General features: G+C 39.2%; 5 protein-coding genes across 8 annotated transcripts in view; 2 read left to right on the top strand and 3 right to left on the bottom strand.

The window, feature by feature from the left end:
* Positions 1–14,274: 14,274 nt before the first annotated feature.
* LOC117296068 (aristaless-related homeobox protein-like) lies at positions 14,275–22,838 on the bottom strand. Of its 2 annotated transcripts, none has more exons than XM_033778935.1 (3): positions 22,258–22,838; positions 17,611–17,960; positions 14,275–16,046 (listed from the first exon to the last, which is right to left on the bottom strand). In XM_033778935.1, exons 1-3 carry the CDS (start codon positions 22,619–22,621, stop codon positions 15,423–15,425), a joined length of 1,338 nt encoding a protein of 445 aa, XP_033634826.1. In that variant the 5' UTR covers positions 22,622–22,838; the 3' UTR covers positions 14,275–15,422. The 2 variants fall into 2 exon arrangements, with proteins under 2 accessions (XP_033634826.1, XP_033634827.1); XM_033778936.1 differs by having other exon boundaries at positions 17,611–17,957.
* Positions 22,839–57,188: 34,350 nt separating this feature from the next.
* Positions 57,189–69,277, bottom strand: LOC117295842 (low-density lipoprotein receptor-related protein 12-like). Its single transcript, XM_033778616.1, has 4 exons — positions 69,080–69,277; positions 64,453–64,821; positions 62,619–62,726; positions 57,189–58,322 (listed from the first exon to the last, which is right to left on the bottom strand). The coding sequence occupies exons 1-4, from the start codon at positions 69,183–69,185 to the stop codon at positions 57,949–57,951; spliced, it is 957 nt and encodes a 318-aa protein (XP_033634507.1). The 5' UTR covers positions 69,186–69,277; the 3' UTR covers positions 57,189–57,948.
* A 10,026-nt stretch (positions 69,278–79,303) lies between these two features.
* LOC117295596 (bone morphogenetic protein 10-like) lies at positions 79,304–82,132 on the top strand. Its single transcript, XM_033778294.1, has 2 exons — positions 79,304–79,697; positions 81,163–82,132. The coding sequence occupies exons 1-2, from the start codon at positions 79,304–79,306 to the stop codon at positions 82,080–82,082; spliced, it is 1,314 nt and encodes a 437-aa protein (XP_033634185.1). The 3' UTR covers positions 82,083–82,132.
* Positions 82,133–83,442: 1,310 nt separating this feature from the next.
* On the bottom strand, positions 83,443–127,154 carry LOC117295425 (DNA-directed primase/polymerase protein-like). Of its 3 annotated transcripts, none has more exons than XM_033778077.1 (11): positions 126,967–127,154; positions 124,168–124,260; positions 120,670–120,748; positions 117,716–117,970; positions 112,362–112,509; positions 109,681–109,989; positions 108,587–108,764; positions 107,219–107,313; positions 106,558–106,765; positions 104,812–105,053; positions 83,443–83,480 (listed from the first exon to the last, which is right to left on the bottom strand). In XM_033778077.1, the coding sequence occupies exons 1-11, from the start codon at positions 127,017–127,019 to the stop codon at positions 83,476–83,478; spliced, it is 1,665 nt and encodes a 554-aa protein (XP_033633968.1). In that variant the 5' UTR covers positions 127,020–127,154; the 3' UTR covers positions 83,443–83,475. The 3 variants fall into 3 exon arrangements, with proteins under 3 accessions (XP_033633968.1, XP_033633967.1, XP_033633966.1); XM_033778076.1 differs by lacking the exon at positions 83,443–83,480 and adding an exon at positions 98,911–100,364; XM_033778075.1 differs by lacking the exon at positions 83,443–83,480 and having other exon boundaries at positions 104,435–105,053.
* Positions 127,155–141,771: 14,617 nt separating this feature from the next.
* The window catches only part of LOC117295593, an 11,783-nt gene continuing 9,375 nt past the window's right edge, over positions 141,772–144,179 (top strand). The window contains exons 1-3 of the mRNA XM_033778291.1: positions 141,772–142,107; positions 143,682–143,825; positions 144,125–144,179. The exon at positions 144,125–144,179 is cut by the window's right edge and continues 44 nt beyond it. Of these exons, the coding sequence (XP_033634182.1) occupies positions 141,772–142,107; positions 143,682–143,825; positions 144,125–144,179 (535 nt within the window). The remainder of the gene's footprint in view (positions 142,108–143,681; positions 143,826–144,124) is intronic.

The following is a 144,179-nucleotide window of genomic DNA, read 5'->3' as shown; positions in this document are numbered from 1 at the left end:
GAATATATCGTCGGCTTTATTTGCACAGAGTTATCTCAGCTTGGATTGTACTGGCCATTGTCAGACGTGTCTGTACCATAGGGATGGTGTTCTGAATAGATCAAATGAGTGACAGCTTGCATTCAGACCGGGGAGAGATTGCGGAAGGGGCAATAGGGGAACACCCCGGTCGTTTGCCTGCAGTTTGACTGATGATGTCTGGCTGGCATGCTAGGAACCAGCTCGCAAAAACAAACCCAAAAACACAGGTTTATATAACAAGAGTTTGATTTAATTGTCGCTTTAAAGGAACACGTTGCCTTGGATCGCTCGAGTTGGTCCTTGGAAAGCGTTTGTAACCGTTTGTTTTAAAATGCATATGATTAGAAAGATATTTTAAAAGTAGAATATAATGATCCACACAAGTATCATTAGAAATTGCGTGGTTTTCCTTTTACCTCGTCGACTAACACGGTCGGCCATTTATGGGAGTCAAATTTTTGACCCCCATAAATGGCCGACCGTGTTAGTTCGCAAAAAAAAAAGGAAAACCACGCAATTTCGAGGAAAATTCGTGTGGATCATTATATTCTACTTTTAAAATATCTTTTAATCATATGCAATTTATAGCAAACGGTTACAAATGCTTTTCAAAGACCAACTCGACCGATCCAAAGCAACGTGTTCCTTTAATACAATCACTATTTTATACATAAATACTGTAAAGCGTAACTTGTTGTTTGTTGAAGCTGCTTATCCATAAAGATTTGCACATATTAAAGGCACTGGACAGTATTGGTAATTACTCAAAATATTGCCTTTGAATAATAATTGTTTTTACACTACGATTGGTTTTCCTGTTTTATATCTATAGGCCTGTTTTCTGGGCAAAGGTACTTTGTAAGCTGTGAGAATTGAATGTGCATGTGATTTCTAGACATTCAAGCCATCTTCCCATTGCCCTATTAGTCCAGACTTTGGTATCGGCTACAGAGTGTGTGCAGCAGGAGACATGAAGGAAACTCAACGTGGAAACAATGCTCAGAATAACTGTAACAAAAGATACTCTAACATGTTTTACTTTAACAGTCAGATCTGGTCATGTTTTAAAACAAAGACGTCCGTAGTCTTAGATAAGACGACGAAGATTTATCATAGTCTTAGATAAGACGACGAAGATGTATCATCTTATTGACGTAGCTTTGCTAGGTGATACGAGCATAGATTCAATTCATTGGAGAATGTTAAGATCTAGTAGTACGTGTACTTTGCCAGAACACTTCATTGTGCTGCGACAAGTAAAAGTGAAATCATCCCATTATATATTTGTTGATTTGTTGGAGCACGGTTGAACCATTCCGAACATCGAGATTGGTGCGACTGTGAGGGTACCGTAGATCTACTGCAGAAGACGGCGCTCGTATAGTGGAACGGCGAAATAACCTCGGACGTCCACAGCTAATAAATGACGTAGCTAATAAAATGACTAGAGGGGACCGGCATTACGGGAAACAATACACATTTTGGCATATTGCGAAAGAATAGTCATTATAATACATAATTTCCCGGTCATTTTCAGCAAATATCAATATAAAAATAATAATAATAATAATAATAATATCGAAGTCTTGTATAGCGCACGTATCTACCAAACAAGGTACTCAATGCACTGAGTATACACAAACTCTCAGAAAGATAGGTTATTGCAGTGAAGAATTCTTAGACCCAATTATTTAGCACCTTATAAGGGTTTACATTACGGCGCAAACAGCAGCCACAGTCAGGAGCACGGGCGAATTAATTCATTTAAACACATTCAAATTCACGCATTTCCCCCTAATCCACTCAAACTGGAATTTCTTCTTAGCTATTATTACATTAAATTTCGTTTTTGTGCACACGTGATTTTGTTTTTCCCATTCTGATTCGTTGCAGTTATTCTGTCGCATTTAAAGGCATTCAGTACTACATTTTGGCTATTCTTAATTCGTTTGCTCCGCTATATCCTATCTTAATGAAATTGAATGGTTGACCAGATCTTGATGCTGGATCTTAGGAATTTGTCTAAATCTTGAGAACTAGTAAATTGAACCACTTTATTTGACCAGTGACTGGTGAAATTGAATCAATCCTTTTGACTGTTGAATGCTGATTCAATGGTGCACACATTTTGAAATGAAATTGTGAGAGCCGGTGTTAAAATGAATGGTTTTTTGTTGAAATTGACCAGGAAAACTACAATAATATTCATTTATAAAACTATTGAAGACAAAAAATTAAGGCGATTTGTCGATGCGGTATAATGCATGTATTGATTGAGTAGACTGGATAATATTGAGATGTCATTATAGCACTAACAGATGACACGAATCACGATTACTATGCATTTGATGTTTAGCTCTATCTACCGCGGTTCGAGAGAAGGAGCTTACACAAGCCAAAAACTTGATGAAGATTTCACCAAAGTAAACGAAAGGCGTTCTGCTGTCTTTGACTTATATAGTCTTTATTTGTTTATTATTCTCCCGTTTTTGACCAAGATGGCAATAAGTATTTATTTGATTGAAGTTCGCTGCATGAGTGTTCCGGTGAGTTTCAACATCAACACAAAAACTCATTATACATCTTATACACATGTATGGGTTAGGCCTACACGTTTTGTTCCAAAGGCACCAAATGAACAACCGAGAAATATTAAGTAATTTGCAAATCTTGTGTTCGTCTAGCTCATACAGTCACTTGTTATTCATAATTGACACAGCGATTTACAAATAACATTGAGCGAACTGCTACATCAATGGTTTATGTTAAAAAAGGGTGTGCCTAAGATTGTGGCTTTGTAAATTGGCAAACATAAAAGTCGATCAAACTCAACAATCTCTCGTTAAAGAGAATTCAAAATTAATATTTTTTCTTTAAAAACGTTTCCAAGGCCTATGTTCTTTATTGTGAATCCAGTTTACTGCACAAAGAAACACATAACTCACATATGAAGATGGATTATTCCCAAATAAACACTAGCAGTCAAATAGATCGTGTTTTGCGACTATGTTGAGTAAATTACTTCAATCGTTTTTTAGAATGACAAATTTTAATTAATTGCGTACATTGTGTGCGTTTTATAAGAATTTTGTAAACTTGTATTGACCTAAGAAAAATTATTTCCAATACTTTCACAGCATGAACTCTCGCCACCTTTCTTATTTTCCCCAAATTACATTGTATTTGTCCACATTCTTTGGATTTTTTCCGCCTGAAGCGAAAAAGCGATTTCTATTATAAACCTGTTCAATACTGAAGGGTTTTATTTCTCTTGTTGAGGTGCCATCGGTTTGTGCTTATCATTATTCAGTTCTTCGTTTCGCCTTGGTCGAACTCCATCTTAATCAACTCTCTTTATTTGACATTACTATTTAGTATGAATCAGACGATGTTTTACATATTTCCTATGGCTATGAGATATTGGTTAAGTGGTTTGATCAAAGCCAGTTTCCGAAGGTCATCATTTGGCACCGTCATTAGACTAAATACCCCAGCCTTGGAACCTAAATTCGCTGTATAATCTCTTAAAGCTAGGCCATATGCCAAGCCGACAGGGTCGCTGAACTCCACCCACAAGGGGGGACAGTTCGATCGCCTTCCCCCTTAACCATCAACCCTCATCCCCCCAAAAGAAAATATTCGATATCCCAACGAAGTGTCTCAGTATCGATTCGGTCTGAAGGTTTTTTTTTCTTCTACCTTTCCACCCCATAGGTGGTTGAGTGACACATTAGCCCAGCACTGACTTGGCGTTCCATTATAAGGTAGGCAGTGATCGGTGCTTTGCGACCGGTGGCCCCCACAGTGTTCGTAGGCGTGAACACCATGGCAGGCGGTTGCTGATGCGTGTCGTGATTAGAAACCAGTACACTCTGATGTAATCGTCGGGGGCTTGATTAGCGAGGGTCGTGTCGAGGTAATTCTGGGCTGGATGGTCCAATTAAAAATACCAAATTGAGCTGGACGGGCGGTAATGACCACTGTGGTGTTGTATAGTTTGGTCATTGTAATGTGTCATAGATCAAGCCGTCAATACACACTAGTTATATCAGTAGTAACTATGATTAAAAGTAGTGCAAGCAGCGTATAGGCCTAATTTCATTTCAACGCGGCATGGTCGTAGACATTTCATGGAACATGATACAAATAGTAACAAAACATTCCTATCCACATCATCGAAAGATGTGTGGCATAAATAACCAAAAACAAATTAAGTTAGTTTTTCGAATCGGGTACACAGCCTGGTGAAATAAATCACGAAAAATGGCATCAGCACGTGTACAAAAAAAGAGAGAAAAAGTGGCGGGAAAGTCACATTTAAGTCAATTAGTATACTGCCCAAAAAAGTAAGAAGCTAAAATATTCCAATGATCTTGTTTAGCTCACACATAGAAATATTATTTTGGCTTGACCAGGATGGCTTAACGAGAGGGGTGGGGACACCTCAGATCGCCCCAGACTCCACCCATGATGTTTTTCCTTGCCCGACCGTTGCACCCTAGTAAATAGAATATCTAGTGACTTCACCACCTGACCACCTTTTGAGACGTGAACATAATCTTCTTGCACGTCCCAATGCCATTTCAAGACATCATTTTAATAAGAAGACTGATTTCACTGCAGTCATTTAAAATAATGTCAATCAAAATTAATTAGATCCTAATTAAGACCTTGGGTATACGATCTCCACACTAGTTAACACCGGGGTTGGCGTGTTGTGTGATGCCGATCTTCAATGACCGGTTTCTGCAAAGTCTAACTCTAATAAATTGTATTATTAATCCACTGCTGTCAATTTTGAAACAATGTGCCTCCAAACAAAGTACCGAGAAATAATGACTTCGGGCCTTCATTGGTTCATTCTCAGTGGGAGTCGTACGGCGCTTCCATGCATCTAATGGATCCCGTATGGATTGTGGAAACCCCAGAGGGTTATCGCAAATTGTCCATGTTATGTATTCACATTTCCCTCATGAGATGAGTAACTATAGAGCTTACCACCAATTAACATGTAATTTACCCTAACCCAAAACGGATTCTCTGGGCATAATTTCACAAATTCTGAAGCAGAAAAATAAACCTAAACATTTTTTCTGCTTTATGTTAGTAATATCTATTAAATTTTGTACCAAAAGCAGGATAGCCGTCACAGTTTGTCATAGATTGTACATGAATCATCATTTGGTTGTGGTATAAGCCACACAGTTCTGGCCCGTTTTCATAGAGCTGCTAAGCAAACAAATGTGCTTAGTGTGAAATTTACTCCTTGATAAAAACAAGATGCCAACCAAGTTTTCTTTCTATATGTCCAAGTGTTTTGTGTGAACGGTGGATACTAACAAGCTTGTAAAATGACATAGGCGTGGACAAATCAGGAACAAATCTTCGTCCTTATGAAGTTTATTTTCGTGAAATTTGTTTTTGTTCAACGAAAATCTTTGTTCGTTCGATTTGTTTTCGTTCATTTGAAGATTTGCTTTTGTCCGAACGAAGATTGTTTTCGTTCAAACGAAAACCTTGTTTCGTTCAAACGAAAACCCTTTTTCTGTTTGATTTGTTTTCGTTCGAACGAAGAACACTCTAGTGTTGTACAATTCGTACACGAAGTTCAGACTCGATTTCAAAAGCTCGCCGTGAAAAAATCCTCACTCCAGTTCATGGATAATTTCGTTATAACTGTTTAACACAAATCCCTATTTTATTAATAAGTGCACTGCAACAATCGATAACGTGTGGCTGAATATTCTTTGCAAGGCAATGGCCGCCTAAAGGTAAGATCTACGTCCAGAACCAGACGATTTTAAGCACTTTCGGCAGGCATCAAGGGGGCACGGATGTTCCATGGGTTGGGAGTGATAATGTTCCCCGTGTTTTCCAACCTTGTTGGTTAGGGTGTTGTTCGTTGGTTTGTTTTAAAGAATTTTCCCAACAAAGCTATTAAAAAGGCCAAGCGGTCTAGTTCACCGGATCCATGTCTCGGTCAGCATCAAAGAGTGGATTCGAACCCCCATGACACTTGTGCCCTTGAACAAGCTTCGTACCGCGCATGAAAGGTGTTGCATTATGCTCTACCCGACAAGGCTCATGGTGGATGATACCTGTTGATTGAGTCACAATGGACGGTGTAGGGGATAACCCTATTTCAGCCACAGAAGTATGTGGCTATGTGCACCTGATGAAAGTTGATTTGGATCCCTCACCTTGACCATACGGCCTCGTGGTTTCCTGATTTCTAATTTTTAAAACAAAATAAAATTAAATAAACGGCATATGGCAACAGCCAATATTTCACATGCAAACATCAGTCAATTGTGATTCAGTTACTAGACACCAATAATCATTTCTTGTCTTTGTGGAATAACCAATTAGCTTTTAGTAGGAATCACCTAGCCGCTGATTTCACAATGTCTATATCATTTTGACGCATAGTTACTCATTTGTTACTGAATCACAATTTCTTGATTTATGCAATTCGTAATCATAAAGATATTGACTGTTGCCAGCTTGATGTTTCCACCCCTTGTGGGAGTTTGCCGAGTTCTCTTGATGGGAAAATCTTCTAAACAAACAAACAAACAAACAAACAAACAAACAAACAAACAAACAAACAAACAAACAAACAAACAAACAAACAAACAAACAAACAAACAAACAAACAAACAAACAAACAAACAAACAAACAAACAAACAAACAAACAAACAAACAAACAAACAAACAAACAAACAAACAAACAAACAAACAAACAAACAAACAAACAAACCGACAACCCAATGACACTGCAAGTCTTTTAGAAACAATTGTTTTCTTGACCACACGGTGACAATTTATTTAGTTTTCACGCCACTCACTGCCTGCTGCAACCAATGCCTGTACTTATGCCCGTTGTCTAACTATGTGTTTTAGCGGTCAAATTCAGCAAATGAGCAGGCGGTAATTTTATTTTCATATGTTCGAATACAAGCTGTTTTGCCTCTCCAGTTGTTACTGCGTTTTCAACATCAGAATTCGGCCAATCAATTTCATTTTGAGACGGGTCAAATTTACAAAATGTTGATGTCCTGCTGATTGTCAATTATTTAGAATATTAATTGGCCATGAGAAATAGAATTAATATCTTGAAAACCGAAACAAGTTTATAAGTATTGATAAGTTAAAACACCGTACAAGTCTCCTAATTTAAAAACAGAGTGTACATACAAAAACTTATGTTTATGGGGGTTAATGATGGCGTTGGTGTGGACACTGCACTAAATAAGCAATCATTCATGCGCCTACTAATAAGCACTTTATTTTGTAGATCCTAAAATTCTGTTGAATAATAACATTTGTTGGTCAAACGACTACTTAACTTCGTAATATTGCAAGTTTGCCACAGTATTAGGGTTCTGGTGGCCTCAACATTAGAGAAGACGTAATAAATGTAGACTGACGTTTGGCTTGAGAAGGAGAGAAGTGCTTCTTAAAGACTGGCAGCAAGTCGGTTTGGGAAAAATAAACACATTTTCGGGTCGGTCAAATAATTAAAAAGTAAACTGAAGTTAAGTTGTCGGTAAAAATATACTTGATACGTTTTTCGAGATCGAGAGGCTGGAAAGACTATATTAATATTATTTGGGAAATTTTGAATGGTTAGCGTTTAGCATTGTGTGTTATAGACCTTATCGCAAATACCAATGCGCAAGCGCAGACTGTTGAATGAGGTGCATTGTGGGATAGATATGGATCAAATTTGGATACCAGCTAGACCACAATGCACCTAATTCCAAGCTTTACGCGCGCGCCCCAGTATTTGCGAAAAGGTCTATGGGCATCCCGTATACAAAGCATTCTGTTGGCCCTCTAGTGGTTAAGTTTGTCCAGTCTACATACCACGGTGGCGCCCTTTACTCGCGTGCGTTTCGAAACTTAAGTCTTCTGTGGACACTATGCAGCTTAAAGCTTTGCTTGTTTTCGAATTATTTTCTCAGCCAATAAATTATGTCAGCTATTTTGAACTCATTTAACGCTACTCTTCTTTTGAGTTTTGTAGCCGTGTGCCTCCCAGGTATGTCTGTGGCGCTTAGCGCTCATTAGGCCTTCACAAGCCAACCATTGTTACCTCGTTTGTATCTTATCATTCAGGCAAACTGTCACTAATGGCTTATGCCCTTCAGACGGGAGTGACTGACCGGCTTAGGCGCTCAATTCAGATGCCGTACAAACGTCACGCTGCTCCCGGGCCAGTCAGTCGTGATAATCCCCTCTACCACTAAAATCGGCCTGTGTTTTTTTGTATACATGTACGTGTATCAAAGCTTTCTATATCATCAGTCCCATTATCCTTTATCAAACACAGATAAATCGTCTGGGATGGGGCCGTTTGAGTGACGCTGACGTGATGTGACATGGGTTTGGTATTGGTTATGAGACTCTCGTCATAGACACAGGGAAATAAACTATGAGGATCAGGTTTTACAGAAAGCTACTTGGTCTGATGGTTTTAGGTTCAAGATTCATGGTATCATTAGAGAGAAGTTGGTTTGTTAAATGTAACATCAAATCTTACTTTGTAGGTCGATATTATTTTAGATACTTTACTTTACACCTCGTTTGTATTCAACTGTTACCTGGGCCCAGTTTCAAAGAGCTGCTAAGCACAACAATTTGCTAAGCATGAAATTTCTTCCGCAATGAAAACAGGATTACCAGCCAAATTTCCATTTAGTGTTGCATAGTGCTTGTTACTGGTATTCAGCTTTTGTTTGCTTATCCTGAAAATCACATGGAAATTTGGTTGGTAAACCTGTTTTTATCAAGGAAGAAATTTCATGCTAAGCACATTTTTGTGCTTAGCAGCTCTATGAAATTGGGCCCTGTTCTCTTCGCTGCACAAACTGTGTTTGTAAAATTGACACCATGTCGTCACACAATGGAGGAATCCAAAAAAATAAAATATATGTACAGCGGGTATTAAAATAATGCAAATTTTTGCCAATACGATAACATTGGGTGTTTGAACATCCTTGGTGCTAATTGTGATTCTCTCTTGAATTTGTATACGTAAAAACATACACCGTGCAGTGTTATTGTGGAGTTATAGACCACACCGTTTATTCAACAATAGCAGCACCAATACATCAACTCCAACTTTATACTATTTAAATATGCTGTTATATAGAAATGACAATGGGTAAATTACAGAAAAAGAAGTAATTGCGCGAATACAGATATAGTAAACAGAATCGTGACAAAATCATATGAATACGAAAGCCCAGGGGAACTACTCAAAAATACTAACAGTTTACATCCGTAGTATGTTACAAAAAGTAAAGCTTTGTTTGCTTGTTTTACAAGCTTAATATAACTGAAAGGGAAAAGCAGTGAACAATTATAATAAACGTTCCCGATAACTTATTGAACCAATACGTAGGTAATGTTGATTCACTGACAAAAAATAAATATTGAACATATTAACTATTGTCTGACACAACAATGGGTAACGCAATGCCCATGAACAACAAGTAACATTAAAAAAAAAAAACCTTTACAGTGGATACATTAGAATTAGTTGTAAAACCATCATAAATATGTTTTTTTTGTGAGTGTATTTTGTGTACCACTACAACAACAACACTGCGATCACCAACAACAAGAGCGAGCATCAACAAACAAGCATCCCCACTGCATAACCTTCATGAAGATGACGGCCACCCAACAACTAAAGAGGGCGCTGTTCTGATTCGCGTTCAGAAAAGCTTCACGTCTGAAACAAAATTGTGAGAGTAATTTCTGGTGCAACCCGACAGGGAAGAGACCTTGAGAGTTTCTAGGCACAAAAAGTCCTGTAAAAGTATGAATTTTGTTTCATTTAAAAAATTCAAACCTCAACAAATGAGTCTCGACTTCCCGTTACGTTAGAACATAGTTTGTTTTAGCTCCTGCTACACAAGCCAGGTTTTTGCTTTATCCCAATTGTATGTGACATTCGGAGAAAAATTGTGTTGATTACATTTAAAAGTAATCGTTTCCTTGAACCATGATGGCTCAAAAAGACCATGTATATGGTTAACGGAGTTTTGTCATACTATCTTGCGATGTGCCAGCCACATAATAGTTAATGAGCTGCCAAATCGAAAATCTCCCCTTGGTATTCTCATCAAAATGTAATAATGTCTGCATGCAAGAATTAATGAATAATGTCCGAAATATTTATGCATTTAACATCGCCTCTTTTATTTGAACCGCCATTTCTTCATAGAAATTATTACTACCACAATGTTATCACATTTAATCAAGTTGTTCTTAAGGGCAGTGGATACTTTTGGTAATTACTCAAAATAATTATTAGCATAACACCTTTCTTGGTGACAAGTAATGGGGTGGAGGTTGATGGTATAAAACCTTGTGAGAAACGGCTCCCTCTGAAGTGCCATAGTTTTTGAAAAAGAAGTAATTTTCCACGAATTTGATTTTGAGACCTCAGATTTAGAATTTGAGGTCTCGAAATCAACCATCTTACCGCACACAACTTCGTATGACAAGGTTTTTTTTTCTTTCATTATTATCTCGCAACTTCGACGACCAATTGATCACAAATTTTCACAGGTTTGTTATTTTGAACATGTTGAGATACACCAATTATGGAGGCTAGTCTGTGACAATTACCAATAGTGTCCACTGCCTTTAAAGAGGTACATCAATCCAGAAAAAAATGTTAGGTGGGTTTTTAGGTTTTTGTTGCAGTAATTTTTACGAGTGCTATACATTGCAGTATGTAGAGAGATAGTGAGGGTTACCGTACACAATGATTAGGTAATGTTTCCCAAGGAACGCTAAAACCGACGGGTAACTATGTCTAGAGAGGTAGACTCTAACGGGTAAATGTGTCTGGAGAGGTAGTCTCTAACGGGCAAACGTGTCTAGAGAGGTAGACTCTCAGTACGGGCAAATGTGTCTAGAGAGGTAGACTCTAACGGGCAAACGTGGCTGGAGAGGTAGACTCTAACGGGCAAACGTGTCTAGAGATGTAGACTCTAACGGGCAAACGTGGCTGGAGAGGTAGACTCTAACGGGCAAACGTGTCTAGAGAGGTAGACTATAACGGGCAAACGTGGCTGGAGAGGTAGACTCTAACGGGCAAACGTGTCTAGAGAGGTAGAATCTAACGGGCAAATGTGTCTAGAGAGGTAGACTCTGACGGGCAAACGTGGCTGGAGAGGTAGACTCTTACGGGCAAACGTGTCTATAGAGAGGTAGGCTCTAACGGGCAAATGTGTCTGGAGAGGTAGACTCTAACGGGCAAACGTGTCTGGAGAGGCAGTCTATAACGGGCAAACGTGGCTGGAGAGGTAGACTCTAACGGGCAAACGTGTCTAGAGAGGTAGACTCTAACGGACAAACGTGTCTGGAGAGGTACACTTTAACGGGCAAACGTGTCTAGAGAGGTATACTCTAAACGGGCAAACGTGTCTGGAGAGGTAGACTCTAACGGGCAAACGTGTCTGGAGAGGTAGACTCTAACGGGCAATCATGTTCGGAGAGGTAGACTCTAACGGGCAAACATGTTTTGAGGGACAGGCTTTGAAGAGTAACTGTATTAATTGGAGAGCTAGATCCTTACAGGGTGACCGTGTCTGGGGAGGTAGACTCTAAAGGGTAGGCCTAAATGTGTATGGAGAGGCAGACTCTATTAAGGTCTGGAGAGGTAGAGTCTAAAGGGTAACCCTGTCAAGAGCGGTAGGCTCCAAAGGGTTACCGTGTCTGGAGAGGTATGATCTAATGTGTAACCGTGTCTGGCGAGGTAGACTTAAAATTGTAACCATGTCCGGAGAATAGACTCTTAATGGTAACCGTGCCTGGAGAGGTAGACTCTAGAAGGGAACCGGTGTCAAGAGAGGTAGACTCTTGGAGGTAACCGTGCCAGAAGAGGTATACTTTTAAGGGTAACCGTGTCTCGAGAGGTAGACTTCAAAGTGTAAGAGTGCACGAGAGGTAGGTTCTAATTGTGACCGTGTCTGAAGAGGTAGACTCTAACAGGCAATCGTGTCTGGACTGGACATGTGGTTCTATGGCGTTACCGCGTCTGGAGAGGTAGACTCTTAAGGATAACCGTGTCTTGAGAGGTGGGCCCTAAATGGTAACCCTGTCAGGAGCGGTAGGTTCCAAAGGGTAACCATGTCTGGGTAGATAGACTCTAACGGGCAACCGTGTCTTGAGAGGTATACTCTAGATGGTAACCGTCTCTGTAGGGGTAGACTCTAACGGGTAATATTGTCTGGATAGATATACTCTAATGGGCAACCTTGTCTAGAGAGTAGAGGTAGTCTCTATAAGGAGCCGTGTCTGGAGAGAGAGAGACTTTAAAGGGTAACCGTGTCAGGAACGCTAGACTCTTCAGGGTAACCGTATCTGGAAAATGTAGACGTTAAAAGGTATCCGTGTCTGGAGAGAGAGATACTCCTCAGGGTAACCGTGTCTGGAGAGGTGAACTCTAAATGGTAATTTGTGTCTATGGAGAGGTAGACTCAAATGGGCAACCGTGTCTGGAGAGGTAGGTTCTAATTGGTAACCGTGTACGGAGAGGTACACATTAAATTGTAACCGTGTCTGGAGAGCCTTACTATTTTCCTTGTCCGAAAAAGTTTATTCCAACATGGGGGTATAATACCCTTAAGTAAGGGGGTGGCTGGAGAGTTGATGTATCCCTAAATTAACTCAAATTTGTCTTAAGAGTATTTAATACAACTTAAGCTCTATTTTCTTCTGCACGGTAAAAAAAAATGCTTTGCTTTCTCTGTAGTATTCTTGCTGTGCTATTGTTTCTTGATATTTTGCCCAAAATAATGTTAAACTAGGCTAGTTGCACCCCTCCCCCCCCCCGATGGGTCGTACGTCTATGCACTAAGAAGGATATTCAGACGATGTAATTCTAGGGTGTTGCTGGTATCAGCACACTCGCTGGACTTTAGTCATGAAAAGCAATACTATTGGAAATATTGATGATCCCTTTAAAAAATATGTTATCAGGCACCATGAGCTAACTTGTGGTTTGGCTTGCCTCTCTACTAGCGCTGGTGCACCATCCTGCAATTTCTAGCAAAATGGGTGCGTTCGTTTAGCTTCCCTGGGTCGACCCCGGTGTGTGACGGTTTTTTTTCCAGGACGAACGTGGGTAATTATCTGCACACGTTCGTCCTGGAAAAAAAAACTGCCACGCACCGGGGTCGACCCAGGAAAGCTAAACGAATGCACCCAATATACTCGCTCATTTCCAACTCAATATCAAGCTACATTCTTTGTGTGAACAAAGCGCAATAAGTTTGTTTTGGTCAACATTATCCCTTCTCAAGCAGTCTAAAAAGACTTTAAAAATATTATTATAAAATGAACTGAAACATACATACTAGAATGCTGAGCAATAAAGTTACACGTATTTATTATAATTATATTACAATGTTATTACAAATTTATTACTTACAATTTTTCAAAAGTTGTTGATTGGGCTTATGTTTGGAAATTGGAAATCACTTCATGTTTCAATGGTTTAAACCCAGGCTGAAAGTTTATATTCTAGGCTTTTATATTGCTGTGGTCCATTTTAGAGAACTTGCAAAAATGAAAACTATTGACTCAAACATGGAGGAGTAAAACAAAAATTTACCGAACAACGCTACGATTTGGGTTGTGATATTAGGACACATTATATCTTATAGACACTGGACAGTATTGGTAATTGTCAAAGACAAGTCTTCTCACTTTGTGTATCTCACCATATGCACAAAATAACAAACTTGTTAACATTTGAACTCAATTGGTCGGCGAAGTTCTCCAGAAAATAATGAAAGAAAAAAAACCTTCTTAAAGAAAGTGCACTATTGGTAATTGTCAAAGACCAGTCTTCTCACTTGGTGTATCTCAACATATGCATGAAATACAAACCTGTGAAAATTTGAGCTCAATCGAAGTTACGAGATAATAATGAACGAAAAAACACCCTTGTCACACGAAGTTGTGTGCGTTTAGATGGTCGATTTCGAGACCTCAAGTTCTAAACTTGGGGTCTCGAAATCAAATTCGTGGAAAATTACTTCTTTTTTGAAAACTATGGCACTTCAGAGGGAGCCGTTTCTCACAGTGTTTTATACTATCAACCTCTCCCCATTACTTGTTACCAAGTGAGGTTTCACGCTGATAATTAGTGTCCACTGCCTTTAAACGAAGTTGTGTGCGTTAAGATGGTTGATTTCGAGACCTCAAGATCTAATTCCGAGTTCTCGAAATCAAATTCGTGGCAAATTACGTCTTTCTTGAAAACTACGTCACTATAGAATGAGCCGTTTCTTACAATACTATATAAATAGCTCTCCATGGCTCGTTACAAAGAAAGTTTTTATGCTATAATGTTTTGAGTATTTAATCACCAATAGTGGCTTCATATTTTGGTTTAATATGTACTTTCAACTAAGTTCATTTGATATTCTCAAGGCACCAACCGGCAAGGAGCCGAGTTGCATACTGTATTTAACACGGATCAAAATCCATATTTGATTTCAATTGAATTAAAGATAAGATCATTTTGACAAAACAAAAACAAATAGTTGCCAACATTGTGTTTTGAGTACTTATTAGCAATTCTTATCAATTGAAAATGAATTATTTATACAAATTATCGTCCATAATAGGATAATATTTATATTCGTTCAGCTGCTTATATACATTGTGATTCATATATAAAAGTGATTTGTTTAACAGTGGTCTGTTCTTTAACAGTAATTTCAAGTTAAACTTAAAATTTGTTAAAGATCCTGAAATTGGAAGCTGCAAATGCACGAAAGCCCTTTTTAGTGCCAGGCGAAAAACAAAATTGGACACGGGATGTAAACATAGGTCTGCCTACGAATAGTTTGTGGCGCCCACCTTATAGTTATGTGGCGGCCACAAGATATGTGGCGATCTCCGGATAGTCACGTGGCTGTCACCAGATCATATACTTATGTGACGGTCGCCAGATATGTGGCAGTCGCCAGATAGTTATGTGGCGGCCACCATATAGTTATGTGCCGGTCGCTGGATAGTTATGTGGCGGCCACCAGATTGTTACGTGGCGGTCATGTATAGTTTATGTGCCGGTCTCAAGATAACATCCAGATAAAAATATAGTCACTATACCCACATTAAAATAATTGTTCATCTGTCTCTCTGAAATATACGTATTTAATATTCACAACTTAGCTAAACATGGTATCAATGTCTATTTAATCGTAATATTGCACTAACAAAAGTTTTTTTAATTCAAGGAAGAAAAAAGGACCGTTTAACGACCTTATCTTCATAATGTCCTGTGAAACTTTGCCTTTATATAGTTTGTTTTGCGTGGTTCATACGCAGTGAAGGCACTTAGTTGACATCTGGAAAAGTTTGATCAATGTTTAATTATTTGATTGTTTGGTGGTGTTGTGGACAGCTGGCTATGATTTTTGGCCTTGTTTCTCAACGTGTCGATACTCTGTTTCTTTAATGAATGATTGTCCAGCGGCAGCCAACCAGCACAGTTGGGTTTCTTCACGGGTGGGGAAAGCTCCTTCGTTTCGCTCCTTAGAGGTGGTGCTGGAATGCGAAGGTTGGGTAGCACTGTCAGATGCTGTTGCTGATGTTGTGTGGTGGAGTTGATGGGATACAAGGGACTACTGCCCGTGATGAGGGGCGGTCTGGGCAACCAATAACCAGTCCCTGCGGTCTGTCGAGGATGCAGATGGTTAGGGGGATGTCCGGGGAGAGACTGGCCGAAGAAATGACCACCGACTACGGGTCCGAGACCGTGATGAAGTGGTACATGGGATAGAAGTCCTGAGTTAACTCTACCGACGTGGCCGCTGTGAAGTGCCCAAGCGGACAGCCTCTCGGCAGACCGTGGAAGGGTTGGGTCCACACTGAAAGGACCCATGAAATCAACGGGATGGTGTGGGCCAAAGAAACCTATCGGACTGTCCCGGCCTAGAACTTTTTCCTTCTTGCGCCATTTTGCTCTCCGGTTCTGAAACCACACCTATTATAATAAACAAAGGATAAGAAGGTATTAATGAGTTGCCTCATGTTTATTTTGTACAACGAAATCAGTTTCAAACTGTCAAAAAAACACAAATCAAAGGAATATCAGACATCATAAAAATAAAAATTATTTGTAGTCTTCAACGATGATTTAACTTGTAAAACCACAGACCTGATGTTTAATTCATGAATTTTACGCTGTTAAAAAACTGAATACAGAAACTTCACGATGAATTAGTTTTCACAATGACTGGAATAATGTTGTCGTCTAATTACCGAATCATAAATTTTTGATTTGTGCAAATCGTTATTATATGCGTTAAACCAACGTTTATGAAAGAGAGTGGTTGTTGCCAGCTTGGCGTTTATATCCCTTTGTGGGAGTTTGCTGAGTTCCCTTGATTGGAAGATCATTCAAACAAACAAAGAAACAAACAAAGAAACAAACACAGAAACAAACACCCCAACAAACAAAGAAAAACAACTGAGAAAATCAATTAAACAAACAAACAATAACAACATAAAGGAATTTATGTTGGCAGCTTGATGTAAATGTTTAACTATACTCGGTTTCCCAAGATGCATTGCAGTATATTTCTAAGATGGCATTTGTGTTGGGCTAGTTGGTGTGAGTGTGGTGACTGAAACTATTGATGTATTTGTAGATACGGTAAAAGTACAAGGTTGGTGAGACATAGAGCGATCGGTGTTCACTAAATGTGACACACGTACACAGACTTATCCACAGACTATAGTCACTTATCCACGCATCGTAATTAGTTGGTAATTGGTTATATTGCTTAAACTTGCAGGTTGTTTTTTACACGACACAATTAGCGAGGCCTGTTGAACAAGTGTCTCGAGTAATTGAAAATATTGAAGTAGAAGCTTTTTAATTCCAGTTAATGGTGGTGTTTTTTCTAATTACAAACCCAATTTGTTTTCCAATTATTGTTTTTTTATTGCTCGATCCCAATAACCATATTACGCAGTAAAATTGCAGCCTAATAAAAGGGATTAAATATTCATTTCAGTAATGTTTAAGGATCGAGCGTAAAAGCGCAAACGGTGATTATAGGATAAGCATTTTCAATTATTGCATACGCTGCAGTAATTAGATAATAATAATTGTATTAGCAACCGGTGCACATCAGGCAATGCCTGACTGACATCACGTCATCTTTACGGTAGTTGTCTTATGAATATACTCTTTATTTGAGTTTGTGGTCCAAGATAACAAAAAATGCATTTAAATTCACGCTGTTAATTAGTTTTCATCAAATGCGTTACTGTATTGTAACTCTGTTTGTCTGCAAAGTGTTTCTGCACAAGGGTTTTTAAATTGTCAGTCAATGGCAAAGATGCATTTTTATTAATGTAAAAATTCTGGGAAAAGTCAGTTGGGGAAAGTTGAACATGTGTAGAAGTAAACCTTTTATTGCATCTGTTTTCTAATTGTTATTATTATAAAAAACCTTCGAGAGGAAAGACTCTGTCAGGATCGAAACGTGAGGCCACTGTTATATATGTACAAACAAATTCCCTATAATAGGAAAGCTTACCTGAACACGAGCTTCGCTTAGTTCAAGTCTCATTGCCAAGTCCTCTCGTGTGAACACGTCCGGGTATTGGGTCTTCTCAAACGCCCTCTCGAGTTGATGCAACTGAAATGTAGTGAAAGTGGTCCGGCTACGACGGATCTTACGTCCCGTCTTACTTGGGCCGTCCAGCAGGCAACCATCGTCGTCCTCTTCTTCGCCGGTTGTTGGGGACCTCTGATCGGTAGGGTAGTCTGCGTTGGTACACGATGATGTTGAAGGCTCGGTCTCAGACAGATCATCAGAATCTTGGGTTTCGTCTTCGAACGTTTCTCGGGTGTTTTGTCGTTTCAACTTCATATCGATTGAGCCTGCTAGGGACAAAAAGCACACAATAATGCTGCATATTATATAATCTGATATACTAAAACAGTTGTTGTTATAGATTCAATATGACGGGAGCACCGTTCTACTTTAGTTTGAAATCACCTTTTACTGATAGGGTTGCTATAAATAAATACGTTTTTTAATATAATCTTTTTTTAACATGGTAAATCGAACCAAAAACAATAAAATAGCTGCTTTTCTGTTTAAAACATAACACGCTCAAGTTGTTGCTTAAAACCCTTGAGGTTGGTAGCCCACTGTAGCTTACCCCTTCCTCCTAAAAGAACACCCGTAAACAAATCATTACAACTCAAAAAATCAGGAACAAATTAATGTCTGAGAAACTTTAACCTGTTCATGTAGTTATTTAACCATGTGTGTTGTTTACTAACGGACAATAGTTTTGTAAAATTCTTTTTCTAATTCTAATATCTGCAGACCCTAGATGAGAAAATATTGCAGAAAATTATTTTGATTCGTGCAGATAACGCATTATTTTTTGTCTGGTGACTGTCGACTGGGCAGTATATACCCTGCGGATTTGCAATTTGATATAATTTAACTTGCAGAATAATAAGGGCCTAGATAGGATTAACTTTTACAGCTTATAAAGGATTTCTACAATGTCTGTAAGAAAGATTTCATTTGATATATATGATATATATTTGTGGCCTCAAATCTGTAAAAAAAAGAAAAAAAAAAAAAAAAAAGGAAAAAAAAGAAGAAGTTATATCGCGAATAGATTTTTATTTTGAGATTTATTTTGGGCACCGAACGTGCAGTCTTGGCAAGGGTTTCGCAAAATAAGTTGTGGGCTGACATCTTTTTACCCTCTAAATCTTCGGCAAAGGAATGCGTGATTATAGAATTGTTAATAGAATCGTTGGCGTTGTCCCTCCCATTTAAAAGTGGTCCTCTTACCATTATTATTTTGTGGTCTAAATCCACACATTGTCATCTCTAATAGGTTAATGGATAGAAAGACTCCAAGACGGGCGGGACATTGCACTCAGCCTATTATGTTTAATTGGTGTCTGTTGTGTACTATTATCGACTTGATGATAAGACGCATTCATGTTTGTTCTTTGTCGTCTACTACCTAGACCACTGTCAATCACCAATACTGACAGGGACTCTGTGTATGGTCGAACACCTTCAAATTAACTATAGGGTAACAAGGAGACACCACAACAAGAGGTATGGAACGGGAAACCTGTCAAGATGTCTTATTGCTCCATTAGGGCCAATACCAAAGATAAAACAAAACTTGTCCAGTGTTCGGCTGATCACTATGGTTGACAACGTTTGAAAAGGTTATTCATGTTTTGTTGAGTGTACAACTATTTTTTTCTTAGTCTTTTGGTCTTTCTTATCTTATGGGCCATGGTGGAAAGAAGTGGTTCAGGGAAACCATTTCAATCGGTATATACCATCACCACCACGGTTGAATCTAGCAGAACACATTAAGATGCGGTTGTAAATATTGTACCCATTTTGTAGTTTTGTAGAAATTGTTGTTATTGTCAACGTGATGAATTAAAAACATATCTTGTTCCTCGTTCATTTCCTTCTTTACGCAAAGACAATTTGTATGATCATAAATTAGACTAGACACTTTGAGCAATTCTTAATTACAGCTGTTATAGTCGTTTCCCGCCAACGACAAGCTGACAAGTTGGCTGCAGTACCTGCTTAAAAATGTTTATTATCCATGGTTTAATTATTATCACATTTTGATATGTGTCTGGATATCTAAGCTGTCAATCGGCAACCTGTGCAAATTTGTCCGTTTAAAATAAACGTCCACTCACTCAGTCGGGTCCTGAACAACTTTGAGAAGGCTATTAGGTTCAATGAAAGTGGTTTAAAATATAAAAAAGGTATGTATACCCGCAAAAAGTTAACACTCTTTGTACAATGTAGACTTTGTATCAATTGCCCGCTTTTTGAAAGTAAACGTGCGTTCAAACCGAAAGAAAAACAACTTTTATTTGCTTTTGTTTATCTTTGGACGGAGGGAGACGTCGTTAATAAATCAAATCAATCACTTTAGCTTGTCGAAAAAGTCCAATAAAATACAGTATTGGTAACCGACCAAGGGTCACTATCTTTACTAACGAGACAAACACAATTATCCTGAAGATGTGCGGGCAGGAAAAGTCAACGCGAGATAATGATAAGGGGGGGAACGTGTGGGAGCAATTCATGGCAATTATTGAACTGTTTATTTTTAATGTACAATTTTGAGGTATAAATGATAAGATGTGGCACACAATGAGCAATTATAAGTAGACGGTATTAATTTTGATATGAAGTGATAATAAATATAAGATTTGAAACCAGTTAACTAACTGTCTAAGTTATTTTACATTATGTTTATGGTAATGTGATGTATAGCCTACAGAACATTCAATAAACTAGACGAGCAATTTTTTCACGGGGGGGGGGGCGTTGGGACCAAAGGCTTCTTCAGACAATACCAAACTGTGTATTATAGTGTTCACTGTTCTCTGCCACATTATCGCGCACTTCTCAATCTGCCATGCTTTGCCCAGGTTGCTCGAATCCAAACTTAAAGACACTGGACACTATTGGTAACTTTCAAAGACCAGTCTTCTCACTTGGTGTATCCCAATATATGCATAAAACAACAAACATGTGTCGTGTTTAACTCAATTGGTCGTCGTACTGCGAGATAATAATAGAACTTGTGTACTTTCAGATGCTTGATTTCGAGACCTCAAAATCTAATTGGGAGGTCCCGAAATCAAAATTCGTGGAAAATTACTTCTATCTCGAAAACTAAGTCACTTCAGAGGGAGCCGTTTCTCACAATGTTTTATACCATCAACCTCTCCCCATTACCCGTTACCAAGTAAGGTTTTATGCTAATAATTATTTTGAGAAATTACCAATAGTGTCCACCGCCAAAAAATGTTTTTGTTTTTTCCGAAACGTATAGCCACCTGAATTTTCAAAGACGGATTATTCTGATGCATTTATTGAAAACTATAGGATTTGATTAAAACTTTGGATATCATAATATTGGATACAGATGCTGCCTTGTGACTGAGTGACAAGTGTCTATAGATGATGTGCTGATTATATAAAGCGAGACACAACATAATTTCGTTTTATTTGAACAGGATATGTACATGATTCACAAGATTAAATTGAATTGTTTCAGGCTTTGTTGACAAATAAACATCAGGCTGTTAACATTCATCAACTGATTTGTATAATAACTTGGCTTAAATGTGAAATGATGAAGAACATTTGATAAAGTGCCGTCAGAAAACAATAAAAACTTGTGTGAATAATAAAACCAGCTCTTATATAGCGTCCAAAGAAATGATCAAAGCGCTTTACACACAAACACAAAAAGTATTCTAAGGTCAGGATTTACATGTTTGGATTCGTCAAAGTGCATTTTTTAACCCTAATAGCCAGCCATTGCAAATTTGAAATGTTAAGTAAGTGATTTTTACTGTTGTGAAGAACGCTTAAAATAATTTATCACTTTTTGTTAGGCATTTTGTGAGCACAAGTGCTTAGTGTATTTGGAAACACATAATACACAAACAGATAAAAAGAAGTGCAATGTTTTTAACCAGTATTGCAAAACCGAACTATAGTTATAAGTCAGATGATAATAAGGTATGTATAAAACTAATTTATAGAAAGGTTTGCAGTAACACCGTGTAATGACTATCTCTATTGAGTTGGGGTGGTTCAGTTGAAACCAATACGATAAGAAAGGTTTGCAGTATTACCATGTAATGACTATCTCTAATGAGTTGGGGTGGTTCTGAAAAGAAACCAACAGTTCTCAGAACCACCCCAACTCATAGAGATTGTCATTACATGGTGTCACCGCAAACAATTCCATATCGTATTTCCACCGTGCAAAGTTTCAAATCTATTAATTAATTTATTGAATCTCGTTAGTTTGACGTATAATAAATTATTTAATGTCATGAAGTTTTTTAGTAAAAAATCGTTGAGTAATTATTACCAGGAACAAATGCATTGAGCACTGCGTGTGACTTATCGTTCTCTGGAGATAATTTGAAAGCTTTTTTTTATTTGGTAACAAAAATGAAAACCTTATTTATTTTTCGTCTGATTTAATTTTGTATAATATATTGAATTATGTGTGTTTGTTTGATACACGGTAACCATCGATCTATGGCATGCAATGGTAAAGTTCCTGCTCTTATAATTTATCGTATCGGGAGTTTTATCTTCACAATTTTCCTGCCGTATACCCTGAAATAGCCTTACCTTTAGATCGTGAACGTTGTTCGTGTGAGGAGTAAATTGACGCCCGGTCCATACTCTCTTCCTCCCGGGGACATCGAGCGAACTCCATCCAGCTGCGCCCGCCCGTAAATACGGCTGCTGTCTCGGCATTGCCATCCCGTGGCGAACCGGAAGGACTGGGAGTTGTCGTAGTGTCTGTTCCCAGTATGAAATCTATGGAATAATTTGTAGGTGAGTGGCGTTGGCTTGTAACAGATTTGGCTGGCTCAACACCGGTTGAAATGCGCCTTTGGCGGTGAAGGTAAAGAGCTGGTGATGGTACAGTAGCATCCATTGTTGTTGTAAATACTAGGGCTGAGCTTTTTAAGATGTTTAGTGTGTCCATATGATTGTTGCAGTTAGATTGAATTTGAGTAGTGCCGAGTTATGCTGCCCTCTGCGCCACTAATCGGAAATAAAATGCAACAGTGAATCGTAGGATTGCAACGCTATCTCTGTGTTTCAGTTACCTTCCCACTGCTACGTACATCTATTGGGTGTCAACCCAAATTATTTAGGAAAATGCCAAAATGTGTAGAGCATCTCGTCTTAAATTCGTTGAGTACGACCACCAGCTTCACCACTGGGCATACAAGGACTTGTCAATCACACCACGTGAGAGCATAGGAGGGAGTGACACAGACGTTGTTCGCAACCTGTGATGATCACGCCTTGTAGCTAAACCATAACCGGAGCCTGTGTACATTGTGGTTTATACTCAATAGTTAGTTTACTGAGTGACTGAAACATGCTGGTAGTCTCCACCTTACCTGCAACTTGTGACAAACCATTCTTTCAAAGTCTGTGGTTTCCAATTGCCATTTGTTCTGCACTGACTCATTTTAATTAAAAAGCTGTAAAGTCAACTCAACAGCGAAATAATATTTCAGTTGGGGGCACCAGGAAAACCATAAGTAATACAAAACTTTACCGCAAAATGGTAAACTTCGTTGATTTTCGATTTGAAATTAGCTAAATCATTACCTCTGTCAGTCGATTCGATTTATATTGGCTACATATGGTTTTCTGTTGCTTTTAATTTAATTTTATTTCATAATCATGTGGAAAGTGCATATACAGAGTGTTTTAGTTTCCTTATCATGTTTAAACCATTTTAAACTTGAGTGAACCGATTGGAACCTTTAACCCTCAAATGAAAAGCTTCAAGTTCAATTGAGAGAGTAATATCCTGGTCATCATTTAGTATTTTGAGAAAAGAACACCACACTAATCCGTGAAGGTCTTCACCAACCACACTAATCCATGAAGGTCTTCACCAACCACACTAATCCATGAAGGTCTTCACCAAACGAAAACAACGGTATACGGATTTGGTTTTGGCATAATTTCGTGTACGTTTTTTAAAGACACTGGACACTACTGGTAATTGTCAAAGACCAGTCTACTCACTTGGTGTATCTCACATAGTGCATAAAAAAACAAACCTGTAAAAATTTAAACTAAATTGGTTGTCGAAGTTGCGAGATAACAATGAAAGGAAAAACACCCTTGTCACACGAAGTTGTATGCTTTCAGATGCTTGATTTCGGGACCTAAAAATTCTGAGGTATCGAACTCAAATTTGTGGAAAACTACATCTTTCTCGGTGATACTTCAGAGGGAGCCGGTTCTCACTATGTTTTTATGCTAAAAATTATATTGAGTGCCTTTTCAAATGCTTTTAATGTGCTGATTTTTGTCAATATTTTAAATACAAATATTTATACGATGGTCCATTGTTAGTGTAAGACTGAAAACAAAATTAATGCAAATGCCAAGTAAAATTCTAAACTTATTGTTTCATGCTCCTCTTCTCGTCATTACAAGTTAAGATTAATCAGGCGCGGATCCAGGATTGTTATAAAGCGGAGGTTGTGGGGGGGGGGGGGGGTGACCATTGTATCTAGTCTGTTTCAGGACCCCCCCCCAGTGTGTACATGGTGTTTTGTACCCCTCAAGGGGCATATAAGGGTGTCATTTGCCCACAGGATGAGCAAAACCCATATACTCCATCATAGAGCAAGCAACAACGGTTACCATGGTAACAAAATCCTCAGATTTTGATATTCTGTTGTCATATCCCAACATCATTATGACGAAAATGGCACAGTTTAAAGGAGCAGAAGAATAGTGACAAAGGAGCATAAAATAATATGCGCAGTTTTAAAGCAATAATTATTTGTAATCGCAGAATGTTACTTTACCCTTCTCTCTCTTCGTTTGTTTCTTGGATGTTTGTAAGTTTGTTCGTTTATTTGTATGTTTGTTGGGGTGTATCTTCGGTTGTTGTTGTTATTGTTGTTGTTGTTATTGTTGTTGTTGTTGTTGTTGTTGTTGTTGTTGTTGTTGTTGTTGTTGCTGTTGTTGTTGTTGTTGTTATCCTATCCCCTTTTACCCTTTTTGGGCGTTTGGTGTGTGTTGTCTTTGCATTTATGTAACTTATTTAATTAACAGTAACATGTATACAGTGTTAGTTTGTTTATTAACGTTTGCTTTTTTGCTTAAAATTCGCTTAATATTCATTACAATTTTTATATTGAGCTTTTGCTCATTGTTTTACTATAAAGCGCGTTGAGGCTTACACATGGCGTTCTATAAATACTTCATTAGTATTTATGATTATGATTATTATCTGCGCATGCCCTATTGTAATTCCATTGTCACACTGGGATCTAATTAAAGAAAGCTGTCTTTTTACGAGGGTCACTATTAAACACGGGTTTTAGCGGGTACTGCTGGTTTAGATGGAATACCACCTGCTCAGCCGTAAACCAGACTATACCCACCGGCCATTTCCCTATCACCATCAGCCAGTAGTGACAACCAACAGTCCGGTTAGACACAAAGACCGGCCTGTGCCAAGCACCATAGTTTTGTTCAGCTTTGGAAGATAGTTGTTGGTCTAATCCGCATTGTTTAAAATCACTTAACCTTAAATTAAACACTGGACGCTAATTTTAAATTTTCTGAAAGCAAAGCCACTAATAATACTGATACAAGCACAGCCTGATGGGTGGTAAATTTGTGGAACAGGTGCCCCCCCCCCCCCGCCCACACACACACACACCCCCACCCACCCACCTGCACATACATACAGAGGACCTCTCTTTGTTTTCCCATTGTTTCAGACGTCCCCATTGGTTTTGTACACAAAGCTACCGAGGACTGTCCTTGTGTGACTATTGTTAAAGTCCTCGGTGTTGAAACACCCGCAATAGGGCAACCGATTTTATGTCCCACCTTTGTTTGCTTTTAGGCAATTACTCCCATTAGTTTTGTATACTTTCCAACTGGGGACTTTGTTTCCCCTTTTGTTTCGATGAAAAAACGACTAATTTCTTCTTTTTAGGCGTGAGCATTTCACTGTGACTATTTGTGGTATATCGAGGGGAGATAGGCCTTTGAAGTTGTTTTAAGTCCCCGATTGGTTTGAAGATTGAGAAAAACACACAGCCTGATGTATCAACCAATTATAAAATAATAGCATTTCTGATTAGGGAATGAAATCAAAACGAGCAATGGCGTTGCTCTGTTACGACAAAGGACGTGGAGAAAGGAACCCACATATTAATCATAACACTATGGTGAAAGGCATCACGTAGAAACTGCCGTGGTCACTGTGGCCAAGTGGTTGTAATCACAATGTTGTGGGTTCAAATCCAGCCAAGCTAATCGCCGATTTCACTTTATAACTTTATAATATGTTTTGTCGGCTAGTTACTGATAGACATTTGTATTGACTAATTGTGTTTTTCATAATCATAGACGTTAAACCTTTGTATGAGAAAGATAACTTGTTGCCAGCTTGGCGTTTATAGTGTAGGAGTTTGCGGAGTTCTCTTCTTGGAAGATTTATCTAAACAAAAACAATCGAACACTTTGGCAAATGTTTTAAATACTTTCTGGGAGACTTCACCAATGGACTGTATGTGGAAGAGAAAATCATTCTAAAATAGACTACGAAACGTACCCTGAGTGACAAGCATACAATGTAGTGTTGAAAACCCTACCGATAATTATTCAGTTCATAGTTCAGTTCAGTTCCTAAAGATTTGTTTCAACACACTCACCATGCAAATTATACAATAACAGAAAATGTATATTGATATAATTACTACTCTCGATTCAAAGAATGTTTGGTCATACCAGTAGAATCAGTTTTCACTATATTGCTACCCTTTTTCCATTTTCATCCAAGTAATACAAATATAATAAATTGTACGACAGCTGACCACGCTGGAGTTGACTGTTTGAAGCAACCAGCATCTTTGCAAAACCAATAGACGATATTTAGTACAATTTACAAGCTGCGTGCTGTTGCTGTATATCAATGCCTCCTTCAATTGAGAAACATGAGGGTAGACGCATGTTGGGGGTTTTATGTTCAAATTGAATCTAAAGGTCCAATCAAATCTCTTTGTGGTGGAATCGTGTCTCTGGCGCGTGCCAGCTGGTTATATTATTATTGATGTCATTGTTTTAATGACTTGAAAGGGAAGCGTTCGAGTGTGAGTAAACGTGCTGTATGATGCTTCAGGATTTTCTTGATGCCCGCATGCTGTATACGTTGAAGAGGTTGACTGGACTGTGATTATCCAAAAGAGAAGGGTTGCAGCACTATATCAAGCAAGGAAATGGTGGGATGGATTTATTCAATATGGTCTTTTAGTGGAATAAAAAAATATACTCATAAAAAGTTTAAATGTTTCCAGTATAGTTCGTAAGAAAAATGCTACTTTTATGTGTTTGAGAACATTATTAAGAAAACTCATTACATCAAATCTTCAGAAGTTTCAAAAGTGTTTTTTTTTGTCAGTGGACCTCCTCCTTAATTCACACAATTCGATTTCAACCTGTCGAAAACATTTAAAGAGGATTATTGTTTGTCTGAAGTCTACACAGACCGCTCTAAAACAGTTTTTGGGAATGGAATGCAGCTAATCCCCTGCAAAATGAAAGCTTGACCCCCATCCCCCTAACCCCCCCCCACCAAAAAAACCCCCAAAACCCTCAAAAACAACAACAACCTTTGAGCACATCCTACCGAAAAACTCGTAATTGCTGCTTTGCGGCTGACTTGGTGCGTACTCAGCTAGTTTCCATCTCACAGCACTACCAACCGTTACCATCGGAAAAAACACACGCAAACAGTTGGTGCTTCAACGTCATAACAATGACCATGGTGAGCGCACAAGATGGCTTTTTACGCTTATCGCACACTTAATTTGTCTTGCTATTGTCAGCACGAAAAGTAAAGCCGTTGGATTGGTTCGAGTTCATTCTGAGGCTAACTGATAATAACTTCTCAGTAGGACTTTATCCTCCGGAGAAATATTCCCGTCTTTCAATGTACAATCTTGAAAAGAGCATGCATTTCAAAGACTGCTAAATTAACGATGTTTATTTCAATTGTCTAAAGACAGTGGACACTATTGGTAATTGTCAAAGACCAGTCTTCTCACTTGCTGTGTTTCATCAGATGCATGAAATAACAAACCTGTGAAAATTTAAGCTCAATCGGTCATCGAATCGAAGTTGCGAGATAATAATGAAAGAAGAAACACCCTTGTCACACGAAGTTGTGTGCTTTCAGATCCTTGATTTCGAGACCTCAAATTCTAAATCTGATGTCTCGAAATCAAATTCGTGGAAAACTACTTCTCTCTCAAAAACTACGTTACTTCAGAGGGAGCCGTTTTTCACATTATTAAAAATAACATCAACAACTCTCCATTACTCGTTACCAAGTAAGGTTTCATGTTATAATTATTTTGAGTAATTACCAATAGTGTGCACTGCCTTTAAGCACCTTTAGGAATGGCGTGTTGAGTTGTGCACTTTTTTCGGTCATCATATTAAAAAAAAACAAAAGAAAAACAGGATCACCAAAGCGGAATGATTGCTAATACAGTTTTTATTTATTTATTTATACCTGCTTCAATGAAAGTTGGCATAAAACCAACACATATAAATGTCGCTCTGATTGATTAATGACGACTGTTACAAAATGAAAGTAAAAAATGATAAACCAAGACGCTGAAATTTTTACAATTTAGGCCATTGACAAGAATTGGATAAAACGATAAGGCTTACACTTAATTTTACTTTATATATTTGCATGTCCGCTTTGATTTTGACGGCATCTGTTAAACCACAAATTAAGAGCAGAAATGGTTAAAACAACACCAAACAACAAACATACAAACTGCTGTACTTAAGTTATATCAAGACGAAACATCAAGAAACACAATCTACATCAATTGAAAAAGGATGTTTAAAAAAAGCTCACATGAACTCTTACGGAAAGTTACACTGAAACAATTCAAAACTTACTATAATAAACGTTATTTTTCTTCTTCAATAAAAGGAACAAACAAATTTACCACCAATTATAAGCATGCTAACCAGCCGTGAAATCACGCAAATACCTGGTACAAGTTTAGACTGAGTGTTATTTGGAAAATATATAGACCACCACTTTGAGAAATATCTGACTGTCACTAACTTATTAATTAATACTCACTGTAGATGAACACTGATAGAGCGCCGGTACGTTAATCTGGAGGTCGTCACAGTTCAAGTCCCGCTCCAGTCAATTTTGAACAAAGGCAAATACTGGTATTTATGGTGTATCTTTTCGATTTGCAATGGGTGGTTTATATACATTGACTATTGTTTCGCTGATTTTTCAACGCGAAACACGTGAACCAACCTAAAAGTAGTGGACACTATTGGTAATTACCCAAAAGAATTGTTAGCATAAAACCTTACTTGGTAACGAGTAGTAAGGGAGAGGTTGGTAGTATAAAACATTGTGAGAAACAGCTCCCTCTGAAGTGACGTAGTTTTCGAGAAAAAAAAATAGCAAATCAAGCATCCAAAAGCCCACAAGTATTCGTTTGACCATGGTGCGACAAGGGTGTTTTTTCTTTCATTAATATCTCGCAACTTCGACAACCGATTGAGCTCAAATTTTCACAGTTTTGTTATTTTATGTATATGTTGAGATACACCAACTGCGAAGATTAGTCTTTGACAATTACCAATAGTGTCCAGTGTCTTTAAGGCACTGAGGGTTATTGAGTATTCAACTACATGCCCCTTCTGTATTATTGTTTGCCACTACATGCCCCTTCTGTATTGTTGTTTGCCCCTACATGCCCCTTCTGTATTGTTGTTTGAAATTACAATCAAGTTGTATATGCATCGTCTAGACTACTCGATCCATATTTGTTGTACTCATATTCATGCTGTCCCGGGTCTCATACCGCTGGCTCGGTATTAAGACGAAGCCTATTTTGATTTCCATCAAAAATAAAAACAGCCAAAAATTGAATACTTTGATTCTTTACGGGTGAAATGGAGTGGGTCTGCATGTAACCATAAGTCAGGGTCAGACAAATTATGCCAATAGAGGGCCACGGAGGCTGCATCGTTGTCTGTGCTCTAACATTACAGCCTGCCTTTGGGCGCTTTGCGCTATAAACGCGGTTGTTATGAAATACAAATGGTTGGAAAGATGTTTTAAAAGTAGAATACAATGAACAGCACAAAACATCTCTCGAAAGTATGTGATTTCCATTTATGCCTTTAAAAGGAATTAACACAGTCCCTAATTTTGTGAAGTCAAAAGTTTGTTTTACAAGAATTTTGTTATTTATTTATTTTTATTTATTGACATCCAACAGCGGAAAGCCGCCACTTACAGGAATCGTATTACAAAAACTATGTAAAAATATAATTTTAAATATGAATATAAATATAACAATATATAACATTAAAAATTACACAATATTGATAAAAACATTATTATAAGTAGACAAAAATAGTACACCGAAACCCACATCAAACAGACCAGGGAATACCAACAAGTACACAAACACACATCGGACATTAAACAAACACATGTAGTAAGAACAAACAAACAAACAAACAAACAAACAAACAAAACAAACAAACAAACAAACAAACAAACAAACAAACAAACAAACAAACAAACAAACAAACAAACAAACAAACAAACAAACAAACAAACAAACAAACAAACAAACAAACAAACAAACAAACAAACAAACAAACAAACAAACAAACAAACAAACAAACAAACAAACAAACAAACAAACAAACAAACAAACAAACAAACAAACAAACAAACAAACAAACAAACAAACAAACAAACAAACAAACAAACAAACAAACAAACAAACAAACAAACAAACAAACAAACAAACAAACAAACAAACAAACAAACAAACAAACAAACAAACAACAAACAAACAAACAAACAAACAAGCAAGCAAGCAAGCAAGCAAGCAAGCAAGCAAGCAAGCAAGCAAGCAAGCAAGCAAGCAAGCAAGCAAGCAAGCAAGCAAGCAAGCAAGCAAGCAAGCAAGCAAGCAAGCAAGCAAGCAAGCAAGCAAGCAAGCAAGCAAGCAAGCAAGCAAGCAAGCAAGCAAGCAAGCAAGCAAGCAAGCAAGCAAGCAAGCAAGCAAGCAAGCAAGCAAGCAAGCAAGCAAGCAAGCAAGCAAGCAAGCAAGCAAGCAAGCAAGCAAGCAAGCAAGCAAGCAAGCAAGCAAGCAAGCAAGCAAGCAAGCAAGCAAGCAAGCAAGCAAGCAAGCAAGCAAGCAAGCAAGCAAGCAAGCAAGCAAGCAAGCAAGCAAGCAAGCAAGCAAGCAAGCAAGCAAGCAAGCAAGCAAGCAAGCAAGCAAGCAAGCAAGCAAGCAAGCAAGCAAGCAAGCAAGCAAGCAAGCAAGCAAGCAAGCAAGCAAGCAAGCAAGCAAGCAAGCAAGCAAGCAAGCAAGCAAGCAAGCAAGCAAGCAAGCAAGCAAGCAAGCAAGCAAGCAAGCAAGCAAGCAAGCAAGCAAGCAAGCAAGCAAGCAAGCAAGCAAGCAAGCAAGCAAGCAAGCAAGCAAGCAAGCAAGCAAGCAAGCAAGCAAGCAAGCAAGCAAGCAAGCAAGCAAGCAAGCAAGCAAGCAAGCAAGCAAGCAAGCAAGCAAGCAAGCAAGCAAGCAAGCAAGCAAGCAAGCAAGCAAGCAAGCAGCAAGCAAGCAAGCAAGCAAGCAAGCAAGCAAGCAAGCAAGCAAGCAAGCAAGCAAGCAAGCAAGCAAGCAAGCAAGCAAGCAAGCAAGCAAGCAAGCAAGCAAGCAAGCAAGCAAGCAAGCAAGCAAGCAAGCAAGCAAGCAAGCAAGCAAGCAAGCAAGCAAGCAAGCAAGCAAGCAAGCAAGCAAGCAAGCAAGCAAGCAAGCAAGCAAGCAAGCAAGCAAGCAAGCAAGCAAGCAAGCAAGCAAGCAAGCAAGCAAGCAAGCAAGCAAGCAAGCAAGCAAGCAAGCAAGCAAGCAAGCAAGCAAGCAAGCAAGCAAGCAAGCAAGCAAGCAAGCAAGCAAGCAAGCAAGCAAGCAAGCAAGCAAGCAAGCAAGCAAGCAAGCAAGCAAGCAAGCAAGCAAGCAAGCAAGCAAGCAAGCAAGCAAGCAAGCAAGCAAGCAAGCAAGCAAGCAAGCAAGCAAGAAACAACACCAACAATAACTTAAACACAAACACACCAACAAACACCCCAACGAACAAACAAGCACAACAACAAACAGACAACTTAAAAAAAAATAAAAATAAAAAACACTAAGATTTACAAAGCAATTTGATGAAGTTACAACTGACCAGCAGCTGCACATGAGATGTTCACAGTTTAAAAAAAAAAAACTCATCGCAAGATTCATGAAGCTGGTTGTATGAAGATGAAACTCTGGAAACAAACCCTTTTTTGGTAACATCAACTCGGCTCATGGGAACATGCATGATGTGCTTGGAAGCTGATCTAGTACGACGTTCTGGAACATGAAAACTGACATATCAATGAAAAGAAGCCATGCACAATTTTATTATAAAATTAATAACGTCCAGAAAGAGCACATTTCACATTTTAGTACATTTTAGCTAAAAATCTCTTCAACAGGTAGGTGCCCTTATAATCTTTCTATTACAACGACGTCTCAAACGGTTGTTTTATTCATTGATTTATTAATATTTATCATTTTCATCGTTGTTACTCATTAGATGTTGTTAGTTGACTACCAACCCGCATAATTCAATCACTCGTTTCCGGGGAGTTGAATAAACAGATTTCACGCCGTTATGAATCGAGGACACACCATAAATAAAACAATCGGAATTAACAATTGCTGATTCCCTGAGAAATCATTACGTCACCCAAGCTGATGATTTTAAATCCAAGTTATTGAATAAAGACAAATTTAAGACATCAATTTTGCATCGCAGGGCTAAAGCATTTTTGAATAAACTATTTGTGCATCGTAGAGCAGTGATGTTCAGACGGTTAGCAGATATCGACAAACGGATTAATAAACAAATTATATTCTTTAATCCTGATGCCAAATTATTTTTTTTAAAATTGGTTCCGGAGCCCACTTGACCCTAATTCTGAGTTACCTCTATGCACCGGGCTATAGCTCGGCGGTCTAGTGTTATAACACCTGGTTTAGCAACGCAAAAGTCTTGGGTTCGAATTCACCAGAAGATTTGCTTATATTTGTTTTAGCATAGCACTCAGAAATAACTTTAAGGTAAAACAAGCTTTCCCTACTTTGGGTATTTTGTCGATCACGAAAAGGTACTCAAAAATAGGTTCTCTAAGAGCACAAACTGCATCTACCAATTACCAGTGCGCTCAATCAAAGACAAACATTTAATATTCTAAAGACTTTTTTAGATAATCATTTGAATTATGATACCGATTGATGGTAGCCCCTATTAACAAGGGTTTACAAAGCTGGGCACTCAGTAGCCACTGCCAGAAACACTGGGCAAACCCCCTTCTCTTAATTCGTAACTACTAGCAAACACACGGGACCTACGGCTGTAGTAAAAATGTTTTTATTTTATAATGAAAAAAAGTGTAAAGACAGGGACTCGAATCCACACCACACTGATCAGAAATACCAAGCATGAGAGAGAGAGTGCGCTTGACCGATCGGCCACGACTGGGGTTTCGTGTGTTGTTCTGTTTGTCTATTCTTATTACATATGTTTGTTTTAATCTCCTATGTGTGTTTGTATACTTGTTGATGTTCCCTGGTCTGTTTTATGTGGGTTGGTGTACTATTTTTGTCTACTTATAATAATGTTGTTATCAATATTGTGTAATTTTTAGTGTTATATATTGTTATATTTATATTCGTATTTATAGAGCGCCGGCACGTTAAACCGGAGGTCGTTGGCTCAAATCCCGCTCTAGTAATTTTTTCTTTGTTCAACCAAACATCATTTAAAAAGTACCCAGTCAGTTTCCATTGTGGTTTATTATTTGATATATATTTATATTTACATGTATACACAGTTTTTAACGATTCCTTTAAGTGGCGGCTTTCCGCTGTTAGATGTCAATAAAAATAAAATAAAAAAACGACACGCCAGAAAATACTTGCTTTTTTATGTTTTGCATGTTTGTTCCCATGCCAGTGCCTTCAGGGGATACGTACCTATCCGAAATGTGAGATTAACTAACCCAACGCTAACATTAGTATGCTAATTGTAGCGCGGACCAGCCAGTTATCCCAAGTCCCTTATGTCAAACACATAACTTGATTCAACGTGGAATTAAATGTGGGATCAACTATAACCTGTTAACAATAGACAATGAAAGCAACAATGATTGTGTTTATTGAACACTGGAGAGGATTGGAAGCAAGTTACTTTATTTAAACTACGACACAATATCTTGATAATTGTAAGTGTTCATTGAAGTTATGATAAAATCAATTATTGGTTCCATATTTTACTGTAGACTCTACTCTATGCTGGCCCAATTGCCAATATTGCTCGTAAACATGGCTTGTGGGTACATGCCTATGCAGATGACACACAGCTCTATTTACCATTTGATTTAAACAAACCCAATAGTGAGGAATCGGCTCGCCAGTGTGCCGAAGCCTGCATATCTGAGATTAAGTCGTGGATGACAATTAACAAGCTAAAACTAAATGATGATAAAACCGAATATCTCATTATAACTCCCAAACATCAACGCCATAAAATCATTAATCATAACATCCATGTTGACAGTGCCTCTATTCACGCCTCACCTTGTGCGCGTAATTTGGGAGTTATTTTTGATAACACACTATCCATGGATAAACATGTCAGCAGAATCTGTCAATCGACATACTATTACTTAAGAACTGTTAATACCATTCGAAAAACCTTATCACATAAAACTGGTGCTACTATCATTGGTTCTTTGGTGACTTCTCGCCTTGACAATGGTAATTCCCTATTATACGGAGTTACCGAACACCAGCTCCACAAATGCTGCGGCTCGTGTTTTAACAAAATCTAAAAAACACGATCATATTACACCTATATTGCAGGAACTTCACTGGCTACCCATTCGACAACGAATTCAATTCAAAATTCTACTTATTGCATTTAAATCCCAATTTGGCTTGACTCCGTCTTATATTGCAAATCTCCTTGTACCTTATGCCCCCTCTCGCACTCTTCGTTCTTCTGCTAAGTCCCTTTTAACTATTCCTAGAACTTCCTCATCACATGGCGATCGTTCCTTTTCCGCTTGTGCTCTTAAACTTTGGAACGATTTACCTAATAACATCAGGCGCTGTAGTTCTCTTCCATTGTTTAAAAACTTGCTTAAAACTCATTTATTTAAATCCTCTTACACTTAGCTCGTTACATGTCTTGACAGTAGATTATTCATTGTATAATTTGGTATTATGTTCTACATTTCTTTTTTGTTGTATGTATTGTTTTTTGTTCTGCGCCTCGGAATATGGTCTTGTACACTAGATAGATGGCGCATTATAAATGCATTATTATTATTATTATTACACAGTTGAGACAAGCATCTGTGGAAATTATACCATCGTTCGGTTTAACTTTAACGATTTATTGATTTATCCATCCTTCTCTATATTTCTATATGGGAGGGGTTGGTAGCTATTGGTTCCAATATGAGCGAATAATAACTATATGCAGTTATTTCTCTTCAATGAGAAAAAAATATATATGGGGGATGTGGACCTCATGTTGAACAGAGAAGGGCTCGCCAGGTGTGCAATGTTTACTTCCGTTTTGACGGACAAACACTTCTAACCGTCACTCTTAATCAACATTATTACTGACATTCCTAATTTTCTCATGAAGTTTTCTCCCATTCCTAGCAATGAGGGTACACATTTAATTGGCGTTTGATTGGCCTTCGTTCTCGGACGAATAGTTGTCGTTCTGGTGACGTGGTGGGAACCGTACCGAGTCCAAGTCGATAAATTGCTGTATCTCACACCCCATGAGACGGCTCCCTTGCCGAGTTCTACACAGGTAGCTTCATTTATTGAGTACATACTCATTAAGTGGGCGGGAGTCAAGCCGTGACTGTCGACCACTCGTAAGTACAGTGGATGGAATTAACTAAGCGACATCGTCCCGCCCTTAATGAGCCCCCCGTGTGTTTTGACGTTGCTCATAACCCTCTCATTAATCCGCTAGCCCCGCTTGAAATACCTTTCAAAAATGTTTCTGTTATCTAACTCCTACTTCAGACGAATTATCAAGAGTCCACAGGGCTGCTTTGGAATGTCCCTGAAGGACCAATACCCCACTCTTCCCCAACAAAAACACCTGGGGACGTCTTCTGGAGAGGCCAAGTTACTAACTCAAACACTCGTTCTTTGCCGAGTTCGGAAAGCCATCTCCCCAAGTGTCTCTGGTGAACAAGGGAAGAGAGTTGAAGTATAGAGTTAACAGGGCTGTTGTTGTTATACGGGAAGGATAAAACTTCTCTCTGACAAAGCCAGAATCAATAACAACAACTAAAAGTCAAGATTCGGGCAGGTTTATAGGGAAGCATGCCATCGACAGTTTGGTATAATCGTGAAAACAACTCCACAGTATTGGTTAATAGAAGCCCTTTCAGCTTGGTTTTCAAGGGCAAACAAAAATCACACCCTAACCCACTCTCGCCCCACATAATAGGGCGTACACGGTGATAAAAGAATGGATCAGCAGCCCAAGTTTTCTCAGCAAAGATATAGTTAAATTTGCAGTTTTCCCTTCAATTCATGTGGTACCAGCTTTCTAGCCATCATTGCTTGCAATGGGTACTAATTACACATTTTAAGACGTAACTTGTTGATTGACAAGGTTGACTAAAATGATAACAAATTTATACCAGTACGCATCATCCGGGGAAGTATTTTCATGTGATAACAAAGTCGAAGAAGTATACATTCAACCTAAATTCGAAATACGACATCGGACATCAGTTTTCACCTGGTTTGGAGTACAAAATAACCCCAAGCTAATGGTTTTACATAAAACAAGACCACCGGATTTAAGTGTGTTAAAAATCAATATTATTCAAAAACTTTGTCATAAATCCTGAACAATTTGTTTCTAAAGTTGTGATCATGTGTGTTTACATGTTCGCTTTTAATCTACAGTGCAGATCTGTTATCTGCCATAATTTAAGTATTTCAGTAAACAAAAACTATTAGTTAAACTCACATCCTTAAAGACACTGGACTCTATTGGTAATTGTCAAAGACCAGACCAGTCTTCTCACTTGGTGTATCTCAACATATGCATACAATGACAATCCTGTGAAAATTTGAGCTCGATTGGTCGTCGGAGTTGCGAGATAACTATGAAAGAAGAAAAAAACACCCTTGCCACACAAAGTTGTGTGCTTTTATATGCTTGATTTCGAGACCTCAAATTCTGAACTCGAAATCAATTTCGTGGAAAATTACTTCTTTCTCGAAAACTATGCTTTATGCTGATAATTATTTTGATTAATTACCAATAGTGTCCACTGCCTTTAAAGCCATTACACACTTTCGGCGCAGATATAAAAATAAAAGTTCACAGATTTACAAATAACTTACAGGGTTTACATAAGGTAATGGTGAAAGACTTCTCTTGAAATATTATTCCATGAAATGCTTTACTTTTCGAGAAATCATTAAAACAATTATCAGTTCTCGTTGTCGAGAATTGCGGATTTATTTTAAACACACGTCATGACACGGCGAAACGTGCAGACACAAGGGTGGGTTTTCCCGTTATTTTCTCCCGACTCCGATGACCGATTGAGCCTAAATTTTCACAGTTTTTTGTTTTGTTATATCAGTTGTGATACACGAAGTGTGGGCCTTTGGACAATACTGTTTACCGAAAGTGTCCAATGGCTTTAAAGAAATGTAGGGGACTTCTTTCCAAATATGATCCTCTTAAAAATAGGAAAACATCCAGTGGCATTAAGCACTATAGTTCACCAGTGTCCTGTTTGGAAATCCCTATTTGTATCTTCAAGAAAGGGATGCATTATACTTGCAACTATTTGAAGTACATGCCACTCAATCTTATCCCCACTCGAAATGATTTGGTGTTTTTCTAACTACGTAAATACATTTTGTCTAAGTAAAACGGATATGAAGTGCTGGTTAGTGTACTACTGTAAAGTCATACTCAATAGCTTTTGCAGTGAGGTCCTACATCGTCAACTATGACAAAGGTGAACCCATATTGTGCATGCAACTGAATAAAGATAAAAAGGGATGCATTATCGTTATAAACTGGGCAGATGAATTGGGAGGGGGGGGGGGGGGGTTGCCAATTAAAAACCCGGTGTTTGCATTTGCATTTTCCATGAACAAATACCCCTTTGAAATGAATAACTTTTGTGAAAAAAAATACAATAGTTTAGTAACAAGAATGTAAAGTGTCACATTTCATTCGGGTAATTGTTGGTATTAATGTCCAGTCCGGAGTTCCAAATGGGGTGGGGGGGGGGGGGTTGATTCGGATCACGCGCTCCCCTTGTACACCCTGAGCATGTTTTTTTTTTTATATCAACATGAAGATGACCTAAATTTAAAAAATACCTACACCAAATATAAGTACAAAAAATAATTCAGTTTCCACAAACAGTAAACTCCTAATTCTTATTTTCACAAGCTAAAATACCTTTCGATACTTATATTGTTTAACAAAAACTAGAAGAGCAATACACGCCCAGTATGGAAAGCCAAAGACAAATACTTACACTTTCAATACTAAAGACAAGAAAAAACATCAAGGCACTCGAAAGTACTTGCAAGTTGACCAGCCCCCAATTGAGATTTGTCTTGGTGCATCCTTAACTTTCTAGCTAACGGTTTAAGGGTCTCTGTTTAGCTGGCAATACTTGAGCTGGGTGGGGGAGGGATTGAAAGAGCAATGTAGTCAGCTCCTTTGAGCCAATTAGCATTGCCTTGTAAAGAGCTAAACCGCAATTACCGCAGGTGTGTTCACATTGGTAAGCCTGCTATTGTTAACTGTGATGTGATGGACAGGCTCAAGGGAACTATGTCCTGTCATGGATCCTCTCCATCTTTACTTTTAAAAAACATCTCAGGAGTTTGCTTTTACAAAACCAAACATTGAAGTCAACCGTATCACTTTTACAAAAATGTTGACCAATACATCCAGTCCGGGGCGAGACCAAAATGTTCCAAAAATGTTTCCATCATACATGACCAAGTTTGCCACATGTCGCGCTGCTCTAATCTTCGCATTTTTGTCGTATTCAAACTCACATTCTTAGTCGGGCGCTTAGCTTTTGAAACATGTTTTGCGTTTATTTTATAATATTTTGAACGTCCCCGGGCTAGCATTGTAGCTGGAAGAATGCCGGAAAGGGATGGGAAACACTGGAACAAACTTATTATGTGAATTTCAGATTAAACTAATCGTTTTATTTGATACAAGTGTCATTGCTTAAATTGCAATAATGACACAAGACTATTTTAGCAATTCTCCCGCATCGCCATTTTGAATTACTCTATTTGATGCATAAAATAATAAACTTGTGAAACTGTGGGCTCAATTGGTCATCGAAGTTGCAAGAAAATAATGAACAAAAAACAGTTTGTTGCACAATGTTTGTGCTGTCAAATGCCCAGATAAGACTTATTTAGGCCCGAAGTCTTTTTCGAATTAAAAAATGTTAGTGGAAAATTTCTCAAAAACTATGTTACTTCAGAGGGAGTGTTTCTCACAATGTTTTATACTATCAACAGCTCTCCATTGCTTGTTACGGAGTTTGCCAAAAAGTGTACAGTGCTGCACACATTTGTACTAAACTCAAGGTTTATCACCGAGGTTTATTGCCGCGCTGCTGCCTTTGTAAATAATTTGAGTTCGACACGGCAACATTGCATTTTCGATATTTCGAATACGTTTGCTTACGTTCAGGCGATACGCCATGGTGTGACAGGGCCATCACTAATCCTCATTTCTTCATGGTCGGTCGTGCTGAACGCACCAACCCATCAATACGTTACTCATACGCTTGCATACGCTGCGATACGCTGTCATAACTTTGTTATTTAGTTACGTGAAACGCTATCAATGCGTTAGTCATACGTTATGTGTACGTTCAATACACTATGGATACGCTATGGATACGTCCTTTCCAACACCGATGTCGACATTTTCGATGCAATTCGTTGGGAAGTTGGACGTTCTTGGACTTTGAAAATTTTCGAACTATTTTGTGCATACGTTGTCATACGTTCAGGCGATACGCCATGGTGTGACAGGGCCTTTACCGTGAACCGTAAATGCACAAACAACGTTCCAGCGTGGGGTGCGGGCCCCAGTAAAAATGTTTAACATTAGAAGCAAGGTGCAATTGATAACATTTCAAAGGTGTTTACATTATTGTTTTTTACTTGGTTTAAAATTGCAATTTTGTTTTATTCCCCTTCCAATATTTGTGTCCTTGCGAAAATAAGGGGCCCCTCCTAAATTTCACCTTTGTTATTTGAACAAATAGTATACATAATGTATGCAAACTGAGACTGAGACACTGTACATTGGTTCATGTTTATGACATGTTTACTTTAGAACATCATTCCGAGTGACCTAACATCAATCAAGTATACGGCCTTATATATTACAGAAGTGGTATAGTTTGAAATTCCTCACCGAGGTCGAGATCTCACATTATTTTGTTGTCGATATTGTTCAATGAATCATTTTTTGCGTTGATCCCATCTCGGTCCCTTCATCGAATTGCAACATCAGCCTATTGGATATGCACGTGAACATGTAAACATATTTAAGTTTCTAATGTTTCTCAATTTTTCGTTAATTTGGAGATCGTTGGTTCAAATCCCGCTCTATAGTCAATTCTCTTTGTTCATTGTTCAATCCCAATTCATTTTAAATCTACCCAGTCAGTTTCCCTCGTGGTTCATTATTTAGATCACATTGATCGCAGTTGGACTGCCACACCCACCCACCCACCCCCGCCCACCTTCCCCGAAAATATCTTGTCTTGATCCACCCTTGACGATCCACCCTTGACGATGCTGGTGACGATAGGGATGAAATGCCGTCTAAGCATTATATACATGTTATATACATGTTTTACGTATATACATGTTTTACGTACCTTGTTTTGTTCTCTCATCAGACCTAATCTTGAATTTTGTACCATTGTATTTAACTCTATTTCAGCCCATAAAGCACATAGACTAGAGGGAGTTCAGTTTCGTTTTCTCAAATGTATTCATAGGACACTAAATAATGGCACTGTTTATAACTTGGATTATCTTGACCTATGTAAAATGTACAGACTTCCACCCCTTAGACAGAGAAGAATATTGAATGACTGTCTATTTCTCTACAAATCTTTCTACAATCATTTTAGCAACACTGAGTTCAACCCCTTTGCCTTGAATGTTCCTAACCGTAATACTAGACAGTCTATTAAACACATCTTATATGTGCCAAGGAATCGGGTAGATGTGACAAAGCGTGGCTTTTTGTCAAGGATTTCCTCCACATATAATAGTATCCATGGTTCTTGTGATGTGTTCGGAGCCCCTACTCTTAATTCCTTTCGTGGTCAGGTTTTGAGTGCCATATCCTCTTCCAGTAACTAATGTATAAATGTATTTACAGTGTTTTGTTTTATTTTATTTGGTATTGTTTACATCGATTTTTTTTCCCTTGTCTTTTTATCGTTTATTCTGTTTATAATTTAATGTAGGCTTTTGCTTTTAAAATTTATTTTAAATATATTTTCACAGTCGTTCATGGTGATCTGTTTCTGTTCCCTATTTTATTTTACTTAATCTTCAATGTATGCTTTAATTTTCTTTCCTAAGATGATTCTATTTTAATTGTTAACTTTGTACATATCAGATTAGTAGGATTTGAAACTTTGCATGGTGGAAGTAAGATATAGAAAAGTTTGCGGTAACACCATGTAATAACAATCTCTCAATGAGTTGGGGTGGTTCTGAAAAGAACCGTTGGATTAACTCGACGTTTCGATCAGTATTCTCTGATCGTCTTCTTCTTTCTGTCTTCTCCAGAAGACGATCAGAGCATACTGATCGAAACGTCGAGTTAATCCAAAGGTTCTTTTCAGAACCACCCCAACTCATTGAGAGATTGTTATTACATGGTGTTACCGCAAACTTTTCTATAACATATCAGATTGTTTTTATATAGGCTATATGAATATTTCTTATTGTTTTTTTTGGTATCCTTTCCTGTAATTGGCAGCTCGTCCGTTGTTGGTTTGGTCAATAAATATAATAATAAAATAAAATATATAGGCCGAGTTATAGTCGGTCGCGCGATGGTCGGGCGTCGGAAATCTAGACGCGCGATCATAAAAAGACACGGTTTTTAGGCCTCAGTCTTAGGATTGCGCGCAAGATTTCCGTCGCGCGACCATCGCGCTACCATCGCGCGACCGACTATAAACCGGCCTTAATGCAGAAACAATATAGATATAACGAAGCTATAGTTCAGTCGTTTTTAGGTACAATAACCATGATAGCAACTTGAAATGGGCATTACATTCCAACATCTGAGAGGGGGCACATCACCCCTCAGACTGCCTAGATTGCACCAGAGAGCATCGACTGCCTACAATTTTTCCCAAGGGGGCCTTAAAGCGGGCCCCGGACCACACGCCGTAAATGTCGTGTTCCCATCTTTCCAGACGGATCGACGCCCCTGCCCATGCTTGTATTTTGGTTTAGACAATCACACTTTAAACTGCACTCATAAATATCGTTGTTTTTTCTTTTTCTTGTAAACCAACATACCCGCAGATAATAAGGATTTTTCATGAAGTTCTTGGTGATTCTAGAAATGTATGGTTTTTACGTCGTACATTTTGTGGTTGGCTCTGTGTGGAATTTCCCTGGGTTGTTCGCAGTAGACTTAAAATAACCGAGTTGCACATTATAGTGACCGGCTCTGCAAAAATGGGTATTAATGGACAAAATAAGTAAATTGAGTTCCATACACAGCTGAATTGGTGTTATTATAAGCTTTATTTTGGTGTAGGTTTGAACCCTGTGGCATGTTGCGTTCTGGAGATATACTGATATTTATATATTCATATTTTACAATTTAATGAAAGTGCCTTCAGAGATACAGCTCCTTAAACCTAGCAAAATTTAAGGGAAGTTACCTAAATTGATACAAAAACCTTTGTTTGTTCAACTAAAAAAAATTAAAATGATATTTCTGTGAATAAAATATGGAAGTACTTATGCAATAGAAGCCAATAAACCAAGAAAGACAAAATCATGTTGTTAAAATATTTTCAGGATTTTCAGTCTAATGCAAACATGGCTTTTGTTTAAACACGACTTATATTAGACACTGTCAGTTTCGCGCGAATTATGATTGGGCCGCTTCGGTTCAACACGTAGATTGCTACAACGCACGCTAGAAACAAACTGTAAAATTAAAGAATCGCATTGTCTTTTGCCAATATTCAGAAATTATGATGAAAATTCAACTGAGCTTGGTCTACGGTGTAAATCAAATTGTGAAAACTGTGATAGGCAGTGGACACTATTGGTAATTTAATACTCAAAATAATTATTAACATAAAACCTTTCTTGGTGACGAGTAATGGGCAGAGGTTGATGGTATAAAACATTGTCAGAAACGGCTCCCTCTGAAGTGCCATAGTTTTCGAGAAAGAAGTAATTTTCCACGAATTTGATTTCGAGACCTCAGATTTAGAACTTGAGGTCTCGAAATCAACCATCTAAACGCACACAACTTCGTGTGACAAGGGTGTTTTTTCTTTCATTATTATCTCGCAAGTTCGATGACCGATTGAGCTCAAATCTTCACAGGTTTGTTATTTTATGCATATGTTGAGATACACCAACTGTGAAGGCTAGTCTTCGACAATTACCAATAGTGTCCACTGTCTTTAAACTAGCCAACATTTATTTATTTTATTTATCTTATTATTTGTAAAACAAACTTAGGCATACAGTGTTAAAACAAGTTGTTTTGTACGCGGGGATCCAGTTGATGACCAGAGAGTGGCTGGCACGTTCACTCGATGGTAAGTATGGTAATACTTAATGGGCTTCACTTCTGTTTTATGTGCAGCATATGTGTCTAATTGAAATATGCTAATGCAATAAAGCCGCTGAAACGAATAATTCTACTGGTATTTGTTTACGCGTTATACACATTAACGACGGCTCTTGTGAAAATTCAACAAATCAAAGATCTTTCTGTCATCTATTATAATCCCGCGCGGCCATTGGTGCGTCTTAAACCGATTTCGTACAGACGCAGGGCCGTGCCGCAGCAGCCTTACACAAGTGGGGCTAGCTTGCATCTCCGCTTTGTGATTGTGGAGAACCACAGACGATGCGCCACATGATAGATGACTGCCCACTCTCTCACCTTGATGGTGGCATCAAAGCCCTTCACCTGGCTGAGGACCCAGCCGTAAACTGGATTATGGACTTCAAAACGAGATCTACATAGCATACGACATCAGGGAAGCACGAGGCAGTTCTTAAACTTAAATAACACATCCAAATTGTGCCAGTAGTTCTTCTTATAATTGATATTATAATAACGTTTATTAATAATGCTGGTGTGACTGAAGATCTTGGATGGTGTCAGTGTGGTTTATTATTTACGACTGTAACTGCGGTTTATTGGTTTGGCCTTCATAATAGATGACAGAAAGATCTTTGATTTGTTGAATTTTCACAAGAGCCGTCGTTAATGTGTATAACGCTTAAACAAATACCAGTAGAATTATTCGTTTCAGCGGCTTTATTGCATTAGCATATTTCAATTAGACACATGCTGCACATAAAACAGAAGTGACGCCCATTAAAAATGAATCTAGTGAATAACAATGGATTGAGTGATTAAAAATAAAATTTAAGGATTAACTGTACTGATTACCGGGAGATAAATTTAACCGACTTCTTCTTCTGTTAATCTTGAAGCTTAATGCTTTTTTTTTTTTTTACTGGTACCCATTGTTAAGTGACGCATTCCAAGCCAGAAGAATTATTGTTTTCTCAACAGCTTGATCACCCACTTCAAAACATCCCACATGTTTTTTTTTTTGTTCTGAGTAAACAAGAAGGATTAAAATGATTTTACTGCTTATCAAGGAAAAAATAGGAAATAAACTAACAAACATGTAAAATAAGTTTAATAATAAGAAAAATAACATAAAAAAAAATAAATAAATAAATAAACAAGTGAATACATACATAAAAAGCTTTACGAATGACCTTTGAGTGTTTAAAAATATCGACAATGTTTTCTTTTTACAAAAGATAATTACTACAGCTACATGTCCGTTCGTTGGAGGTATTTATAAATGAAACTATTTTATTAATAGGGACCTGGTCGTCTGTGCGTTGTAATGAACGGGTTGGTTGGTGCCAGGCTACGGTCTCCAGATCGAACCGAAGCAGCCAGCCATCAACCGGGACTTATAATGAACGGGTTGGTTGGTGCCAGGCTACGGTCTCCAGATCGAACCGAAGCAGCCAGCCATCAACCGGGACTTATAATGAACGGGTTGGTTGGTGCCAGGCTACGGTCTACAGATCGAACCGTAGCAGCCAGCCATCAACCGGGACTTATAATGACCGGGTTGGTTGGTGCCAGGCTACGGTCTCCAGATCGAACCGAAGCAGCCAGCCATCAACCGGGTCTTATAATGACCGGGTTGGTTGGTGCCAGGCTACGGTCTACAGATCGAACCGAAGCAGCCAGCCATCAACCGGGTCTTATAATGACCGGGTTGGTTGGTGCCAGGCTACGGTCTACAGATCGAACCGAAGCAGCCAGCCATCAACCGGGACTTATAATGACCGGGTTGGTTGGTGCCAGGCTACGGTCTACAGATCGAACCGAAGCAGCCAGCCATCAACGGGTCTTGTAATGACCGGGTTGGTTGGTGCCAGGCTACGGTCTACAGATCGAACCGAAGCAGCCAGCCATCAACCGGGTCTTATAATGACCGGGTTGGTTGGTGCCAGGCTACGGTCTACAGATCGAACCGAAGCAGCCAGCCATCAACCGGGACTTATAATGACCGGGTTGGTTGGTGCCAGGCTACGGTCTCCAGATCGAACCGAAGCAGCCAGCCATCAACCGGGTCTTATAATGACCGGGTTGGTTGGTGTCAGGCTACGGTCTACAGATCGAACCGAAGCAGCCAGCCATCAACCGGGACTTATAATGACCGGGTTGGTTGGTGCCAGGCTACGGTCTACAGATCGAACCGAAGCAGCCAGCCATCAACCGGGTCTTATAATGACCGGGTTGGTTGGTGCCAGGCTACGGTCTACAGATCGAACCGAAGCAGCCAGCCACCAACCGGGTCTTATAATGACCGGGTTGGTTGGTGCCAGGCTACGGTCTACAGATCGAACCGAAGCAGCCAGCCATCAACCGGGTCTTATAATGACCGGGTTGGTTGGTGCCAGGCTACGGTCTCCAGATCGAACCGAAGCAGCCAGCCATCAACCGGGTCTTATAATGACCGGGTTGGTTGGTGCCAGGCTACGGTCTACAGATCGAACCGAAGCAGCCAGCCATCAACCGGGACTTATAATGACCGGGTTGGTTGGTGCCAGGCTACGGTCTATAGTTCGAACCGAGAGGGCGCCCTTGTCAATGGCTGCACTTGTATCTTTTTAGCTCTGTTAATCTCCGCTGTTTTTATAACATTTCTCCGTCTGTAACATGTTTGTCTACTCCAAGTGTGAACTGTGGCGTTTTGTAAGTACCTTTGTCATACTGTACCCGTTCTGTGCATATGGATTGAGACCGGAAAGTGATATTTCAGCTACTTTCTTTTTTGCACATCAATCGTTTTGAACCAATGCTACGTGACCACTGGATACCAGACATCCTACAGTTAAGAAACATGACTTTATCTAGTCTGGTCCCCAGCACTACAGTAACTGCCTAATGGAGAGATTAACGTATAGCTCTAGCTACCTCAAAAGCCTCAACATTAACAATAAAATTGGGGTTTCTTCCAACCAAGACATACTGAGCAAATGTCTAGAGATCCAAAAATGTTGCAAAAGAACTAAACGTGGTTGTCGTGCTGGGAAACGTCTACAAAGGAGAATTGAGGTAATTGTGAGACCTCGATCTGCCAAACCAACCTCGTACCCACGTCTACCCTCAGTGCTCTCAGTGCCGCAGTGCCACAAACAAAAACCTGCTGGAACTACTACTAGCACGAATTGCCCAAAGCTGAGCTCCCTCCCAGGCTTTTTCCTCACAAACATTCGTTCAGCCATGAATAAAGTTGATGAACTTGAAGCTATCCTCAAGCAGCCATATTCCTCCCCAATTGACATTGCTGTTCTTACAGAAACCTGGCAGTCAAACATGATCACTGATGACTACCTAGCAGTGGACGGCTTCCAGATATTTACCAAGATTAGAACAGAAAGAAGTGGGGGTGAAGTAGCGATTTATGTTAGAGACAACATCCCTGCTATGGTTCTAACCAACATTACAGTGCCCGAAGAGCTTGAATGCCTGTGGCTACAGGTCCGACCCTATAGGCTCCCACGTCAAGTATCGAGTGTGGTTGTATGTGCAGTCTACATTCCACCTAAATCGGAACATCAGCAAACTCTGGTTAATCACATTGTCAGAACCCTCGATCTACTGAAATCAAAACATCCAGACGTGGGCCTAGTGATTTTAGGGGATCTCAACAGAACTGACACCAATCCTATATGCAGAGCTCATGCCCTGAAGCAGGTAGTTGACAAACCTACAAGAAACGATGCGATCTTGGACGTTATCAGCACTAACATTAAGAACCTGTACAGCAGTCCAGTTGTAAGTACCCCGGTTGGCCGGAGTGATCATAACACTATATATTGGTCTCCCAGTGGAAACAAGATTGTGAATGGTGTCCATGTAAGATCTGTCAGACCACTCCCCAAACTGAGCATGCATGAATTTGGCAGATGGATAACAGCTCATCAATGGGAAGAGGTTTTGAATGCTACTAGCACTGGTGAAAAATCTGATGCTTTTTATTCCACGATCAATGCTGCACTGGATCTTCACTTTCCTACCAAATTAGTCAAACTTCACACTAATGACAAACCATGGATCACTGCTGAAATCAAGGTCCTCATCAAAAAACGTCAGGTTGCATTTGCAGAGAAGAAAACATTCCTTTGGCGTCTTCTTCGTAACAAAGTCAGCCACGCCATCAGTCGAGCCAAAAAGTCGTTCTACCAAATTCGTCTCCAAGGCCTAAAATCCAGTGATCCATCAGGCTGGCATAAAGGAATCCAAATGATCACCAATCAGACTCAGAAGCCCACTGTGATTTCCGTCCCAGGCATACCCCAGAATGATGACAAAGCTATCGCCGAGGCAATTAACCTGGACTTTGCTTCTCTCTGTCAAAGCAGGCCCCCTATCAATCTGAAGGAACTGCCTGCTTACCTGCCTGCAGAACCTACGCCTCAAATCAAAGTATGGGATATGTACAATGCTCTCAAAAAAATATGTGCCAAGAAATCAGCAGGCCCTCATGGGCTCCCAGGAAAACTAATCAAAGAATTCGCATGTGAGCTCAGCATACCTGTTTCTGATATATTCAATTCGTCTCTTGTTGAGGGTTGTGTACAGATTTGGAAGGATGCAATTGTCGTGCCAATTCCTAAAGAAACACCAGCCACCATCACAAAGCTGAGACCTATTTCACTAACTGCTCTCCTAGCAAAAGTATGCGAAGGGTTTGTCTCAAAATGGGTGCTTGAAGATATCCGAACATCTATCGGCCGTAACCAGTATGGTAGTATACAGGGGTCATCAACCACTCACTGCTTAATCGAACTCCTTGATGTGCTCTACAAGGGAACTGACAAAGCCGATACAGTTGGCACGCTGGTAGTGACGGACTTTTCCAAGGCTTTTGACTGCGTAGATCATACTTTGGCAATTCAGAGATTACATGACCTAGGTGTCCGTAGCGAAATAATGCCATGGATCGTAAACTTCCTGAAGGCACGCCGCCAGAGAGTTCGATACCACTCTGCCCTATCAGAATGGGAAACCATCTCTTGTGGAGTTCCACAGGGTACGAAATTGGGACCCATTGCATTCATTGGCGTTATAAATGATGCTTCTGAAAGTACCAATTCTTCTAGTTTTAAGTATGTTGATGATCTAAGCCTTGCTGAGGTCCGTCCTGCCAATGTGCCTACTCAGATTGACTTGGACCTTCAAGACCTTGAAGATTGGGCTGACAGTAACCACCTCAAGCTCAATCCCTCTAAATGCAAGGTTATGCAAGTGTGCTTCAAAAGAAACCCTCCATGTCCTCCTGATATGAAGATTGCTGACAAGGGGCTTGAGCTGGTTACTGAGACCAAGCTTCTCGGTCTCACTGTTCAATCAGATCTTAGATGGGACTCTCAGGTCAATGATATGGTGTGTAAGAGCAGTCGCAGACTTTACATGCTTGGTCGTCTCAAGCGTTTTGGTGTACCCGTTGAGGACTTGGTATCTGTGTATGTTGGCTATGTGCGTCCTTCAGTTGAGTATGCGTCTCCTGTGTGGCATGGTTGCATCAGTAAACAGCAAACTCATCAAATTGAAAGAATTCAAAAAAGAGCGTGTCATGTGATCCTTGGGAACAACTATACTACATACACAGATGCTCTTGACCTCATGGGTCTCCAGACGCTTGAAGATAGACGTGATCAATTATGTACTAACTTTGCTGTTAAATGTAGTACCTCTGATAGATATGCCGGTTGGTTCCCTCATAACAACAACACTCACAGTATGGGTCTTCGCAATGCTACTAAGTATATGGTGCCTAAACATAGGACTAAGCGTTATGGCAACAGTGCAATTCCATTCCTTACTAAACTTTTAAACCAATCCTCTTAGACTGGAGCTTCCATATTTGCTTTTGTTTTATTGGTGTGCGTGTGGGCTGTAAATTTTATTTTCAATGCTTTAGTATGCCCTCATAAATGAGGGTCTCCCACATCCTGTAACTTTTTGTTAATCTTTTCTGTTTTATCAAATTTGTTTTCCCTTTTTTGCTATCATTGTTTTTGTCATATGTTCAGTTTTTAACTGCTAGGGTTTCTCTTTTTTAGCTGGTTTATTCCATAGTGGGGTTTCTATGTATAAGAGGGTTCCCCCAACACCCTGTGCATTTTTTAAAGTGTCTTTTAGTGGTTTATCTAACTATTTTTACTTATTGTCGTCTTCTTATATAATGTTCCTTTGTGGTGCAATTTTTGTTTTTTTATCTATGCTATTTTTATCAATATTGTTATCTTGTAATGCCACATTATTCAGCTTCGTGCTGCCAGTTGGTTTTTTAATATAAAAATGAATGAATGAATGAATGAATGAAGCAGCCAGCCATCAACCGGGTCTTAACTACGCATTATATATAGACATACGGGGCCAATTCCATAAAGTTGTTTAGCAGAAAATACTACACGTGCAAACATGTAAACTATATGGCATTTGCATTGGTAGCTAGTTTCTGCTAAGCATGATTTTTCTTTACTCATCAAGTTTTTATACGCTTAAAGCCATTGTACACTTTCGGTAAACAGTCTTGTCCAATGCCCACACTTCGTGTATCACAACTATTATGTGACGGTTATAAAGACACCTCAATAACAAACCTGTGAAAATTTAGGCTCAATCAGTCATCGGAGTCGGGAGAAAATAACGGGGAAACCCACCCTTGTTTCCGCACAATTCGCCGTGTCATGACATGGTGTTTAAAATAAACCCATCATTCTCGATATCGAGATAAGGTATTTGCATTGATTGATACTTACATTGTATAGGTGTTCTTGATCAAATTCGGCAAATGAGCAGCCAATTTAATTTTCATGCGTTCGAATTAAAGCTATTTTGCCTCTCCGGTTTTTACTGCGTTTCAAATTCAGAATTCGGTCATTCAATTTCGTTTTGAGGCATTCAAGTTCCTGGCACACTCATTCTTTTTCATGACACACAAATCATCATTCAATATAGCAAAGTTGGTTCGACTAGAGATTTTTCTGATTCAATCATTTTCAATTTCGTAAAGAGGCAATCAATTTCGCTCACCGAGAATTCAAATAAGTACGACTAAAGAAATACGAATAAACAGATAAACTGTATAAGGCAAACTGTTTCGTACCTTCACTTTTAAAACCTTATTTTCTTTATTTTATGTTTCCAGTAGACTTTACCTTGGGCCCCGCAAGGGTTGTTTTCTTCTTTATTGTTTTCGGGAGACCTCCAATGGTTAACTGACCAAGACCTGACATTTGAATGTGTTTGAATGTTTTTGTTTTGTTTTTGTTTAAAAAATGTTTTCCAGTTGTTGGTTTTTGTAAATATTCACCAACCATCTGTTGGCGGGCCAGACATCTTTCTTGGCTTATTATGTTCAAGAGTGCCAACAAATTAACCGCATGCCTTTAACATTCGTATAAGGAAACAACAAGTTAACCAAGTGTTTTAAGACTGCACAAATATCAGAATTGACTGCCTCAAAATGAAATTGAATGACTAAACACACGCCTCAAAAACACTCCTGCGAATTTGAATGCAGCTTCGATGAATTGTTAAATTGAATGATAATTTTGTTAAAGGCAGTGGACACTATTGGTAATTACTCAAAATAATTATTAGCATAAAACCTTTCTTGGTGACGATTGATGTGGAGAGGCTGATGGTATAAAACATTGTGAGAAACGGCTCCCTCTGAAGTGCTATACTTTCCGAGAAAAAAAGTAATTTTCCACGAATTTGATTTCGAGACCTCAGATTTAGAACTTGAGGTCTCGAAATCAACCATATAAACGCACACAACTTCGTGTGACAAGGGTGTTTTTTCTTTCATTATTATCTCGCAAGTTCGATGACCGATTGAGCTCAAATTTTCACAGGTTAGTTATTTTATGCATATGTTGAGATACACCAACTGTGAAGGCTAGTCTTTGACAATTACCAATAGTGTCCACTGCCTTTAAATCGAATGACGTAAAAGTAGATTTGACTAGTCTTAAAATGAAATCGAATGACCCTTTTTTAGTAGCATTCGATTTCGTGCGAAACAGAATAGGCTGGTGGTTAAATTGGCTGCTCATTTCCCGAAATTGACCGAGGAAACCTATGTTACCATCTCGACATTACAAACAAATATTTGAGGAACACTGAGTGCAGATGTAATGTCTGTTTATTGTTATGTTCACAGTACCCGCTGCTAAAACATTGGATTCGAACTGCCTGTAACTACCGGGCAAACTCGGTGGTATAGTTGAGTTGACAGAGTCCTAGAATGGCAAAAGTCGTGGGTTCGAATTCCAACCGAGTAATATGCCTGTGATTTTTTTTCCCACACTGTCAAAAGGGTTAAATCACGGCTACAATAAGTTTTCAACAAATATTTGGTATGTGCAACTGAATGATAAAAGAAAAAGATGTTTGTCAAAGTATTAGATTCAAATGTTGCTCTTTCAGCCAAAACCTGGACCCAATTTCATAGAGCTGTTTAAGCACAAAGTTTCGCTTAAGCAAAAAAATCCTTGCCCTGTCCGAGCGATGGTGGTACATGATGTGGGCATGGAGTTATAGAAAACAAAGATAGCTCCACTGTATGGGGAACAAGAACTGACACGTTTGGCTGGTAGACCAATCAGTTGTGACGTCATCTATATTAACTACCAGATAAGGCTCCGTGATCAAGGGTCATTGCGGGTTGTGTACACGAAGTGAAGGCCGCGGCAATAACGGTTACATATTAGGATAATATTAGATTCTATTGTCACACTTAACTCCATTACTATTAATTTAACGTTTAATCTTCACATAAAACGAGGCGGGGGGGGGTATGACCATTTTCAGAAACCTAGGATAATTTACGCGGCAATTTAATTAGTCCGTACAGAGCATAATATGGTACGTACACATAATTGGGTTTTCCGCTCGGGTCTTTGTTGGCCGGTCCGACAACTGAGGGCAAGTTCGAACACGATGAAAACGTAGCAGACGACAACAGAACTACTGGACTCGTACACTCTTGGTCAAGGGCTGTTATTTACGCTAGTTCTTTGGGTCGAAAAATGTGAAATTCATACTTGATCGTAATAAATAATAAAAAATAAAAATAATAATAATAATAATATATCCAAGTTCAACAACGTATCGTCTTACTCTGATGTCTTACACTTTGACCTCCCCGCTGTGCTGGTAAAAAGAAGGGGAAAAAAAGGGGGGGTCTTCGACACACCCCCATCAAGCATCCTACATACAACGACCCACCCGAGCCATGATCCACACAACTTGTGGATCATGATCCACCTCTCAAAAACGGGGTCATTATACGCCTCTCATACTACTTAGACAGAACATAAAGCCTTTGAAATGTGAGCAGCATTAGAACCTTTTGGGTTAACAGTATTTTCAGGTGTTGATCTATGACACGAATTTTAGTGGGCAAATCGGATCCGGAAATAGAAAAACAGAGCGCCCTCTACGTTCATTCACTACAAGCGCGTACAGTTTGCCGTGAATCATTAGATCTGTACGTTGGTTTTGTGTGACCGCGCAATATGTACACCAATGGTCTTGGAACCAAGACTATGCAATACCTGAATACTTGGTCTTCATGATCAAGGTGGTCAAAAAGATGGGGGGGGGGACATTTGATATTGTGTCCCCCACTCTCCAAAAGATGGGGGGGGGGCATGTCCGCCTGTGTCCCCCGCCCCCCTGATTAACGCCCATGCATAATACAAAAGTGGACACATCAGACAGACGACCGAAAGTAAGCTTTCCATATCTGTGTTTTGATTGGTCCATCATTATATCCAATGAAATCACTGGTTGTAAAAGCAAATACCTGTCGTTATCCGCAAGGATAATGCAGGGGTCAAGTCTACCCTAGCGCAAAATCCAGCTTATTTTAAAACAATCTTCACACCTTTTAGCACCACAAAATATAAATCTATATCTCGAAGTGACGCTATGCTAATTGTTTCAGTATTTGACATCATCGGCATTCTAACTTTCAAAAACATGTCAAATGACGATGAAACGATTTCGCTGATGACGTTCAATTCCAATAGCGCCCTCTAACGGCTGGTCTCAGTTAATATTCTGAACACCTTTCTCGCAAAAACTCCTGTTCGAAATAACTTCTGACGTACTTCCCATAACTGAAGAATGTGTTGGTCAAGTTCTAACCTTTCCATGCATACCAATGTTTTTGTACGAGGTCTCAATATCTAAGCCTGAAACGACCACTATGAAATGACATTGTTTCCGATAGTGAAATTGTATTAATTGTTTTGTCGCGAATGATGTTACATCGATTTATGTATCATTTAATTATTGCTTCAAATATTGATGTTGATCTTAACAAGTCAATGAATCAAATCACGCAATAGTTGTTGTACATTAGCATTAGGTGTCAATCAGTTCGGGTTAAAAAACAAGCAGTGGAAGCATAAAGCAATACATGCAAAAATAAGGTCCATTTCCTTTTTTCCCCAGCTCCGTGCGTGATTCTACTGAAGATATATTATTGTGGGTCATATTTCTGGGTATTTCTGGGTATTATAACTGGGTAGTTTCCACTTAACCCTATCCATCAGTATGACTAAAAACCTATTTGCCACTTGGTTTTAACATGAGCTCTCAACTTGAAGTTAAGTAAGTTTTTAACCAAACCAGTGTTTTGATTTGGGGATGCAGTCACCAAAAGATATCAAATGGGGATGGGGGGGGGGGGGTAGGCTGAGGGTCTAGTGCTAAAAATCCTCACAAGGTGATATACAAATTGGTCGTATTACCACTTTTCATCATTTCAAAGGCATTTCGTGCAACAGGAAATGATAATTCTTAGAAGGCCCAAACTAGCTTTTACAAAAAAAGTTTTCAAAGAAGTATAAAAGCCATTTACTTCCCAGCCTCGTCCCCTAATATCTACGAGTGCTTTCCCCCAGCATAGTTAATTGCTTGATCATATAATGGTGCACTGGTTCTCATCCGCACAACTCATCTGTTGATCGGTGGGTAACTTTTGAATTAATTTCACACTGTTTCAATAAGTGTGTCTAAATTCTTGCTCTTTATTTCGATTTCTGTATTTTGAACCGACTGCACTAATACAGTCCGTTATCATAGGTCATAAAGTATAAGATGCTCGTCCATGACATTTTAAACTAGTGTAAGTTAAGCTTTAAAGGGCACTGAACACCTTTGGTAATAATTAATTGCCAAAGACCAGTCTTCTCACTTGGTGTATCTCAACATAAGCATAAAATAACAAACCTGCTCACATTTTAACTCAATTGGTCGTCAAAGTAGCGAGAGAATAATGACAGAAAAATACCCTTGTCGATTATTTTAGTATGATAGCACTTCTTCCTTAAAAAAAACTATGTTACTTCAGAGGGAGCCGTTTCTCACAATGTTTTATACTATCAACAGCTCTCCGTTGCTCCGTTGCCAAGTAGTATTTTTGCTAACAATTATTTTGAGTAATTACCAGTAGTGTCCAGTGCCTTTAATCCACTGTTACATTGAAATCAATTTTATATGGAGAACAACATTTTAAAAAGAAAACCGCTGATGTTCTACTCATATTTTTCTTGTAAACAATTATAATCCGTGCTCTGATCCGTGTAAATATGGATGTTTATAATAATCTAAGAAATAAAAAGTATTTTTTAAACTATAATTTACAAAGTCTTTCTTAAGTCACAGCTGCAGCAATATGTTTCCACAAAAAGAGAGTAAACAGAAACGGGACCGATATAAATGTACAATGTACACAAACTAAAACGTGAATTATACACTGGCTACTTATAGACGATGTGACCTGTGACATCACATGTTTACAAAAAAGCCACCAAGCCTGGACTTCCTGCAGGCATGATTTGTACACAGCCTAATGGAAGAAAACATATTATATTTTATGGAGATTGCAAAGTCTAACTCTTATTAACTTTTGATATGATGAAAGGGGGCACATCTCATAACTTGTCCAGCTTTTACTCTCATAACTCTTGGATTTATGTGGAAATTATCACTCAAAATGTCAACTTTCCCATTATGACCAGTGCAGTATCTTGCCTGCCAGAATACCCAAAGAATGTAAAGGGTCACACTTATTATAAACAAATGTCACATGGTTTATATAGACTAAATTGAATGGTTAATTAATCATTATTATTATAATTTGTATCATTAAAAATAAAACTATTTAAACTAATTCCATCTGTTATTGAATTGTGTGCAAACACTATTTGCAAAAAGAAGTAGGCCTATAGTTGATGAACTGACATGTTGACCCTAACTTTTTCTCTGATCTATTAGAGTCAAAACGCCAGGCTTTTAGCTATTTATTTGTGCATTGATATCATAGTTATGTCCCGTAGGCTGGTGAGTAGTTTGCAACAGCTAATTCTATTTTCTCAACACTTATTTTCGCTAACAAAAACTTTGCCAAAGTAATAATATACACAACTGATTGTTATTTTTTAACGAACTACAAAACGTAATGTGTGGAATCCAGAATGTATCTTCTAAAAGGATCGAAATGTCAGGTCGTTAAAGGATTTGGGTACTTTTTTTGTAACACAAAACACAATGTCAACAGATTAACATCAAACTCACACCGTTTGACGACAATGATAGTAGAAATCTTCCCTGAAAATATTACATGCTGAGGTGCTGTAATTTTTGAGAAATGAGTAAAACAGTGTCATGAAAATACGGTTTTACATGCATTATTTTCATCTCATGATCAGTGAGACGAAAACTATTTTCATGACATTGTATTACCCATTTCTCAAAAACTACAGCACCTCATCAGGTAAGATTTTCAGGGAAGCTTTCAACTATCATTGTCTTCAAACTGTGTAAGTTAAATGTAAATCTGTTGACATTATGTTTTTGTGTCAAACAAAAAGTACATGGACCCTTTAACGACTTGTTGACATTTATACAAATAATAATAAAATGTTTTACTGGGGAGCGACTACTATTCTACTTTCTCAACAATCATTTTCGTTTAAAAACTTTGCCAAAGTATATAATAATAAATGCACAACTGATTTTTTTTTACGAACTACTAATACAAAACAAATTATGTATAATCCAGAATGTATCTTCTAAAATTAATTCATTATAATTATTTTATATTCAAGCATTTCCACCTAATTCGACAAGAACCAGGGCTTCTTGATAGAGCTGCTCTTGAAAACTCTGGTAATTGTCAAAGACCAGTCTTCTCACTTGGTGTATCTCCACATGATCATAAAATAACAAACCAGCTTTGAAAGTTTGAGCTCAATTGGTCTTCGAAGTTCCTAGATAATAATGAAAGAAAAAACAACCCTTGTCACACCAAGTTGTGTGCTTTCAGATGCTTGATTTCTAAACCTGAAAATTTAATTCTAAGGTCTCGAAATCAAATTCGTGGAAAATTTCTTCTATCTTGAAAACTACGTTCATTCAGAGAGAGCCATTTCACACAATGTTTTATACTATCCACAGCTCTCCGTTGCTTTTTACCAAGTAAGGTTTTATGCTAACAATCACTTTCAGTAATTACCAATATTGTCCACTGTCTATAATGTAGTGTTTGTGAACACGTGATGCGTTCTTCTCATTCAGGTTAGTTTTTTATAGTTACTTCGTAAAAAAAAAACGAATTCCAGGCCCAATGTTCACCATGCTTTAGTTGAATTTCTTCCACACATTTAATATTACTGATTATTCATGGTGTCGTTCCTGTTCTAGTTGGTGTCCCTCCAGTGGTCAGCACACGTGGCCATTACGAGTATTGAGCAATCTTTAAATGGAATGATCTTATTGACCATTGAATTTTACACCGTTTGAGTTAAATTTCTCTTTTGACAGTTGGATTCTGATGCGACGAAGCATTCATTTTCAAGAAAGACTGAACGAGTCGTACATAGGACAATTTCACAAAGCACAATTTCTTAAGATGAGTCGTCAGTGTTGCCAAAGACTATTCGTATTGTGCAATTAAGGTTTATTCGCAGTTAACATTCACAGATCTTATGAAATCGAGCCAAGGATTGTGTTAACTTGAACGACTATTAAAAACAAACTTTAAAAAAAGATTGTTTAAAAACCTGTTTGAGTTTTGTTTACATTTCATGTAACCACGTATGAATTCGTTGCAACAGACATTGCTAAAATTTCCAAATAGCTTTTTAATTCAGAAATAATTTTAATATTTCCATAGAGTAGATTATGTACGTCAGCGTGTGAATTTAACATGCGGTCTACCGTGGTCTAAGTAGCAACGTTGTATGGCTCTTGCTTTTGACCGTACTGCCCGGGGATCTGTTGCATAGCCATTGGCGGTTGGTTATAAGCCGGTGGTGGCGCTCCAGGTTGTTGGTTGTAAGCCCCCGGTGGTGGCGCCCCAGGTTGTTGGTTGTAAGCCCCCGGTGGTGGCGCCCCAGGTTGCTGACCGTAAGGTTGTTGTTGATGGCCAGTTGGTACTACAACCGTTGTTGTACTACTGCTTGGCTTGCTCTTGCAACAGAGATGATAACACAAGCAACCGCAACAAACACATATGAGGATTCCCCCGACGAGACATCCGACAATTACACCGACTATTATCCCAATGCCCCAGCCAATAATGCCATCAACAAGGTCATCTGAAAAAAACCAAAAGCAAAATATTAATTAAAAAATTAAAAACTTATATTAGTAATAATAATAATATAGGTTTTCTCGGTCAAATTCGGCAAATAAACAGCCAATTTAATTTGCATGCGTTCGAATTAAAGCTATTTTGCCTCTCCGGTTTTTACTTCGTTTCAAATTCAGAATTCGGTCATCCAATTTCGTTTTTGAGGCATTCAAGTTCCTAGCACACTCATTCTTTTTCATGACACACAATCATCATTCAATTTAGCAAAGCTGGTTCGACTAGAGATTTTGCTGATTTAATCATTTTCAATTTCGTAAAGAGGCAATCAATTTCGCTCACCGAGGATTCAAATAAGTACGACTAAAGAAATACGAATAAACAGATCAACTTTATAAGGCAAACCGTTTCGTACCTTCACTTTTAAATCAAGCGAACCTTATTTTCTTTATTTTATGTTTCCAGTAGACTTTAACTTGGGCCCCATAAGAATTGTTGTCTTCTTTGTTTTTTTGGGAGACCTTCAATGGTTAACTGACCAATCCCTGACATTTGAATGTGTTTTGGGGTGTTTTTTAAATAAATGTTTTTTCAGTGGTTGTTTTTGTAAATATTCACCAACCATCTGTTGGCGGGCCAGACATCTTGGCATATTATGTTCAAGAGTGCCAACAAATTAACCGCATGCCTTTAACATTCGTATAAGGAAACAACAAGTTCACCAAGCGTTTTTAAGACTGCACAAATATCAGAATTGACTGCCTCAAAATGAAATTGCATGACTAAACTCACGCCTCAAAAACACTCCTGCGAATTTGAATGCAGCTTCGATGAATTGTTAAATTGAATGATTATTTTGTTGAATCGAATGACGAAAAGTAGATTTGACTAGTCTTAAAATGAAATCGAATGACCCTTTTTAGTAGTATCGATTTCGTGCGAAATAGAATAGGCTGGTAGTTAAATTGGCTGCTCATTTTCCGAAATTGACCAAGAAAACCTATAATACAAATAATTCAAATGCATATTTATATTTCACAAAATCCATCTTATAAGGTGCTTGAAGCTCATGGATATAAAAAGCAACAGATGAAAGAGGGAACAGTAAGATAAAAGGAAACAAAAGAAGGAAAATAATACTGAAAAGCTGTTTGAAACCAACGAAATTTCAATATGTCTTTAAAATGTGTCCACGGTGCTGCTATCCAGAATCGGCCCAGCATCTTTCAGCCACCAATACAGCTACTATAGTTTTTTTCGGCCAGTTTCGGAAAAAGAGCAGCCAATTTAACCGTCAAGCTATTCTATTTCGCGCGAAATCGAATGCTACTGAAAAGGGTCATTCGATTTCGTTTTATATTAGTCAAATGTAATGTTGCGTCATTCGATTTAACAAAATAATCATTCAATTTAACAATTCATCAAAGCAGAATTCAAATTCGCAGTCGCTTCTTGAGGCGTGTGTGTCTCGAAAAAGAATGACGATACACTAAATTGAACAAGTGCTAAATGAATTTGACTCGACTCAAAACGAAATTGAATGGCCGAATTCTGAATTTGAAACACAGTAACAACTAGAGAGGCAAAACAGCTTCAATTCGAACGCATGAAAATGAAATTGGCTGCTCATTTGCCGAATTTGACCGAGAAAACCTATACTAACGCAATATTCAAAACAGCATACAATAATAAATTGTTTTTAAGGATAGCGAAGAACTATATTTTGATTGTACATTTTGCTTCCAATCACTTATTTATATTCAGAAGGGTGATTTCATGTCAGACCAATGCACTTCCGAGTTCGATCAAATTTGTTCATAACTTGTTTAGCCAGATTCGACCTAAAATGGTCAGGGCTGAAACCACAAACATCTGAACTTATTTGAGTAAAATGCAAACTTTTTGGTACATTGTGTCACATAAAAGGCAAATTTGGTACAATAATGGTCAGAATTGCATGATCAAATCAATTCCTTTGTAATTCTTTTTTTTAAAGTAGGTTACCGTGACCATGTTATTGCGACCTTTGACCCGATTTCCGTTATAAAGTATCATTCTGAAAAACAAAAAATGATTAGGACTAATAAAGCATGCTTCCTCAATCAAAATCCACTATGAAAATAATTGGGGTCTCCAAAGTGACAACTTTATGACTTTGTTTTGTACCGTGCCGCCATTAACATCACGAAGTACGCAATCAATCGTTCCAACGATTAAACACGGTTGCGAGAACGGTTGCGATCAGGGCCTTCTTTCATAAAGCCTGTAAGCACCAACACTTCCTAAGCACAGAATAGTACTGTTTAGCAGAAACAGCTAACCAGCCAAAATTCACTTTCAGTTTGCATTATTTTGGCTGGTGCCCCACTCAATTATTGCTTAGCGAAGACCTTTACCAAGCACTATTTTCTGCATAACATCTTTATGAAATTAAATTTCTGACAGACTTGCTATAGACGTTTCCTTTGTGGATAAACAAACCGCCTTTGTTGGCATGAACGGCAGAATGCTTGTAAAACAATCAATCGTATTAACAGACGTTCTGACAAAATGTATGACTTCTGCTAACTGTCAGTTAAACAAAATACCTCCCTTAATAAAAAATTAAAAAATAAAAAGAATCCACACAACGCTTGAATAATTATTTTGCAACATTGTTCAGTTGCGATATATTTTTGATTTGTATTCATGGATTTCCATTCCATGGTTTTCGAACCAGGGTTGGCAAAAATTCGGGCTGTGACGTTGCAATTGGGGCTGTGACGTTGCAATTGGGGCTGTGACGTTGCAATTGGGTTTGAAGACCAGTGCCAGGGCCCAATTTCATAGAGCTGCTTAAGCACAAAATTGCGCTTAAGCAAAATAATCCTTGCTTAGTAAAATCAGATTACCAGCCAAGACTCCACTCAATTGTTATGCTAAGTAAACAACAGCTAAATACCAGTCACAAGCAATGTATATGGCATGAAATTTCTGCCAGTAACATGTGAAAAATAAGCGAGCTATTTTCGTGCTTAAAGTCACCTGGAAGTGGTATTTTTTTAAAATTAAGCTTTTGTCACTAATATGTGTTTTGATGAGTGGAATGTGAATAAACAGTTAACTAAGGTTTAAAAAAATCAGTTCTTATTTTATTTACAAATTTAAGAGTAAACCCCGACCCGAGAGGGCGCTGTTCGTGACGTCAGTCGAGGCAGACTTTGCCTGTAATGCGTAGAGTAAACACAATTGCAAAGTAAATGTACGGACCAAGTCGTGAGTTTGTACGTTTCAAAACAATTTTTTTTTTTTTTTTTTTCCGGCAATGCCGTCCAGGTGTATTGCTGCTGAATGCAGAAAAACACTTTTTGAAATTTACCAACTCACGACTTGGACGTACATGTACTTTGCACGTGTGTTTACTATACGCATTGCAGGCAAAGTCTGCCTCGATTGACGTCACAAAAGGGGTAGGCAGAGTCAGCCCCCCAAAACAACTTTATATATTTTTTAAACATATAAATCGTGACAAACAATTACAAAAAAATGTGCTTTATTGTTCGTAAGCATATACTCTTATGTTTGAAAGAAAAAATTCTACTTCCTGGTGACTTTAAGCAAATTTTTTGCTGAAGCAGCTCTATGAAATTGGCCCCAGGACCCAGTCTATGGCTGTTTTCGAAACCATGGTTTCGGCTTTAGATTCGGCTTTAGGCTCCGTTCTCTCGTCTGAACCCCTGAGCGCGTACATAAAGCACGCGCAGTTGTCAAAACAACCGCGGGGCCAAGCTAACCTGAGTCGAGTCTAGAGCCGAAGCCGTGATTTCGAAAAGGGCGTGTGTAAAATAATTGCATGTGTAAAAAAGAAGAAGGTTCAACTAAAAAATTAAATAATGGGTGCGTTCGTTTAGCTTCCCTGCCCGGTGCGTTCGAATAGCTTTTGACGTCATTCCAGGGGCTCACCTGGGTCAGCCCCCAGTGCCCTGCTTGAGGAGTGGGTCACTTGGGGGCTGGCCCCAGGTAAATGGCGTGACTACGACAGCGGTGAGTGATCGTTCGTTTAGCTCTTGTCAGGGGCTCACCTGAGTGAGCACCGCGGGGTAGACCCAGGGAAGCTAAACGAACGCACCCATATATGGCCTCTACATGGCCATATATGGCCTCTACATGGCCATATATGGCCTCTACATGGCCATATATGGCCTCTACATGGCCATATATGGCCTCTACATGGCCATATATGGCCTCTACAGACTGAATGCTTGTCACGCCCTTTAATGAGAACCGCTCACATACAAAATAATAAAAAGGGGGAGGTATTTACCCAAGGTCTCATCACTTGAGTCACCACAGTTGTCTCTGAGGTTGTCCTTGAGACTCTCGTCAATACATCGTCCGTTGTCGCATTGAAACTCATCAAACGAGCAGAAACCTGTATCAAATAGACAAAAGGTGCTGCAAAGTCAACAAAATAATATGATAAAAATACTACACAGACACGACTTTTATAGCGCATATATATCATGGTTAGGTCCCTCTGCGCTTCAAATAGAGATGTTGAAAAGGCAGCAAAGAATTCAATTAACTGTGATACTATTGACAGAACATGGTTTTGATCATTATAGTTTCAGCCTGTTTGACATTTTGAGGTGAACTGCAGCGTTCTTGGTGAGCCAAGAACCATATGAAGATTCAGTTTTTATATAGCACTTTATACACCATGTCTCAAAGCGCTTCCGACATTATTACCCTATGTGATACCTGTGGCTGGCAGAAGAAGATATGAAAGAGTTTGTGATGAACGTCTCGCTTGATTAGTAATAAAATCGACCCCCAAATAACTAAGTTTTAGACACGAAGTTATTGATTCCCACGAGCTAATAACAGTTTCGCCTAAAGTCCGGTTCATACTTCCTGCAAATGCGAATACGAAGCGAATTTGACGTGAATGGGACGTCACAACCCTCCTTTCGCAGCTATATCCGCAAGTGAGTTGAACCACGGTTCAACTCAGTGCGAATTTCGTTGCGAATTTGTGACGTCAACATTCGTATCGCATTCGCATTCGCAGGAAGTATGAACCGGGCTTTACTCGGAACCTCAAGTCGTTTAAAGATTGATTTCACTAAACGTGACACATTGGATAAAAATGTTCTGTTTTTTTTCTCATATTGTATATGTTTAATAAAAAAATATGTCTTTTGCGCATCAGGACCATGTGGGGTTAAAATTATTATTTCATCTTATCACAGCATGCACAAGAAAGATCATATTTTCCTTTGTGCCGGTAACTCCTCTAGTCGGACTACGTCCTATAACCTTAGATCTCGAGGGTATTTCTTAGCATCCTCGCTGTTCCCAACAGCGCCGCCTTCTGCAATAGATCTATTCTCACATTTGTCCCTATTTTACCAAGATGTTTCCCGAGTGCTTTCGGAATGTTGCCGAGCGCCCTGACCACTACAGGTACTACTTTCATTTTCACCTGCCAAATCTTATGAAGTTCCCCTGCCAGGTCTTGGTACTTTTGGATCTTGTCCATCTCCTTCAAAGCTACACCCTTAAATCTCCCGGCACAGCTATGTCGATAAGATGACACATCTTCTTTGCCTTATCTAAGACTACAACATCCGGATGCCTATGTTCTATAACATGATCTTCGGTTCGAATCCCAAATATGCCTTTGATTCCCCCCCCCCCCGCAGAACTCGGGTAGTGTACAGTATTACCACACATAGGTTTATATGGGTAAACAAAAAGTAATAATGATGGATTTACTTTGAAAGGGAAGGTAAACGTTTGGTAATTACTCAAAACAAATATTAACTTAAAAACTGACTTGGTAACGAGCATTGGAGAGCTGTTGATAGTATAACACATTGTGGTAAACGACTCCCTCTGAAGTGACGTAGTTTTTGAGAAAAGGGTAATTTCTCACTAAAATAATAAAAGACTTCAAGCTAGAAGTCTTTTATTCCTATCTGAAAGCACACACATTCGTCCAACAAGGTTTTTTCTTCTTTAATGATTTTCTCGCATCTTCGATGACCAGTTGAGCTCAAATTGTTGTTTTATGCTTATGATGGGATACAAGTGAGAATTGTCTTTGACAATTACCAAACGTGTACAGTGCCTTTAATATAAAAAAATATACATACCTGTTGAGAAGGACGTGACTATAATATAAAAGCCACGATCTACAAAGATACTGTCAGTCCGGAAGGTAAGGGTAATCGAGTTCACCGTTGAAGCAATTGCTGACGGTGTGGACGATCCGCAGATAGTCGCCAACTTGTTCACAAAGAGATTCGGGCCATCGTAGATTTCCAGGTAGTCCGCGTCGCATGTTGATGACCACCCAATATCCACTCGCTCGAAGGTAACGAGAACTTTATTTAGGAGTGATGTTTCTATGGTAACAGTGCAGTCTACATTCGGGTCGTATGATAGCGAAACTTGTGAATCCAGTTGCTCACTATGGTCAGTGCTGATGTCGATTGTTTGACCGCACCTACTCGTGAAGTACTCTGGATGTATAAAGACAAAGTACATGGTTGTAATGTAACAAATAAATAAGGGGTGTTTCAATCTGACAACCGCACTCGTTATTGCGTTCGCTTTTTGAAGATATACAGTTCCTTCTTAAATTCTGCCAAAGTCGAAGGAATAGAATCGAGAATGTATGATCACATGGGACTGTTTCGTAAAAGGGGTGATAATTGGCTCACTTGGTAGAAATTGTACACAATTAGGGGCCCACCAATTTAAAATATCGAACCTGTTAAATTTGTCCATCAACGAGCTCGATCCAATGCTGCCCATCTTTCTCTTGTTCACAGATTCCCAAGATTAAAGACTTACCCCTCAATATTTTGTCCAATTGGATAAAAATGCTGGACTTTTTTTTGGGCCCACATGGACAAAAATGTTGGATTAAACCCTTGTGTTCGTCTTAAATTAGGCCCAAATTTGAAAATTATGCTGGACTTGCCTCTTGTGATTTTTAATTTTAATTATGTATTCAAATTACTGGACTTAGGCCTTCAACTGAGTTTTACTTTTTTTTCTTTTTCTGCCCAATTTTATAGTCCTTTTAAAACCTTATTTTGTAATGTTTACAAGAAAAATTCACGCCGAAAAAAAAAAATGGCAGACAATCCTGACCATATCTCGTTGCCCCCCCCCCCCTGCCCCCTTTCAATGTTGGTTCTCATTGTTGCATGGTCTTCTTGTGTGATTCAGTCATCATTGAGCGGGGGCCAGGGGAGAGAATGTTTATTGTCAGGTCCCAATTTCATAGAGCTGCTTAAGCAAAAAAAATCTTTGCTTAGTAAAATTAGATTACCTGCTAAGACTCCACTCAATTGTTATGCTAAGTAATCAACAGCTAAATACCAGTCACAATCAATGTATATGGCATGACATTAATTTAGCCAGTAACATGTGTAAAACAAGCGAGCTATTTTTGTGCTTAAGCAATTTTTTTTGCTTAAGCAGCTCTATGAAATTGGCCCCTGGGGGAAGTGGGCAGGGAATGGTTTTTGTTACGTTAGGCATGGGTGGCCCAAGCATTTTGACCGGGTTAGTAGCTCTGGAGCTGGAGCACTGCTCCTCTAGTCAACCAGCGATGTCACTTTGTCAAGATGGTGTTTGGTTGTGTGATCGTGAAAGGTTTTTTCTATTTACGCACAAAATAGGTTTAAGTAGAAATTGTAGGTTTTTTCCAATGAAACTTGTCTATTAAAGGAACATTAAAGAATTGGTAAGTAGCAAACTCGACGTCTATGATCAAAGATTTACATAAAACTTACACAGTCTAATTATGATTGTTTGTCACGAAAAAGAATGGCGATATGCTAAATTGAACAGAGAGCTAAAGGAATTTGACTCGACTCAAAAACGAAATTGAATGGCCGAATTCTGAATTTGAAACGCAGTAACAACTGGAGAGGTAAAAGAGCTTTAATTCGAACGCGTGAAAATGAAATTGGCTGCTCTTTTCCCGAATTTGACCGAGAAAACCTATAGAAACAAACATCTCTTGAAATATTTCTGTCTGAAATGTCATATTTCATGATGAATAAATAACATAATTTCCCGTTTGGAGTATTTCGCTCAGTGAACGTTTTGTTCATTTTAGTCGATGTCATTCATTTTAATCGATGTCATGCAAAAATGTGTAATCGGCTTTAAACATGTTCTCGTGACCAAGATGGCTGATCGATCTCAAACTTCGATAGGTTTGTCTGTTAGGCCTACGGATATGGTGTATATGTTTGCCTCTCCAGTTGTTACTGTATTTCAAATTTAGAATTCGGCCATTCAATTTCGTTGTGAATCGAGTCAAGTTCCTTTAGCACTCTGTTCAATATAGCGTACCGTCATTCTTTTTCGTGACACACACGCCCCAAGAAGCCTTTGCGAATTTGTATGCTGCTTTGATGAATTGTTAAATTGAATGATTATTTTGTTAAAGCCAGTAAACACTATTGGTAATTGTCAAAGACTAGTCTTCACAGTTGGTGTATCTCAACATATGCATACAATAACAAACCTGTGAAAATTTGAGCTCAATCGGTCGTCGATGTTGCGAGATATTAGTGAAAGAAAAAAACACCCTTGTCACACGAAGTTGTGTGCTTTCTGATGCTTGATTCGAGACTTCAAATCTAAACTTGAGGTCTCGAAATCAAATTCGTGGAAAATTACTTCTTTCTCGAAAACTACGTCACTTCAGAGGGAGCTGTTTCTCACAATGTTTTATACTATCAACCTCTCCCCGTTTATCGTTACCAAGAAAGGTTTTATGATGATAATTATTTTGAGTAATTACCAATAGTGTCCACTGCCTTTAAATCGAATGACGCAACATTACATTTGACTAATCATTAAACGAAATCGAATGACCCTTTTCAATCGCATTCGATTTCGCGCGAAATTGAATAGCTTGGTGGTTAAATTGGCTGCTCATTTTGCCGAAATTGACCGAGAAAGCCTATATTAAAACTTAAGCCCCTAATTGTCAAATGTAAGCAGAACCACCAACCAGACGAGATGAAATGAAGAAAGGTCGTCGCCATGTTGGTTGTCAATATTTGACAAATCAATCAACGAATCGTGTTCCAGTGTAACACAGACCACACATACGTGATTTACATGACAATGGTTAACACCCGAACTAGCTCATAGCTGCAATATACAGTGCAACGAAACAATGGCGTGGCAAACGCTGTACAAAATGTTTTCATTAAATTGGTTGGAAAGTTCCCGATAAAATGTAAAAACCAATCGGTTATTAAGGGAGTCGGGGGGATGACGAGAACTCTGATATGTCTAATATTTTAATAATTAAAAAATACTTCAGTGGATACACACGCTAACAAAAAAAGAAAGAAGCGAATATTGTTGAGCAATGTACAAACATGTGTGTTTTTTCCGTGTTATTCAGGTCTGCTGCTTCACCTATAAACATATTTCCCCGAATATCCAAACCTTACACTGTTTATGATGTATTTGCATAATACAATTCATTTTTTGGATGAAGAAGTGACAATAGTCACTAATCACTGCGTAGACTTCAAAACACTGGCAGGGAAACGGCAATTGTAGGATTTAAGACAGTAATTGGATGGAAATAAGAAGTAACTACAATAAAAATAACATACTCAATAGTAAACTTGCGGGTACAACCAATGCATGTATAATAAATATCTCTTTGGAGGGAGGGTTGGCTTCGAAAAGTATACTCTGCTCGGCTTTATGAGAAGATGGAAATGTTTTAATGTTGGATGGAAATGTTCAAATGAACCAAAATAATAATAGACCACTACCTAGTGGATTTTAATGGGTAGATGTTAAATGATTTGGGTTGAACGGTTTTATGACTTTTGATTGGCACCTCTGAACAAAGGTAACCAAATAAAGGCCCGGCACGTAAATCCGGAGCTCGTTGGTTCAAATCCCGCTATAATGAATTTGTCTTTGTTCAACGTAAATCATTTATAATATACCCAGTCAGTTTCCTTTTGTTTTATTATTTGATGAAATAAAAAGTCGCGCCCCTTTGATGTGTTCCCATGGCTGCCGCCTCCCAGGTTGTATTCATGTATTGTAACGAGGGCGTGACGGCAGTTACATGCTGTATGGCTTCTGACTGAACAAAGTTATGAACAAAATACCACCCACATAATATTGGCTAAAGGTAGCTCAGTTGGTAGAGCGCCATGACGCTAAATCAGGAAAGAGTTTGTTTCAGATCTCGCCAAAGTAAATTTATAGTTCGCCCCAAATCATACATTTAAAGACACTGTTGGTAATTGTCAAAGACATGTCTTCTCACTTGGTGTATATCTCCACATATGCACAACATACCAAACCGGTGAAAATTTAAACTCAATTGGTCGTCAAACTTGCCAGAAAATAATGGAATAAAAAAACACCCTTGTCACACGAAGCTGTGTGCTTTCAGATGCTTGATTTCGGGACTTCAAAATCTAATTCGGAGGTATCGAAATCAAAATTCGTAGAAAATTACTTCTTTCTCAAAAACTACGTCACTTCAGAGGAAGCCGTTTCTCACAATATTTTATACTATCAACCTCTCCCCATTACTTGTTACCTTGTAAGTTTTTATGCTATTATTTTGAGTCATTACCAATAGTGTAAACTGCCTTCAACAAACCAATGATCCTTTTGTTCGCCCATTGAGTCCAGTACAATAATACTGACCGAATTTCATCGCTCACTGAATCCTCCTTAAACGAAACAATCTTTTGAAATTCTTACCAAGTGCCAAGGCCAACTCAAGCTGAACCATCACCAGGATCCCTAGGAACAAGAGATTACACCTTACTTTAGACGCCACCATTTTGTTTCCTCCGGTAACCCGCATAAAATGTCCAAAACACCGCCGCAGAAAAAAGAACTCGTAAAATGAAGCTGTTATCCTACGCAACCAGTCTTCGTGTCATACTGGCAGAGTCGTCGCGCAGTGTTGTTTGATATCGTGTCCATGGTAACGCGTTGTTGGCCCCGTTGGTGTCGCACGTTCTGTCAACTTTTGGTATTGACCTTGAATTGTTATGCAAAAATAATGTTTATACGCATCTTCACAAAAGTATGGTGAATTGTTGTACAGGACAACCAGTGTTAAACATCCCTTCAACTAATTAATTTTCTTAATACTATATCCATTTAATTCAATTTGACCGTGTGGTTCTTTTAAAGCCATTGGACACTTTCGGTACAGCAAAAAAAAGTTTACAGATTTACCAATAAGTTACAGGGTTTACAGAAGGTAATGGGGAAAGACTTCTCTTGAAATATTATTCCATGAAATGCTTTACTATTTGAGAAAACATTAAAACTATATCAATTCTCGATAGCGAGAATTACGGATTTACTGTTACACATGTCATGACACGGCGAGACGTGCGGAAACAAGGGTGAGTTTTCCCGTTATTTTCTCCCGACTCCGATGACCGATTGAGCCTAAATTTTCACAAGTTTGTTATTTTATATATAAGTTGTGATATACGAAGTGTGGGACTTGGACAATACTGTTTACCGAAAGTGTCAAATGGCTTTAAAGGCACTGCACATGTTTGGAAATTGTCAAAGACCAGTGTTCTCACTTTTTGTATCTTAACATATGCATAAAATAAGAAGCCTGTGAAAATAAGGGCTCAATTGATCATGTGCTTGTGCGCTTTCCAATGCTTGATTTGGGGACCTCGAAATCTAATTCCGAGGTCTCGAAATCAAACTCGTGGAAAATGACTCCTTTCTCGAAAACTACTTCACTTCAGAATGAGCCGTTTCTCACAATGTTTTATACTACCACATGAAGGAATCATGAAGGAATCCTACGATTAACTGTCATTGCCATACTTGTCATTCCGCGGATTACTGTTTCTAGTTTTTTTTTTCTTGTGCGCCTTGGGTGGCATTTTAGGCAGATATGTGCGCTTTATAAATCTCTAATTATTATTATTTTATTATTATTATCAATGGCTCTCCATTGCTAGTTACTAAGTAAGTTTTCATGCTAACCCTTAATTAGAGTAATTATCAATATTGTCCAGTGACTTTAAAGGATGAAGAGAATGATGGATGTTTCACGACTCTACACACTGCCTCCTCATATCCTTCATTGTTTCTTCATACTTTTCAACAACTATGTCTTCGCCATTGTCGCAATAAATTATTGATTACAAATTCAGGATAATACTTGCATTGTGTATCACGAGTCATGCAATTCCCATACATATATATATATAAACTGCGCCAATAAAGTATCTAAACACTTACAAATGGTCAGATATATCGGAACCTGAAACAGTATGCCAAATGATAATTATTCATTTCGAGTCACCGTTAATTTCTGCACATTTTGACACATCTTGTGTTGCGCTACGATGTTGTTTACGGGCACTTGAGTGGCATAAGGTCGAATTTCAAAAGTTGCAAAAGCCCCTATTCAAGCTAAATCGTTGTATTGTGACGAGTAAGATCGGCGTTTCTTATGCTCGCCTTTTATAAATTATGTTTTTTTGGTCGCGTTTTGGATAAATCGGTTGCGATGAACATACTCACCAATAATTGTCAGTAACCAAGCAAAGGGGTCAAAGATGGGAGGCATACAACAATGGTAAGACAGGGAAAGGTGTTTCAAGATAACAGGAAAGATGGCTCAAACGACCAAACAGGAAAGAGGACGGATCGTTGGTTTGATAGAAGCCGGTACGTCGATGCGAGGTAAAAACGTCACCAGCGACGGTCAGTAAATGGTGGAATCGCTACCAAGCTCAGGGAAATGTGGACGACCTGCCAAGGAGTGGCCGTCCGAGGGTGACTTCTGCAGCAGTAGAAAGTGAACAAGTCCATAAAGCCTGACACCACTCTCGAGGGGTTTGCGACGCATCCTGATCAGGAAATCGCAGGGGATTGACCAGGGACAGATCAGAGGTCTCATTGAGAGTATGAGAAGACGACTCCTTGCCGTTCAGGACAATGATGGAGGACACACCAAGAATGGAGGACAGGATAACAGCAGTTTTAGAGTTAAAGATACGGCAATTAATTTCATGGTCATGTAAACGAAACGAGTTTGTGTCTTTTGTCTTGATTTTGTCTGAGTGTGATGCTTATGTGAGTTCCCTTTTGGAATTGGGGTGAATAGGGGCTTTTGCAACTTTTGAAATTCGACCTTAAGCCACTCAAGTGTCCGTAAATCCACCAAACAACATCGTAGCGCAACACAAGATGTGTCAAAACGTGCAGAAATTAACGGTGAATAGAAACGAACAATTAAATTTTTGTATACTATTTCAGGTTCCGATAAATCTGACCATTTGTAAGTGTTTAGATACTTTATTGGCGCAGTTTATATATTTATATAAGCAAACCGTAATATAAATTAATATAGGGAAACCGCAATACAAGCCTGTTATTGTTGGTGCTCAAATTTTGTTCGAAGAAAAAGATGAAGCTTACATTAAAGTTCTAATCACATCTCAAACACAACTGCACCCACTTCATTTGCTTAACTCAACTCAGACGCCAATCACGGTGTGGTCATCTTGGTTTTACCCCATTCCAACTCGGTGTAACCAAACTGAGGCTGGACGAAATAATAGTCTGGTGCCATGTTTGCGCAATGAGTGTCAGCATTATTTACTGTAATTGGAAACAGGGAACATGGCCACGATGGTGACAGCGTGGGTCCGTGCTACATTTAGGAATAGGTCGGGGCTACATTTAGGTCCGGGCTACATTTAGGAATATGTTTGGGGCTACATTTAGGTCCGGGATACATTTAGGGCTCGGGCTACATTTAGGTGCCGCACATACGTCCTTCATGTACACACTGTTGCTATAGTCTACATTCGAGAAGACCAAGAATAAATACGTGTTTGCGACGATCCGTCATTGAAAGGGTTTGGGTACTTCTTGTTTACAGAACACAACATTAATAATAACAATAGGGATATGAATATTTATAATTCGTTGGTATCCATCACACAAGATGCTCATGGCGCAAAACCAGAAAATTAACTGAAAGAAATGTCTACGAAGATTTACATAAGATGCTCATGGCGCAAAACCGGAAAATTAACTGAAAGAAATGTCTACGAAGATTTACATTAAATCTACACGATTTGAAGATAATGATGGTATGGAAATTCCCTTAACTGAGCACTATTGGTAATTGTCAAAGACTAGTCATCACACTTGGTGTATCTCAACATATGCAAAAAAAAACTCCTTTCTCGTAAACTACGTCACTTCAGAGGGAGCTGTTTATGTTTTATACTATCAACCTCTCCCCATTACTCGTAATCAAGAAAGGTTTTATCATAAGAATTATTTTGATTAATTACCAATAGTGTCCATTGCCTTTAAAGGCAGTGCACACTATTGGTAATTGTCAAAGACTAGCCTTCACAGTTGGTGTATCTCAACATATGCATAAAATAACAAACCTGTGAAAATTTGAGCTCAATCGGTCATCGAACTTGCGAGATAATAATGAAAGACAAAAACACCCTTGTCACACGAAGTTGTGTGCGTTTAGATGGTTGATTTTAAGACCTCAAGTTCTAAATATGAGGTCTCGAAATAAAATTCGTGGAAAATTACTTCTTTCTCAAAAATTATGGCACTTCAGAGGGAGCCGTTTCTAACAATGTTTTTTTACCATCAACCTCTCCCCATTACTCGTAATCAAGAAAGGTTTTATGATTAAGAATTATTTTGATTAATTACCAATAGTGTCCATTGCCTTTAATGTGATAAAGAGTAAGGAAAACGAAGTTCATCACAAGGGGCTGCTGACTACGATCAATAATTGAGCTTGGTGTAAGGATGTTATAGTATTGCCTCAATTCACATTGCTATGGCGACGATGACAACGTTGCTTGACAACGCGTGGCTTTCATCGATCACGTCTGACTTCATTTCAAAGGCACTGGACACTATTGGTAAATGTCTAAGACCAGTATTCTCGCTTGGTGAATCTAAAAATATGCATAAAACAGCATACCTGTTAAAATTAGACTCAAAATGGTCATCGAAGTTGCGAGAGAATAATGACAGCAAAAATACGCTAGTTGCACAAGTTATGTGCCTTGAATTCGAGACCTCGGCTGGTGTCTCTTGTTAAATTAAAATATTTTTGTAAGAAATCACTTCTTTTTCAAAAACTACGTTACTTCAGAGGGAGACGTTTCTCACAATTTTTGTTTAACTATCAACAGCTCTCCATTGATCGTTACCAAGTAGGTTTTTATGCTAACAAATATTTGTAGTAGTTACCAATAGTGTCAAGTGCTTTTAAGAGACTTCCCTTCGGTGCTTTGTAGTACAAATTGCATATACTTATGTTACCATAAAGGCAGTGGACACATATTATTGGTAATTACTCAAAATAATTATCAGCATAAAACCTTACTTGGTAACGAGTAATGAAGAGAGGTTGATAGTATAAAACATTGTGAGAAACGGCTCCCTCTAAAGTAACGTAGTTTTCGAGAAAGAAGTAATTTTCCACGAATTTGATTTCGAGACTTCAGAGTTAGATTTTGAGGTCTCGAAATCAAGCATCTAAAAGCACACAACTTTGTGTGACAAGGGTGTTTTTTCTTCATTACTAACTCGCAACTTCGACCAAGCGTTGAGCTTGGAGTGGTCAGTTAATTTTTTTTTAAATAATGTTCAATGTGGGACATTAAATCAGCTATGGCTTCATAGCTGCTGGACTATCCATCAATACTAAAAAGACAAATTGTATCACTAAATTTGCATACCGCCCCCTGTTGCTTGGAAACACAAAGGTGTCAACCAAAGACCAACACAATGTTTTGACGTCAAATACAGTGTTTCAACGGTAAACTGGCTGGGTAAAGTTCTAACTAATTTTCATAAAACTTTATTGGTCTTTTTTTTTATCTGACGCCCAAATTGACATGCGTGTTAATCATTGTTCTGGTTCGCACACGGGGCTGCCCTTCAAGGTAAGTCTCCGCGATTTGTTTTGCTCATAACAAAAATCACCGAACCTTGAAATCATAACGCTCTTTTTTTATTGGACTTCATACTGTTGTGTTGTAATATGTTTTGGTTACTATAGAAACTAAAATCCGATGATGAGTTTTGATTCCAGTAGCTGATAACAAAAACAAATTTAAATTGGACCGAATAAAATTAGAGTTGACTTTGCAGCAGCTGTGACAGTTTGGTAGAGAGTAAAGCAAAAATTGAGCAAAGTTGCAGATACCACTAAGATCGTGTTTTATTACAATGAAACTCTCTTATGTGTTCCTTCTGGTTCTGGGTGTCCACTGTGACCGTCATTTGGCAGCAATATGCCCTCCTGAGTGGCAACGGTTTGGTGAGTCTTGTTATTTAGTTATAACCAAAACAATGACATGGTTGGAGGCAAATCGCACTTGCGCCAAGTTACAAGCAACCCTCGCTGTGCCAACCTCAATTTCCGAGCACAATTATATCTGGGAACGTTTCAATAAAGAGGCGTTTGGAGTGCCTGGTCTATGGATTGGATGCAATGATATGGCGGTAGAGGGAGAGTGGCAGCCATGTCCACTCAGAGGACAGAATAGGGGATTTGAAAACTGGAAAGATAACCAACCCGATGACTGGGGCGGTATATCAGACTGTGCTGCCATGATGAATCATTTCAACTCAAAATGGGATGATCAATATTGTTACAATCCACGCAGCGCAGTATGTAAGCTGCCAGTCAGTATTAACAACCAAGTATTCTGGCTTCAGACCGGTCCTGATGGCCGCGTTGAGACCCAGTGTCTGGTTGGTCACGTCATGAAGGAGCTACGGGTTGATGGTGTGGTGTCGTGCGGGAAGGCGTGCCGATCAGAGCCCCGATGTCGCTCCTTCAATCTGCTGATGGAACAAGGCTCAAGGAAGATTGTTTGTCAGCTAAATCACGGGTCTCGACATGAAGCTACTGATGGGGATATCGAAGCTAACAAGAATTGTCACCTGTTTGATCTATAGGTAGGAAGACTCACCCTCAGCTGTGTAGCCTTGATCAAGGCGCTCCAGCCGACCGCGACCGGCATAATCTGCTTCCCCTCCGAATTCCACCAGCACAACCCCAGTACAAAGTGCGAAGATCAGTATACAATGTACATGTTTGTACACAGTATACATGTATCTGTACATAATTATACTTGTAGTATATAATGTAGGAGTATTTTTAACGTCGTTTGAGTCACAACGTACGAGGTTGAAGGAACGACCGAACTCGCGACTTTGATACAATGTATGCATATGTACAAACTAAAATGTAAACGTTGTTTTCGTTAGGTACATGCTGTCTATGTTCGGCAGTTGATATTGACGAGTTGTGCCGCACCGGCCGGGTCGTGGCCTACTGCGCCAGCAGCTTTGAGTCAAGTCTACCAGCTCTGTCATATTCGTTTGACTTTTAAAATTATTTAACTTCACTCATCAATCAAAACAAAATTATCAAGAACCAGGCCTCGTTGGGTTTAAACCACTAGTTGAAAACCTTTTCACCACACATTGATTCCCTTATTTAACGCTAGTATAGCACAAACGCTAAAAGACAATGGACACTATTGGTAATTGTCAAAGACCAGTCTTCTCACTTGGTGTATCTCAACATATGCATACAATTACAAACCTGTGAAAATTTGAGCTCGATTGGTCGTCGAAGTTGCGAGATACTAATGAAAGAAAATACACCCTTGTCACACGAAGTTGTGTGCGTTTAGATGGTTGATTTCGAGACCTCAAATTCTAAACTTGAGGTCTCGAAACCAAATTCGTGGAAAATTACTTCTTTCTCGAAAACTATGTCATTTCAGAGGAAGCCGTTTCTCACAATGTTTTATAACATCAACCTCTACCCATTACTCGTCAACAAGTTAGGTTTTATGCTAATAATTATTTTGAGTAATTACCAATAGTGTCCACTGCCTTTAAAAATCATGCACACTTTTGGTAATTTTCACGTCTGATTTCAGCACAATATTTTCTTAATAAATTAACAAGTAATATTTAGACCTTAAACTAGATTTCCATTTAAGATGTAATACTGCTGCATTTGTTTTTTCATTTTGTATATTTTTTTTCTTTTCATCCCATCATTTTTTATTTTGTTTTAAAGCAGACAAAGTGAATAAGACGCTTTCAATGTACGACAATAGTTTTAAAACATTATGAACGTTTTACATTTAAAGACAGTGGACACAAATCATGACGTGTTTTTTGTCTCTTGCAATAATCTATTTATATATGAACATCCAGCTGCACGTAAAAGTAACATTTTTGACTGAACTTTTCAAACAAGAACTTTTTCAACATTTTGTAGACTTCGTAAGAATTATGCAAATGTGAATTTTGATGTGAATAATAATAATATAGAAAAAAAGTGGAATAAAAATAATCTGACTTAATGACACTGGACACTATTAGTAATTGTCTAAGACCAGTCTTCTCACTTGCTGTATCTCAACATGTGCATAAATTAACAAAACTGTTTCGTGTTTTGCCATAATTATGCTGTTATAACTCTAGCCTTGATCAAGGCGCTACAGCCAGCCGCGATCTGCAAAATCCCAGTCCCATCACTGAATTCCGCCAGCGCACCCCCATACATAAAACAGTGCATAATCTAGTACGTGTACAGCGTATGTAAACATACGTACTGTACATGTACACATACCATCTGTATACGGTACACTTACGATACATGAGTACTTGAGCCACGTGTACGAGGTTGAAAGTACAAAGACACGACCGTACTCACAACTACGCTATACTGTTTTCGCTGTACAATGTATGGTAATGTACATTTGTGTATGCACTGCATGCGTAAGCCGCGAACCGCCGGGCCGGGGAACAGTACGTCAACAGCCTTGATCAAGGCTATTATAACTCTCACAGGATTTTATACAGGAGATACTAGCCTTGCTCAAGGCAGTCGCAATATTCGCTCCGAAAAGACGCCGCTGTAAACCCACCCGTATACCCTGTGCGTGGTGCGTGCGATCACACCGCATGACCCACCCGTATACACACTGTCACATCGTACGACTACTGTGCACATAAGTAAGTCATCCGCACTCGTACCACTAACCACATGCGGAGGCCGTCAGGCCGACAGCCTTGTCGGGTCTGTAACTTCCGGGTTTAATGTGTTGTATTGAAAAATTTCCACAAGTGGAAAAAAATGGGGGGGGGGGCTCTCGGATATGCTAGTATGCAGCCCATGAATATGTATATCTTTCGTCAGACCTATCAGACAACACAGGATGTGAGGCAAATGAATTATTCATTTTGACGTCCAATCACGCACTTCCCTTATCACGACCTTTGGACCCTATCATGCGTCCGTGGTGGTGTGTGATGTAAACATGTCTCGTCTTTCGCGGGCATTATGGTAATGAGCTGACCGTGGGAACTCTTCGCTTATTATAGTAATGAGGTCAGTGGCTTCAACACACAGACCCTACAAGCTGTCGGCCTGAAGGCCGACGCATGCGGATAGTGTACGGGGGCATCGTGTCGTGTCGTGTTACGCACAGTGAATACGGGTGGGTTTTTATACAGCGGCGGTCTTTTTTCGGAGTGAATAATTCGACTGCCAAGGCTAAGGAGATACCAATAACATTCTTCAAGGCACTTGACACTATAATAATTTTTGCGAAAAAGGTAATTTCTCACACACACAAATAAAACACATCAGTTTTTAGGGCCTCTAAAGGCAGTGGTCATTTTGGTAATTACTCAAAATATTTTAAAGCATAAAACCTTTCTTGGTGACAAGTAATGGGGAGAGGTTGATGGTATAAAACATTGTGAGAAACGGCTCCCTCTGAAGTGCCATAGTTAACGAGAAAAGAAGAAATTTTCCACGAATTTGATTTCGAGACCTCAGGTTTAGAACTTGAGGTCTCGAAATCAACCATCTAAACGCACACAACTTCGTATGACAAGGGTGTTTTTTCTTTCATTATTATCTCGCAAGTTCGATGACCGATTGAGCTCAAATTTTCACAGGTTTGTTATTTTATGCATGTGTTGTGATACACCAACTCTGAAGGCTAGTCTTTGACAACTACCAATAGTGTCCACTACCTTTAAAGCCATTATACACTTTCGGAACAGAAAAAAAAACAAGTTCACAGATTTACAAATAACTTACAGGGTTTACAGAAGGTAATGGGGAAAAACTTCTCTTGAAATATTATTCCATGAAATGCTTTACTTTTTGAGAAAAACATTAAAACAATTATCAATTCTCGATAGCGAGAATTACGGGTTTATTTTAAACACATGTCAAGACACGGCAAAACGTGCGGAAACAAGGGTGGGTTTCCCGTTATTTTCTCCCGACTCCGATGACCGATTGCGCCTAAACTTTCACAGGTTAATTTATATATAAGTTGTGATACACGAAGTGTGGGCCTTTGAACAATCAGTAAACAATACTGTTTACCGAAAGTGTCAAATGGCTTTAACAAAATCAATGTATTAGGTTCAAAGGCATTATAGGTTAGATATGGGAATCGAAGAAACAAAAAGGGACCCACATAGAGTATAAGGAGACACATATTATGCTGACCTTATTCGCATCTCAAACAACGTAATTTCCCCGAAGTCATTCAATTACTTAAAATACTTGGATTTGTTTTATCTCGTAATATCAAGTTGTTTACATTTCGCTTGGATACTTGAAGATCATGAAGAGCCTGTGTGATGATAAGCTTAATTCGTCGCATTGTGGAGCATTAGTTTGGAACTCTGTGTATAAGCGAGTATTTCAGTGATTATTACTCAATCTAAATGAAGCTGTGTTCTAGAAAGCCCACACCTCCAAGCTCAACAATTGTTTAGCTCATAAGTAGCAAATGCTACTAAGTTGTAAGATTTAAACGACATTGATTCACTTCAAACTGTATCCTCTAGTCGTGTTATTTGATGGGATTATTTGAAAGCACAATGAAACTTATGTGTGTTTGTCAATTTCTTTGGATTGCAATATTGTTAGTCCAAACTGAAGAGAGTCCATTGAAGAGACTAGGAGTGGATGATCAAGACCCGGAACAAGATGTGGTCATTGATGACCAGTCATACAGACCAGGAGGTGGACATCTTGTGAAAGGGACGCGTAACAAAGTAACGGAGCTTCTTGCTGCTTCTAGTATTAAGAATAAACAAGAAGAAAACAGACTACTTGACTATGTTGGATTGGACATGACGTCATCTATGAGCGATCTTAACTTTGAAAATGGGATACGTGGTACTACACCGTCGTATATGATTTCAATCTACAACAAGTTTGCCAACACTAATCTCAATCATGCAAGCATCATACGTAGCTTCAAGAATAAAGGTTTGTTTTTTTGTTTGTTTGTTTGTTTGTTTGTTTGTATCATAATAAACAAAATATGGTTCATGCATTTGTGAATGCAAATGCGATACGAATGTTGACGTCACAAATTCGCAGGGGTTGAGTTAGAAGCAACTCCTGCGGATATTGCGGGGCGGGCAGAGTTGACGTCAAATTCATGCAGCAGGGGCAGAGTTGTGACGTCAAATTCACGTCAAATTCGCAACCCATCGCATTCGCAGGACCCGAAATATTTTAGTTTGGTCTTCCCGTGATATGGCAAAAATTGTTCAACACGCAAGTAACATACCTAACAACTTACTCTATAAATAGAAATTTGTATAGTGGAAAAAAGCTTTGTGGACAGAAATACCACGACAGAACAGGTCTTATACCTGTCCCGATGGGCACCAATCTCCACCAAACTGTATTACTAAAAATAGTAACTTCAACTTGGTACAATTGTGTTTTGATCTCACGACTTATGCCCGGTGATAATTATTAAAGGCAGTGGACTCTATTGGTAAACACTCAAAATATTTACTAGCATAAAACCTTTCTTGGTGACGATTAAAGGGGTGAGGTTGGTGGTACAAAACATCGTGGGAGTGTCGTGGCCGAGCGGTTAAGAGCACCGAATTCAAACTCTGGTGTTTCTGATCAGCAGAGTGTGGGTCCGAATCCCCAGCCGTAACACTTGTGTCCTTAAGCAAGACACATAACCATTGCTTCGTCCTTCGGTTGGGACGTAAAGCCGTTGGTCCCATGTGTTGTGTAAAACGCATGCAAAAGAACCCTGTGCACTTATCGAAAAGCGAAGGGGTTCGCCCCGGTGTTCCTGGCTGGATTGGCAGCATATTGCGCCACAGCACCTTGTAAACCATTACATGGCGCTTAAGGATTAGGTCTTATATCTCAAACTTCGTCCCACTCCTTGCTCAAATAATACCTGGCGCTTTGTATCCTTTGGCAAAAGGCGCGTTATAAATACGGTTATTATTATTATTATTATTATTATTATTATTATTATTATTATTATTATTATTATTATTATTATTGTGAGAAACGGCTCCCTCTGAAGCAATGTATTTTTCGAGAAAGAAGTAATTTTCCACGAATTTGATTTCAAGACCTCAGGTTTAGAACTTGAGGTCTCGAAATCAACCATCTAAACGCACACAAGTTCGTGTGACAAGGGTGTTTTTTCTTTCATTATTATCTCGCAAGTTCGATTACCGATTGAGCTCAAATTTTCACAGGTTTGTTATTTTATGCATATGTTGAGATACACAAACTGTGAAGGCTAGTCTTTGACAATTACCAATAATGTCCACTGCCTTTAAATTTAAAAACCAACATAAGTTCCCTCGAGGTAGGGGATCCACATCCCACGTAATGCATTGATACCATTGTTAAAGTTTGAATTGTTCTGTGTGCTTATTCTCGATTGTTCTCATTTTGTCGACAGAAACGGTAACTAGTGGAATACATGAATTGAAATCTGGAACCACTTTGCATAGAGAGGATCAACAGAGAATGCATTTCAATTTACTGTTTAATTTGACTATACCACCGGGAGAATATGTGACTGAGGCTGAACTTCGTATATTCGTTAATACCAAGAACGTAAATCTGGAAGGAGACATGACCAAGTTCACAATCTATGAAGATATCACATCTCATACCAGAGTGGTGTGGTCAAGTGCAGTCCACATACCTCGCAGTGGATGGCAATCTTTGGACTTAACTGACTTTATAAGATTAGTTGTCAAGAGGATTCATTCCAAAACACGCAAACTATTCCAGCCATTAAGACTTCAGATTCACACTCAAACTGTTCCTGACAGCGAGTCATATTTAGATGCTGCTTTTAATAATAGTATGTATGAACCTCTGTTAGTAGTTTTCACAGAGGAAAACACCAAAGACAACATTCAAAGCACAAGAAAACTGAAAAATTACATCGAGGAAGCGAATGATCGAATGTCTGATGTTTATTCAACAGCTGCAGACAAATTAGGCAACAGCGCCACCTTGCTTCGAAGTGCGAGAGACTTAGCTGAAAGGCGAAGCTTGTGTAGGCGGCGACCGATGGAAGTTGTCTTTAGTGATATAGGATGGCATGAATGGGTAATTGCTCCTAGACGATATGAAGCTTTTAAATGTTCAGGAAAGTGTACTTTTCCATTATCAGATCACTGGAATCCAACCACACACTCAATCATTCAAACACTTGTTCATTTACATAACCCAAGGCATATAGATAATCCAAGTTGTGTACCTACTGAACTGGGTCCTATATCAATGTTATATCTAGATGAAGACAATGTACTGACGTACAAGTATCGGTATGAGGGCATGGTGGTCAAAAAATGTGGATGTCATTAAAGCCAGTGGACACTAGTGGTAATTGTCAAAGACCAGTCTTCTCACTTGCTGTATCTCAACATATACATAAAATAACAAACTTGTGAAAGTTTGAGCTCCATTGGTCGTCGGAGTTGCGAAATAACTATGAAAGAAAAAACACCCTTGTCACACGAAGTTATGTGCATTCAGATGCTTGGGTTCGGGACCTCAAATTCTAAACTTGAGGTCTCGAAATCAAATTCGTGGAAAATGACTTCTTTCTCAAAAACTTCTCCACTTCATTTATACTACCAACCTCTCCCCTTTACTCGTTACCAAGTAAGGTTTATGCTAATAATTATTTTGAGTAATTACCAATAGTGTCCACTGCCTTTAAACAATAAGTAACAGTTGGTTGGACATCAAGTAAACTCCACTTTTAGTAGCATTATCAGTAGACTTTGTACTTGAGGTTTGTATAGGATCAAAGCTATTGGACACTAATGGTAATCAGTGTTGTCCAATAGCTTTCACACTTCGTGTTTCACAACTTATATATAAAATAACAAACCTGTGTAAATTTAGGCTCAACCGGACATCGGAGTCGGGAGAAAATAACGGGAAAACCCACCCTTGTTTCACCACGTTTCGCCGTGTCATGACATGTGTTTACTATAAATCCGTAATTCTCGTAGTCGAGAATTGATCATTGTTTTAATGTTTTCTCAAAAAGTAAAGCATTTCATGGAATAATATTTCAAGAGAAGTCTTTTACCATAACCTTCGGTAAACCCTATCAGTTATTTGTAAATCTGTGAACTTTTTTTATCTGTTCCGAAAGTGTATAATGGCTTTAAAACAAACTATCTGAAACAACACTTCCCTGAACTCATGATTGTCACGAGTTTTGGGATGAAATGTTGAATTTCTAGCTTTTGTTTTGATAATGTTTGTATTTTGTATGTGTTTGAATGCTGAATAAATACCAATAATAATAGTAGCAAAGTTGTGTGGTCGTAATTTGTTTATACTTAGATACAGCTTTATAATTGATTCATTTATGTTGAGTAGTCTTCTTGTTTTATCACTATATGAAAATATATCTTATCTGCTGTAATGAACACCTCATTCTGGTCTATATTCACTTTGTATTAATCTTTATTCATAAATACCTCAGACATTTTCGCTATTCCTATCGGTGGAGAGGGCGTCACGTGGGTGTGTATTAACCTTTGTTTAAGACCAGTAAAAAGTGTTGAAACATGGGCGTGACACACGAGCTTGCACCTGTGCTCATAAGACAGTTTCTTCATTCCTATTGGTCGAGAACAATGGCCAGGACAGTTGTGCCACATCACGCAATACGCACAACCTGCACAGCATTCCCTTATAAAGAGTTGTTTACTCGAGGGCAGCGGAGGGCCTTACCATTTCAAGCTGGAGGGATGAAATCATTGAACAATTATAGTTTTTGCAATTATTTTACTTTTTGACCAAAAGTGTTGATGTTTTTTGACCGCAAAGGTATTTATGAATGGGAATCAAAGTGTGTTGAATCTGTTTTCAACTAGTGGTTTAAACCCGCCGAGGCCTGGTTCTTAATAATTTACCTTGACTTCGTTTCGGTAAAATTATCAACAACCAGGCCTTGTTGGGTTTAAACCACTAGTTGAAAACCTGTTCACAACACATTGATTCCGTTATTAAAAGAGACCAGCATCTACATCATACATACAAACATACAAACATACAAACATACATACAAACATACATACAAACATACATACAAACATACATACAAACATACATACAAACATACATACAAACATACATACAAACATACATACAAACATACATACAAACATACATACAAACATACATACAAACATACATACAAACATACATACAAACATACATACAAACATACATACAAACATACATACAAACATACATACAAACATACATACAAACATACATACAAACATACATACAAACATGCATACAAACATGCATACAAACATGCATACAAACATGCATACAAACATGCATACAAACAAACATACAAACATACATACAAACAAGCATACAAACAAGCATACAAACAAACATACAAACAAACATACAAACAAACATACAAACAAACATACAAACAAACATACAAACAAACATACAAACAAACATACAAACAAACATACAAACAAACATACAAACAAACATACAAACAAACATACAAACAAACATACAAACAAACATACAAACAAACATACAAACAAACATACAAACATACAAACAAACATACAAACAAACATACATACATACAAACAAACATACATACAAACAAACATACAAACAAACATACAAACAAACATACATACATACAAACATACATACAAACAAACATACAAACAAACAAACAAACATACAAACAAACAAACAAACAAACAAACAAACATACAAACAAACATACAAACATACAAACAAACATACAAACAAACAAACAAACAAACAAACAAACAAACAAACAAACAAACAAACAAACAAACAAACAAACAAACAAACAAACAAACAAACAAACAAACAAACAAACAAACAAACAAACAAACATACAAACAAACAAACAAACAAACAAACAAACAAACAAACAAACAAACAAACAAACAAACATACAAACAAACATACAAACAAACATACAAACAAACATACAAACAAACATACAAACAAACAAACGACAAACATACAAACATACAAACAAACAAACAAACAAACAAACAAACAAACAAACAAACAAACAAGCAAGCAAGCAAGCAAGCAAGCAAGCAAGCAAGCAAGCAAGCAAGCAAGCAAGCAAGCAAGCAAGCAAGCAAGCAAGCAAGCAAGCAAGCAAGCAAGCAAGCAAGCAAGCAAGCAAGCAAGCAAGCAAGCAAGCAAGCAAGCAAGCAAGCAAGCAAGCAAGCAAGCAAGCAAGCAAGCAAGCAAGCAAGCAAGCAAGCAAGCAAGCAAGCAAGCAAGCAAGCAAGCAAGCAAGCAAGCAAGCAAGCAAGCAAGCAAGCAAGCAAGCAAGCAAGCAAGCAAGCAAGCAAGCAAGCAAGCAAGCAAACAAACACATGATAACTTCAGGAAACTTTTTTAAAAACATTTTAACCGCTGTAATCGTTTAATAGAACATTCCATCTTTCAACTCATGAACATATTCGCACCATTGCACTCATAAACATTCATTATTTGTATACTAACCACCTCTCCCCATTACTTGTTATGAAGTGAGGTTTTATGCTGATAACTATTTTGAGTAATTACCAATAGTGTCCACTGCCTTTAAATGTTCAACACAAGGAAAGACTGCGAGTCTGTACTTGCTCCAGGGTTGGATACACAATGCACTGAGCTTTAATAACGAACATGTTACAAGTCTTGGTGGTCCAGCACTCTAGCAGTCAAACTCACCAACACTTAATACATTTATAAATAGCAATACTGAAATATATTGTTATCGATTACGTAGGGCCTATTTTTCACAACAAATGAACTGAACCAAGGGTCACACACAACTAAAAACATACAAGTACAAAAATATATGCTACAAATAAACAAAAAGTAACAACATTACAAAGTGTACAATAAAAAGACAACCATCGAATATACAAATGTAATCCAAAAGTTAATGATTCAATACAACTTAAATGCAAAACAAAGCTTAGCTACACAAAAGCCATTAGACACTATCGGTAAACAGTATTGTCCAAGCCCCACACTTCGTGTACCACAACTTATATATAAATTAACAAACCTGTGAAAATTTAGGCTCAATCGGTCATCGGAGTCGGGAGAAAATAACGGTAAAACCCACCCTTGTGTCCCCACGTTTCGCCTTGTCATGACGTGTGTTTAAAATAAATCTGTAATTCTCGCTATCCAGAATTGATATTGTTTTAATGTTTTCTCAAAAAGTAATGCATTTCATGGAATAATATTTCAAGAGAAGTCTTTCACCATTACCTTCTGTAAACCCTGTAAATTATTTGTAAATCTGTGAACTTTTTTTTTCTTTTGTTCCGAAAGTGTATAATGACTTTAATTTAGATTATACTGCAACACTTCCTTCTGTGAGTTGCTCAAGATTCTACAGATATACGTACATGACTCAGTGTCTGCTCTAGGGTCGATTTCACAAAGAGTTTAGGACTCGTCTTATCTCGAGTTAGGACGAGTAACTCTTCCTAACTAAGGATTAATCTTAAGGTCTGCATGCTACAGTGCAGGGTTGGGACTCGTCCTAAGTCCTAAGATTAGTCTAAAGTTAGGAAGAGTTTTGTGAAATCGATCGCAGGACTATAAGGTCATTTTGTGAAATTAATATGAATTCAATCAAATTATTCTTGTATATTTTGGAGGTCCTGGTAAATAGAGTTTATGGTTTGCATATCATTTGTTTGGCGAAAGGAAACACTAAATTACTACCTGGAACATTTTAATTAAAATTTGTTTATTTGGATTTTTGTTTTTCATATTGATAGGCACTTTTCAATTATTGACATTTTGATCATATGGGTATGAAACTGCAGTTAATGACCATATAGCACTGAGTAAAATTAAATTGAACATTTTTATTTTGTGTTATTCCGTGTCAAATCACCCCCCCCCCCCCCAAAAAAAAAAAAAACGGCAATTTTAAACCCTACCCTCTTCAAATTTGCTCATATTTGGTTTTGGGGTAATCAAGGCTAAACAAGCTCAAATTTTAAATTTCATTTCCATCCGATAAACGCGCTACAGCATGCTCTTTCTTGTTGATTTCTGTCAAAATGCGCCTGACCTCTGACATTCAAACGACCATAAATCGGTAATCTTTTTTTTCTTTCAAATATTTATGTTTGGGGTTTTATAAAACAAATATTGACTGCTTTAACCTGTGTAATGGTTAAAACTATGACTCCCTCGGTGATCCCCGTTGTGTTCTTTTTTCCCTTGGCCTCCGGGGATCACCTCGGGAGTCATAGTTTGAACCATAGCACTCGAAGCAGTCATTATTTGTATAATACATTATGTGTGATGTACATGTAGTACTCTCCACCATAGTGGGTAGGGTAGCATGTCATTGCAGTGGTCAAGAACACTGGATTCAAGCATCATTTGTTTCTAATCCGCTAAGTGTGGGTTTCAGTTCTGGTCTTGAGATATGGTTATTATGAAATGCACTTCATAAGAATTTGTTGTTTTTGTTTGTTGTTATTCTATGTTTAATGGACCGTCACATATTCTTTTCACTTTACATGTGACCACTGAGGGCGCACTTTGAGTCTTAAAGTTATGTAGACATTATGCACAGTAATAACGCTGTATGTTGCTGTTAATAATGATTGTTTTAAACCTTTTAAAACAAGGTTGCTCAGAATGGCTCACTTTTGTTCAAACGAGCGCTGTTTAAAATGCAATAGAGTATATGATTTATGTTTTAAACGTCAGGCGCCATCATGTGATGAATTCGCGCCGACGCTACTCACTCGTTCATTACAAAGTCATAATAGAGCAGGAGCCCAGGGGGGTCAGCCTAGCTGGAAAGTTAACCAATTATCATGTATATGGCGATGGTGCGTGTACATGCCTTAGTAAGGAAATGGACGTCTGACAAGCACACTCTGGTGGGTGTGGTCATGGGGGCCTTGGGAAAGGGCACAAAAATTGAGCTAGATCAGCTGGAAAGTTAACCGGATGAAACCTCTTGGAACATGTTTGGCATAGTCCCAGGTATCGTGAATGGCCACTGCCAGACATTTTCAATGGTGGGTTGGGCCAGCCAGACACGCCCAAATGGCCCAACCCAAAAATTGAGCTAGATTAGCTGGAAAGTTAACCCGATGAAACCTTTTGGAACATGTTTGGCATAGTCCCAGGTATCATGAATGGCCACTGCCAGACATTTTCAGTGGTGGGTTGGGCCAGCCAGACACGCCCAAATGGCCCAACCCAAAAATTGAGCTAGATCAGCTGGAAAGTTAACCCGATGAAACCTTTTGGAACATGTTTGGCATAGTCCCAGGTATCATGAATGGCCACTGCCAGACATTTTCAGTGGTGGGTTGGGCCAGCCAGACACGCCCAAATGGCCCAACCCAAAAATTGAGCTAGATCAGCTGTAAAGTTAACCCGATGAAACCTTTTGGAACATGTTTGGCATAGTCCCAGGTATCATGAATGGCAACTGCCAGACATTTTGGGTGGTGGGGGGGGGGGGGGGGGGGGGGGGGGGGGAGGGGGGCAGCCAGACGCACATAACCAGTATCCAAAAATTGAGCTAGCTTAGCTGGAAAGTTAACCCGATGAAACATGTCCAGCAGAGTCCCAGGTACTTTACTGTAGTTTACTGTATGCTAGGTATTTTGTAATTTTATTTAATGATAATTTTCATCCATAAGTTTATGGTATTTGGTTTTATGTATTTTACATTCATTTTTAGTGATTTATTCTAAAACACATGAACTGCAAGCTAATTTAAAAACTGGTTGTCATGCACAGGCTACATGTAACTCACTGCCTGAACTCACTCTACAAGTAAGACTTTGTTCTAAAATTTGTTGCTGCATCATCTAAAAAGATTATGTTTGAATTCCATTCAGATTAAAATAACCATTTTGTGCAATATAGATCACAATTCAGATTGTTCAATGATGAATTAATGAGAGATTTTATGATTTAATTAAAACTTAAGCACACACTTTTGTTTTATAGTCATACATGTACATACAGGTAGAATGTACTGTACAGTGGAGTTTGTGAGTTTGAGCTGTAATGGGTGTGCAGCGTAAAGTTATGGTATAAGTTATAACGAATGATATTGTGGGGGGGGGGGGGGGGTGGGGGTCAGGATATATATTTGTATTACAAAGAGTTGGCCTTATATTTGTCTTTAGTTTGTCTGGAATAACAAAGACCATGGATTCAATCTCAAATCATGTGTAAAGTGTAGTGTCAGTGTAACTTAGTCAAAGTGTGAAAAAATCAAACAAATACAAACAACGACCAATTAAGAGTACAGTAAATGAAAGTGGGGGATGTCTTGAATTAAAAAACATGTTACACATGGGTAAGACAAGACAAGTGACATCATTTCCTAGAACAAGGTTACTGGTCAGTACTGGTCATTCTGGGAACCATGAGGTCAAAGCCTAAGAATGTGTGTATAGATAAAGTGTGCTACTATTTAAGAAATGTGAGTGTTCCTTGAAGTAACAAGTACAGACTCGGACTATGTATATTGAGGGATGAGCATTAACAGTTGTGTGCTACAACTGAGGGCAGATATTTGTCAGGTTACAGTTGTTCATTGGGATGCTCCCTTCTGATTTGTGTGCACGTTTGCCCAGTTTGGTAACAATACTTTTTGTACGTTATCTGCGTGAATCAACGAAACAATAGTGTGACTTCAGAAGAGCAAAGTTTGAATAAATCGCACAGGAGGATGGATCCGGGAGAAAGGTGTTGGACTCCAGAAGAGCAACTTTTAGGGGATTCAGCACAAGAACCAACTCGACCATCCACTGTTGTCAATCAAGAAGTACGTATTATGTAATTTACTTTGCACCTTTTAAAGGCAGTGGACACTATTGGTAATTACTCAAAATAATTATTAGCATAAAACCTTTCTTGGTGACGAGTAATGGGGAGAGGTTGATGGTATAAAACATTGTGATAAACGGCTCCCTCTAAAGTGCCATAGTTTTCGAGAAAGAAGTAATTTTCCACGAATTTGATTTCGAGACCTCAGATTTAGAACTTGAGGTCTCAAAATCAACCATCTAAACGCACACAACTTCGTGTGACTAAGGTGTTTTTTCTTTCATTATTATCTCGCAAGTTCGATGACCGATTGAGCTCAAATTTTCACAGGTTTGTTATTTTATGCATATGTTGAGATACACCAACTGTGAGGGCTAGTCTTTGACAATTACCAATAGTGTACACTGCCTTTAAAGTACAAAGAAGATTCCACTCACAGCCACCTCTCAGAAAAATATGTCTTTTTAAGCAGCGATATGTCTGTTGAGTTTAGCATTATTTTTTTACAAAGACAGAGGTTAAACTTAAAATTGTCATTATAAGCAATATGCCATACGTTGCTATATGCCTCCCGCCCGGGTTGTCCCTACCCTCTGTTACTCTTTTATCCAATCTCTTTATCTTAATAGAGTGCATGTACACTATGGCCTTGCAGTTTCTTTGCATGTGGAAGCGAATTTATCAATATTGCTCGCACTTTAATTAAATCAACAACAAAATAACTTTGTCTCTGAGCCATTAGTTAATGGCGATTTTTGGAATAATGAGTCTGAACATCAACCTATCTGTAGGCCTACACTCCTACACTAATGTTGAATTGATAAATTTTGAAAACAAATAATATTAAAAACAATGTTTTGTTTTTTGTTTTTTGCCCCTAAATTTTGCCTACACTTATATTAGTTTTGTTTTTGTTAATTTAAAGTTTTCTAATAATGCACTAATTTAAAAAGTTTAAACGTTTTTCCAATATATACAGAATTAAATTAACAATTTAATAGGGGGTGTTTTCTGATGTCACACATAACCGACATACAATCCTTTTTATGTCAAACTAATTTAATTAACATATAAATGTTTACTAAATGTTCTACTATAAAATAAGGTGACCGCTGTAGTTGATTTCCGTGTTAACACACAATTCTTCAAAACCAAACACAATATTCCAAACAATACACTTCAAAAAGGCTCCCAATTGTAACCTTTTTTATGTGACAGGATAAAATAACAATAAACTAAGCTTATGAAGCGCCTTACATCTATGAATGGACCCCAAATATCTCAAAAGAGGCAGAAATAACGAAAGAGCATTAAAGATTTCTAAAATATAAACCAAAACAATGGACCAGTCAATAATTAAAACCACACACCACAAAATTAAAAAAGTTATGAGAATGGCCCTTAAGTATTTATTTCATTGTCATTAAACAGATCAAAGACAACGAGGGTGGTTCAAGTTGCTACATTTGTCACACGAACACAGAAGGGGATGGCAAGCTGAAAAAGTTCAATGATGGGATATTGACAACAGTAAAGAATGCTGCTGCCTTGCGTAAAAAATTAAACTGTGACAAGTACTTTGAGGTTACACAAAAGATTTTGGAAAGCAATGATCAAGAATCTACTCTCAGCTATCACCCTTCTTGTCATAAGTGTTACACAGAAGTGAAGCGTCAGAAAGAACCCCTGTCACCTGACAACGAACCCACCACCAAACAGGCTTACATCGAGACGATGCAGTGTCCTTCCCAAGTCCAACCAGCAGGGCCTGTTGAAAGGTCATTGTATTTTCTGGGGCAAAAGCCGTAAAAAGAAAAGTGGAAAAGAGGAGCCAAGACTAAAGGTAGCCACATTAGCTGGCTGTGAGTCACTTTGCCAACGAGTCAAGTATTCGGAAAATGAACGCTTCAAGAGTCTCATTAGGAGTGGCATTGACCTAATCGCAAAGGAGGCAGAATACCACAAGTCCTGCCGTGTTCAGTTCCTGAGGGAGACTGATGAGCAAGAGAGGCCTACTGTTCCAGCGAGCTCATCTCAGTCATACCACAAGAGGGCATTTGAATCTGTACTGACCTTTGTACAGAATGAGGTGATAGGAAAGCAACGATCTGTGTTAGTCAGTGATTTACATGATCTGTACAAAGAGGAGTACATCATCATTGGAGGAGATGATGCAGACATACAGACATACACAGTCCAAAATCTTACCAGGAAGGTAAACGATCGATTGAAAGAGCAAGTTACAATCAAATTAGTGGACCAGTGAAAAGGCAACTTCATGAGGATAAAGCAGTATGAAGAGGATAGCAAGTTAAGATGGGCAGCTCTCCAACTTAGATCGCAGATAATGCAGCTCCCAAAAACAAAAACCCCAAATCCAGCAACAGTCCAAAATTTGAAGGTATGTGCTCCACAGATACCTTCACAGCTGGACCTGTTCTTCAGAAATCTTCTTGGTGGCATCGCCCCAACTGTCAGTGCCGTACACAAGGAAACAGTTGACTGAAATGTATCTGCAATGGCATCAGATGCAATTTATAACGTCACTCGTGGAACAGTAAAACCCTGGAAACACACAGCCATGGGTCTCGGGTTTGCATTTCTAGGCAATTTCCAAATCGAACTGGCTTTCTACGGAGCAGTTGGTACATTCATAAATGAAAGTGGGATAGAATTAACTCTCACCGAAGCTGACATCTTGGCAGAAGGTTCAATGATGGGTTTCATCTAGGGGAAGTTCTACAACAGATGTGCACGGATTCATGGTCTACTTGCTAACGTTTTGGAGCAAAAGTTGTACAGTCGCTTTCTCCAAGCCATACCTGAAGAGGACTGTTACTCCTTCCAACAGGTAATGTCCACAGTCCCGTTGGACCAAGGACTAGCAGAAGAACACCTATCAGATCCACTTGTGACCAATCACCTGCAGATGTACGAGGACTTTTTCCAGTCAACTCTTGATGGAAGTCTCGCAGCAACAGTTATGGGCAATTTACATCTTCCTGATCAATCGCCTCCACAGAGAACTGCAGAGATGCGTAAAAATAAATGATCTCGGTGGCTACATTCATGTTTTCCAAACGATGCTAGCTGTGTTCTTCTCCCTGAATCGACCAAACTATGCCAGATGGGGAACACTTTTCCTACGGAAGTTGAAGAGTGCTGACCCAAAAATGCTTGAAGTAATGGAGAAGGGTGCATTTTCCATCAGACGCATCAGGAAGGGTTACAGTAGATCAGCTGTTGATCTCTCTTTGGAGCAGACGGTCAACTGGGACGCTTCATCCCAAATAAAGGGAGTTGTCACCTTCAGAAATTCTGATCATGCAATGCGCCGGTGGTCATTGACTATGACTCAGAGGGCTATGGCAGTTACCGAACTACGAACATTCACTGGACTTGAAGTGGGAGAAAATGCAGCAGCTCAATGTCGTCCCTCATGAATAAAAAGGGACAACAGTCAGATGGCCGCACTGAGTGCAAAGATTGATGATTTCTGCAACCCGTTCACAGATGATGCACCCAATTCCTTGGTGAATATGGCAACTGGCCAAATAGTTTCAAAGGCTACAGAGTTATATTTAATCAACACACCAAAAAGGGGTCAAGACGATAGAGATAAATTTTGCATTGAACTCGACAACGACAACAGTCGCTTTCTCAAACCGGTCAAACGGACACGCGTTCAGAACTTTGTCGCACAAAATGTCAAGAAGAAAAAAGGTACTGCCTCCAAGACAACACTGAGAGCTTGAGGGACACGTTTGTTCGCATGATCGTAGTCATTGCGGAGAAGACAGCATTTGACCGGAAGGTTCTCTCTTACCCCATAACGAATTACCCTACTGTCACTTGCACACTGCGATGGGGCGCATGTGAAAACCACCAAATCAGCACTGCTGAAAAAGCTTGAGTCCCTCCAGACAGCAACAATCATGGATGGCGAGTTACTGAGTAGTTATGTACACGTCTACGACGGAGGTCTTCTTCTCCATTCTGTCCTCTCACAAACAAACATAGGAGCATCATATGCATCAATTGCTCGGATGATGCTTTCAGTTGTATGTTTAGGGAGAGCTAGCGAAGTACATGTTTGCCTCGACAAATGTGTAGAGAACTCCATCAAAGACAGTGAGAGAAAGTTGCAGGGGCGCAGTTGACTCGGTATATGTTATAACCGGGTCAGATCAGACAATCAGACAGAGTGGAAAAAACTTCTCACCAATGGAGTATTCAAGAATGAACTCGCCAAGTTCCTCCTGAAAGAGTGGGGGAAAGATCATTACTGGAATATATTGGGTGGAAAGACCTTGTTTGCTTCTTACGGTGGCGAGTGTTTCCAGTTTATCCCTGATGAGCACAATCATATTACTCAATCCAGCCCAGCACAACTCCAAGGTGACCATGAAGAGGCCGGCACCCTAATTGCTTTCCACGTCACAAATATCACATCAAGCAATGTCCTGGTCAGAGCATCTGATACTGATGTTTTGGTAATACTGATTGGTGCACTTGGGCAGCAACGTCGAGAAGTCCGGTCCTTAGCCAACATCATCATGGACTGTGGCATGGGAAACAGCAGGAGGTACATCAATGTGACCAACATTGCTGACGTCCTTGAAGAGTGCAAACCTGGACTTCCCAGAGCACTACCTGGATACCATGCCTTCACTGGATGTGACTTTACGTCAGCCTTTTACAGGTAGGCAAAAGTTCAATTGCCTTGCACTAAAACATATTTATAAAATGCCCCACTCAAACCAGACTTATGAAGGGGAGTTCGTTTGTCTGTGAGATAACACTGAAATGTACTACATGTAAATAGAACAGTGGTTTCATCTGGAACTTGTAACTTATCTTTTTCAGGAAGGGCAAAACTAAACCCCTCGACATCATTGAGAAGGACAAGACTGGTTGTTACGTAAACCTATTCATCAGTATGGGTGAAGTGCATGGTTGTTGATCTGGATGTCGCATCAGAATTCGTCTGCTGCATGTACGCACAAAGCAAGACTCGAAGTGTCAATGAAGCACGATACAACAAACTGATGCAAATGAGTGGCAAAGTAGATAAGGTAGGCAAGGCAATGACAAACATGATAATAATAATAAAAGTGACAATAGTAATAATAATGATAATAATAAAAGATCTAACAAAGCACAGAATTCGCCTAAAAAGGCGCCCAAGGCACTTCACACAAACAATAATAGTAAGAATTAAAACAGTTTGTGTAGGCCTAATTATGCAATTTTTCAACTTTCAGGAGAATCCACTTGCAAACATCAAACGAATTGACTGTGCCTTGCTGCCGCCTTCTCGTCCGACTCTTGATATGAAGGTTCAACGAGCACAGTATGTTACAGCATTGTGGACACAAGCTGTGACAGCATCTCCTGGGGATGGTTTGTCACCTACCGATTATGGATGGTGTGTGAAGGACAACCTCTTGAAGCCAACCTGGTTTGAAGGGCCGGCCATACCAGACACTTTATTTACTGATGGCAGTAACGACGAGGACTTGGAGGTCGAGGACATGGAGGTCGACGACGGTGACAGCGATTCCGAGTTGGATGAAGAAACTGTTGATGGACTAGTGAGCACTGCAGATGGCGAAGCGTGGAGCGAAGAGTCAGATTCAGAGGAGGAAGAGGAGGATTATTTGTAGGAGAAAAAACTCTATTGGGATCAGGTTGGGGAGTATGGGGTAATGACCGTCATTGTCCAGTAGGTTGTACGCTGCCATAAATAAATTATAATGAAACTATTATGTTTAAGTGAATAAGCAACACTACAAGTTAAGAGCCTCAGCAACGGAAATTGTTTGAGATGTCTGTTTGGGTTTCTCAACTTCAGACAAAACAAGCGTGCTGAGATATGGACGTGTGTAAATCAATTACAAAGTAAATGTTGAAGTAAATAATAACAATTTAACTATTTAATAGATGTTAAATTTGCATCGGGATAAAGAATATTAATTTTTGGTTGTACCCATATACACCGATGTGTGTAGCACTGTATACTCAGTACTTTCCCCGAGTCCTGTGAAAAAAATCAAAGGCATTTTTACTCGGGTGGGATTCGAACCCACGACCCTTGCAATTCTAGAGCAGTGTCTTACCAACTAGACCACCGAGATTGCCCGGTAGCTAGAGGCAGTTCGAATCCTATGTTTAGCAGCGGGTACTGCAAACGATTTAATAGATGTTAAATTTGCATCGGGATAAAGAATATTAATTTTTGGTTGTACCCAATGGGAAAGTGTAAAGACATTGCCAAATACCCAGACAAACCACATAGTTATCGTGATAGATAAACACGTGGTAGAATATGCCATTTATGCTCAGTCTGATGACTATCAGCAATTTCAACTGGTCAAAGCTAATAGCCCTGTCCATAGCCCTGTCACTGATGAATCAGAGGTACTGGAAACACCAAGCACATCAGAGAGCACATCTTGTGCAGACGCTGATGGTAACAACATTCGTGTAGGCCAGTGGTGTGTAGTGAAATATGATGAAGAACAGTTTGCAGGAGAAGTGAAACAGATTGGAGATCATGGAGATTAAATTCACCACCAAGTTCTTAATATTAAAGATTCCATGTACATGTACATGTATGTGCAAAAAAATGACAAAGTGAGTGTTAATTTGTTGCTGATCACTTAATAAGACAAATTCTTAATTAGTCTTTTGTTGTTCAGATAAAGTTTGAGATCAAAGAGTCAAAGTTTGTCAAGTTTTTAAAATTGAAATTTATGATTTTGGTACCAACACTGGTTGAGTGTAATCAATTGTATTAATTAACTAGCTACATGTATCACTGGCCTCACATGTAACATGTTGAATTCGTGTTTTGGACAAGTTTTATAACAGGTAAAATTCATTTTGAAATCAATCTGAAACATTTTTGTTTTCGTTACTAGCTGGTAATCAGTCACTGGCTTAATTAGTGTTTAATTGCTTTATTGGTTGCTAATTTGGATAGTTTGAACTTTAAAAAGATTAGTTTTTAGTCATGTTATATTGCAACACAGTTAAATTTTTATTAGATTGTATTTTCCAACAAAAATATGATCTATAACTCTCACTGTGTACATGTAGTAGATTGAGCATTTCAATTGTCCTTCCGTTACCGTCCTTCCGTTACCGAATCATAATTAATGTTTTCCATTGTTATGGGATTACCAAATATAAATCTGTCATTTTAAATAAGGCTGAATGTTCACAAAACATCATAGATCGTATTTAGTAGCTTTGAAATAACATTGGCAAAGAAACTTCACAGAGTTTTGAGAAAATGTGTCATACTTGAAATACCCATGTCCGTTTTGATGTCCTTCCGTTACCGACCTTATTAATATGCATAATATGTAAACGACAAATAACTCTGATCAAATTTTCGGTGGAATTGAAAGGTTTTAGGTGTCATCCCATAATTATGGTATTAACTTGATTTTAACAAAAAAAGTCTTCATTACATTTGTGTTTGAAACATGAAAATGCTGTCTGAATGTCCTTCCGTTACCGTGGAATTGCCCTTATATAATTAATCTGTGTTCTTGTTACCTGAGTAGCTTTAAGCGATTTTCAGGACTTTTGGGACTTTGTAATGTGCATGTTTATGCAAATATAAACCAAAGTTCCATTTTCACATCTGTTTTGCAACCGGAAGTAACCATTCGAAGGCGCATGTTTTTTTTTTAGCAGGGAAGTTGTGACAGATGGTCATATAATGCATAGCCCTGTGCGTAAATCCAGCACTGCTTTGTTTTCAACAGGGTTGAAAATCAGGAAACAAAGACGCTCAAAAAACAAACACGATTGACAAGGCCATAAGGAAACTAATTGAATTCTAACAAAAGCAACAAGATGAGAGTGTGGGTTCATCTTAAGATGAAACAGGAGTGTTTCGTGGGAGACGGAGAAGTTAAACAAGAAGCAAAACAAATGTGAAGAGAGAGAAGAGGGTTGGAGGCAGGGAAGGTAAAGTTTTCTAATGACTTGATCCTTAAACTGGTTGCCATGTTTGGCAATAGGCAACAATGATTGAGCTACCAGCAGAACCCAAAGCAGTATCAAAGCTTCAGAAACAAGGCTCAGTGCACCTATCGCAGATCAGCAGAAAAGTGTACAGATAGCTATAGAAGAGGCCTTGACGGAACTAAGACCCCAAACAAAAGAGACGTGATTCCAGTGGCTCTGAGACTCCTTCACCTGCTGACCGTCATCTTTTTCAAAGTACACACTTTCAATTTCTGGCAACACACTAACTTTTCACCTGACCGGTGCTTTGGTCTACTAAAAAGTCTCTTCTGAAAGAAAAAAAGACTGTCATCGGTCAATTATATAGCTGATGTTGTCTCCAAGTCAACAGAGCGTAGAATCAACATCCCCCACTTGGTTGGCATTAAAGATGGCACTACAGCATGAGTCCGGTCCTGCTGAAATGCATGAACTTCAGTCATGTGACTACATACAAAATAGGGAGAATGCTCCTTTCTTCTCTATAGTTCTTCTCTTGCGTTCACAGTCAGCGCTGATAGGTTTACCCCCTCAACCACCAGAAGGTGCAATATAGCATGAGTCCGGTCCTGCTGAATTGCATGAACAAACAGTCATGTGACTACAGACAAAAAAGGGAGAATGCTCCTTTTTGGTACAACAGTTCGGTTGAGTATTGATCGTTCATCAAGGTACACATTTTGTTTCTCGTGGCTTTTACAATAACTTAATTGTGTTCAGGTGCATGATTACTCCAGCAGCTACAGCAAAGCACTGTATATGGAAAGAAAGCGTTATTTATTAAGCAGGCCCTACTGAGCAGGCCCTAATCCTTTTTATTAGTGTACATAGCCATATAAAAGCAAATGCAGACAATTAGTCTCTCTCACTCTTCTCCAGCTTTTGGGAAAAGCAAGGTTGTATCTCTCTAACTTATATAGTCGTAGTATTTATTAAGGTTCATTTATTGTGGTTGTCCAAAGGCTGACTGGAAACTGAATTGTTAGTACACTACTCCTATACAGCAACCTTTCAGCTGGAGGACACCATTAGGGTATAAAGTAATATCTCTTAATAATTAAATATAAATAGTAGCTAGTAATTGTATTTGTGAGCTCTAAAATTTTTGAATGAATTCACAGCTGACCAGCGCCGCCGAATGAGGCCTAATGTCGCCCAGACTCAGAAATAGGGTAAGTGTATATAATTGTAACTAAATACCCTATACCGTAAAGTGCAGGTCTCCGCAAAGTGGTGTCCCTGAATGACGAGGTCCGCATCTATGCTTCAGTCCTGCCACCATGATCTTGACAATGAAAAAAAGGGTGGTGAATCTCCACAAACGAGGCGAACTGGGGGAAGTTGCCAGGAGAGTTCACCAAGAGGAGAGTGCGGCACCAGAGAGGCCAAGTGTGTGTGTTGCTCAAGTGGATGGAGCACCAGTGGTGTCAGCAGAGGAGGAGGCAATCGGTGCTTTCACTCTCTCCCTGCCCCATCGCAGCACTGGAGGAAACTGGAGGCGCCCCCTGCACCAGTCATTATCCGCAGGGAAAAACCAGAGGCAATGTGATCAATGAGAGCGCCTTAGCCCGCCTCCCCATCAGCCTCTTCGACCTCATCTACAAAATGTAAGTCGTCATCGATTCCCCCATTGGAGTCCCCTGCTGACTACGAGATGCCCCCACCCCCGGGAAAAATCTGGAGACTGGTTACGATTCGTGTGAAGACGATTGTAGAAACAGTCTACAAAAATTGGGTTGTACATGTGTGATTTTTAGTAACTCATTTTAACCCCACCTTGAATTTTCTTAATGTTTTTTTTTCTATTTATTGCTATTTAATTGTTGTAAATCACATCCAATGTGGCCTGTGGGCCACGAAATGTGCTACCAATACTATAAAATATAAAAAAATGGACCCACCTGCAATTCATCCATTAAATAAAATGAAATAAAACTTTGTGAGCAACCTAAATATGGAGATAACAGTATGAGTGGGTAAAGAGGAAAAGGATGTACTATTCTGGCTATTTTTGCGCTTTAGAGACTTGTCTAACCTTTTTTGCCACTTTCATGAGGGCCATTCCTCTTAAAAAGAGTGCAACACAAAACTTAATTTGATCTCTGACCACCTCTTTATATGGATCAGGAACTAAAATAATTTATTTGATATGAATTTCTTTTTATATTTTATACATTACAGAAGGCGTTCACCGCAGATAGCTGCGAAAATCAGCAGAAGACGCCCTCCCATCAGGAAGACTGTCCTGCTGAAGCGTCTTGCAAGCGGTAGCAAGGGCAAGAGGTCAACTCTGTCGAAGCGAAAACACAATTTAAAAAAAAAAAAACATGCACTTTGGCAAATAACTGGAGCTGAAGTCTAGCTTGTTGTGAAAACAAAGAGAAAGAACTTAGCTGTTAAAACCTACTATGGTGGCTCGAAAGAGCTGGTGATACGATTTAAGACTGATGGAGTTAAGACATGCAAGAAGTTTGTGAACTATTTCAAAAGTTTGAAAAAGGTTCAAGCGACGATAAGGAGGAAGATGATGACCTGGTTGTTGGACCTCTTGAGCCCAATAAAGCATTGCTTTTCCCAAATTTTATGCAGAGTTCGTTGCCAATAAGAGCACCAACATCTACCGAGACTGAAGCACCTAGAACCTTAGACAAAGGAACACCTGGTGCTTCCTCTAGCACCAATAATGTAACAATTTCAGTTGCGTCCACTTCCAAAGCTCATCTGCCACACTGAACCAATGATGAGCTGAAGAAAAAACAGACAATACAAAAGACTGTCTCAAAACCCCCAAATGCACCAAGCAAACCCCCCAATAGTAGCACTTCTAAGGACTCGGTGGACCTAGGAACACTTGGTGCTTCCTCTATCACCAATAATTTAAAAATTTCAGTTGCATCCAGCTCATCCGCCACACCGACCCAATGAGCTGAAGAAAAAACAGACAGTACAAAAGACTGTCTCGAAACCCCCAAGTGCACCAAACCTGTTGAGAAAAATGGTGGATGTCTCTAAGGTAATATCTGTATCCAACATGTCTAAAGGTATGTGAGTTGACTACAAATCATTCCACTTAGGCCAAATACTGGAGATCAACTCTAATAATAAAATAGAGTTAACTTTGTACAGGAGAAATCCAGAAGGTTGGACGGTTAAATTGTTTGCTTGCTTATTTGGTTTTCAATAATCATGTTCACGCAGATTATTCCTCTTAATAACTATGCCTGATCGTTATCCAATTCCACACATCCACGATTCCACTGCAACTTTGAACGGAAAAACAATTTGTTTTCCAAGATTACTCTAGCGAGAGCATAAAACAGATTCCTATAGAGCCTAGTGACATCTATAAAACAGCCGACTATGGTGACTATGAAGTTTGGAAATTGCTCTTGTTGAACATAAGGATTATTGACCCTTGACTTAATGTGACGAAAGCAAGCAGTAAGGAATCGGCAGCAAAATGAGCTTTTGCTATTAACTGAGTAATTGGTAGGTTTAAGAGGCTTCTCCCGCATGTAATGTCAGCTTCTTGTTCAATTGTTAAGTATTGCCTATATTTTGTTCTTTGCAGATGTCAGAAGTGGGTTCAGAACACGCGTCACTGTGACCTCCTTCAAAGAACACCCTTATACGTATCCTCCAACTGTCGATTGTGCGTTGAGCAATTTGAGCTCCAAGAATTCTCCAACAAACAAACAAAAAAACAGGTTGAACTGGAACGCAGTTCCAAATTTATTGAACGTTCCAAATCCCCCCAAACCTGTGAACTCCCAGCGCCGCATACTGAAGAGAAAGAGTGAGGTGGTTTCAACACCAACAGAAACAAAAGAAGGTATGAACAGTTTACAAACATCACATTGCTCAAGTCTTTTCCCACACACATATTGAAATGCTATAGGTGATGCAGTTAGAATCTGGTAGTAGTGAAGATTATGAGGTCTGAGCCACTTGACTTAAAGAAGGATTAGCTGTGCAAGTGTTTGAAATTATTAGATGAGTTTACAGCAAATTCATCTAATAAATTCAAAAACAAAAAGTAACGTAAACAAAACTAAATTTCTGTTGGCCCATATATGTAATCACAGTCCACTTGGAAATTGTTTTGCTCACTGCTGATCCTTTTTTAACAGGTCCCACGTTCTGTCATCGAGACTTGATTCAAACTGTACCATATATTATTCATGCCAGACTCAGATTTATTTTTACTACACAGTTGTAGGTATAATATTAACAAATTATTATCTGGTTACTTTAGAATTAGTTTACAGACACTGGACACTATTGCTAATTGTCAAAGACCAGTCTACTCACTTGGTGCATCTCAACATACATGTAATATGCATAAAATAACAAACCTGTGAAAATTTGATCTCAGTTAGTCCTCAAATTTGCGAGATAATAATGAAAGAAAAAAACACCCTTGTAACACAAAGTTTTGTGCTCTCAGCTGTCAGTTTTTCAACAATCGGAAATTATCCTACCAAATCATTGTCACAAGGAAGTGAAGATTACAGATTGTTTGTGAAGAAGCACACTGCAGCATGCCAGATACAAACGGTGTTTCGGGGTTATCTCACTAGGAAGATCCTTGTTGAAAAAGGTTGGAATACACAACCATGTGACAAACATAAGCCTATGCAAAATCACAAAATATCAGAGGAAATCCAGGCGATATAAGTAGTAAGGGTTTGTCCAAAGCAACCACAAGCGGAAAGAGACTTATTTTAAATATGTCGTTTGTTCTCATGGGAGCTGTGCCAAATCAGCCTAGCACAAAAATGGACGCAAGATAAACTGACGACAACAATTATTTCACTTTACGGTAAGGTTAGCTGAAGCCTACCTGGGAACACCAAAGGATGTTCAACAAAAACGTACCACGTGAATGGAAATACTCTAAATAATGGCAAAGGGAGTCCTGATACTCTAAGGGAAGCTCTTCAGCGCAGGTAGATTGTTCTTGATTACTCAAGTGTCTTGAAGAGAATATGCTCGTCGACAAACAGTTGCACACACCAATTTTAACTGACATACTCTGTAACGTCACTCAACAACCAACACTGCACGATCAGCAATCCAACCATAAAATTTGTTTTTGATCAGTCTCATAAACAAGTCCAAGATGAGGTGCTCTTCAATGAAATGTGATAAAAGCTTCAGTGTAGAGCGTAATGTTTCAGTGTTTTGCGCAAATATGAGGAGGACGGAAGTTAAGAAAGATTCAAAGAACTCTTGCCAAGAACAAGCTATATTCTTTGGGTAGGCCCCCTAATGTTGCTATTTCACCTGAAGATAAAAGGGTCAAGTACATGTACATTGTAGGAAGCAAAAAGCAAACAATGACCAGGAACATCCGAGACAAAAATTGGATAATTACAGCTTGCCAGAAAATCCTTTGTATAAAGCTCTGTAATAATTATATGAACATCATCTCATGTAAATTATTTTGATCACCAGCCACAAACTGTATGACTCTTGAATAAACTATACAACGTATCATGTTTGATGTATCTGCAATGCATTGCATGGCACTACAACCTCATTCAATTCGTCTAGATAAATCATGAATGAACGACAAAGTATTATTGGGAGTAAAATGGTCAATGTATCATTAAGGCTGCTGAAACTTTACTTATATCAACCTCAAAGGGGTATTGAAGAATACAAATCCTAGGTTGAGACATGAATTCACGGCTTGATTATTGATGACCAATAGCGATACTACTCAGGTGAACTGTTATAGCGCCCTCTCCTGTTTGCAATACAAACAGGCCAAAGTTCATATTATTTTACTTTGCATTATGTGCAATTTTCTTAATTCATTTATGGTGAATTTCACAAGCACTGCATAGTTGAGGGTAGAGCTGCTGTACTAAGACACCAGCTGTTACTTCAAATTCAAGATTGTTGTGTTTTAAACGATGGCTTGAAGACATCAAGCACTTATGTGAAGAGGCTGACATACCATCTGTGGCAGCAGGACACCTAGCAAGGAACAGAGACCTATGGAGACTCTTAGTTGGGAAGCCATCTCCGGGATCTACCTCGGGAGTACGTCTATGATGATGATGACGATGTGTTTTAATGGGGGAATACAATTCAGCATTTCTATCAAGTTAATGTCCCCCATCAAATATGTTATGTTAAGTTTGTTTACACTTGTTCTGAGTATATTTAATGTGAGATACTTTCCGAAGCAACTTATTTCTAAACTACTGGTAATGTTGTGTAAGGATAGTTTTTAGTATGGTGATTAGCCAGCTTGAAATTGTGCATTACTTAATTACTCAACTACTTTTCCTCAACTACTTTTCCTCATCAATTGAGTCGGGTATAGACGATGTGACCTAAGTTTACATTTAAACCGCCCTCTGTTGAAAAAACACTATATACGTCATGTTTCGTCGGGAAAAAAGACACATAGTCATGGTGAGATTGCATACACTTTCTAGCTGGCTGCCAAAACACAAAGGTTTTGCCCGGCGGTATGCGCGAATCATGTTATGGTTTTCGTGTGACGCCAGCAGTCACATTGTCTATATAGACAGGGAGTTAGGACAAAAGTGTCAAGACCAAAACTAAAACCCACAAGGAGATTTAAGTCGTTGGCTGTTCACACGCAGCCTACAACACTTTGACAGTTTGCAATTAATCAAGGTAACATTTGCAAAATAAAGAAACTTAAATTTTTAGTTTTGAAATAAATCTTGACAGTGGGCCTAACAATTTTCACACTGCATATATTTGTCATTAGGAATTCTTCAAGTGCGCAAATTTTAGGGTTGATACAATTTATAGACCGTCGCTGTCCGACATCAATTCCTCCTGAGGTCACACTGAGCTTCTTGACACAGGTTCAAGCCACTTTCATAACATCTACACTCAGCACAGAGAACAAATTTACACCTTTTGTTTCACATTGTGATAGTATCAAACATAGTTCTCATGTTTTTCTATGGTTCAACCATGGAGGTATGGTTAAACCGTCCTCCATACAACACACAATGACTGGCTGCTATGTGTTCATCTAGATTATTGCATCAATCTATTGCTACTTGACTTCAAGGCACATCTCCACCTTCTAAATCAACCATAGCTGCCATTAACTCTTCATCACTCTCTGTTAGATCAGTGGTCACATCATCTACATTATTCACTCCTGACCACCGGGTATACCTGTGCTCTATGTTACCTTCTACTTGAAAAGCTGCGGCCAATAGCTCTTCATCACTATCACCACTCGTATTGGTTACCGGTGAAGATGCCTGGTGTTCAGCTTGAATAGCAGCAGTTAGTAATTCCTCATCCTCAAAGTCATAGATTGGTAGAAGGTGTGATGGTAGTGGTACGTCCACTGACTTGTAACCAGTCGCTTTACAATCTGGATCATGGCACTTCTGGTAGTAGACGCCCTTCTTAAGATCAACCACAATCCTATCAGGGAAGAGTAATTCATAAAGGTCATCAATTATAAAGTGCCACAGAGTATACAACAGCAGTAACTACTATAAAAACAGTGTTAAAGGATTATGGATTCCAGGGGGTAGAGTTCCGTAAGACACGGCACTTGCAGCTCAACATCTTTACCAGACCAGAATCTATTTTCAGAACCAGATTCTTGATCTTGACCTTGACCTCACTGGTTTGTCAAATCTAAATTTGGCTGTTTCCAGAAATGCAACTGGCTATTGAAAACAAATAAACAAAAGATCCACACTAAATTGAAAAGGGCATGTCCTGATGGGGTCAACGTGTTCAGAATCTGTGGGTGTTTCATTAGCTTCCTGTGTGTACCGTGAGTTTACACCCATGGTACCCATGAAACGAGGCTTATCGAATGCTGTGGGAAAATTAAGGTCAGAGGTTATTGAGAAGCTGCTTACAAGCACAAGGACAGCTCCTTCATCTGCTGAATTGGAATGCATCTGAATTGAAATGCATCTGAATTGGAATGCATCTGAATTGGAATGCATCTGAATTGAAATGCATGTGTCCGTGAATACACAATTTAATCATAATAAAGGGACACACCGACTTTGTTGGGTTATTTAGGCTACAAAATACACTAAAGCATGATTCTAAAGGTCTTCCAGGAATGGAGAGAATAGTTGGGGCCAGGAATGCTTGATATTGCATCATATTCTGGTTAATTTCTTTGTATTCTTCGTGACGATCTTTGGATGTACGTCGAAGCACGATGGTCTACCTCCATCGTCGAAGAATTTGCCTGCTCCGTATGTTTATGCTGGTTGTTTATAATACATGGATAGACTGGATCCTTATGCTGCGTCATAATAAAAATTGCTATAAACAAAGCACCAGTCTAATTGCAACATTGTGCGACAATGTCATGAAGATTTGACAGTTGCAACGGCTGGAAACACGTATACGCTGGCCTTTTACCGCTTTGGGGTTTTAAAATCATTTTTCGCTAATTACGTTACATTTTGATGATTTTTTTTTACAGCAACCATCATGTCAAAAACATTATTTATGATTCTACACCCCTAAATTGCGTAAACGGTGAGTAGGTGTGTCCCTTTAATTTTGATTTTTTACCCATACACCGATGGGTGTTAGCACTGTAAACTCAGTTCTTTCCCCGAGTCCTGTGAAACAATATCACAGGCATGTTACTTGGGTGGGATTCGAACCCACGACCCTTGCAATTCTAGAGCAGTGTCTTACCAACTAGACTACCGAGGTTGCCCAGTAGCTAGAGGCAGTTCGAATCCTATGTTTTTGCAGCGGGAGGAGTGTTGGCTCTGAACAGAGCCTCGTGGTCTCAAAAATTCAAACAGTATCCTCTGCTCATTCCATAAGACTAGCAGAGTATACTGTTTGAAACGTCGAGACTACGTTCCTCCCGAAAGAGATTCTCCACATGACTGTAGCCACAAGTTGACCATTTATAGAAACAAAATGGCTTTTGACTTACATGATATTATTGCTCTTGTGCTGTCTATTAATGTTCCCACACCAACGATTCTTAACGACATCATAGATGAGAAGTTGACCTTGTGTAAAGTAGACCCAACGTCTTATGTCTCCTTGGATACCACCATTAGTGATGACAGTCAAGATGAAATCATCTACCTCAGGATAAGGAGAGTGAGCGAACCCTTCAAGCTGTCCTGAGCTTGATTCTACAAAGGTCAAACACACAAATCATTAAATGTCAGTCCCGACTTGACTCTAGAAAGATTAAACAAATCAATCATCACATGTCAGTCCTGGGTTAGACTCTAGAAAGGTCAAACACACAAATCAGCACATTTCAGTCCTCAGCTTGACTCTAGAAAGATTAAACAAATCAGTCATCAAATGTCAGTCCTGGGTTTGACTCTAGAAAGATTAAACAAATCAGTCATCACATTTCAGTCCTGGGTTTGACTCTAGAAAGGTCAAACACACAAATCATCACATGTCAGTCCAGGGTTTGACTCTAGAAAGGTCAAACACACAAATCATCAGATGTCAGTCTTCAGTTTGACTCTAGAAAGACTAAACATACAAATCGTCACATGTCAGTCCTGGGTTTGACTCTAGAAAGATCAAACATACAACCCGTCACATGTCATGGGTTTGGGGCTACATACCTTCCCTTGGTTTGTCTTTCATCACAGCCACATCACATGATGTCTTCCATTTGTCATCATGGTCCATTGTAAGCACCATCATATTGGGACTGTATCTAGAAATTTCAATTATAGAAAATAAACGTTTATATAAATCAGCAAACATTTGAAATTGTGTGCTTAATATAGATGTTAAAGCCAGAGGACACTATTGGTAATTGTCAAAGATCAGTCTTCTCACTTGGTGTATCTCAACATGCATGTTTGCATAAAATAACAAGCCTCTGAAAATTTGAGCTCAATTCGTCAAAGTTGCGAGATATTAACAAAAGAAAACACACCCTTGTCACACGAAGTTGTATGCTTTCACATGCTTGATTTTGAGACCTCAAATTCTAAATCTGAGGTCTCGAAATCAAATTCCTGAAAAATTAATTCTTTCTTGAAAACTACGTCACTTCAGAGGGAGCCGTTTCTCACAATGTTTTATACTATCAACAGCTCCCCATTACTCAAATTATCAAGTAGGTATTCATGCTATATAATTATTTTGAGTAATTACCGATACTGTCCACAGCCTTTAAATCTGCATAGGGGATCAAAGAATATTATCAGGTTTTCACCTTACTCATTTCTCAAAAACTACAGCACCTTGGGAGGAGAGCTTTCTACTAGCTTTATCTTAAAGGAACACGTTGCCTTGGATCGAACCAGTTGGTCTCTAAAAAGCGTTTGTAACCGATTTTTTATAAAATACATATGTTTGGAAAGGTGTTTTAAAAGTAGAATACATTGATCCACACAAATTTGCCTCAAAATTGCGTGGTTTTCTTTTTACTGTGCGAAACTAACACGGTCGGCCATTTATGGGAGTCAAAAGTTTGACTCCCATAAATGGCTGACCGTGTTAGTCGACGAGGTAAAAGGAAAACCGTGCAATTTTTAGGCATGTTTGTGTGTATCATTATATTCTACTTTTACAACATCTTTCTACTCGTTTGCATTTTATAACAAACGGTTACAAATGCTTTTCAAAGACCAACTCGACCGATCCAAGGCAAAATGTTCCTTTAAAACCCTACAAGTTTAATGTCAATCTGTGCAAATCTTGAAAAAGTACCTGAATCCTTCAAAGTACAAATGTTTGGCCAGAAATTAGGATTTCAACATTGCCGTTCCAGCAAACCCCACATAAAAGTTTTCTGTTGTAAAAAGTCCTTAAATAGACAGTGACCACGGCACGTTACAATATTCTCATCAAGATATTTTCTAATACATTTGTACGTCTCATATTGTTATACTTGTTATACAAAATGTGCGGTTTCTTTAATGTTATCAAAGCAATGTTGATGACAGTCAAAGTGAAGGAATTGTGATTAACGCATTTACCTTACATTAGTGATGAGAGAGTCTAGAAATAAGTGTCTTTCTGTAGCTACTTGAGTGGTGTTGGTTTTCTTTGGTAGTTTCGGCTTGTATTGACTGTCTGCTGCAACCCTCAGGGGGTTAGCCTTACCATGCTTGATGCACTTATACAATCGGAAGTTACGATTACGTGTGTACACACCTGCAAAACACATTAAAAACACCATCATTTCAATACAGACAACAAATTTAAATGCACCCACAGTTTTCCCAGTAAACTAAAACACCAGACAGTAACTGTTTACCTCGTCATGAATGTACAAACTGAGCATCCTGTTTATTTTAGCCATGAATAATAAAAATACAAATATAGTGCTCAAGTCCATCACTCGGTGATGCTCATGCATACCATGGCGCTTTAACGTTCAGGGTTCAAAGTTACAGAATAACACAATGTATCATTTACCTCTCCTTTGAGTGTGTCGCAAAATGCACACAACATTGGGATCATATTACACAAACCACAACCCATCAGTACTGTTTTTGTGAATGAGTCACCTCATGTGCATTATGGATGCTTATTGGTTAGCTAGCATGAAATGGGTGGTATCTAGCTAAATATGCCCACATGAACAGTCATGCGCATCAGTAGACACTTTAAAAGAGAAGACACTGTGTGTGTAACTGAAAGGTCCAGGTTGTTACACCATCAGTAGACAGTTAACCAGACAGATGCATACCACCATTTATTATTTCTTTGGAGTATTAAAATTTGGCATTGTAAGATATGTCAGAATTTTATACTTCAAATACAAATGGCGATATAATCGAATATCGCGATATTTACTTGATGATACATCGTGGGATAATAAAGGCAATACCGCCAAAGCTTATTCTGAATATCATGCAAAGGAGTCCTGTCAATTCTAAACAAGCACAAAGGGTAACCAAACGTTTAAGCTTTAAAGAGCATCAGATCAGCAACATAATGTACAATTTGGGGATATCTTGTGCTTAAAGCATGTCTCAAAATAAAGGAACTATTCTACGAATATGAGTGACTTATCGTAAGATTGAGTCAAACAGTGTAGTAGTAAAACAAAGCACCATATTATTACCTTGATCTACAAATAAGACAGCCTTCCCATCTCTGTTTTGAACAAACAGTTGACGAAGCTTGGTCAGGTCATCTATACGACATGTACTTGCATCATGTAATGATTGCTTTGATCTTTTTGCATCTGGTTCCCCGTCTTCATTCATGGTAGCTTGGCTTGTAGTGAGGTCATCTATACGACATGTACTTGCATCATGTAATGATTGCTTCGATCTTTTTGCATCTGGTTCCCTGTCTTCATTCATGATAGCTTGGCTTGCAGTCTGGCAGAGGCATGTGATCTTATGACAAATATGATGCACAAAATTACCTATTGAAAAACCAACAACAAGTTATTGACCACATCCAGAGCTTGAATTAAGGGTAAAGTCCCACAAGACTGGGATGTCGGACACTTCGTACCTTTGCCACTTCGTACCCTGGACACTTCGTACCGTAACCAAATTGGTCACTTCGTACCGTGGGCGGGGTACGAAGTGACCATCAGCTGAGTCAATTCGTACCTTCAGCCGAGTCACTTCATTAAAATGTGTATTCCTAATTTAATGTTCGTTGAGATAACAAATTAATAATAGGCTACTTAATGAATTATAATTTTTGTATGAATATGTGAATGTCATTTTTAATGTAAAATTAATATTTTGTATAAGTTAATTACTGCCAAGGACAACATCTTCTGCCAATATTTTTACAAATATTTTAAAGTCAAACAATCATGCAATCGCCAAAATGGCTCCTTGGTGTCCCAACAAAATAGTAACAGTTGGTTTGATTTGCTTTTATTTATTCATCCAAACACAAAGCACAAAAAAAATCATAAAGGATGCAGAAATCCCAAAATACAAAGGTAGGAAGTGTCTTGTGAGAAGGTTTGAAGTGACTCTTGAGAAGGTACGAAGTGTCTTGTAAGAAGGTACGAAGTGTCCAATCAAATTTGCAGAATGGAGTGGTGATATAAACCTTTATTGCACGGCTAATATCACTACCTGCGTCTTGTGTGCGGCAAGTTTGCTTGAAGATAAATAAGTTATCACAAGCGTGCTCGTGGAAATACAGAAAAGTTAGCGCATCTGCATCCCATATCCAACTCGGCCAACGCAGAAGTGCTATATTTTTTTTTGTATTTGATAACTTCTAATAGAACCATTACTAACTGCGCTACCACTGAGTGAGTTCTCAAATTGGTCTCTGAAATTGTTTTTATTTGAACAAGTGCTCAGAGAAGATTTCTCTCATTTGTCTTACAGGTAAATACATTTTGATACACAACGGCACTGTATTTATCCTGGCAGACAGTGAGGTATTATTATTAAATTAAAAACCCCAAGCATACTGGGCTTGTTTAGTCATGAGTTACTGGCCCGGGGGTAAACACATTGGCCTCGGTACGATGGTACAGTGTCAAGTTCAAGCGCTGGTCACATGTATTCAAATCAAAAGTATGTGTATCAATATCAAGACATGTGTGAACCATACAGCAAACACCACTGAATCATCTTTAGAACCAAGTTTGCAACCAAAAGACGTACTAGTACATGTACCTTCTCTTTTAGAATACAGAATTATCTTTTAGGGACTTTGATCAGACTAATGAGCCATTTACGTACATGTTGGATTTGAATATTGTCTGGTACAGTAATGTGCTTGATCACAAGCTACCGATTAAATTCAAATTTCTCAGACTACCAAACACATACCCATACATGGGTGGCACGGTTGGCTTGTGCGTAAAGCGCTCGCTCTCACCAAGGTGACCCCAGTTCGATTCCCGGTCGGGGCCATATGTGAGTTGAGTTGTACATTGGTTCTCTGCTGTGCCACGAGGGTTTTCCAGACCATCCGGTTTTCCTCCCTCGGGAAAAATCAAACACTTTTGATCTTGGCTGTGCTCTGTGGTCATAATGGGTTGATGTGGCTGGCAGCTGAATGCGTCCTTGCATGCCTGCTTCTCGAACACTTTGTAGCTGCGTCCTTCGCAATTCAGCTCTAGCTGCGAGTAAGGACGATTAGCCCCCCAAATTATTATTATTTTTATGGCACAAGATTTCTATAGGAGGTTTCTATACAAAAGCTTGCCCCAAACCATTTGACATACAATATGTGCACTGTAGCAACTGTCTCTTTAGTCTGAGGAATTCAAATGCAAGTGGTACATTGTGCCTAATCAAGTCATTGTACCAGACATTATTCAAATTGTAGCAGTAATTTGAGGGTCTTAACTAAGCTTGGGCGATAACGATTGATTTTATTCACGATATATCGCCGCCAATATATCGCGATATTCGATATAATCGCGATTAATTAAATTTGACATCATCAGTCTTTAAACGCCCAGTGAAAAGTGTAGAAGAGACAGTCATAGCATAAGAGAGGTGTTCTAATGACATATTCTTCTGGTTTTACTCCAAACCTATGGGGTGCAAGATGTCTCAGCTAGGAAATACATTGCGAAATTGCGATACTTAATCGATATCGCGATATATCGTGATATATCGATATTTCGATTAAAACCAAATCGATCCGATATCGAAATCGTTTCCAAATTAGTATCGCGACATACGATATCGTGGTATTGCCCAAGCTTAGTCTTAACCCAGACAAGATAAAGTGTTTAGGCCTGTATAAGGCGCATCACAATATCAATGCAGATGATAAATCAACTTGAATGAGACTCAACTTTACCTGCTTGGATGTTATCCTTAAATACACAGCCAGGTAGATTAAAGATGAGATGTCTGCTGAATTTACTGTCCGTTGTAGCATCGAGATTAATGACTTGATGAACATGACAAGAGATGTCATAAACCAAACTCAACTCATCACATACAAACTGTAACATCAAAGAGAGATTACAGGATAAATGACTTGATGAACATGACAAGATTATGTCATAAATCAAAATCAACTCATCACACACAAACTGTAACATCATTACAAGATAAATGACTTGATGAAAATGACAAGATTATGTCATAAATCAAACTCAACTCATCACATACAAACTGTAACATCAAAGAGAGATTGCAAGATAAATGACTTGATGAACATGACAAGATTATGTCATAAATCAAAATCAACTCATTACATACAAACAAAGAGAGATTAATAATAACAAGATGGATTGGGTTATGGTGTGGTGGCCGAGCGGATAAGAGCACCAAACTCAAGCTCTGGTTCCTCTGTTCAGCAGAGTGTCACGTGTAGCTTCGAAACCCGGTCGTGACATTTGTGTCCCTGAGCAAGACACTTCACTATAATTGCTTCTCTCCACCCAGGGGTAAATGGGTACATGTGAGGGCAGTGATGGTTCTTCTAATTGATTTATCCGAGTAGCGCATATTAGTGTATACTAACTAACCATCAAGACAAAATAATTCAATATTGGTAAAATTCAACACAAAGATGCAAATATTTTGCCGAATACTTCTGCAATAACCACACCCGATTTAAGCAATCACAGGTGATTGGTGACCCAAAACATGGTGTAACATGCCATGAAGTGTGCGAGTGCGCAGCGTGTCCGTCGTACATGTTCGTTTGTGTGGTTCACAGGGTTTATGTGAATACATTAGATGTTCTTGTGTTGGTTACTGTGCTATTGGACCTCTTAAAACCAATGATAAAACCATTTAACTTTGAGCTGTCTGAACAGGTAGTTTTATTGCTACGGCCCAACGTCATAGAGCTGCTTATACATGTAGTAGGCTCAAAATGTTACTAAACAATTTTCTACTGAGCAAAAGTAAGCAAGAAAGCAGTCTTGGATGTTACTTGTAGAATGCTACTTTGGCTGGTTACCTTATTGTAGTAAGCAGATATCATTATGCTTAGCTACTTTATTGTGCTTCAGCAGCTCTAGGATTTTCAGCCCTGCTTCTTTGACCGATGGGCGCACGATAGAAATGGTTGGAAGTCATCAGTTCCCTTTTTAGCAGTTAAAGGCAGTGGATACTAGTGGTAATTTTCAAAGACTAGCCTTCACAGTTGGTGTATCTCAACATGCATAAAATAACAAACCTTTGAATATTTGAACTCAATCGGTCATCGAAGTTGCGAGATAATAATGAAAGAAAAAGAACCCTTGTCACACGAAGTTGTGTGCGTTTAGATGGTTGATTTTGAGACCTCAAGTTCTGAATCTGAGGTCTTGAAATCAAATTCGTGGAAAATTACTTCTTTCTCGAAAACTATAGCACTTCAGAGGGAGCCGTTTCTCACAATGTTTTATACTATCAATTTCTCCTCAATAGGCGCCTTGTCAAAACCTCCAAGCCGTTCCATTCCGCGTGCATTCTGCGGGAGTCCGCGGATTTTTGTAACAAAAGAACCCGTAGCAACCAGGCATGTCCACGGCCCTGACGGCTCATTTACATGTCAATAAACATGAATATTCTGGCGGCTCCGCGGAGCGACCGGTCGGCCATTGTAAGTTCCAGCTTATGAGCTGACCGGCGGAACCGCGGACGAACATAGGTGGTTAACAAAGGTTTTACCTTTGCAGATTAAACAGCAAAGTGAGGGTGGATGTGTAACTAAAATCCATTTCCTCCAATGTGTGATTTTTATGACTTGGTTGGGCCTACATAACCAAAACATGAATTTCAAAAATGGTTTTCTTTATTCCCGGCTTCGACTGACAAAAGTTGCAGGCTTCGTGCAAACTCCGTTCCAAGTGGGTCAGAGTATCCAGGGGACAATTTTAAATGTTCGTTCTTACTTTCCAAGCGGAAAACATTAGTTTCTTATTCATAAAATCCCAAGTCACTGTCACCAATACAAAAAACTACACACCTGTGCGACTGTGTCCATGTCAAAACAACCAGGTAGTCTGGTTCGTCCAATGTCTGAGGGGGAGAAAGCCACAGTCTCAGAGACACGTGTTTCTATTGGCTGTTGAATTTCCATATAGCGCGTAACGAATGTTTCATTGGTCGATTTTGCCCTACTCAGGCATGAGAATGGGTGATGATAAAAAAACAGGAAAAAATTCAGTTGATTGGAAATGTCAATATTCCATCATTTTTGTGTGCAAAGCACACAATACGAGCGCGCAGCGCGAAGTCCCTTATGGCCGGGGTCCAGGGCCCGCTTCAGGGCCCTGGGAGCTCTGGGTACTTTAGAAGCTCTGTGGTGGTCTCTGATGCATTTCTGACACCTATTTTTCCAGGTAGAAGTGAGCTACTTTTGTGTGATTTTTCCTTCTTTCTTTTTTTTATAATAGGTTTAAGGGAAAATAAGGAATGTAAAGCTCAAACAATTTTGGGTTCGCCTGCGATTTTGTTACAATTCCGGAAAAAGAAAGGGGGAAAAAATAATAGTAATAATATTTTTTTTTTTTTTTGACGATCTTATCCCTTATTTCTGCCCTTGAAAATGCTTTTTTTCTCACCAAAAACCATTTTTATAGGTTCTTGATTTGAAATTCGGTTGTGTAAAAGAAATTCTTTTGCAATTAAATGTTTGTGATTTTAACGATCCGTCGGCGACGCACATTTTAAAATATATATAGGCCTATATATTTGGCGAGAGCGATGTGTTTTTGTGAAAGAGGTTGTTATTCAGCATAGGGTATAACTGGAACGAGGTTGAGATTAGACCCCAACATAGAAATAGAACCAATGAAGAAAGCACGTCGTCCGGAATTACAGTGTGTTCGCTGGTTGTGAGGCAATAGCAGGTACCAGTTTACCATGGCCTGCCGGCGATCTCAGATTCGTGCCGCGCCGCTCATTGGTTCGTGTGCAAACCTGCACGTACACAGTACACAGTACACATGGTGCAAACACGTGCATTGTTTTTTCAGTAGACTTTCAAAAGTCTCCACACGTGTTATCTTTGCTGCACCAGCAAACGCATTACACGCAAACATTATTGAACCGTACCACTATAAACGAAGCAAGGAATGAGGCAAGTTTATACATCTGTCGCTGCTGCTGCATGCATGCGCGATGCCAGGAAGACAACAAGCCGTAAATTGGGCCAGCTGCTGGACGGCAATTTATTGTTTAGGTGCCGGTATTTCATGAACGACGTGTGGGGATCCGCGATAATAACAATTACAAAGATAAACTTACATTGTCTGACTAGAGAAGAGGGATTTGAGAAATCCAAATGTATACCCCCAAAAACCTACCCCCCGAATTTTATAGCAAATTCACATCGAACTCGGAGACCACAATTTTGAAAGGAAAAAAAAAACGGAATTCCGGTTTAAACCGGAAGATTCTCATGCCTGCCTACTGCCAGAGCAGCGTATTGTATTCAACATCATGGAAGAAAACCTTAGTAGTCACGGCGGCGGTGATTTCTTATTAATTTAGCATCGTTTTTCTTGCGGGAAAATTGATAATGTGAATGGTTTCAAGTTAAAAATCGATATTTTTGTATCAAGTATAAATGTTGCAAAATATGCTTCGCAAATTGGATCGCAACATTTGCGATGCACTTTTTAGAATTGCATAGCAAATCATCAAAATTGCATCGCAAATTGCGATGTGATACAGGAGAAATCGTTCCCTGACTTATGAAGTGCGCGATTATCACATGTGCTGGATGGTCGGCTGGCACACCCAATCCATGGTGTAATTGTTGGTGCAGCATGTCCGCTTCCAGGACGATGGTATTCGTGAGTAGAAAATGTATTGTTCTTGGAGAGCACAGCTAGTCCAGGTCCAAGCCGCTGATATTCATGACCTGAAAATGCAACTTGTTTATTCATGAGACTTGGCATGGATAGCTCATTAACTTCGCCGCGCTTCAAAGCACATGACCGTTCTTCCGCGGACTGTCCGAGGTCCTTGGCAACAGTGGTATTTGCTGTCCAGTCCGCGGACTCTCCGCGGCGGACACTCGGGAGGTTTTGACAAGGCGCCTTACTCGTCACCAGGAAAGGTTTTATGTCAATAATTATTTTGAGATTACCAATAGTGTGCACTGCCTTTAAATGGAAATCACAAGTTGAGGAAAGTAACTACATATAAATGCACATTTCTTGTTTGTGCTTCAACTTGCCCCCTAAACTTGATAACATTTTCACACGCTATGAGTATTAAAACACAACCTGTAAATTTGTTTGTTTACATTGTAATCCTGTATACCTTTAATTGTTTGTTTACATTGTATTCATGTTTACCTTTGTTTGTTTACATTGTATTCATGTTTACCTTTGTTTGTTTACATTGTATTCATGTTTACCTTTGTTTGTTTACATTGTATTCATGTTTACCTTTGTTTGTTTACATTGTATTCATGTTTACCTTTGTTTGTTTGTTTACATTGAATTCATGTTTACCATTGTTTGTTTACATTGTATTCATGTTTACCTTTGTTTGTTTACATTGTATTCATGTTTACCTTTGTTGGTTTACATTGTATTCATGTTTACCTTTGTTTGTTTACATTGTATTCATGTTTACCTTTGTTTGTTTACATTGTATTCATGTTTACCTTTGTTTGTTTGTTTACATTGTATTCATGTTTACCTTTGTTTGTTTGTTTACATTGTATTCATGTTTACCTTTGTTGGTTGAGATTGTATTCATGTTTACCTTTGTTGGTTTGTTTACATTGTATTCATGTTTACCTTTGTTGGTTTACATTGTATTCTTGTTTACCTTTGTTTGTTTACATTGTATTCATGTTTACCTTTGTTTGTTTACATTGTATTCATGTTTACCATTGTTTGTTTACATTGTATTCATGTTTACCTTTGTTTGTTTACATTGTATTCATGTTTACCTTTGTTTGTTTGTTTACATTGTATTCATGTTTACCTTTGTTCGTTTGTTTACATTGTATTCATGTTTACCTTTGTTAGTTTGTTTACATTGTATCCATGTTTACCTTTGTTGGTTTACATTGTATTCATGTTTACCTTTGTTTGTTTACATTGTGTTCATGTTTACCTTTGTTTGTTTGTTTACATTGTATTCATGTTTACCTTTGTTTGTTTACATTGTATTCATGTTTACCTTTGTTTGTTTGTTTACATTGTATTCATGTTTACCATTGTTTGTTTACATTGTGTTCATATTCACCTTAATGAAGCTCTGAACCATTTCAACCCCATTGCATTCTGGATTCAGGGATTTACTGAATTCAAGATCAAAGTAGAGTTTGCATGTGGATCCTTCGGGGATGAGCTCATAAAAGCTAGCATGTTTATCATGAGCTGCAAGGTGATAAACGGTATGCCAAAGCTGCAGGTAGTTAGTGATGACATACTTGCGCTGGCCTCTTCCTTCGCATTCAGCGTTTACATTGTCCACTTCAAAGGCAAATACATGGACATCCTACAAAAAAGTATCAAAGACAAAGCATTATTATTAACGAGAATGTACATGTTTGGTAATCAGTCTTTAAAGACAGTGGACACTATTGGTAATTGTCAAAGACTAGTCTTCTCACTTGGTGTATCTCAACATATGCATAAAATAACAAACCTGTGAAAATTTGAACTCAATCGGACGTCGAAGTTGCGAGATAATAATAATAAAAAAAACACCCTTGTCACACGAAGTTGTGTGCTTTTTGATGCTTGATTTCGAGACCTCAAATTCTAAACTTGAGGATTGAAATCAAATACGTGAAATGCTTCTTTCTCAAAAACTATGGCACTTCAGAGGGAGCTGTTTCTCACAATGTTTTGTACCACCAACCTCTCCCCATTACTCGTAATCAAGAAAGGTTTTATGACGATAATTATTTTGAGTAATTACCAATAGTGTCCACTGCCTTTAAACTAATGGAATTAAAAACTTATTTTGTTAGAAGTACAGCAGCTTTCGATAGAACAAAGTATTTTAGACTATTTTCAATTCAAAGTATTTCTGGATAAAGACTACTGGTAATTGTCAAAGACCAGTCTTCTCACTTTGCGTTAAGCTTGGGCGATATTGCTTTTATTATTCCACGATGCATCGTCAAAAAAAGATCGCGATATTCGACTATATCGTGATTCATATCTGCACGCTAAAATTCTCACAACTTATGTTGCCAAATTTTAAAACCCTGTAAACAAAAACAAATCGAGGTATAAATCTGTTGGGTGTACTGTCTATCCATGGTGCAAACCTGGGCCTTTCAATTACACACACATACTGACATAAAGTGTCTTTTGAAGTGTCTACTACGCATGACTGTTCTTACATCTGTACATAAGTGCATATTTTGCTAGATCCCGCCCATTCCATTCTAGCTAACCCCTAACCAGTAAGCATCCATAATGCACATGTGGTGACTTCTGATGGGTTGTGGTTTGTTATGATCCCAATGTGGTTTTCATTTCGCATTGCTGGCTCCAAACATAGGGGAAAATATTATACAATTGGGGTATTGCTTCTGTAGTGTCTGTGTGAGACCAACTGGGCGCTACAGACTTTGATGTAGTTTTTTTCAAAGAAACCCTGTAATTTCGGGATCAATTGGAAATCTTGCGGTTGGTTCTGGGACTTTATATTTTTTGAAACAGCCTTTAGTGGTTGCAAGATGTGGCAATTTGGGAATACATCTTGATACTTCATCAAAACCATGATTTGCCGATAATTCGATTAACAAAAAATCTTGAGGACATGGTAATCATTGAAGAAATGGTATCACGATTTTCGATAATATTGTATCGAGATGTCGCCCAAGCTTACTTTGCGTATCGCAACATATGCTAAACAACATAAGAACAAACCTGTGAAAATTTGAGCTCAATCGGTCGTCGAAGTTGCGGTATAATGATGAAAGAAAAAAAAACCTTGGTACACAAAGGTGTGTGCTCTCAGATGCTTGATTTCGAGACGGTCTCTAAAATCAAGTTCGTGGAAAATTAGTTTTCTCGAACACTATGACACTTCAGAAGGAGCCGTTTCTCACAATGTTTTATACTATCAACCTCACCCATTACTCATTACCAAGTAAGGTTTTGTGCTAATTTAACTTTTGAGTAATTACCAATAGTGTCCACTGCCTTCTTTTCAAATTTGATTTTGAGACCTTAGAATTAGAACTTGAGGTCTCGAAATCAAGCATCTGAAAGCACACAACTTTGTGTGACAAGGGTGTTTTTTCTTTCATAGTTATCTTGCAATTTGGATGACCAATATTGAGCTCAAATTTTGACAGGTTTGTTATTTCTTTTTGCACCTATATGTTGAGATACACCAAGTGAGTAAACTGTTCCCTCTGACAATTACCAATAGTGTCAAGTGTGTTTAAATGGAAAACATATAATCTGTTTTTATCCCCCAAAATTTGAATCTGAAAAAAGGTTTCTTAATTACCGATTATTCCTCTTGAATAGACATAATAAAACCACTCAAGATTTTAGGGCGATACATGTATCTCAAAAACTAGGTTACGGTTAAAGGCAGTGGACACTATTGGTAATTACTCAAAATAATTATTAGCATAAAACCTTCCTTGGTGACGAGTAACGGGGAGAGGTTGATGGTACATGTATAAAACATTGTGAGAAACGGCTCCCTCTGAAGTGCCATAGTTTTCGAGAAAGAAGTAATTTTCCACTAATTTGATTTTGAGACCTCAAATTTAGAACTTGAGGTCTCGAAATCAACCATCTAAACGCACACAACAACTTCGTGTAACAAAGGTGTTTTTTCTTTCATTATTTTCTCGCAAGTTCGATGACCGATTGAGCTCAAATTTTCACAGGTTTGTTATTTCATGCATATGTTGAGATACACCAACTGTGAAGGCTAGTCTTTGACAATTACCAATAGGCCTAGTGTCCACTGCCTTTAAACTCCAACCTACTACACTTGCATGTCCTACCCCAAAATTAATTCTGATATGATTATGTCTGCGTCTGTGGCGACATAAAAAATTCAAAGGCCTTAAATTTATCAGGCTTCTGAGTCCAATTTGCATTTCTGTGAAAGCTACGTGACAACTTCTTGCAGTGTTCCTGCACAAAGCACACATATTGTATCTTGAGTTAAGGTACACATACATGACATAGTCATAATGAAAAGGTTTGACTTACCTCTGGATGTACAGCAGCAACATCAAATGCTTGCTTCTGTCTGTATACTGTATGCCAGAATGGTGAAGGATCAAGTAGACTAAATAGGAACAAACCATACATGTACATTAATATATTATTGACTGGCAACGAGGTAACTAGTATACGTCTATTCCCACGAGGGACTTTGAGTGACCAGAAGAGCGACCTATTTCCCGAGGCCGAGGGAAATAGGCCCCCTCTTCTGGTCACTCACAGGCCCGAGGGGAATAGACGTACACTAGTTACCGAATTATGCCAGTCAAATGTGTTTTATAACTCAACTCGATCTTAAATGTCAAATAAGAACAGAATAAGGAGTTTTGTAGTTGTTGTTCACGGTTCAAGTCAAGAGAGGGCGCTGTTACCGCGGGCACTATTTTCAAAGACTAATGCCCGCTCTGGTACTATTCCCGCAAAACACACGCGCGCAATCACTAGCCTATATTAGTTCATCCCACGTGACCGTGTTTCATAATCTTTTATGCTCTTTGGGTTTTTTTGGCTTTTGTTTGCAGCTATTTTTAATGTGTACAGCGCCTTGGGGTTCAGTCATGGATGTAAGGCGCTTTATAAGCGTTGTTTATTATTATTATTATTATTATTATTATTATTGCAAAAAATATTTAATGGCCTGACGTTTCGACCCTAGCAGAGTCTTTCTCGAAGGCTAAATGACAACACAACAAACATGAACAGGTAACTAAGTGAAACATAAGCAGTGAAGTGGAAATACATGAATGGGGTTAGAAAGCATACATAAAAAAGCAGGGGGTAAACAATGAATAGGGGGACAAAAAAGGGGGGGGGGTGAAGGGAAGGGGCTGGCTTGACCACAAGCAAGAATATGGAAACACAAAGGACAACATCGAGGGTGGTGAGGTTGGGTAAAAAGTAATTTATATTAGTGAATGAGGCTCAGGCTAAAAGGCTATGGGGAAAAAAGGAGACGGCAAAACAAAAGGTTTATTAGTCGTTTCCTTCTTGGATGTTCAGACCATGGGGTTGAATGGTCTGGAGGCGTCTAATCCAGAGTTTCTCCCTACTCAAACGCACAGTCTCTCTGTGGTTGCCTAGTGCCTCTATGCCCTGTAAGATCATGTCAGAAATGGAGTGATTAGGAAGATTGAAGTGATGACCTACAGGTGTATCTAGCTTTTGGGTCTTGACTGTAGATCTGTGGCCGTAGAAACGCCTCTTGAGTGTAGTTCTTGTTTCACCTATATATTGAACACCACAGACTCTGCAAGATATGAGATAAATGAGATTAGTGGTGGTGCAGGTGACATGACCCCTTGTCTTATGGGTGGTACCGCCGGTGTTACTGGTGAAGGAGTCCGATTCCCTGATGTGTTGTCTACAGACGATGCATTTGGAGATGTTGGAACACCTAAAAGTTCCCTGTGGTAGAGGGGGATTAACATCATCATTAATGGGAGGGACTTCTGCTCGGACAATGAGATCCCTGAGACTTGGTGGGCGTCTGTAGGCAACTATGGGTTCTTCCTGCACAGCACGTTGAAGTCGATCTGATGTGTGAAGAATATGATGGTTAGAACTGGTTATTTTACGAATGGGAGGAAGTGAGGGGTGGAAAGTGACAACAATCAGCAGAGGTGGGGCATAGACTCCTGTCAGCTTGCTCTAAGCTCAATTTTATAGCAAGAACTAAATTATCACTGCATAAGAACATTATAAGAACCAACTATGAAAATAGTGGGGGGGGGGGGTTTTATATCAAAAAGTACTTAGGCCAAATAACAAAAAATACCAGTTGATCGTTCAGATTTTTCAAAAAAGAGGAGGATGAGGGCCTTACTATTTACTATTTTTTTTTCAAGATGGCCGCTAAGTATTTCAAATCAAACAGGCCACCAATTCTTCAGTTTGAATCAACCGCAAACTTATACCTTTAGTTGCATGAGGACCTGTGTTAACACTAACAGGGTCGGATAACACTAAAAAGATTTGCTGGTAGGCATTCACTAATATTGTTTTATGAAACAGACGGTTACAAGTGTTCGAGAGCATCACGTTAGATTCGGGAAAAGCTCCTGGGCCAGTCCTTTTGAAAAGATGGATTTTTTGTATTTTACAAAATCAAAAAATAGTAAATAGTAAAAAAAAAAAGATGCGGCCCCCAAAAAGGATGCGGGCGGGGACGATCAACTGGTATTTTTTTTTATTCGGCCTTAGATGTTTAGTTGCTTAATTTGAAAAGTCTCTCCAGAGCACCAAAATAAAAACATGGCTTGAAGTGATTACCAGGGAAAACCAGGGAATCTGATCCAATTGGATAATTGTGTGAAGTCTAGAGCAAAGGTCAGCATCGTGAAATTTCAGCCAGCATTCAAAATTGGCATGTACATGGATGCACACGTATGTTAACCCTGACTAATAACTGATTGGCAGAGTATAGCACGCACATAATTTGTACATGGTTTATTAAGGCCCAATCAGATATCAGGGCGACTGTCTGGTTGTTTGGTGATATGAAGGATCGGTGGTAAGACATTCTCTTCTAGCAATTGTTTACCATTGGACTTTTTTTTTAAACAGAACTAAGGAAAGTACCGAGTTTGCAAGTGCTTTTAAAATACAAATCAGAGTTTGGGTAAAGATTGTTGAACAAGTTTGTTATAGGCCCCTATAAGGTTATATTCAGTTTCAGACATTAGGATTTTCACCATAGATGATGTAAGTTTCAGGTAATGGAACTGATACATGATACCGGGTACAGACAGTCGCATTCAGGTTATATTTCTTCATGTGAAATAAATTATATTCATAAATACCTCAGACAGTTTCGCTATTCCTATTGGTGGAGAGCGTGTCACGTGGGTGTGAATAAACCTTTATTTATGACCAGTAAAAAGTGTTGAAAACATGGGCGTGACACGCAAGCTTTCACCTGTGCTTATAAAACAGTTTCTTCATCCTTATTGGTCGAGAGCAACGGCTGAAACAGTTGTGCCACATCACACAATACGCGCAACGTGCACAGCATTCCCTTATAAGGAGTTGTTTACTCAAAGGGCCTAACCATTTCATAGCTGGAGGGGTGTTGTATTGAAAGAAATCATTGAACAATTATAATTTTTGCATTTATTCTACTTTTTGACAAACAAGTGTTTTTATTTTTTTATTTCTAGAAAAGGTATATATATATGAATGGGAGTCAAAGTGTGTTGTATCGGTTTTCAACTATTGGTTAAAACCCGCCCAGGCCCGGTTCTTGATAATTTATCTCGACTTTCGTAAAATTATTGTAAAATTATCAAGAACCAGGCCTAGTTGGGATTAAACCACTAGTTGAAAACCTCTTCACCACACAATGATCCCCTTTTTAAATTTTCAAAAAAAAAAAGTGACAGCTGAAGTAGTAATGAATTATAACATACATCCTCGACAAAATTAGCCGGCATCCCCTGGCTACAACCTTGCCATGTTCAACCCATCTCTGACTATTTCATTACTCACTGTGGCCTGTATGGCGGGATTAATGGAAAGTTCTTATACCACTCTTCAATTGCTTCCAACTTCTTCAGTTTCTCGGTCCAACGCTTCCTCTCCCTGAAATAAAATCAAACCTCAATAAATAGTACCTCAAAGATGAAATAGCTCTAGAGCCCTTTCAAACAGCCAAAATGTAGCCAGGGTCCCTTGCTATAAAATTTACGAGCGTGGATTGTTTATTTGTTATCACCATGCATGACTGATTTTGTGAGCTTTCCCACTGCAAAGTTAAAAAACTATTAACAACCCTTGTGCAACGTGAGAGTGATATGACAATTGGTTATCCTGATCACCTTAGGCGCGCGGTCCATTTAGGGCCGGTTCGGCAATCATCCACGATTGTCAAACGATTACAGTAGCAAACGATTCAGCAGCGGTTGTGAGACGATTGGGGGATAGGTTCTTCAAACGCTTCAGTGCGCTGAGCTTGTCTAGTCGTCCGGAGTCCGAACAAAGGGGCTATAATCGGATTAATGTCCATTGTGTTGGGATTATAGTTTTGACTGTTCGGTTGTGGACTATGAATATGAATTTAAAAACTAAAATGTTCTAACGCGTTATTTTTGCGCTTTGTTTTTTCCATTTCTAAAATGCTCGTCAAAAGATACCACACATACTTTTTTTAATCGTGAAAAACGATGAAGTATAACCTCACATTCTACTTTACCTCTTTTTGTCATGTATTTGCTTAGCCTAGCGCTGGCAACGTCAATGTACCTCACACGGGTACATCATGTACATGTATACTCGATTTGAGCGTTCGAGACGAACTCAATTTTTGGTTGGTTGTGACCAACTAAGAATGTTTCCCAACTAATGTGTATCTTTTTAATAAACGTATGACCAGGTTGTTGAATTTGGGTGTGATCTGCAAATAGGATTGTAATCAGTACGTCCTCGTCAGAAGGTTTAATTTTGAATTATTTTAATTTTAAACATACTGTTGGCATTGAAGAAGAAAAACCATTGCATTAATAAAAAGACTGCAATAAAAAATACCTAATGTATGTGTGTGTACTTATTTGTTTTACGCTTAATTGGAATAAATTAACAGATCTTATTATCAGAACATTTTGTTTATACCCTTCCCGTTTGTAAGTTTAAGATAAAACGCTCTATGTTTAAGGTTGATCAGACAAGGTTGATCAGACAATCTCGTGCTTTAATATAAATTTGTTTCCTGGAAAAGTATGAATAAATTTGGAGTCCGATTTTGGTGAAAATCTGAAACATAAATATTACAAATCTGTGAAATTATAAATGAACAGTTGAATCACTTTTTATTACAAAGACGCATCATGTTAAATCTCTTTTTTGAATGTGTTAAAAGCCGTGTTTTGCCCCCAAAAATATGTTCACTCATGATGCTAAGAAAAAGCTACTACCTGGACGTACACACACCTAGCCAAAACCAAACCATTGTTACCAGTACTCCTGGCCGTGGAGGATTAGTTGGGATTAGCGAGGGATTAGCGGTGGAAGTGTCAGTGATAGCCTGGTGTAGGCGAACTCTTTTGTTAGTTGTAAACCACAGTCAAGTGCCAACTCTTTTGTGTTTCACCTCAGTAAGTCTTTCTATAATCTCTGGAAACGATTGCGTCCCGAAACTCAGCCGATTGACCCTCTGTAAAATAATCGTTTGCGGCAATCGTGGATGATTGCCGAACCGGCCCTAAATGGACCGCGCGCCTTAGTTGGACAAGATAGCACCCACAATAGCATGCGCTGTATGGGCATTTTCACCTAGGACCTTGTTCAATAAACAAGGGTTCCTTTCACACGATGATGTAGCCCACGTCCTTGGTCAAAACTTACGCTAGTGTAAGATGTTGTCGTAGGTCTGGACCTCCCGACAAAATGTAGCAATGTTGGACAAGGGACCCTTGCTAAATTGCTCTCGTGTGAAAGGGGCTAAAGATGACATCTGAATGGTTGAAACCTGATGATTAAAAGGGGTGAGTTATAAAACTGATTCAAACTACAGTGTGAGCAAATCTGTGCTATATAAGCCTACCTAGGCAAGCATTGGCAAGTACTGAAATTCATAACCTTAGGCCTACTACATGTGTGTACTACAGTTGTGCTTCAATTAGTTGTGACTTTGACACTAGTTTTGCACATATTTCCAAAACCAAAGATTGTGGATGGCCGCCGATGCCAATGGTAAAATTCAGGTTGAAATGCATTGCAATGGACGCGATGCACTGTGCAACAATATTAGAGCAGACAATGATAGTAAGATAACTTTCAATAAACAGCTCAACGGAAGAAAACATAAAATCTGATATTTTATGGAGATTGCACTGTCTAATTCTTATCAACTTTTGATATGATGAAAAGGGGAACATCTCAAAACTTGACCAGCTTTTACTTCACAACTCTTGGTTTTATGTGGAAATTATGACACAAAATGTCAACTTTCCCATGCCACCAGTGTAGTATCATTGAGTCTAATTTATTCCTCCATGATTGGTAGTATCTTGACTGCCAGAAAACTCAAAGAATGTATAAGGTCACACTTTATTGTGAACACGGTTCACATGGTCTTTAGTAAGCACACAAACCCTACCGCACCCCCTCCATCATGCACAACAGTAAAAAGACAACACACACCGTGCCCGTTAGCCCTGCCTGGTGGGACGTCAGTCAGTGCCAAAACGGAGGAGTCCAACCTGGGTTACGTGCCCGTTTGTGTGGCTATAATATAACGACCATCCATATTCAACAGGTCTTCTGAAAAGTATACAATGATATTGAACTTACCGTTCCTGAGGAGGAGGTGGCTGAAAGGAAACCCTGAAGTTTTGCTCCGACATTTCAAAGTGACATGGTTTACTCTGGTTTGGTTTTCGCGCGAAGCGAATGTTGTGTCTTTGGTGGATGCCATGCAGGAAGTGGCCACGAGTCTAAGGCCGTGTCCGAAACGGCAACTTCGGCTACAGCTACGGCTAGATCGCGCGCATCTGCCTATTCTTCAACACTGGTAGACGCGCTGATCTAGACGTAGCTGTAGCCGAAGTCGTCGTTTCGGACACGGCCTTAAAGTGGCTTCTCTGCTGAGTCAGGTGAGGGCGGTATATAGCTTCCTGGGTGACCATGCCGTCCATAGACGATGCCGTGTCCCACACAAAACTCCAAAGTAGTGACAATTCACCCAACAAATGAAAGTCTCTACGCCTCCTGAAAACCCATCAAATGTATTTTATCACTTTACGTCAGATTTCTTTCAATTTGTGGCAGGTCAGCCGTTTGGATTTTTGGTAATTACCCCAAACGAATTATTTTTTTTTCTTTCTAAAACCGGTTTGCTTTCTTTTTAGGACAAACGTTAAAGCCTACATTTATTACAATGTAAGAACGTAAGAACAAAATCTCGTCAATCAACCAAACTTAGCTATTAATAGTGGTTGGTCAAGGCACTGATCACTCGAGTGAGAGTTCGTTTTTGGCGCGCTTACAGGTTGTTTTTTGAGTACGCGGGAAACAGAAGTGAGGGAATTGATAGATCCAGTATTTCACAATGAAATAAATTTAAAAAAATATCTTTAAAATAATCGAAGTGGGAATGCTTTTCAAACAATGAGTAACAAAGTGGTTGTCAGATACGGATTTTAAACTCACGTACCGTATCGCACCCGCCGGCAAACCCATTTACTGGTAAAGACAGTGTAACTTTTTTATAACAGATAAAGATCTTTATCTGTCAAGACAAGAATACCAGGCGTTTATAGTTAATACCCCATCCCCCTGGAGAAGAGTTTGTTCTTATCTGTTTTGATCGCTTGGGAAGTTTAGTCCAGCCGGCTCAGGTCGGCAGACCGCAAATTGTTTTTGTACATCAAAAATTGATGGAAACCTCTCAAGGACATTTTTAAGGATTCCCTTTTATAATCGATTTAGACAAAGGCATTCCCAATTGAAAAGAACTACGTGGCAATTTAAGTTACAATTAAGAATTCAGCGACATCTTAATAGGAAATTTGTGTTTATATTCTGTCTCTGCATGAGGGTATGGGGCCCGCTTCGGGGGCCCGGAAAAATTGTGCATTCTAGATGCTCTGTGGTGCAAGACCAATTCGATGCATTATTAGAATGTGAACGAAATATAAATAATATGCTTTTTAATATGACTCATTTAAGACTGCTCTCAAAACTTAGTTCCATCTAATAAGCTTGTTCAGTTTCAGCTGTTTCATCCCCCTTTAATTTTTTTAATTTTTTTCCCGTACACTTCTTGGTCTTTATTTTAGTGTTTAATTACTTTTATGCTTCAGCGCTTAGAACCCCTGTTATGAGCTATACATGATTGTGTTAGTACAGGGGATATACAATGTCATGTCCCCCGTCGCCCCACCCCCTGGTTGACGCCAATGTCTACGTCACACTAACATCATTGATACCGCATTCTTCTTGTTTTTAAAGGGAAGGTACACATTTGGTCATAATATTGTCAAAGACCAGTCTTTGGTGTATCCCAACATAAAGCATCAAATACGAGCCTGTAAAAAAATGAGGTGAATTTGGTCGTCGAAGTTGCGAGAAATCGAAGAGAGAAAAACCACCCTTGAATAAAAGACATTGGCTAGAAGTCTTTTTATTATTTTAGTGAGAAACAGCACCTCTTTCTCAAAATCTATGCTATTTCAGAGGGAGCCGTTTCTCAATGTTTTATACTATCACCCTCTCCCCATTACTCGTTACCAAGTCGATTTAAAGAAACACGTTGCCTTGGGTCGGTCGAGTTGGTCTTTGAAAAGCGTCCTGTGACCGTGTGTTATAAAATCGATATGGTTAGAAAGATGTTGTAAAAGTAGAATATAATGATCTACACAAATATGCCTCGAAATTGCGAAATCTGACAAAGCATCTTTAAACAATGACGCAGGTTTTGTAATTGATTTTTCATTTTATTATTTATTGTCAACATTTCAGGCAAGTAATCTCAAGACATAATATACTATTTTATAAACTTATACTCTCCATTCAAATCTTATAAATAATACATCATACCTGATGTAATAAATAGACTATACTTCTGTCAAATCAAATAAATAGCAAAATGTAATGCCTGCTTTATTACTTATCTATTTCAGTTTACGGGGAAAATGATGACCAGTCAATGGTTGACCGACACACAAGACTCTGATTATTGGCCTCCAATGGGTGTTATGAGTTCAAAGTCAAAACTAAATAAAACAATTAAGAAAAATGAGTCCTCTTCAATAACAGACCATTATAAACAACATTTTGAATCAATATTGGAATGTCCTTGTAGTTCAAATTTATGATCACCAAAATGTTAACGCCGTTTTTTTTTTCCATGAATTTCAAAATATGTGGCGGTAAGCAATCACTAACCCGTAATACATGTTTCCAGGTCTTCAATCGATTTCCACAAGAGTATTTCCGACAAAATTATTTCTCAAAACGATTGGTCCATTGGATCCTGTAAATTTGTCTCAATTTCTTGTCAATTTTAGACATGAAATATTGCACTGAATATTCTTTATCCCCGGTGCAAATTTACCCTTACAAAAAAGGACAACTTTGCTAGGAACAATGGATGGCCTAAATGTTTGTTAGGATTTTACAGGCTTTTAAAATCAATTCAGCTGCAAAACATTTAAAATCAGAGTCAAGAAGACAAAACTTCCTGATACTGATTGCATTGGGTAATAATTTGGATAACAATAAAGGAATGCCACTCAATGAATGTAAATCATCCTTATACACCAATAAGGTAATAAATTAAATTATGTGCTTGGTCGGTTTTAAACACTCTGTTTTATACCAGTTGCAGTCTGATTACAGTAATTACACGAGCTGGAGGCGAATGTTATTATCAGCTCCAGACTGCAACCGGTTTTAAACAGAGAGTGTTTAATACCACCCAAAGCACATTGTTATTTCCATTCATAGATACCTTTTCAGTCTAAAACATCAAAACTTTTTGGTCAAAGAGTTTCAAAAACCGCAAAATTTATAATTGTTTAAAGACAGTGGACACTATTAGTAATTACTCAAAATAATTATTGGCATAAAAAGTTACTTGGTGACCAGAAATGGGGAGCTGTTGAAAGTATAAAACATTTTGAGAAACAGCCCTCTGAAGTAACATAGTTTTTGAGAAAGAAGTATTTCTCCACGAATTTGATTTTGAGATTTGGCGGTCTCGAAATCAAGCATCTGAAAGCACACAACTTCGTGTGACAAGGGTGTTTTTTTTTCTTTCATTAATATCTCGCAACTTCGACGACCGATTGAGCTCAAATTTTCACAGGTTTGTTTATTTATGCATATGTTGAGATACACCAACTGTGGAAACTAGTCTTTGACAATTACCAATAGTGTCCACTGCCTTTAAATTGGCCAGGAAAACCTTTACATTATCATTAACTTAATGTTTTCAGGTCAAACTGTTGGCAAATTGATGGCGTCAGTTGTAGCAGTGACTATATTCGAGTCCTAATCTCGTCAGCCAACAGTCATTCAATTTGGATACAGCCTTAGGCCAAAAAAACAAAAAATACCAGTTGATTGTCCGGATTTTTCAAAAAAGAGGAGGATGAGGGCCTTACTATTTACTATTTACCTTTTTTTTTTCAAGATGGCAGCTAAGTATTTCAAATCAAACAGCCCACCAATTTTTCAGTTTGAATCAACCGCAACCTATTTAGTTGCATGAGGACCTGTGTTAACACTAACACTTACAAGGTCGGATAACACTAAAAAGATTTGCTGGTAGGCATTCACTACTATTGTTTTACGAAATAGACGGTTACAAGTGTTCGAGCGCATCAAGTTAGATTCGGGAAAAGCTCCTAGGCCAGTCCTTTTGAAAAGATGGATACCAAAAATAATATTTTTGTTTTTGTTTTTACAAAAATCGAAAAATAGTAAATAGTAAAAAAAAGGATGCAGCCCCCAAAAAGTATGCGGGCGGGGACGATCAACTGGTATTTTTTTTTATTTGGCCTTATTTACCACAAACAAAGTTCATTATGAACGGAACAACACATTGTATAGAAAGCTTGCTTTATCCTTTAGTAAAATTGACATAAGCCAAGTTATCGAAGGTTACATTCTGTGATTCAAATTCTGTATCAACGCACTTTACATCAGTGCCCTGTGCCCAATTTCATGGCTCTGCTTACCGTAAGCACAGAATCGGCGCTTACGGAAGCAGGGAATTCTGTGCTTACGGCAAGCGTATTTCACGAGTTAGCGGCGAATTTTGGCGTCTGCGCGTGCGTACTTCATGTTACTATAGGCATTCTACGCTTACAAGGCTTGCGCAGGTACATGTAAGCGGGGAATCGTGATCGTAAGCGGGAAATTGGGCCCAGGGGTGGATTTCACAAAGGTAGTCCTAACTTAGGACTAGTCCTAGGCAATGCTAAGAGATGGGACTGGTCCTAAGTTAGGACCAGTAACTCATCCTAACTTAGGACTGGTCCTATCTCTTAGCATTGCCTAGGGCTAGGACTACCTTTGTGAAATCCACCCCTGGTCATAAGGGCTACTAACATCCCTTGTTAATGTTTCTTAGCTCCCTTGGGAGTATACAACCTGGGCAACCGTTTATATCGCTCCAAAGGCTTATTCATTCACAATATCAATATCTACCCTCGCAGGTACCCATTTATACCCCTGGGTGAAAGCTTCTTGCTCAAGGACACAAGTGTCACGACCAGGATTTGACTCACCCACACTCTGGTGACTTAGCACCAGAACTTGAATTCGATGCTCTTAACCACTCGGCCATGACAAAAGGAAAAGAAAAAAATGTTTCCCAATCAGAAGTTTTTGTAACAAAGAGCTTAATACAAATTATTGTCAATGAGAAAGATTGAGGAGAACATGGGATAAGAAAACAATGATGGATGTAATCTTTTTGAAGATAGTTGATGTTCTAAAAACTAAAAAGCTTTTTGCTGTAAATATATATATATATATATATATACATAAGAAGTAAATATAAATGATAAAATGATCTCTCTGAAAAATTTATCGTATGGACTGTACCTGGTGTTTTTATTATTGTTTTATATTTTTTTTTACAATTGTGACCAAATAGTGTCATAATACATGTTTATGTATGAAAAAAACACACTGACATATAATTACCTTCACTATTAAGTTGTCCATGATATGTTCACAGTGACACAATTGCACCATTTAAATCCCATGATGAGACAATAAAATATTATTGGTTAAACCTCAAAACTTCAAAAGCACATAAAACACGCAACCTGTGGAAATTGAAGCATGAGAAGAAGCATCTGACATACATGGATTGAATCAGTAATTAGCATCCTACAAGGACGTACATGCATGGATTGAATCAGTAATAAGCATCCTACAAGGACATACATACATGGATTGAATCAGTAATTAGCATCCTACAAGGACGTACATACATGGATTGAATCAGTAATAAGCATCCTACAAGGACGTACATACATGGATTGAATCAGTAATAAGCATCCTACAAGGACATACATACATGGATTGAATCAGTAATTAGCATCCTACAAGGACGTACATGCATGGATTGAATCAGTAATAAGCATCCTACAAGGACGTACATACATGGATTGAATCAGTAATAAGCATCCTACAAGGACGTACATACATGGATTGAATCAGTAATTAGCATCCTACAAGGACGTACATGCATGGATTGAATCAGTAATTAGCATCCTACAAGGATGTAATGGTAGTCAGATGAAGACTTTTATCTGAGGCACAAAACCGCCCCAAGACCCCAGCTTAAGGAACGCAACAACAATTATTGTGTTCCTTCCTTTTTATAGTATCAACTCCACTGTACATAAAAATTGGTTTAAAAAAACCACACCATCCTTTTCTTTGGCTGAAGTTCCGCCAACTGCTTGTTTACATGTGCTTGGCAACCCTACATGTGATCTTCACCTTCAAAACATCAAGAACTGATTTTCTGTATTTACATTCAATGGTAAGGTTTTAAGGGGGAGATTTTATCTTGATATAGTGTAAATTTGAAAGAAAAAGAAGGAAAAAAAAGGTCTTGCAGTTTAAAATGCCGGGGGGGGTTCCTATTTCCATGTTGGTATAAAACAATTGGGCAGACTGTTTTTGTCAAAGGATTCCTTGTTTATTGCAGATGGGCCAAATTAATGGGGTTATTTTAAAAGATGTCATGTTTTAGTTTATGTTTAATTTGACTGTTGCTGATCAAAATGTTTAGTTGAATCACAGTGGAAGGTACGTTGTTCCTCCACTGTTCAATGTTGTAAACCAACAGTATTTTGGATTGTACATAAAAGTGAAGTACATGTAGCAAAATATTTTATTTATCTTTTTTGTATATCAGCGTTATCAGTCATTCACAATCTTTAACGCGTATCAGGGCGCATTAAACTGATTACTAATACATTACAAGCTTAAGAAGGTCATGAAGGTGAACCAAGACTCTAATGCCCTCAACCTTCTGCAAGTTGACTTGAAGGTCAAACTAAAGGAGAACCTCCACTTGTCACATTGTAAGTGACTCTGAGATAACTTTACATTTTCCGATTCAGAGACAATCTTTTCATGTATAGATGCAGAATGTGGTGGCACGGTTGGCTTGTGCGTAAAGCGCTCGCCTCTCACCAAGGTGACCCCGGTTCGATTCCCGGTCGGGGCCATATGTGAGTTGAGTTGTGCGTTGGTTCTCTGCTGTGCCACGAGGGTTTTCCAGACAATCCGGTTTTCCTCCCTCAGGAAAAAAATCAAACACTTTCGATCTTGGCTGTGCTCCGTGGTCATAATGGGTTGATGTGGCTGGCAGCTGAATGCGCCCTTGCATGCCTGCTTCTCGAACACGTTGTAGCCGCGTCCTTCGCAATTCAGCTCTTAGCTGCGAGTAAGGACGATTAGCCCCCCAAATTATTATTATTATTATTATTATTATTATAGAATATACCAAGTCACAAATGTTTAGTTTGCTTCATGTACTAATGTGTGATGAGACCCGTTCCCTGTTATGAGGATGGAAAATTAGATTTTTCAGCTGCATTTGACACTATCAACCATGAGCATCTCATCCAACGTTTATCTTCACGCTATGGAATTACTGGAACTGCCCTTAACTGGTTCTCTTCTTATCTGAACAACAGAACCCAGCATGTTCTCATCAACAATGTTAAATCAGATCGCCATCATCTCTGGTGTGGTGTTCCACAAGGTTCTGTAGCTGGGCCACTTGAATTTATATTGTTCAGTGCACCCTTGCAAGACCTCATTGCTGCCCACGGTATTTCTAGTGTTGCTTACGCTGACGACACCCAGCTTTACATTACATTTGATCCAGCTGATCGCGCTTCTACTGTTGCAAAAGTTGAAGTGTGCATTCAAGATGTCAAATCTTGAGCGTTGTCAAATAAACTGGCTTTGAATGTCTCAAAAACTGAGATTTTATTTTTGAGATCTCGTTTCGCAAAAAAGATTTCGCCGCCAACAATACAAATTGCCCAGTCTGTCATTGAACCATCTGAATTTGCCCGTAACCTCGGTGTTATTATGGATTCATCATTGTGCATGAGTAGACATTGTGATAATGTTTGCAAAGGAGCTCTCATGGCTATTAGGAAAATATCACAAATTCGCCGCTACCTGGATGAAGCAACTACTCTTTGTCTTGTTCATGCCTTCGTCACTACTAGACTTGATTCCTGTAATTCACTTCTGTATGGACTCCCCGATAAAGATCTTGCTAAAATTCAATGTGTACAGAACACTGCTGCTCGCCTCGTTTCTTGTCTACCTCGTTCTCACCATATTACACCTGTACTAATGCAATTGCATCGGCTCCCAGTTAAGTTTTGAACAGTTTACAAAATTCTTCTGTTAACTTTCAAGGCTCAAACATGTCATTCTCCTGCTTATTTATCTGAACTTGTTCATCATTATTCCCCTACTCGGACTTTACGATCATCTCAACAGTCATTGCTTTCTGCTACTAGAGCTTCTTCCATTTTTTATGGCCACAGATCTTTTTCTTATGCCGCACCGTTTCTTTGGAATAGTCTTCCTGTGCATATTCGCCAAGCTAATACTTTACAATGTTTTAAGTCCTTGTTGAAAACTCATTTGTTTAAAGCTTCTTTTTTGGAATTTGCCTATTTGTATCTTTCTCTAATTGTTTATTTTATTGTTTCTTTAATGCGCTTAGAGGCTTTTGCATTAGGCACTTTACAAATATCTTATTATTATTATCATTATTATTATTATTAATAAGGCATTGAAAACATCACTTTGTATTTATGTCATGGAACTTTTAAAGGCAGTGGACACTTTTGGTAATTACCCAAAATAATTATCAGCATAAAACCTTTCTTTTTCAGCCGAGAGTCAAAAACGGCTTGACGCCACGGACTATTTTCCAATAATTGGTTTTGAACACAGTTCTCCAGCTTTGCCAAACTGAGGGCGCTATTTTCCACATCAAAAAGTCGCCACTGACAGCACGATTCCTTTGTCGCGTGGGTTTGTTTGACCTCGCGTTTTTCATAAATTTGGCTTGGAGCGTTCTGGAGAAAAACCCCATTTTTTACCATGTCTTAACCTGAGGTAAGAGACTCGTTATATTTGTTTGTGTTTCCTATGGACTCCAGCTATTAGACAACTGTAATATCTATATATTTGAGATCATCCTTTATTGGCTGTTTAAGATGTTTGGGGGAGTACTTTCTAAGTGAAGATAAGAGTCTCCAGAAACAAATGCTTTATATAGGATACCTCATTGAAAGAAAATCGGCATCAGTTTTTCAAAGTTATGTTTAGTTGCGTAACATCGAGTTCTCAATTGTTGTTAAAATGTCCCTTTCCTGACAAGATGACTTGAGATGGTATGTTTCCTTCAAATAAGTAAGATTAAACTCCAGTATTCTTGTCTTAATCAAATACATGTACTGCTTTTCAACCATTGATCCCTATAGATTGTACTCATATTCAACCTCCAGTTGATTCAATATGGCTTCTCTTTTGAAGTTGTAATAGTTATTAGATATGGAACAAATAAATAATAAGCACACAGCCATCCACAGATTGGGTTTTAAAGACAACCCATAATGTAGTTTATCAATGGTTAGAGCAAGTAAGCTTTCCCCTGGGGAAGACCATGCAGAGTCTGTGCTGAAGAAACTGTGAACAAAATTAAATAAAATTATGAAGAGAAGCCACAATGCTCAGTGTTTTGTGTACATACGTTTAGTAAATTCAATAGGTATTTTGATGGGGGTCAAGAAAGTTACAAGCTTTCATTTGAGCCATTGCTCAAAAAAGTCAGCCAATTATTAGTAGCAGTGAAATAAATTGCTCAATAGTAGTTTTTGTTTGGATCCCGACAATATATCGACTACGCCATTTATTTAAATGGTGTAGTCGGGAATCCCTCCATTCTCCAAATACGTCTGTAGGGGAGGTGGGAGATTTCCTAGTATATCTTCTGGACAGCGGCCTCACGACGGGCACGGTAAGAAATTACCGGTCAGCCATTGCCGCAATCCACCCCGGGTTCCCGGACGGTTCTTCCGTCTCGGATAACGGGGCCATCAGCCAACTAATCAAGGGGATATTTGTTACCCATCCCCCAGTATGCAAACTTGTCCTGTCCTGGGACCTATTTAGCGTCCTATCGACTATGACAAAGCCTTCCTACTAACTGATGGAATGCTCAACACTGTTGCAGCTTTCCATCAAAGTGGCGTTCCTCCTGTCTGTCGCTACTTCCTGACTGCGCAGCGCAACAATACCCCGCACTGCGATAATGCACCAGAAAACCTTGAATTTTAAGTTAGCGCATAACATGTTGCCCACAGGGTATAGATTACGCAAAACCACCAAGTCCCTCTGTTTTAATTGCGACGGGCAGGGGCACAAGGCGGAGAACTGCCCTAACCCCAGCGGCTGCCGGCAATGTGGAAACCAGTGGCACTCAGCCAAGTGATGCACGCAGTCATATGCAGCAAGAGCACGAATGCATCTAGTCAACTCTACAGATAACTCAAGGGCAAGAACAGCGATGACAACGGTAGTGTCAAGAGAAAGCCACCTCCACGGCCGACCTCTGTATTTTTCCCTGTTGTGACGACCAGGAAAGAAAGTGAAGAGGTGGAGGAGACCCCCATGGAGGACCAAGAGAAAGCCAAGCGCAAGGCCAAAGCGGTCTTGAAGGACACGGCCTACCGCAACGCCAAGAACTGAGCCGAACATTTCCTGTCTTGATGAAACTTCCTTTAAAGATACTATAAGTGATGTTTGTGTTTGGCAAGCATGGAAAACACAAAAACCCCTCTACGCCAACCTGCTGGAATGGTGGAACGAGGGAAAGAATCAAATTAAAAGAGCGGTTATCTCGTTTTCTGTTGAGGTTTCTAAGAAACGTAATTCTGAATACAAGGGGCCCTGAAGGAGCTCAATCATTTACGGGTCCGGGTTGACGGCGGGAATGAATGTCTTCTCCCTGACCTTCATACTGCTGTGCATAAATTAGACGAAACAGCTAAAAAAAAGCCGTCCTCATCAGGGTCTTTCTTCGGGGATTATAGGTGAGGACAATGCACAGCAGCCATGCACAAAAGACCCGGATTCTAAATGCATGCAAAGCTTGAAACTTCGGTTCGACAACCCCGTAGCCCCCTCCTATGTTTTTACCCAGCTAAGTAAGCTGGGAATTGTGGCCAAGAGCCACCTATGGGCCTTACAACCCCTAAAGTCAGGCCAGTTTGTTCTGTATTTTAAATCTGTAGAATTGTTGCGCCGTTTTGGTTCGGCCCTGTCGTCCATCTCTGGGTGCAGCGTGTATGGTGGCAGTGGTTAGACCACTGTCACTGTGGCGTACGTTGCCATGGAGATGGACGACATGGTCATGCGCCATAAACTGCGCAATTAATGCGAAGTCATCTCCGGTCACTTCTGTACCCATAGAGGTGAGCCGGAGGTGTTCAATGGAAATCGCCAATACCGTATGCGCTTAAAGCATAACATTCCGACGGTTCTCCGCATCGTGGACCGCAACGCCTGGGTGTCGTATCTTGGACAGACCCGGACGTGTGCCCGATGCGTGTTACCGGGACACCAGGCCAGTGATTGTGGCCAGGTGAGATGCTTCAAATGTGGGACACGTCATATTGTCGTGTCCCAACGCCTCGGTGTGTACGATCTGTGAGGATAAGGGGCAAACCAACACAAGGAGGGGAACTCGGTGAAAGCATTCTCCAAGGGTCTCCTTCGGACTGCCAGCGACGGGAAATAAAGAAGAACAAGGAGGAGCGGGAGTTGGACGATTCTGATGGAGGCTCTATCTATGAAGGGCAGGGGCACATGGCGGGGAACTGCCCCTACCCCTGCGTCTGCCGGCAATGTGGCAACCAGGGGCACTCAGCCAACCGTTGCCCGGAGTCATACGCAGCAAGGGCACGTATGCACCTCACCAGCTCCACAGAATCAAGCGACGAGAACAGCGACGATGACGGTAACGTCAAGAGCAAGTCACCTTCACGGCTGACCTCCCCCTTTATGCCAGAGGTCACGACCACTGAGGAAAGTGAGGAGGCGGGGGAGACCCCCAGGGAGGACGAGAAAGCAAAACGCGAGGCCAAGGTGGTCTCGAAGGCCACGGCCTACGTAAACACCCAAACCTGGGCCCAACAGTGTTCTTCCGGGGAGCTAGTAATTGATACCGCCGAAGAGGGCCCCACAGCATGCCCCATGCCAAACAACCCAGCACAAGCACCGCGCAAGACCGTAGCAGCTCTTGCCCCAAAAGCAGGTCCCGGACCGGTGCCTACAGGAAAGAAGGAGAACGTGAAGGCCCGGCGCCCCCAAACACGGCCAGACCTACACAGGGAGGGGAAGTCAGTGAAAGTATTCTCCAAGGGGTTGTGCCTTCGGACTGCCAACGACCGGAAAAGAAGAACAAGGAGTAGGGGGAGTTGGATGATTCGGATGGAGGGTCTACCATTTCTAACATTTCCCACAAGTGGGGCAGAGACTCGTCATCCTCCTCCTCCTTGCCACAGGCAAAAGCCAAGGTGAACAAAAATAAGAAAGGAAAGAAAGGAATAAAGAACTATTGAACTTTGAACTTTAATTTTTACTCGCTCTAATGGCTAATTTATTTGTATATTATGCTCTTTGTTGTATTTGTATCATACTTCCAATACTTCCAATGTATAGTTAGAATTTTTTTTCTGTTCATGTAATCGGCCTTAGGGACAGGGTAAAACGCCGCCAGACTCTCCCCTCCTGCAGCAGGGAAAACAGTGATGTTTTGCTGCTGCAGGAGAGTTTGACGGCAAGGGTTTTTGGTCCTTTGGGACAAATCCCAGTTGTGGCGTAGCCATCTTAGTTTTCTAAAAGACATTCGTGAAGACCAACAGACTATTTACGAGACAATGTGGGTTGTTCGGTGTATGTCACTATTACAATGCCAAATACCAAGGTCCGTTTCACAGTTGTAAATTGTTATGCACCCAATGATCCAGCAGAGGGGCAGAATTTCTTTAAGCAGGGATGCCAGTGGCTCTTTCCTTCACAGACTATTTTTGAAATAAAATATGTTGCAGCCGGGAAGGGATCCGGTTTGCCACGGGCCCCTTGTGAGCTGTGTGTGGTGAACTGTTGGGTTCATGAATTCGAGATAATGCAATGGTATTGAACAAGTCCATTCCAAGCTTCTTTGAAGATTGGCCAGACTACAGCCCAGATTACCTTCAATGGGCAAACACCAACCAGTCGCATAAGTAATCAGAATGAGCTAGGGCAAATGGGCGCCCAAATTTCAAACGAATGTGTTTACAAATTGCAGAGAGAACGGTCGAGAATGAAACCAATGCCAAGAGCCAAAATGTTTGCAAAAGATTGGGACACTACACCCATGAATGCCCAGATTGGTACATAACTAGGACCAGGCGGGCCACAATGGTTGGTCTACGTCACTCTACTTACCTGTAGAGCAAATTACTACGCTTCCTCCCACAGGAGCAAACGTCACTGCGGTGACTCGCTTTCACGGGCCGACTTCATGGAGGCCTTTCAAGCGTTGACCGCCTCCCTGACGGGCAGGTAGGAGCAGGGCCATGGCCCAGTGGCTTCGCCCGTTGTGTCGGCCCTTCATGGCGTGCCAGCCCCGCCGGGTTTCCCGGCCCGGGGCGACGCACCGGTCCCGTTCGACCACCGGTGGGTGGCCTCGGGTAGCGGTATCCCTCATACCGTGAGCAGGGCCCCGGTGTCTCCGCCGTGCCACCGCTTGGTACCGGTGCCGACGCAGACTCGTGTCCCAGCGGTATCCCTGGCCCCTGTGGGGCCACCTGTGACCGGCAGGACTGTAACATCCCTGTCGGGGATCAGTTTACACCCGGCGTCAGAATTTTCTGATTCGGGTTCATCTATGGGCACTCACCCGGGACGAGTCGCCCCCCTGGGGATGACTCGCCCCCGGAAGAGGACGAGTTGTCCGCTATGCAGCGGTTGTCAATTCGTGAGACTGAGTTGCGGCTCGTTCAGCGGGACATGATCCGAGCGCTGAACCTGCCGGCCGTGGCCGACCCCCCTCCTTCTGAACGCCAGTCTTTCAAGAAGAGGTCGGGTCCAGCTCCATCGGTCCAGAATACTTTCCCGACTCTGCCCCTGGATCGTGTTTGCACAGATCGTATGGATGCAATTATGCAGGCAGGGAAATGGCGGGCGCATGCTTCACGCACTGAAGCTTACTATCGTTTTCCGCAAGGGGATTTCGATAAGTATTTTGCAACGCCCGTTCTCCCAGATTCGGCATCGGATAAACTCACTGCCGACCAGGGGGCTACTTCCTCCAAACGTCCCTTCGCCGATAAGGCCCGTGGGAAATTTGAGGAAGTGGCTAAGAAGTTGGACTCAGCCTCCCGTTTTGGGATGCGGTCCACTTCTTTCTTGTTACTCCTTTCCGAGTATTTGGCCTTGGGCGCTGATGGCGACTCGACGGTTCCCGCCGATCTCGTGGTCGCTGCCCTGCACTGCCTTGATGATGGCTTGAGGACCATCCTGGACCAGTTCTCACGTATTTCCGCCCTGGCTACGTCTTCCCGTAGGGCGAACGTGTTGGACGCACTGTTCCTTCCTTCAGTGGGAGCGCGCAAGCGTCTTGACGCCTTGCCGCTCACAGGTCCCGACCTTTTTGCGGGCCAGTTCCAAGAATCCATGGAAGCTGAGGCCAAGCGCATCAAGGCGGCAGATAAAATTAATTTAAAGAAACCGGCTGCGCCCAAGGCCAAGGCGAAGAAGGAAGCCTCCTATACCATCCCACGGCGTCAACCTCAGCGGCCCGCCCGTGGTGGGTTTCGCGGCAGGGCCGACACTCAATCTAGTGTCCGAGAAAGTGAGTCACCGCGGTGACGTTTGCCCCTGTGGGAGGAATCGTAGTAATTTGCTCTACAGGTAAGTATTCGTTCGTAGACCCTACCCACACTACTGTGGGGGGGGGGATTTTTCTTCATGATGCCTAGACTCTGGATGGAGTGGTAAAAACATGGCAAGAGACTGCTATGACGCGAGAATGCGGAGATGGAGGAGGGTGAATTGGAGGAGGGTGAATTGGACGAGATGGACAGGGATCTACAGTTTCCAACGTGTCAAATAAGTAAAAGAGTAACAACAAGAACAATTGCTACTTTACTGTTCCAAGTGCTCTGCTGTACTTTTATTGTATTTTCAATGGAGACGGAGAGCCAACGGTGCGAGAATGTGAAGGAGGATGGGGAATTGGACAAGTCTGACTGTACATTGACAGTGTGGAATGTCTCAAACAAGCGCTGCGAGATTCAACCTCAACCTCCTCCTGGACCCAGGCGAAAGGCAGAAGGCAAGAGGTCGAGGAAAGGAGAGACGAAACACTCAACTGTTTTGTGTTTACTATGAACTGTTGACTTACATAAGTTGCTTAAATATAAAGACATGGTTGAATAGTTTATTGGTTTAATAACTATTGTTATCTCACTTCAAAATCATGAAAAATCATTATCGAGCAGCAGAAGAGGTTTTCCCCGACCCATGGAATTGTAACCAACTGACAAGCCCTCGCGAGTTCAGAACGGGTACCCGCGAGTAAACTGCGTGGCGGTTTCAGGGGCCCCCGCACCCCCGCGGGGATTTTGCAGGGACGGAACGGGGTCCACGCAAGCAGTGGTACGTGCCGTGGCGAGTTTTGCGGGGGCCCATGAAGGTCCCCGCCACAAGTCTTGTAATAACTCCATGCATGGGTGACCATGAATACCTTCAATGATAATAGGGAAGGCGGCTGATTATTGTACACAACAGAATTCTTTGACGCCGCTTGAGACTTTGAAGATTGTCCGTGTTCCGTCTTTTAATATTGTCGGCCTTCGAGTTGGGGAACACTATTTTGTTTACATGTTATGAATGTCAGACCTCCCCTCCTTTTTAAATTTTTCCGTTGTGGGATTTCCGTATGTCACACTGTTGCTATATTATAGGAATGCTTGCAACCAGTAGCATGAAGTGTCCCATAAAACTTTTCTGCGCCGTCTTTTACAACAAGTGTATCACAGACAATGCAAACCAGGAGGTGTTAAGTGATGTGTTGGTCCGTCTCCATGGTCCGTCATTGTTTGGCAACTTTGAAAATGCTGGGATGAGTCAGCTAAACCGCAACGGAGGTGCGAATGCAGCTTTATTGTGAAGACGGTTTTGTGGTGGGGGTTGTTCTATTATTGAACAAAATGAGCACTTAATACGTGTACTGTATACATAGACAGAAACATGAATTCAGACATAATTATTCTGTGTGCTTCTCATATCATCATATGTGTATAGGATTTGAGGCATTGCATGGTGAGGTATCAATGTATATTTGGTTTGCGGTAACACCATGTGTGTATCTACTTGCCAGGTAGAGTTGTTCTTAGGGAACTGTCTTGCTTTATTCTACTGCCGTGGAGTAGATAATCGGAGGTTCTGTAGACTTCTCAGAGAGAAAAGAACATATGTGCTTACAAAACAGCGAAGTTTTTATAAAATAAAACGCAATGATAGGCAAACGATACGCAACTATAGTCATATTTGAAAACATTTGAAAACGACAAATTTTAATTAATCGAATATTTTTTTACAAAAAACAGCCACCACTCCAGGATCCTGTTATAAATTTTTGTTCATGCTCCAGTCATGCCCCTTGTTAGTCAGTATGGTTCATGGAACTACATTTACTTTCGAATAATGGGAAGGTTTGCGGTATATAACACCATGTAATGACTATATCTCTCTGAGTTGGGGCTGAAAAGAACCGTTGGTTTAACTTTAGTTAATTTTCAAAGACGTACATGTATTTTATTTTACAGTAAACGTTTTTATTTTTGACCCATGTAAAGAAGTCAATCAACCATGTCAGGCTCAAGATCCAGCGGTATCGGTTAAATGTATTACATTCCATACTTTCCCCTCCAGACAATAAATAGGGAACCACAGAGGATGCACCGGCCAATGTCGATACAGTAACAGGCAGTCAAGACAGTGCCCAGAAAAAGACCAATCAGGCTGGGGTCATTATAAGCCAAGAAAGGGGAGGAAAAGCAAGTGGGTCCAAAAGGACTGCTAAGCAGGTAAAGTTGGTAATGAGTCTAACGTCATGATCTCAAATACGTGTAACCGTCTGTTTCGTAAAACAATATTAGTGAATGCCTACCATTACTAGCAAATCTTGTTAGTGTAATAATCTGACCCTGTTGACAGAGGTCTTGCAAATCGATAAAAAATAAAATATGTTTGATTTGAAATACTAACAACCATCTTGGGGGAGAAAAACAGATTTTAAAAAGCCCTCATCCTCCTCTTTTTTGAAAAATCCGGACTATCAACTTTATCTTAATGTCTGTACACTACTATTTTCTTTCGTTTTTAGGCTCAGGAGCCTGAAAACAATCAGGAAGAGAGGACAGCGAAAAAGGCGAAAACTG

The sequence above is a fragment of the Asterias rubens genome, chromosome 10 (assembly GCF_902459465.1).
Source record: "Asterias rubens chromosome 10, eAstRub1.3, whole genome shotgun sequence".
Taxonomy (NCBI): Eukaryota; Metazoa; Echinodermata; class Asteroidea; order Forcipulatida; family Asteriidae; genus Asterias; species Asterias rubens.
This window is presented reverse-complemented; position numbering and strand designations above follow the sequence as displayed.

Excerpts from the sequence above, each read along its gene's own strand:
- LOC117296068 (XM_033778935.1), bottom strand. The coding sequence starts at position 22,621 with ATGGACACACTAAACATCTTAAAAAGCTCAGCCCTAGTATTTACAACA. Across the intron at positions 17,961-22,257 it reads ACAACGTTCACGATCTAAAG|CAGGCTCAATCGATATGAAG; the intron begins GTAAGGCTATTT and ends TTTTGTCCCTAG. Across the intron at positions 16,047-17,610 it reads TAAGCGAAGCTCGTGTTCAG|GTGTGGTTTCAGAACCGGAG; the intron begins GTAAGCTTTCCT and ends TTATTATAATAG.
- LOC117295842 (XM_033778616.1), bottom strand. The coding sequence starts at position 69,185 with ATGCGGGTTACCGGAGGAAACAAAATGGTGGCGTCTAAAGTAAGGTGT. Across the intron at positions 64,822-69,079 it reads TGAGTTGGCCTTGGCACTTG|AGTACTTCACGAGTAGGTGC; the intron begins GTAAGAATTTCA and ends TTATACATCCAG. Across the intron at positions 62,727-64,452 it reads AGTCACGTCCTTCTCAACAG|GTTTCTGCTCGTTTGATGAG; the intron begins GTATGTATATTT and ends TATTTGATACAG.
- LOC117295596 (XM_033778294.1), top strand. The coding sequence starts at position 79,304 with ATGAAACTTATGTGTGTTTGTCAATTTCTTTGGATTGCAATATTGTTA. Across the intron at positions 79,698-81,162 it reads ACGTAGCTTCAAGAATAAAG|AAACGGTAACTAGTGGAATA; the intron begins GTTTGTTTTTTT and ends TTTTGTCGACAG.
- LOC117295425 (XM_033778075.1), bottom strand. The coding sequence starts at position 127,019 with ATGTCGGAGCAAAACTTCAGGGTTTCCTTTCAGCCACCTCCTCCTCAG. Across the intron at positions 124,261-126,966 it reads CCACCTCCTCCTCAGGAACG|GGAGAGGAAGCGTTGGACCG; the intron begins GTAAGTTCAATA and ends ATTTTATTTCAG. Across the intron at positions 117,971-120,669 it reads TTGCTGCTGTACATCCAGAG|GATGTCCATGTATTTGCCTT; the intron begins GTAAGTCAAACC and ends ACTTTTTTGTAG.